We start from the raw sequence: 144,179 nt of genomic DNA, 5'->3' as shown, positions 1-144,179 counted from the left end.
ATTTATTAATTGATGTTTATTTTTTCTTTTGCTTTGCGTTTTCTAATGAAATGGTGAAGTCGTTAAAAGAATATTTTATTTGTGATAAAATTATTTTTTTTCACTGTCGCGTCTTATTCTGTTCGTATTTAGATCACGAGTGTTGTTTAAATAAACAAAGACGTCATGTTTGTTTATTTAAAGAACACCCGTTTGTTTACTCAAACCGAGCCGATCATAAAATATCTACCCATATGAAAGAAAAATATATTTTTGAGAACATTTGAGGCGAGCTCACGCTCTCAACCCCTTATTCCCACATTGTAACAACAACAAGATCCGAAACAAAAAGTTTAAACTTTTTCCTTAACATATTACACACAGTTGCCGTCAAAACCAGCTTAAATTTCATCAAGTGGGGGCGAAAAAATAATAATTCCTTGACCTTTTTTGGAGTAAATTCCTTTATTAGAGAGTATGCCGTGAGGGATGGCCGGTGGGGTAATAAATCAGAAGTTAGCACAAAAACTAACTAAAAGTTTTGCCACGCGAAAATGATGAAACGCTCCTGAGTTTTATTCAGTTAGAGCTCAAGATAACGAAGTAATTGGTTGCCACCGTTTCCTTGTGATTTAATTTTTTTATAGAATTTCTCGCCTTCATAAATTCCTTCGATTTCATTGTTCTGTTTGTTCTTTTGTATTCAAATAACTTTAGTACGATTTGTCGTAGTTAGTCCGCTATCTTGAATGACGAAACTTATTTACCTGTTGTATTTATGTAATACATAGATTTTAGTTAAAATGCTTTTAGCTAATGAGGCTTCATTTACACACCTGGTATACCGAAATTATTCTTTGTCTTTTTGTTGAGTTAAGAAACATTAACCAAAAATATTAGTAGCCTAATTTTTTTGTTTTCTGATTTTTGTAAAACAATTTTGTGATTAATACAATTTAAGATCCTTTTCAAAAAAGGGGTTTATAGCACTGTTACCTGTAGCTGCTGATATAGTAGACTGATATATAGATATTATGAACTCATATCAGGTACCGCCCGACCTTCGATCGCGATGGATGGTGATGACCCAACCTTACTTAAACATTCATGTTTCAGGTTCAATCTTAGTAATCGACGCAATCAATATACTTGAATCTCAACGTAACTGGATTATATTGGCGTCATCACTTTTAAGACTCACTGATTTAGTTCAAGGTTAAATACTACTCTATACCTATTCAAAAAAATAAACCTGAATAGATCGGTCGAATAGACGACGCGTATAAAAAGAAAAAAAAAGCATAAATAAATTAAAAAAGCATAAAAATGTTGATCGTTGTCAAAGAAAAAATCTTGGTAAACCGTTAATGTATTTTATGACTTCTTTTAAGGCAATTATTGTCTAAGAAAATGAAAGGCACTTTCAAGTTGTTGATTTATTCAAACAAATTTATTGTATTATGATAAATAATTTTTTGGAACATTCTTGAAGTACAACACTTAACTCGAACTCGGGTAATACGTTTCCGGTCAGCTTGCACGGGCAGCACCAGCCCCCAGGTTAAGTTAATACCGACGCCAACATTCCGTCTGCTAGACAGCTCCGGGTTTTATTTCACCCCCTCGCCTCTGAATATTTTACAAGGCTCTACGTGTTTCGTACCGCGTCTGGCGACTCGACACAATTTACAACCCACTGCCGAATAGAAATGGTTTTATGTGAATATCTGAATAAGGGCAGATGCTGTGAGCCTGGCTAAGTATTCCGTGTCTGTGTACTTCCGCGTGTGTTTTGGTTTGCAACTGTTTGACGCAGACGGGATTTGCGAATGTGAAGGGTGCGCGGGGTATACATTATACAGATATTACTGGCTAGAAGCACGTTAAGTTGTGGGTCGTAGCTGTAATTTACACATCTTTGAGGTGCCAGAATGATGGAAGCTAGGAAGCCTAATAACTTGACTTAATAGCCGGTAATTAGGAGTGAGGTGGTCAGATAAATAATCACTCCTTGTTAAAAGAGGAGTCCAACCTAACAAAATTAATAGACGTAAAAAAAAAATCTTATGTTTTTAAATGACACTCCATTTTTTTATCAAAATCAGTCTAGCCGATTCTACACGGTGATTTTTTAGTCGTCTTAGAAAAGGAGCCCAGTTCATGTATCCGACGTAAAATACCCCTAGACGCGATTATTATTTTTTTATCATCAACTAAGACAATAAGTACGAAGAAAAATTAAACAAGAGAAATCTGAAAATACTCTTAAAAATTATAAAAAGGCCGCCGCCCGCGCCCCTCACCATTGTTACAAGGCTCGGACCGCGCACGCAACAGAGCTGTTTTTCTGAAAAACTACGAATTGCATTATAATATAGAATAAAAATTGCATTTAAAATTTATTGAAATCTCATAAATACCTATTTGTTTATCATGAACGTGTTCTAGTCATTGGATACATGAACTGGGCTGCTTTTGTAAGACGACTAAAAAATCACGGTGTATAGTTGTAAATTGCCTTGTCATCGGGTTTGAAGCTACCCTGAAAATTTCAGCCAGCTAGCTTATCGGGGAGTGCATCAAGATTTAGTTACAAAAATCCAACCGGAACGACAAACAAACAAGAAAGTGAGTGTGTTACAAAAACGCAATTGTTTAAGACCGAAGATTATAAGAATCGACCATAAGAAGAGAAGCAGAATATGAAGACTTAGCACTTATTGTAGTATTTGTAACAAACCCACTCTGCTCTCAACACCAGCTTTCATGATGTTGTTTACGCCGCAGAACATACAAACAACTGGCGAGCATCATCCGTTCAGAAGTGAGGTCATGAGGTCAAGACCCTTCACAATGACTATTACAAAGCCGCAATGAGGAGAAAGAGTACCTAAGTCGACATCAAGAAGAATAATTTAAGGTCAAACAATATGTTTTTCACAAATATTCACAATCTAACAAGTACTAATTTGTTGGAGTATTTAATGCTTTACTTTGAAAATCAAACAAAATGTTTAGTGAAAACAAAATAATATGTAAATAGGTCAAATTTATTATGTTGTTGGCACCGTATTGGTAGTAATAACACTAATGTTCACATAAACTTTTATCATAACATTCACTGATTAGTTACTGCAATAATATACGCGGTACTTAAAATACAGAACAAAATGAAATAGATCATTATTCAGTTATGTTGATAGTAAACTATTCACGTGGGCTTTGGGCTGTTTTTGAAATGGCTGAAGTTTTTTTGGCTAAATGGCTGAATTATTATTGTTTATCATAGGATTACTTAAATTCAATCAGTTGCTCTTGTAGTGGTGCTATTTCAGATGATTGGTTTTTTTTAAAAAAAAGAGACTTATGTCGCTAATCCTTGAGTCACAAAGGGATCGAACCACTGATATTTCGGACACAGTGGGATTGGCATGATGACCTTATCATGACCTGACACATGCTTTTTTATTCATCTCAATATTTAACACTGCATAAAAGTCGATATGTATATTCAATTGCAAGCATGAGTCAATGATTTGTAATACTATAACAAGTATTGGGCGTCAAGCATTTCTGGCAGCAGTCAGAGTAACTGCGGGCGTGGGGAGACAGGGGCTAACTAGATTACATTGGGTTGACAATATTGCAATGCTTGTTAGGAATACCTGGATGAGGGAAATACTGGATAAAAAGCGGCAGGATAAAGAGCTTATCCCAAGCAATGTGTGATTCTTGGATGACAATATGATGATGATGATGACGATAAGACACTGTTATATTGTTACAGTGAAAGAATTTTAGAAAATTCAATTAAAACAGATGATTTTCGGACCAAACTGAACTGGTCCCTTATTTTATATAGAAGCCCTGTGAAATCCCACAACTGAGCAAATGCCTTCCCATTTTTCTTCCAAACCTCTAATTAACTCTTAATTTAACAACTAAGTGACAGTTAGTAAAGTTTAACGGTCACAAGATCATGTGTATGAATAATTTGAAACTTACTTAGACAAGATTAAGGCAGACAAACAAAGTTACCTGAAACATTTCCAGTTCCAGTAAATTAATAGTAAGGCAACAGACTAGAGGTAGCACGGTTACAAGCCGATATCATTATTTATAACCCAAATCCTATTTCCATGAGTAACTCAGGAAATTCGCAGGCCGTTTAGAGAAACGCTAAAGTTCGTAACCAACGCGTTACATCGAACTATAGGTATAAACAAGCAACTCGGGAACTAATTCAACAGGCCAGCTTACATAGCTGTGACTTCAAACTATTAAGGCTTTTCGCTTTATGACTTATCCAAACGAAATAAATCTGTGTATTTTACTTTTTTAAATCACCTGATAGTTGGTATAAGTTCAAAACTTTAAAACTGTTGAAACTTGTAACTTTCAAATTTAAAGACATAGATTTCGGCTCCCAATTGCAGAAAAAAATCTTCAGCGAAGGGAATACTTGGGTAGAAATTGATATAGGCAAGCTGTCATTATTCGAACACATCTATACTAATATATAAAGCTGAAGAGTTTGTTTGTTTGTTTGTTTGAACGCGCTAATATTCTTTTTGTGTTGAATAGACCATTCATCTAGGAACGTTTAAGGCTATATACCATCACGCTGCGGCTAATAGGAGCGAAGATACAATGGAAAATGTGGAAAAACAGGGAAAATTATTCATCTTCGAGGGCTTCCGTTCAAAAATACCTAACTTACATCTTCTTACCACGCAGACGAAGTCGCGGGCAACAGCTAGTGCTACGATAAAATTCATACAGTGTACACTGCACACGAAGTTTAGGCAACGAGCATTTGTTTTCAAAATTTTGTGATTACGCGATAAATAGCTTAGTATTGCGTAAACAAGTCCAATGATAACAAATCTAAGTCGACGTAAGTTTACACAAACTAATTTTATTTATATTATGTATTTATCCTTTATGCACATATCTATGACTTGTTAGTTCATACATTTTTTTTTCAACAAAACATTATCTGACCAGCACAAAACACTTTTTATCAGCAAATTACTTACTAATCAAAGTCAAGCCTGTTTTAGGGGCATAAAAATACCGACCGTATAAATGGAACCGGCTCCTTATTTAAGTAGATTAAAAATACATTTAAGACAAAGAAAAAACAGAAACATTTAGTCACCTTCTTATAAGGAACTGTACCATCGTTAACAAATCAGAGCACACCCCCATTCAAGTAACAAATACAGTAATATGATATCAACTTTTCTTAATCTCCGCGGATTAGAGTTCGTAGTTTGCACTAAGTTTTGATCAAAGGCAAGGTGTTTGAGTGAGCTTGTAAATATTGTATGTGCGGTCGTTCCCCGCGAGTTATGGCGGTACACTTGACCCGACTTAGTTATTGCCTGCCCCGCTTACTTGGGATTGTTGGGAATTAATCGCAGTTAGTGTTATGCTGCTACCGAGACACTTGACACTGTATAAAATTAATGTTGATTAATTAACATGGATTAGTAGATATACGCAATGAACATGAGGCCTTTGAAAATTTAGTCCGTGATAAGAGAAGTGTTCGCAAAATGTTCGAGCGGTGAATCTCCAACTAGGTATTTATAAAGACAAATTTTACATATTATGTATATCGACATGCAAAAGGACATAATGCTACTGATTAAAGATACCTGCTGAATGTTTTGACATTCTTTTACTAATGAGGGCCTACCACCACGTCATAAATGAATAGTATGATAATAATAGATAAACACACGGTGGAGCGCGGCAGCTGTCTTTCACACTAGCAGTAATATTACTATAGAACGTAGTGTTAGGCATCTTGAAAATTTATTTTTAGCGTCAATATAAAATATCATAAAAGGCAAGTAAAAAAAAACATCTTCTTCCAAAAGGTTAAGATTATTTTAATGACGATCTTTGAACGTTAACTTATTTTTGTATAAAAACGTTTTGATTGCCCATGGCTATGTTCCAAGTAAATCTCAGAAATGTAGGTGAATATTATGATTAACTTGGTATGCCCGCGGCCTCACCGACGTTCAACGTGTAAATTAATATTCCATTTAAGTGGCATAAGGTACAAAGTTAATATACTCTTTACTATCACTAAGGTTCATACGAGTACGTGGGTGTTCTGTAACAGAATAATGAAAAGAAAATTACTTCGTTGTTGTGAAATTGGATAAGCTACCGTTTTTTTTGTAATTTTTTTTAACCTATTTGTACTAAATCCAAGAACAATACAGAACGAGAGTCGCTATTCCAACGAACCGCACCTGACCGGTTTTTACACTGAACGAGGCTTTCATGGTCACCTTTCACGGTTTTCACGGCTTTAAATATGCAATTGAAAGTTGGACTTTTTATAGATTTGAGTCTGATTAGTCAGAACCACAGTCTAACTATAGCCATTTTTGTATAGGAAATCATCAAATGACTCCTCCCGCTATGGGTTGAGCGGAAGGGAGTGTCAGACTCGTACTGATTACAACCCACCCATGTTCCTTCCTTTGCCCTTCATGTACGGGAGCCACGGTAACCCTTTCGGACAATCCGGCAGCCTCGTCCCGCATCAGCCCTAACTGCCATCAGCCTGTATTCGAGGCTGGCATGGAACACAAACGCGCCGTCCGCCACGGGCTTGGTCCTGATCGGGTAATAGGTTTCTCTACATTAGGTAGCCAGGAGTCATCACGTAATGAATTCAGCCTAGCATTTATGAAGTAAATGATACCCCTGCCGATCTTATCAGCCTAGCATTTAGCCATTGCACTTTGTACTTTGCGGGTACGCGCTAAACGAATGTGAAAACTACTAACCAAAAGTATAAGCAAATAAATCAGGTTAATATAATTAGTGGAGTTCCATGAAACCAGTGCACCATCTCAAATTGTACTATTTGGGATTTTTCCAACAATTAGGCGCCAAGCGGATGCAGTTCGTCAGGTGTCGCTGTAATCAGCGACACGCCGTGACACTGGTACCTCAAACTAAGTCACAAAGTAGATGTGGTACTTTTGAGCACACCTAATTACATTCTGTAAAAAATACCACTATTATGATTAAATTAAATCACGTGTGTTAATAAAAAAAAGTTGATTTTATAACTCTCCGAAATAAAACAAACTTATGCAGAGGTTTAACAAAACTCTGATAAATCAATAAAATCGGTTCAAAAATAAAATTCTCGACCTCAGAATTTAATATACTATACGTATTTTTGTCAAAATTACCGCATCCATGTCTCCTAACAATTGTACCTTAGGCAGCCACTTCGTTACCGTGTTTACATAATCTGTTAACTGTGAGCGAGCTTTCGTTTCTTAATTTGTAACTGCCACTTAATTGAGCAAAATAAAGCGGCTAATTGCTCCACTGTTTGTTCCCTTTTATTACGGGGGTTTTATAATTTTTTCTTTCAGCTGATGAAGAAATTGTTTTTTGATCTTTTTGAAATCAGCTTTATAAAGATGACTTAAAATAATTGTTAACAAAAAACCAAGCTAGAATGTAACTAAGCAAGCTCTACCGATTGCATACATTGTAGTCGATAAGCAAGTATGTCTGCAATTACACATTGATGGTCAGATGACTGACGATACTGAAAAAATATGACCAAGAATGTTTAAGTAAAATATTTTGATACCACAATATATATTATTTGACTCAACCAGTAAAAAACAATATACGAAGAAATATTTCGTCAAGATTTGTTGTTAGATAACATGAACACTTTCGTTGGCGAAACGTTTATTAATAAATCCGTTTATAATAACCAAAAATATTGTAATAAAATGCCCCGCCTACACATAAAGTTTATTAAAAGGACGATATCTACACCACGCCCTCTCATATTATATAGTCGAGTTGAAATCAAATATCGCGGTGCCCGATCCACATTTTACGATCCGATCGTGATTCGAAAACTCATCGACTTTGCTACATTTTTAATAGACAGAATGGTGGATGGTTAGTTCTTCTCGAAAGATGGTCGGCGTTGGTATGTAATGTTTTTAAATATAATTCCTTAGCATAGTAAAAAAATGGTTGTAGACTATATTCTGCTGCTGCTGTTTTTTTTTTCTTATGGCTTTTTTGACCAAGAATATTTGTAGATCGAGCCTTTTTAAACAAAATTCAACTATCAATGGATTGATTAATTTTATGTGGCGATATTGATAGGAAATTCCAAATTGAAAGTCTTTTAAGAATGTCTTATTCAATACCTTTGAGGGCAAACGCCTTTTCTTAGAATTTGGAGCCTAAACAACAGCTCAGCTCCTACATTATGTGAGGCAGTACAAGCTAAATGTACAAAAAATCGAGTTTTGACTAGCGTCGGCGTGTATCGGGCCTATCGACAAAAAACACTAGTATTTTATATTTCTGATCACGACTTAATCGTAAATATGAAGGGTTCGAGAGCACCTTCTGGTAGCTATTGCAAAAAGAACGTTGCGCTCTCCATAAAATATATTGTGGGGGGAGCAAGTGGACGGGTATTGTAGCCGTTTGAAATTTTTCTACTCGATTTTAACACTCCGTCCTTTTCTGATCTCAAACAAGTGAAGGAGATAGAAGAGTACGTTATCGGGCTCTTGTTGCTGTACAGTATCAAGAAGGTGGGTGAAGCGTTATATATTTATATACATATATAGTAGCCAGTTGCTGGCATATGTTTCTGGGTGTTTTATTCGCGAGAATAAAGTGCGTCTCCTCCGAGAGGTTTGTTTCCTATTTTTTCTTTTTTTCGTGTTATTATTATCTGAAACATAATTCGGGCAAAACGTTCGTACGTGCAGGTATTTATGAGGTAAATAACGCGTTCTGTTCAACCGGTGCTAAGGAGACATGTTGTTTTATTTATTGAGCATAAAAAAGTATAACAATAGTCTACCTCTCAAATAACATTTCTTTTATTTTTTTATTTTTATGACGAACTCTGTAATAATAATGATTCGCGAGCCGGTTTTAAGCCCTCTTCGTATTTTTGAAGTGTTCGTATTTTAACTAGCATTGTTCATTTCGTAAGAACAATCTGACGAAAAGAACAGAAAGATCAGTGTCACGTCAGAAGACGTACTGCATGGTCGAAATGGAGAAAGTGATTTTACTGTTATTTTTGGGTTACCTACGACTTAGTAAAAAACCCAACAGGAAATCTGTCGACGATAGTAATATTTCCAAGAAATCCTTTGTTCAAAATCCAGAGAGGTTTTTCCTTGCAACATATAATAGGTAAACCAAGTTCCAAACGTCGAATAACCTTGAAGTGAGACCTAGAACAACAATATCTATTCTAATCGCTTTACAGAACCATCTATCGCATACTAGGAAGCTTGATATATTTCTGGAATATTCCAACAAATAGCAAATGCTCCAATTAACATTTGCCAGTTGTTGTCATAATCGTGGCGTCGTCATCGGATGGGGCGCGATAAATTCCGCGCCAGACACAATGCTCGCTCCCCTTAACTTTTCGCCCGCGAATAACGAGTTTTTAACTTTGTGGAAAAGCGAAAAATGTCTCTATCTCCTCTTTGCATTGGTTGAAGGGATAAGTGCTAGCGATGTTGTCGTAGGAAGTTAAATTAAACAATTTTTGACGTTGTGATGTGATTTCTTGACGTATGGCTAAATACATACATACATGCTTATAGGTTATTTTTATTAGAGTCTATTTTTTAGGAGAGTAGTTATAATATATGGATATTGATATTGTTATATTGAATTATATCTCTTTTAGGTTTTTGTATCCACAGTAATACTTGAAATAAAGTTAAGCAATTATTGTTACGATCAATAATTGATAGGTAACACATTTTGTTCGTAAAGTTGTTTTTGTTTCCGACCGGCACTGGTTTTTTATTTCATAGTTTCCCATATTTTTTTACATGTTTTATTTGCTATATAATATTTTATTTTTTAACAATTATTTTTACAACATACTTTTGGGCCGTGGGGGCCGATTGGCAAAGCGCTTTTTAAAGATTTAGCAAAACGTCTTATTGACACTTCTCGTGACCCAAAGGCTGGCTTTTACCTTGCTCAGAGGATTAGCATTGCCATTTCAACGTGGCAATGCTGCCAGCCTCTTGGGTACACTCCTAGCCAGCAGCGAAGCCGATGAAAATTTTAATGCTTTGTTTATGTTTTAGTCATAGCCATAAATAAAATTTTCAATTTGCTTCATTTAGATCACAGTTCCGAGACATAAATGCAATTCGACACAATAAATTAACATCCTTTATCGACAATATAAATAACAAACCTCCAAAAACTCCTTACTTGTACCTCAGAACAAGGGTATCCCGAGAAAATTACAGAAGGCAAACGGCCCTACTTTCAATAAAACTGTCGTCTTTATTTAACAGGGCAAAAGTTATCTTGGTGCCTGTCCGGGTCCGTCCCCGACACACGGTTTTTTAGATCGCTTTTAATGTTCACGGGCTGGTTTCAGCTTATATGGAACATCAAATATTTTTTACTCGTATTTGTTAAGGTCAATTTTCGTTGTGGCGGTAACGGGCAGACCTGTACCTACTTGAGTATTTTTTTTTCTATTTCAGACTTTTTTTCTCTCTTAAGTAGCTTTGGATCAGAGATTTTATATGGAATAAATGCTCACAACTCAAAAGATAGAACTATTACGTTCATTTGAACTATTTTTGTTTTTCAAAGACCTCATTGCTTTCATTAGCGTTCCTTTGACTATTTTTTTTGTTCTATTTTTATTTAAAAGTTTAACAACATACACACATAATTGGATAGCTTGTCTAACACAAACAATGAGTTTTTGATAGCAGTAAAACTGTGTACGTAAGCGATTGTGATTTCTCAAAGTTCTCTTCTTAATTAAAATTCCATCTTAACTATGAGTTTGTCTTAAAACTACTAATATAGAACATAAACACTCCAACAAAACTAAAATTCATCCTTTAATTGGGAGAACACGGCGCTCTTCAAATATTTAAGAGAATAATATCGCGAGGAGTGGCCCAAGTTGCCGGTGTAAAGGTGCCGTGGCTAAATTAAGGAGGTGAGAAGTCCAAAAGTTTTTATTGTTACGACCCTTGGAATTTATCCCGGGGCCATCGCAACGCAGATGGTTAAAATTTTACTTTTCATTACTCTGAAGCCCGTTTGGCTATGTTTTATTTTGTAAATTTTTGTTGTTGTTTAATGTTTAAATGAAACAGACATGTTTTTGTGCTTATAGACTTTATATTTGAATCGATGACTATTGGCCATTGGTGTAATGCTGACATGGAAAGCTAAATTAAAATGTGTTAAACAGTAAGTTACACCCATTTAAAGATAATATGAATCGCGCAACCTTACCGATGCAGTCATAATGAGCTGAAGCACAGCATTGTACGAAGAGCAAAAAATAAAATATTTCCAGCAAGCAAATACTTACACAAATAATTCTCAAAATAAAAGTAGCATAAATAAAAACTCTTGTATAAAACAAAATTAATCCACATACAATTGAATTACAAAAATAATTATGGCGGGAATATTTGAGCGACATGCATGCTAAGCGTTGCCGTGAAGCCGTCAAGCCGCGTCGAGCGCTCTTCAGCCCGGCTCGGGCGGAACGGGGTCACAGCGAGCGCAACCGAGCGAGCGAAGCGCTAGCGTCCCCTTTCAAAAAAATATATATCGTGTTCTTTTTTTTGAGTAATGAGTTAGTTTGTTAAGTGGCAATGGCGGCTTTAATTAGGACTTTTTTATGTTAATTTCATCTGTTTGAGGTAATGATGATATTTAACTTGCTGTAATTGTGGATTTGTTTTAATGTTTGTAACCTATATGTACTGATTTTGTCGCAAAATTATATAGTAAATGACGTATGTATTTTTTTTTAATCCCATTAAAGTTTTTGTGTTTTTTTTTTCATTAGAGTTTTGAGGGTTCCGTTCTGTAAAACAGTATCCTATTACTGACGATCCATTGTCCGTCCGAAGCTCTCTTTTTCTTCTTTACATATTATTCTCATAAAAATGGCGTAAAGTTGTTGGTATTCAACACAGTAGATACTTTATTACAGGTATGTATTTATTTTCTCTAAAAACATTATTTTTCTACGAAATTAGCAGTCAACTGTCATTAGCAGTCAAAATCTTAATTTAGACAAAAATGAAATGTAAATAAAGGCATTACGACGGCAACGATTTTAAAACCAGAAATTATTATTACATTAGATATATGTATTAAATTGAATCATATTTTACTGCTGTAGAATTTTTTTCACCCTTCAATATATAATTAGTGTCAAGAAGAGCACTACCGAGAGAAAAGACTTCACAACCCCTGAATGCAAACATCCGACATCCGACACACATTTCCTTCGCACAGAACCCCTAGGATATTTAAATAAATTAAGCGATGAAAATATAATTTTAATTTGTCCGAAACAGCCTCGTACAATGTCACGGAATTTCACCATCCCATACAGTTGATTAAAAAGGTCTACAGTACAAGTGGTATACACTTTACACTGTAAAATTGAATTTGGGGGCACGGTAGCATTTTAGCCAAGTGATAATGGTTTTGCTGTTTGGTTACCGCATAATGATAACAAAATATACATATGCAATAGAAAAATGGGCTGACTGTCAATTTATATGTAAATCAATAAAAATAAAAAAAAAGCTGAACACAATCCTTCGGCAAGCTTACAAGTAATCAAATCACATTCTTAGCTTAATAATCCTTAGGCATGTAGTAGTTGCTACTATTATACTACGACATAATTTGTATGTCTTAAATATGTATAACTAACGACTCGCCCCGGCTTTGAATGAGTGTTATACCTAATTATATACACAATAGAATTTGAAACACTTTATTTGATAAGGATTCATCCAATCGTAACAAAAACGACTTCGGAATAAGCAAGAAAAAAATATTATCGAATAAAAATGGTTATAGTGAGTTAAACATATTAAGTCGCACTTTTTTGTAGACTTTTTATGGGCAATATTGTAAAACATTATTTTGATCTTCTCGATACCTTTTCGATGCCTTATAGCTAAGGGTCGTGTCTGTTTGAGGTCGCGTTGTCCACCAGAGGTCTCTATGCAAAACGGTTTTCGGCCATTCGAAATGACATTTGAAAGTTCGTCCACAGACTTCCCACCTCGTTGGTCCACATCAGTCGAGTCGGTTGGTGTGCGGTCAGTTTTTCGTTCGGGCTTCGTTTCGTATCATGCACATGTTCGACAATCGTTGCTTGATGCTTAAATTAGAAACGTTTGTGCGGCGTGCTATCCAAGGTATACCAAGCATCTTACGCCAATACCGCATTTCGAACTAGTCGTTGTCGAAATTGATGAATTCGTGCCTTCATCGTCCAGGTTTCTGAGGCATATTGAAATATAGAAAAAAACAGGGTTTTATTTTTGTGTTCTTGACCCTATTCGCCTCTCCGTATTACCTCTTCCTCACGTTATATGTTAACTGAAACTGATCAACTGTCACGAGCACTAAAAAGGCTTTTCTTTTTTTATCCGTTACTAATAAAGAAACCACGTAGACTTGGCTGCCCACACAACGAATATTTCGACTCGATTATTTACTTTTAATTTAATGCTGTTTAACTTTGATTACAGCTTGTGGAATTCTGTTATTGTAATAAATATATTTTCACAATCATCTCTGCTGTAAAATATTGAGAATGACATTTCAATATCTTGATAATATATTACTTACATTAATTGCCTCACCTAGGTATGGAGGCAGTGCAGAAAACACTAGACATACATAAAAATATTTTTTAATGAGTCTTTAAGCATGTTTCCTCTAGCTTCTAGTTCGAACTTTGAAGATAGGGGGATAGATCACCAAAAATATCAACGTCGCACATTCAGATTTTTTAAATCCTTATTATGTTTCAATAAGCTTTGAAAATTGAAATGAAACTACTTTTACGGATTTTATCGCGGTTTAATTTTAGATTTTAGTTCCCGACGTTTCGAAACCTTTGCAGGTATCATGGTCACGGGCAGACTGAGATGGCGTTCGTCTTGACAGGAGATGTTGCTCGTTCTACCTTCATATTTTAATTAATTATTTGTGGTCCGACCTACGCAGTATGAGCTCACTGTGTCTTGATGTCTTGCAGCGCTGCTCTTGGGTTTGGCCTTGAGTTTATTTATTATTGGATCCCAAGTAGGTGATATCTTCCAGCCATCTTCTCTATTGAAATTAGGGTGTTTTTTAATCTCAATAGCCTCGCGAAACATCCTAGGTAGGAATTTGGATTCTTTAGCGAGGATCTGTGGTTGGTCAAATCTAATATAATGGCTGGAACCTTCAGCATGTTCGGCGACTGCAGACTTCGTTGAGCGGCGGTGTTTCACGTCAGCTATGTGTTGACGTGAAACACCGCCGCTACTTGGGATCCAATAATAAATAAACTCAAGGCCAAACCCAAGAGCAGCGCTGCAAGACATCAAGACACAGTGAGCTCATACTGCGTAGGTCGGACCACAAATAATTAATTAAAATATGAAGGTAGAACGAGCAACATCTCCTGTCAAGACGAACGCCATCTCAGTCTGCCCGTGACCATGATACCTGCAAAGGTTTCGAAACGTCGGGAACTAAAATCTAAAATTAAACCGCGATAAAATCCGTAAAAGTAGTTTCATTTCAATGTCTAATATTCGCGTAAACCTAAGAAACCACTAAGCTTTGAAAATATTACAAAGGTTTGTATTTTGAAACAAGTAATTAATGAATAAAATTCATTTTCTCGTCTGATATCAAACACTAAATATTATCTCAAACTATTACTATATCGATTCTGTAAAGTATGAACAAGACTTAAACTGTATCAAAACATAAAGTCACAAGTCCTCGAATATGGAGTCAGCCCACGTAAAAATAGTTAAAAACTATTCTGAAAGTTCGGTGAGTATCAGTTTCTGATGAATATTAAAATGGCGATGAATAGTTCCAAGTTGGTACAACAGCCTCGACTGTGGAAGTATCGACGATCGACTTTATGTGGTATTAGTTTGAAATTAAAAGATGTTCTGGTGCATTATGATGAAGTGGCATTAAAAATAAACTGATTGAAAATAAATGTTATTAATTTATATTGAGTCTAAGAATAAGAAAAAGGTAGATCTCGATGGCGTGCAATTGGGCGGCCTATGTCCAGCAGTGGACGAATATGGGCTGATGATGATGATGATAAGGATGATAATGAGTCGATATAAACCCTGTAATATAATCCTAAGTAGATATGACTTGACAATATCAAATTCAATAAGTCAGTGGGAGTAAATTAAAAAAAATACAAGTCACGGCTTAACGAAAAATAAAGTAACAAACATTAAAACCTGTAGAGATCTTGACAAAGACAATCCACACAGCTAAACACAATAAGTACGTATAAATGAAGTGGTTGCGCACATTTTTTTTCACAAATAACATGAAATTTACGACTATGTTTATGGCACTCTTCCTCGGAGATAAAGGACATTGAAATTCCGAATGAATACAGCCGTTGCTTCCGTTACGTCACTTTTTTGCTCACTGCGATACCTTCGCGGTATTCTGGAGACTTTGGGTGTCGATTCTGGTTTGGAAAGTGGAGTATCAAGCAATTTTTGAGCTTATCTTACGTTTGAGAAAATACTCATTAGAAATTTATTGAATGCCTTTGCTGGTTTTTAACTTAAACATGTATTCGTTTCCTATTTGTATGACTTAATTGTTTTTCTCATTATCAAATGTGCATCTATGCAGTGCGCAATGCGAAGCAATGCGCATCGGATTTTTAATACCGCAAAATATTTTTTAACGACATAAACATACCAAAAATCAGCAATACGGAACACGTGTTGATTTAGGTATCATGATAATATCGTTTTAGCCGCGACACATACGAAGGATTTTTTTACAATAAATTGGTCTAGATTTCAAATGCATGACACGTTGCTGTCTAATGCTGGAAGCACAAAGGCCTCTATCAAGGTTAGATTAAGATATCGTTTTAATAAATACACTTTTATACTATCTATCCTCGAATCAAGGTAAGTTCAACATAAGCAAGTCACGTGATATTAAAATTGACTCAGATTTCTCGAACCGGTGTTCAGAATCACGCCTCACGGCTTACTGTTCACAGAATACTGCTTCTGGCCGCTTGTCTCCCGAAGAGAACCAGAACTTTTATTACAAACCCATAAAAATCTAGTGCACGTTTATTACGGAGCGTTTATGTGCCCTAATAATATTCCATGTTTACTGATAGCGACTGTTATTTTATCTGTTTTTGAGTGCCCCCTTTTCCGGAAGCGGTTTTTTCCCTGAGCAACGCACGCGCGTTTGCTTGTGTTGAGTTTATGTTTTGTTTAAATAAAGTTGTTTTCGTAGAAGTTTATTATATGGGTTAAGGATTTATTATTTAGCTTAGTGTCGAACGAGATTTTTGGATAAATTTCGACGAATAGTTGAATGAAAGATTTAAAACGAATATAATAATAATATTGATTAGCACGGATAGCCGGTGGTATAGGTCATCACGTCAAACTCACTAGCGCGACGTGCCACAGGTTTGATCCCGCGTAGGACAAGTGTTTGTGTGATTCACGAATGTTTGATTTGGATATGGGTGAAATTGTGCATATGACTTCAATGTTTATCACATCCCTTGCGACAAAGGTGTTAAATTCCTTAGTTTATCAGACGGTGTATAACAAAAATAACTATTTTGAAAAGATTCTCCCCGATTTTCAGTTTCTCATACTGCTATGTATATAAACTTATTTCAGCTAAAGGTGGTATTTTTTTTTATATTTTTAATATAATATTCCACAACTTTAACACAACGCCATCTAGTCTCAAACTAAGCTAGGCTTGTATTTTGAGAACTAGATAACTGATAAACATACTTATATGCATTTCTAAATACACACATAATATTACACCCAGACAAAGAACAAAAATGATCGTGTTCATCACACTAACATATTTTGTTCTGGATGGGAATCGAACCCCCAACCACTGGACTAACAGGCCGAATATAATTTTCTTGAACTTCTAAGTAGAATGAATCTGTTAAAGGTCAATGGTTTGCTACTTACACCGTGGGTTTGGCCCTGTAACCTTTTCTACCCTATGGGAGCTAACAATAGGCAAGTAATCGATACTAAAACATAATATAATACCTCTTAGGGATCAGGAAATGTAACAAACCATACAATGTGTTCCAAATTGGCTCTGTTATAACCTTAGGACATACCGTTCCAAAATGAATTATCTTTATTGTGATAATAAACTATAATTATGCAAATATACTTGTTGAACAGAGCATGGTTTTCTACATATACCGTATTAATCTTTAGTTATTTTTTAATATGTAGAAATGGCTGCAAAGCGGATAATATTTGCAATTTACAAATTCGACAGATGTAGCAAGTTTGTGTACTGTCTTAGGATTGATTTTTTTTTGTATTTACCTAGTCCGTAGTTATAGAAAAGTTACGGCAACAAAACTTATATCAACAAAATCAATTCATTTTTACTAAAGTCCCATAATACCATCAATAGATAAGGCATTGGGAAAGACGACTGGGTCCGAAACATATTCGAAAAAACGAACCAACAATCTGGAACATACTCGAATTTCTTATTCTGAAAATATTAATGTAATCATGTTTCCAACATTCCAAAGACGTCCTAACACGTTTTAAGTAAACATCGACTCATGAAAAATAATTTACACGCACAAGTACAGTCGGCGTCGTGGTACTGGGTAAAAGTAAAACCTCTCCCGTAAACAGGTCACGCGTCCAATATTCCGATTGGCTTCGGATCGCTATCAATTTTTCTTGAAAACAGACCAGATTTAATTATTCAGCTCCTGTTGGCTTGATGGTGCAGACGTGCAGTACTTACAACTTAGACATCAATAGCTAAATGTGCGCGCTTCGGAAAATATATGTTGTCATAGTATTTACTATGCTGTTGATCTAGACTGAAAGTTTCCTATACGATCAAGTTGTTAATGCACTTCGCGTCTAGTAATAGGACTTTGAAAGCTAAACTTTGTGAGTCACCTTCGGTCCCACGGCCGAAGTTAGATACTAATTCGCTGTAGACGGATATATCATATTTAGTATATTAGCAATAACATCATACCTATATTAAATTTATTGGTGAATAATAGTGAATATATATATTCTAATTCATAAATTTAGTGAAATAAAAAAAGCTATATCGGTTGCAAGACGTTATGTGCTAGTTTAAACTTGAAATCTATTTAGATCTTATTTTAAAGAGATTGGCTTGAATGTGATAACAATCAGAGGTTACTTCGATCCCAGATAATCTTATCTTGAGCAAATATTTTTTATTTAGGTATTTTTGGCATGGTCTGGCTGTCAAAGCTGAGCTCAGACTTACTGCAGATCTCTTAAAAAAATCTAGATAAGTACGATAAATCATTACTCTGTCTAATGTCACTTGCCGCGTCGCACATAGCTCGTTACCTTTCTAAATAACATTCAAACACATAAAAAATAAAGACATTAACAAAATTTATCTTTCACATTTGACATTTACCTCTGTTGTTTATGCAAACGTACCTTGAAAGCGGCGTTCATAAATTTTAACTAAGCAGAGAAAGTGACCTAAGGAATTAAGATGTATATGTACGAGAGGTAGTCGTACTAGCAAGTGTCACGCGATCCGGACCGCGTCACGCACGCGTCCCGCTGTTCCTAGCGACGGCGACGTGAAAATTTAATTCGAACGCCCGCAAACACGCTGTCCCGTCGGCTCGCGAGACGTGATCCCGCCGTACGTGATTTGTTCGCCTGACTGTACCTTTATATAAATGTTAGAAATTATGACTTGTTTTGTTGATTTCTTACTTTTTGTGAAAATATTTTGATAGAAATACTACACAACAGCTTTTTAGACGGATGTAGATTCGTTTTATAAAGTCAGGATCTCTTGTTTAGTTGTAGGTTTTATTTCGCATCTACTTACCATGTAAAATATTATCAGCTTACCAAGTGGCGTACTTAAACGAAAGTGTTTGATTGATGATTCGCATGCATTGATTCAACAATACTACTTATCTAACTTATAGTGTAAAAATATTTTTTTTATATATTATTGAAATCTATACTAATATACACCGCGATTTTTTAGTCGTCTTACAAAAGCAGCCCAGTTCATATATCCAATGACTAGAACACGTTCATGATAAAAAAATAGGTATTTATGAGATTTAAATAAATTTAAAATGCAATTTTTATTCAATATTATGATGCAATTCGTAGTTTTTTAGAAACACAGTTCTGTTGTGAGCGCGGTCCGAGCCATGTAACAATGGTGAGGGGCGCGGGCGGCGGCGTTTTTATCATTTTTAAGAGTATTTGCATATGTATTTTCATTATTAAATGATGCAACGGTTAACTCGTGCGTATTTATCGGGATTGCCCGACTAGTTTCGGACCCAACCGGAGTCCTTAATCATGAGCCGACATGAGTGAACTGAGTAAACCGTTGCATCATTTAATGAATCATTCTCACGAGAGTCACTATCAGATAAAATATCGCAAGTTTGATTATATTTCTTAAAAGAAAATGCACTATTTTTAAATAATTCTCAAGTATAACATTTTATTGATCTTGATACTCTCTATCCACCCAAAATCCTTGTCTTAGTTTCTCAGAATTAACGTTAAGGTAACGTAACCGTGAGAACGTTGTGAGGCTTCTTTCTGATCCTACGTTATACAGTTTCAGCTTGATACGTTATCACTAAACATCGGATAACTTGTCCAAGTTTAACCCAGTTGTTAATACCTGGCAGTAAGTTATAATATTAAGTTTACAGCTTCGTTTACTTGGAAAGTCGAGTAATGCTTTAGACAAAGATCGTTTAACTTGATAGATTACTCGGTAGACTCGGTGAATTTGTAAATAAGATTTGCCAACCCATTGACAGTTGAAATCAAAATCGTTCTGAGATCACCTCTTCCTTTCCATTTATTTGAAAAATCTTAGTATCCATATTTCACAGTAACTCCTATACCAGAATCTCACGGATAGCGGGCTCGTTTACCAATAACTGAGTTCTTATATTAAACATTAATGAAACCGGTTGCGTGCGAGTCAGATTCGGGACCCAGAAGTTTTCACATTAATAGACTGGTGGACAGACGACAAACAACATGACCAATAAATTTATTGGTACCAAACCAAAATAATATTTGTCAAACACTTAAAAATATGGCCGTAACAACCGCTAAGCTCGATCTACATTTTTAGTTATAGTTATTTTTTTGTAATAGCGGCAACAGGAATTAAATAAATGTATACTCGATCATCAGCTGTGTAAATTTCACCTGCCTACCTATCCCAGACGGACAAAAGAGGATAGGATCCCGTTTTTTTGGAACGGAACCTCAAAAATATGACAACGTTTCAAAATTGTAGCCTTAATTTGAACCTGCAACATTCGAAATACCTTAATTATCCCATAAACCTTCACGAAATTTTCCTGATGGAAAATATTGTGTAGAGTAACTGATTTAGCAAACATAGCACTTCTATTCAAGAAAATCTTACAATGAAACAGGTGGCAATATCATCGAGATTATTAATTTGATAATACACTCATAAACTTTTATGTGCGATCATGAAATCTTATCACCAATTTCGTGAAACGTGTCTCCTAGCTCCATCTATGATTTGTGTTGTGAATCTGTAACGTTACCAGGAACAGAGGCATCTATCGTCAACCTTCGGAATTAAATAAGGTGTGAACATAGAAATCTTCTTAACCACCGCTTTCCTCCTATTGACGGCTTTGAGGAGTTAATTGAAGTGCAACTGTGAAAGTTAGCTAAAATTTTACTGTATTCACTCATAGATGTCGTTAGTCGTACTATAAAGAATCTTTTATTCGGATTTTGATTTATGAAAGCTGTTTCTGTGTAAAATATTGTTGTTTTCCTAAAATTGATAGTCAAAATAATCGTGACTTTATTGCAATTTTGATTTCAAAAGAAGCCACATTTATCTAAATTGCGGAGTTTGAGGACTAAGTTTTCTGTGTTTACCTTTTGGTTCAAAAAAATCATGATTAGATTTTTTTGCAGAAACAGTATGTAGGTCACCTCTACACTTAAAAAAACATCTACACTTTGTCCCCAGATTTATTACAACCAACGCCTTCACGAACCACAATACCTTAAAATATTCCAACTTTACTTGTTCTCTGAATGAGTTCACAAGAGCCAAAGCACAAGAGCAATACATATTATTATTAGTTGTAATTTCTCTTTATAAAACTATGGCATTGTTTTTTTTGTGTTATATTATGTTTACTTGTTATGTGTTTAACTAATTTTGTAGTATTAGGCTGGTGACCTGTAAAGATAAAATTAGCTGTGTTTGTAATAAATAAATTAACTCTACTGGTACAAAAATGTACCCAGTTTTATTGAAACATATCTACCTCAACAGTGAGCAGGTTCCACGAAAACTTTTTGTCTACACCTCCATAACAGGCTCATCGGACGCAAAGTGGTTGGAAGTATGACAGTAATGAGAAAAGCACTCAAGATTTGCGACAAGAGTTATTTGAGAAACCTTTACGAATACAATTATTTATGGAAACCACCCCTCTTGTGTTGAATGAACGATTTTCTTTTATTTTGGACAAAGAAAAAGGAACGTCGGGAACTAAAATCTAAAATTAAACCGCGAAAAAATCCGTAAAAGTAGTTTCATTTCAATGTCTAACATTCGCGTAAACCTAAGAAACCACTACGTTTGATAAAGTTCAAAATGTATATTCATTTTTTGAACTATTTAATGGATTTTTGACAATTTAGTAACTTCTAGAAAGGACAAAGTAATATTGTCGAGCCTATAATTTTGTCTATTACTAAAGTACATTTCAGCCTAAAAGACTCTCGTCTTTTGACAAATTGTATGTGTTTTGATGAAATTGTTGTAGTGACGTAGTCTACACGTATTATAATAACTTATGTATGTATAACTAATTCAAAATTTTATTTTGACGCATGTTTATTGTGATAGCCTAACTATGTAGGTTTAGACCCAACCGGAGTCCTTAACCATGATCTAACGTGGCGGCGGGGTCTCGGCTCGCACTCCCGCTAAGTAATTATAGACTAAGGGAATCATTTTTTTTTCTAAAATTCACTTCTATTTTTCTCTAAGTATGTCTGAAAATTATTATGAACTTTGTAGGCACTGTAACTTCATCAAAATCCTAATATGGTTTTTATTTGCTTCAAGAAACTTGTCCCATATACAAAGAATTCAATTCATTGTTGGAAAACAAAACTGTTATTTCTAAAGAAAAGTTCAAGAATAAATCGGAATTATCAGGTTTTCATGAACGGTTGAAAACCTCTTTATTTGTGCCTCTCATTTCTTTTACAAGTGTCTTTATAAAGGTCAGATGTCTGCTTGTGGCAGTAGAATTACTAAGGTATTTTAGGGTACCGTGATTCTACAGCAGAACCTTCTGATGTTATCAATACATTAAAGAAAACGAATAATAATTTGATGGTTTTTATTTCTCTTTAAAGTTTTTTGTCGAAAATAATTCTTGATCAAACTTATTTTCCAAGGTATCTTATCAAATAGTTTTCAAACTTTTTATTCCCTTCAACCTTGAAAAAAAATTTATGACTTTCGTTCTTATACGGAACCTCAAGTATATATCATTGCGTTCCATTGTAGCAGTGAATGGTTGGAGCAATTTGTAACGCCGTCTTTATCGCGTCCTGCGGGACTCAACTATCAGATAAGAGGGTGGGTCTTTAAGACTATTATTTTAAAGGGACCCACATTATTATGTCAACCTTTTAGGAAAATATTACTCCAAGCTCCCGGGTTGCTAGCTGGTCTAGTTGTTAGTAGCTGACTGCTTCACCAGAGGTCGCGGATTCGATTCTTACCCAGGACAAATGTTTGAGTGATGAGCAAGATTGTGTTCTGTCTCTGACTCATCAGAGTTTATTCATTGCTTTTCAAGGACGTTTTCACACTGCGACGATAACGACACCGACACGACACTGATATATCGTCGATTTTCGTTGCGTTGATGGCATTTTGAAAGGTTTGTTTCAAAATTCTATGACAAAAAAAAAACTTTATTTGTTGTCATAACTGGAGTATATTAGAAAGAAGCTCGTGGATAAGCTATAACGTTAAGCTTGACGCGGTTGTTCCGTAGATGGGTGACCGTCTTTGCCATAACGAGTTCCGCCGTGTTTCGGAAGGCACGTTATATTGTGGGTCCCGGCTGTTATTCATAAATCTTTCTTAATCATACAAGAAAGTCTGACAATCAGTCTAACTAAGGGGTATCGTTTTGCCCTGATGCTAGGTTGAGGAGGTCAGGTGGGCAGTCACTCCTTGTAAAACAATGGTACTTAGCTGAATCCGGTTAAAGTGGAAGCCGACCCTCGAAAAGGCTAGGATGATGATGGTGAACTAGAGTATATTACAAAAAAGGCCGCGATATAATTTTAGTAAATTATACTTCTGAAGGTACCTCAAATTTCTGCTCATAATTCTTGCTAACAAGAGTTTATCTTATTTCTAATGGGATCTTCATTTAGTTTAATTATTTATTGTAATAAAACAAGCTTCAGATATAATGTAAAAGGCGGTCCAGAATACGAACAGAACGCTCGTTATAAATTCCAAGTTGTAGGCGTAATACAATCTCGTCATACAAATTCAGATTGTTGCATAAATTAATGAATGAAGGTATAATTACTGTTAAGATATTTTATTATAACCGATTTTTTTTGAAATAATTAAGGTGGAGGGAAAAAATAATTTGTTCCGTTCATGATTGAAATACTGGTTTGACAAAGTCTCGTGGTTATTGTGAATTAGTGGTTTATAGTACCTAGGTAGTTGATAATATCGTATTGCTTTAAATCCAAAGTAGCATTCATTACAAACACACGTCATACGATCGTCAAAATAGGTTTGTCATACTGAATATTTTAAATATAGGAGCTCTGATAAAAAGGTAGATAGATATTTTTAAGAAGGAAGGTAGATATTTTTCTAGGTTTTTTTCCACCATTTTATCACTCGCTTTCTTGTTAGATGAGATAGATGAGAGTGTGAAATAAATAAATAAATAATATTGAATATTGTTTGTCATTCCATGCAAATTTTTTTTTGTAAAAGTGACGCCTGCTATTCCTAGGTAAGTAATTCCTTGAATAATCTTACGTACAGAATGTTGACAATATTAGAGTTTCAGTTTTATTATTTTGTGAGTTTGAAAAAAAATCGATTTGAAATTATTGAAACCTATCATGCCTCATACCATTATGTAATGGCTATTAACCCTAATTGTGTGTAAAATGATGTCGCTAATGTAGCGCCATTTGCGCTTTGTATAATATATGTATATTAAATAGTTCAAATAAGTAAACAGAATCAGTTCTATTTAAATCCATCCTTAATTCTCACTCACTCCTCAAAATATTCAGACAATTCGTTAAATTTCACTTGCAGACTATTTTGACGGTAGCATGGAACTGAAATAAATTTGCATATTATCTGGTTCAGGACGCCTTACCATCAACTTAAGCAGTAAAACTTTTCAGGTTGTGGAAGCAAGACACCGTTCTACTACATATAGGTAGTGCCTGTCTCGCTTTGACAACTGCGATAGTCTTAATTTAAGCAGTGGTGGACGGCCTCGCTGCTCATTAAGTGTAATCATTATTCGCTGAGTTCAAGGGATGCAAAGCATTTAACATGATAATGTACTAGCAACGAGTTAGCTTCCTCGAAGTTTCAAGGAAATTTGGCCTCTATTGCAAATACTGTTTTGTGAGTGAGTTTGCATCTGTTTGAAGATGTTTTATAATGATCCTAATTTGTTTGAATAATGATGACTGTTTTGCAGAAATTGACATCCCTTTGAGACTGTAAATTTATTACGCGACAAACATGTGACATTCGTATGAAGGTAGTTATCTACAGTAAATTTGATTTTTGATTACTATTCAGAAACGTTAGTTAGTGGTAGTGGAACGTGACATACGCAATCGGATATTCGGCAGAAAAAAAAATCTAGTTCATAGACAGATTTCATAAAATGGTGTGTAGTTTGAGTTTGGGAACTCAAACTAAAACAAAATGGAGGATGTTGAAAATAAACGAATAAACCGTCAAATCTTTATATTATATTTAAGAATGTTCAGTTTTAAGTTAAACAAGAAATTATTTCAAACGAACAACCTAAAATAATTTGTAATTCACGACACCTTAATCTTTCTGTTTACTTACTAAGAACCAATGCTAAGACAATGTAATTTAGTAGCAAAATTGTCCAGTGTTCATAAATAGGATAGTTACAAGATGAAATATCAATTGAACCGAGAGTTGTATAACTTCCTTGTAATTTTCCACAGATAAGTAATACATAATATATCTCTGGTCGTGTTGAGCGTAATATCGGGCCATGAGAGTAAGGGGAGAGCAGGTGTGTAGGCTCAGACACTTGTGCCCTATAGTAAGCCTTGCGCCGGTAAGCAGTACGCCGGTGTCTTGTGGTAAGCCTTTTCCCAAGTATGTTGTGGTCGGCTTCCAGTCTAACCAAATTCTGCTAAGTACCAATGATTTACAAGGAGCGACTGCCTCCCTGAGATCACTGAATTGCTCAACCCAGTTATATGGGCAACACGGTACCCCTTAGACTGGTTGACAGACTCTCTAGATTCAGACTACCCGTAACGACTGTCAAACGTCTATTAATAACAGGAGGGCTAACAATTTGAGGTGCTTTCCAAAACACTAAGTAACTCATTATGACAAAGATGGTCACCCATCTACGGACAGACCGTAATCAACTTGCAAAGTTATAGCTTAGCCATGAGCCACGTTACGTAAGTTATTAGAAATTTAGTATATTCTTTCCTATTTACAGCGCAGATGCGACATGATATACAGATTTGTAACTAGTCCTAAAATTAGGTTAGCAGCTAATTATCTACCATACAGCAATGTTATTCCACGGATAATTAGTTTACTGAGCAGACTAGAACGATAGACTATTCCATCAAGCCCGACAGAATGTGGTTGAGCATTATTTAGAATTAGCCGTTTTAGATTTTGATGCGCATCAGAATGGGGTTCGGCTAATTTTGAACCCTATTGTTGCGTATGAGTTACGCTCAAATATGCTATTAATATTGGTAAAGCTAGCTTATATTTAGGTTTTCGTACCCTATGTCTGTCCATCTGACTGCACCATCAGACATCTCATAAACTGTGAGCAGGTCAAATTTTCAGTGATGATTGTATTTCTGTTGCCATCACATAGTAAATTTAAAAAAAAATGATAGACATGGTTACGATCATATTATTGTTGGATGACTCAAATATATTTTTCCCAAAACCAGTTTTTGTCAGTAAAGTTACAATGTTAATGTGCAAATATTTTTATTTTTTCAGTATTATATGCGAAGCTGCTAGCTAGTAAAACTGTGACAATGCTATACAATTATTGCAGATTATTTAATTCTAATTTTCTTCCTTGGTCTATGAGACAGCAGACGTGAGTGACAGGGTGTTTTCAAGCCACTGGCTTTTATGAACTGACAAAGTGTATTAGACATTTCTTGTTCAATCGACTGCTGGGTTTCTTAATTATAGCCTTTATTTACACTATACAAATATCTATCTTTGTCTTTGTTTAAAATGTGAGGAGCTCGTGGCTAAACTATAACCGCATAAGTGAATCGATCATAAGTTAAGCTACGAGAATCATAAAATACATTCACGACTCTGGTTTTTCGGCTTAAAAAAAGAATTAAAATGCTAAGGCCATCATTAGTAATGAAACATATTGTATTAAAGAAGAAAACAATAACACGAATTTTCCTTAAACATACCTAGTTATATTTTTTTCTTCTGTATGACATTGTTTGGTATTTAATTTTAACCAATGCACTGATCCAAATCTCTAAAAGCTATTTCTAATATTAGTACTATCTGCAAAGAGATCGATACAATATGAGAGTGGATACAGACTAAGAGTCCGAGAGACCTACAAACTTTAAATAGTTCAGACAGTTTAAGCTGTCTTGTCTAGAAACTGCAGTGTTGACCGCATTCAAATGAACGGGACTGGTAAATATTTCCTTTCCAAATTCTATACAAACAAAACAAAAGAACAACACATTTGACGATACGGTCTAGTATAATTTATAAAGTAGCTAAAATATTTTTATACTTTTAACAGAAAAAATGTATCACATTGGCGGATTTAAATATATGAAGATAATTCGAGTAGCCAGCCATGGTTATGCAGAGGTTTTTTTAACCGGCATTCTGTTACTAAATGCTGAGTAGAATATACGTAACTTTATTCAAACCATCAGAGCACTACGCTGAAATCCGTACATTTTGAATTGCTATGCATTACCAAGCACAGACCAAATGCAGGAGATGTTCCACGGCAGATTAGTTTTAGTCAGTAAGTTTAGCACTACCCCCCATCCCCTCCCCGATGAGATGAGTGTCAATGAGCATTTTCCCGCCAAAATAATAAAAGGTAAACGCCTCTTTCTCCATCTTAACGCAGTAAGTACCAGATCAACACCTAACAAAACCACAATTTGTCACTCAGGACTTAATCCTAATATTCTTCCATCGAGCACTTTAGTTGGTACAAAACCGTTTTACTTGTAAATTGTTTCCGCGTCTTTGGCCATCCACCCTTCTCAAATTTGATCATAATTTTCTAGCGCAAAATATTTTGCTTCCATCTAACTTAACAAAAAAAGGGGTTATTTTTATCTCAGTGATATTCTTTGACACTAATTAAAGACATAAAGTACATCACAGACTGTAGACAAAAATGTATTTGCATTTTCCACCGATAAAGCAATTAGTAAGGGAGGGCTTTGTACGGTACAGTAATTTCATTATTTAGTGTAAAGTAAAAAGAATATTAATTACGCGTACAGACTTTTGATTCAATTATAATATTTTACCACGACTTTTCGACAAACTCAGTGGTCATAGACCGTAAATTGTCACCACAGCATCTATAAAAAAACAGTTTCGATTGTGCTCAAACATTTATTAAAAGATCAAAATATACGCCATTCCATTTTTATCGAGAATTCGTTACATAATAATAAATTTGCTTTAGAATTATATTTTTGGGTTGTAATGTTGGCATAAATAAACCAATATAACGTTTCTGACTAGTGCCATATATTCTTATTCCCACATTTTTATACTAGTACACTCAATTTTCGTGTTAGTTTGTTTGTGGTTCCGGTTGGATTTTTGCAACTCAATTTTGAGGCACTTCCCGATGAACTAGCAGGCTAAAATTTTCAGTATTACAATCCAATTCACAACTAGCTGGACTGATTTTAATGATATTTTAAAGCGTGGGTTTATAGACGCTTCTAATCTATATTTTAAAGAAAGTAAAATCGATAAAACAGAATTATATAATTTTAGTTCACGAACTTATATTTTGCATTGACCGGCAGATTCTTGGAAACCTTATTCTGGGAGATGACAAAGACCTTGTTGGGTTTCTCCTGTTTTGGGGTGATTGCGTTATTGCAGTAGGAGTTGAGTATTATAAAAAATAGTTCGAGGAGAAACCAAATGATTTCTATGATGCTGATGATGGAGCCGCCGAGACAGAGCCCGAAGATGCCACCGAGGTTAGCTGGAAAATAGAAGAAAAGACGTTTGAAAAACTAAAAGTTTATTTAATAAACCCTCAATAAAAAGTTATTGAAACTTAGATGGAGGACTGTTTTTTGTAAAAAAAAACATCGATTAAAAGGTTTTCCTCTTTTTTCAGGGGAAACCCTATCAACAAGTGTTACAGTGTGACAATAGAAAAGATAGAGATATATTTATACCAAAAACAACACAAAGAACTCATTAAAAAAACAATTACTATATCAAAACAGTACTTAAATAAAATAAAAAAATCTTTCTTTAAAAATATGTGGTCAATATGGTGGACTAAAGTAATTTTGACCATCACAAAACAACAACGGATATAGTAGTTCGTAAGAACCTCACAGGTTACTACGAGTAAGTACCATGACAGAATACAAATGTCCTACTCCTGAGCACAGGCCCCGTCCCATTGCATAGAAGGTTTAGATACGCGAAATATTAAAGCAAGGACTATTAATACATATTGATCTGTCCCAAGCATATGTTTTCAAATGAAAACATTGAGATAATGCACTCCCTTCATTTATTACAAACTTATGTATGAAGCACTTTAAAACAAGAAAACATATACAATCTAAAAACTTAAGATAAATAAAATTACTGAAATTACGTTGCTGAAATATTACATGTTTTGATAATCTCTCCGAAAACATAAGCACGTTACTTGAGAATATGAAGGCTTTTGTAAATGAAGTCTCAAAAATAAAATGGAGTTCTTTTAGGACACAAAGAACGGCTTACGTAGTCCGTTTGACACGAAATTTTGATGCGAAATTCAGAATTTGCGCCAGTAATCATGTCAAGTAGAACTCTGTGCCTTAAATGAGCCATGTCTCATCTCGCCTTGTAATTTTAATTCGGTGCGCATTTAGGCTGATGTTCTTTGCATAATTGTTCTTTTTGCCTGGTTTTTTTTTACAAAATTTGTGCTTTATAAGTAGGAATAACGTTCAGAACTGATGTGTTGCGTTGTTGCCACGGCAAGGTTGTACCTGTTTTTTAGATTTAGATCTAGGCTTTAATCAAATTTGTTCTAAACATTTAACTATTAACCCTATTTATATTTCATTGGCCAATGCCAATTATTTTAACAATCTACAGTCAATAACGATACGTTTAAACAAAGTCTTGTAATTTACTTACCCAACATTTGGTCCCACGTATACAAAACTTCTCGCCGATACTTCATACAAGTCGTTTGGCCGAAATGAACTAAGACTCTACTTCGGCTTTGGTTCAGCACTCTGAAAATAATTATCATCATATCAATCTATTGAAAATTGCACTTAAAATCAAGAAAACCTAGCCTAACCCCTTTCCCGACATTAAGATGATTAATATACTGAAGATAATTCTGTTATTTATTAAGAAATGTTATATATTAGCAATTGTATTAATTTGCACCAGTTGACTATTAATATCAACCACTTCTCCTACCGCGGGTTTACTGGTAGAGAATTCTTTAGAAATAAGCAGCACCCTTGTACATCAAATTTTTTAATGTTGTGTGTTTTTTACTATTTTATGTGTAGATAAATAATTAAATAAATAAAGAATTAGGAACTTCAGTAGTCACACAGTTTTAAGAAAATATCAAATGTTTTACGAAAGGAATTCTTAGTACCTATCATTGATTAAATTGAAAAACTAAATTCAAATAAAAATATTGTATACAAATACTACTTAAGTTTGAAGTAGATTTCCTCATACATACTTGTATAAGTAAAACTTAAAATGTCTGTTGAGTATTTTATTTCACCTTTCAAGTATTAACATTTCTTGTACTAAAAAGAGTATTTTAAAGATAAAGATAAAGATAAAGATAAATTTATTTGTTAGAAAACAGTGCATTAAGGTGTTACATATTATTATAACTAGTATCTTGTATTCTACCATTACTGGTGTACAAATCTTAAACTTATAAACTAAGAAAAAAAAAAAAAACAACAAATATAGGCCAAAATTATATAACGCGAAAGGATGTATAAATATTTTATAGATAAATTTCAGGAGAAAAATTATCATTACATTATACAATCATATTTTAACAAATATATTACATTGTATCACTTAAGTATTCATTTACAGTGTAGTAACACTTATCAATCAGCATGGCAAATAATTGTTTTTTAAATATGTTCAATGTTTCATTTTTATAGTTATTAGGTAATTTATTATAAATTCTAATAGCCATGCAATACGAGTTTTTACTGAACATTGCTGTGCGTTGTTTTGGTATATGAAGTTTGTATTTATTTCTACTATGTCTATTATTGATATTACAGGCATTTTCAAATAAGTATTGATTTTTATAAACAAACACACATATCTCATAAATATACAGGCATGGTAGAGGTAGAATATTATATTTTTTGAAAAGTGGTACACAACTGTCTAGATAATCAGCTCCACATACAGACCTGACACATTTTTTTTGGGCTCTGAAAGCTCTTATTTGTTCAACAGAGTTACCCCAAATTACTATTCCATAGCGTAAGATGGAAGAAACGTAACCATGATAGGCCCAAAGTGTCGCCTTGATTGTAGCTACCTGTCTAAGTCTGTTTAATACATATACATAGCTATCCAATTTCTTGCAAATTTTATCTATATGTTGTTTCCATGTACAATATTGATCAATATTTATACCTAAAAATGACGTTGACTCAACCATGTCTATAATTGTATTGTTTTGAGTAATATTTAATTTAGGTGGATAACTATTACGCGTTTTGAATTGAATAATTTTTGTTTTATTGATGTTAATATTCAAATTATTATCATCGAGCCATTTAATTATATTATTTAAACTCTCATTTATTTCATTATTATACGTATTTTTGTTTTCACAATTAATCAAGAGAGTGGTGTCATCTGCATATAGCACACATTTATATTTTGTGGAGTCCGGTAAATCATTTATATACAGTAGAAAAAGCAGAGGGCCCAGAACACTGCCTTGCGGTACACCACAGCTGTTCAGTTTAAAATCAGATTGTTGTGCGGTTTTTTGATTTTTTGAAGTATGCATTATTTCTACACATTGATATCTATTTGACAGGTAGCTCTCGATCCATTTTAGAGCATTACCTCGGATGCCGTATTTTTCGAGTTTTTGTAGCAAGATATTATGAGCAACGAAATCGAATGCTTTAGACATATCAAGAAATATAGATATGATAGGTATTTTTCTATCTAGAAACTCCGTTATACTTTTAACTAGACTAAAACAGGCTAAGGTTGTTGTGAAGTTTTTCCTGAAACCGAACTGTTCCGGCTTTAAAATTTTATATTTTATAAGAAAATTATACAAAGTATCATAAAAAGATTTTTCAAATATTTTGGACAATATTGGAATCAACGTTACCGGGCGATAGTTATTCATATCATTTTTTTCCCCCTTATTTTTATAGAGTGGTTTTACTACAGAATATTTTAGTCGAGTTGGGAACTTGCCTTCAAAAAATGATAAGTTAACAACATGGCAAATTGGACCTGACAGTTTTTTGGAACATTTCTTGAGCACTTTTGTGTTAATTCCGTCATATCCTGTCGAATTGGTATTATTAAGTGAATTGATAATTTTTTGAATTTCACTATCATCAATAGGGCTCAGAAATATAGTATTTGTATTCGTATTAAAATTATGTTGTGTGTTAAAGTTTTTTCTTTTATTATTCTGCGTTATATTTATAAAAAAGTCATTAAAAGTATTCGCTATATCTGCTGGATCGGTCAATTCTGTATTATCGTATTTAATTTTACTTATATCCTTTTGATTATTTTCTGGCCCACAATTAGTCTTAATAATTTGCCAAGAAGCTTTGCATGTATTTTTTGATTTCGTGATGAACTTAGTGTTCTGCATTTTCTGAGCCTGTAGTGTACATTTCTTTAATATTTTACTATATATATTATACTTTTTCAAATTATCCTTTTTATTTGTTGAAGATTTAAGGTAAACCTGATATAGCTTCCTTTTATTTATGCAAGCTTTTTTTAGGCCTCTCGTTATCCATTTATTTTTGATTGGCTTATTAATATTTTTTACTTTTATTATCGGAAAGCATAAGTTGTAAAAAAGTATCAGAGTGTCGTGAAAGATGTTGAAAGCTTCATCAACATTTTCTGTTTCATAAACATCATTAAATGAGAGTTCATTAATGCATTCTAAAAACTTGTTTATGTTTTCGGTGCTGTAGTCTCGTCTTTTTTCAAACCAGAATTGTTTGCTTTGCATTTCATTACCACAATAGGACTCAAACGATATGGTTTGACCCGTTTCATGATCTGATAGTGCTAGGAAGGGTGTGTTTGACTTTACTTCAGATAAATTACTGACTATGAGATCTAAGCAAGCATCCTTTCTAGTTGGTGTTATTATATGACATTTCAAATTGTAATTTTGCAGTAATGAATGAAGTTCTTTGGTGTTATTATTCTGTTTTGTCAAATCTATATTCCAATCGCCACACAATATAATCTTTTTATTCGGCTTCTTTGTTAGTTTATTTAGCAATTCATTAAGGCGTTTTAGAAATATTGTTGCATTTGCGTTTGGTATTCTGTAGATGCAAACAACATATATTTTCAAAGATACGATTTCAACACTACAGTATTCAAAGTGAAAAGGTATAGGTTCTCCAAGTTTGAGTATTTTGCAATCTAGACTTTTCCTAACAAGGACACATTCATGAAAATAAGTAAATGCTTCCGAGAATCACTTTGTGTTAATTTATCTTAGCCAATGCTGGATTTTGAGTGTTCTGCTAAGAAAATTATTCGCTTTATATTTCTTGATATAATTGAACACTTCAAATAGTTTAGAAATTTGGTATGGTTCGCTATATAGTTTACGAAATTGAACTAAACTTAACTGTAAAATGAGTTTAAAAACCTACTTGAATCAGAAAGTTAGTAATGTTTTATTTTTCTTCGTAGAGAAATGTCTTTACCCGAATTAACGATTACTGAACGAACACGAACGAACATTGGGTCAAAAGGCCTTTATTTGAGCCAACATTCGGTAACACTCGAATAATCCTGATTTTTACCTCAAATGTCGCTGGTTCTTAATAAACTCCACTTCAGTTTCATACTGTACGTAGTCGCACCGCTGATAACATTCGCTTTGAGATAAAATATCTTTTATGTCAACCTCAACTAGTTCTGCAAGAAACAAATTTTAATATACCACTTATTATTTAATAAAATATCATAAAAAATATACATTTATTATTTATTATTTGACCATCTATTTGCTTAAAAATAATCTCAGTAGAACAATTACAACTCAAAATCAAAAAGTTTAATCTCAAATAGGCCGTTTTCAAGGCAGTTTTATTACGTTGAAGTAATTAATAACTGCTTGGTTACAAAATGTCATTTCCATAGAAAATGTCCATGTTTGGTCGGGGTATTCACTAAAATTTTGGATGAAATCGAACAAAACCTTCGTATTTAGCTCTACACGTATAACTGCTCCATACTAATTTGAAACAAGAAATTAATTTGGCCAAAAACACCTTGCAAGATATTTTATTTGTCTGTATATCTCGAAAATATAGAATCCATCTTGTATCACAGCTTCGTCTACCTGACAAGCAGTCGCTGAACAAGACGGATCCAAATCCGCATCATTTTTCAAATATGACCGCCCAAAGAATGATGGATGCCTGTCCTAGCACAGTGCGTACATTCCGTCAGTATTTTAGCCAAACATCTGAGGTTTGTGGCAAAAAAGATGCAAAGTTACGCTATTCAAGGTCCTTATTATACTTTAAGTGGCGTTAAAGATGAGACTCGTTTTAATATCTATACTAATATATAAAGCTGAAGAGTTTATTTGTTTGTTTGAACGCGCTAATCTCAGGAACTACAGGTTCAAATTGAAAAAATCTTTTTGGGTTGAATAGAACATTGATTGAGGAAGGTTTTAGGCTATATACCATCACGCTGCAAATAATAGGAGCGAAGATACATTGGAAAATGTGGAAAAAACAGGGAAAATTATTCATCTTCGAAGGTTCATCTTATAACTTCCAACCACGCGGACGAAGTCGCGGGCAACAGCTAGTATTTCATAAAAATTATCTTAAGCTCTAGCGTTAAAAATAATGCTTTGCTTGATGAAAATAGTCCTTTTTCCGTTTCCTTTGATAAATTATAGTTTATAGGTAGGTAGTCATACTTGAAATAGTTAAGCATGGTCGGAGTTTTTCTTTATTAGTATTTGGTTTTACATACCGATTGTTTGATAAATACAAATAAGGCGCTCCCATGAACAGATTCCGTAGTCTTTCACACCCAATTCTTTGGCTGAAAAAGAAAAAATACTCTCAATAAAGAATCAGACGTCCGTTTTCACTTGATTTTGCCCCTATCTGATATAGGGGCAAAATCAAGTGATAACATATTTTAGTTTCTATGACACAAAGTATTGTAGTATTCGGACCAGAATAATCGAAAGGTAAGCATCGGCACTCGTTGACCACTCGCCTCAAAATAAGCCGCGTCATGCAGCCCTCATAGAAACCGGCTGCCTCGCCTTTATCCTTAAATAAAATACAGAAGAATTACTCAAACGTTGATGTTTTCTTAAACGTAGTGTAAACTGCTGATCGTAATCAAAATATGAACAGTTTTGAGACTGCTATAAAGCTCATTTTGTTCAAAATGGAGGAAGTTTTTAATTTAAAAATGATTCTTTTTAAAGTTCCACTGTTTGTTCATCTGCCACTAATCCGTGCTGAACCGTGCTACGTCAATAGTAAAAAAATCCCAGTTGATGTTTTTCTGCAGGTGTTTTATAAACAAATACTATGTGTATAAATGAAGTTTGAAAGTAAAGGATGTTTGTTACCGGGTGGGTACATGTACTAGTCACCCAACCAATTCACTTTCTTTATCTTAGGCCAATTTGTTCGGGCCCCTCAGCTTCTGGTTTTATTCGTTGTTTCATATACTATTCCGGACATTATTATTATTTTGCATCTCGATTTCTTAATATAATGATAAATTTGGGTTGAATAATACTCGTACAATTTTGTTACATTTCGCAAAAGAATTTATACTGAAACAACAAACTAATGTCCATTAAAAACTTTTTCGAGCCTCTCATGCATGTTGGTCGCATGCATATTACATGTTGGTGGAGTCTGAGTCAATATTGATTTACCCAATATACCGGGAACTTTAGCAACGAATATTGTGCAAATGATACCCATTTGTATTTTTAAAGCACTTCCGCAGTAATGAATTTAATACTTGTGTTGCGACTTGCGGTGGTTTTCAGAACCATTCAAGTCGCAAGTACAAAGACATCAGACTCAGGACAAGCATTCGAGAATCACACAAATGCTTGTCTGAGATGGAACCCGCGACACATTCGAGCAGTCGTTGCGTCACATAATACGAACCTGCTTCAGAAAAGTATCTTGTTTATAATAAAATTCTAGTTCAACAATCAATTATCATTAGTATTTAAGTTTACGTTAAATAATTAATACCAAATGCGAGGCACAATTGTTATAGTCTAGACTAAACTTTTTGAAATGTGCAGCATTGTTGAACATCACTCGTAATTATTTACCAGCCTTTGTTATCGGGCCATAATAAATGATTCTTCTGCTTACTTGATATCTCTAGCGTCAAAGATTAGTGTGAAGTGGGTGAGACAGCGACCCGCGACCCATCGTCTGGACACAGACAAACTGTTCCAGTAATTAATACCACGCTTCAAGTTCGTAATTAATGCAGGTCCAGTTTGTTTAGATTGCGAATGTTAACAAATATAAAGTTGAAAGTATCGGTGAATAAATTGATGTAAAATTGTATGACGGCAGGGTAATGGGTGATAGGTACTAGACGTATCTACAAATTCTAGTTTAAAATAATTTTCTGTTTCTTTAAGCGTTTTCCTTGGTATAATTTATTAAAAAATAAATGACACAAACCACTTTTTAAATAAAATATACTGTCGGATATTTAATTCATTCGTTGCTACTGCAAGAACAATGAAGAAACATTTGATTGATGCGTCTTTAGCCTCGTTTTTGGCCTCGCTGCGTCACAACACATAATAAACTGGACTAGAATTTTCGAAACATGAAATATATTGATAAAAGAAATGAATCTCATCATAAATCCAATGTATATTTCAAAAGATGCGGGTGCAACACGTCAGAATGGCAACGAAAAACAAAATATTCAACGAAACAGGAATGACAAAAAGCTTATTTGTCGCAGTAGCGAGGATCGGCCACACGATCTGACACAAATGTATACAGTGAACAAATAGTTAATCGGATTTTACCACTCGTGTACTACAAAATTTAGATTTATAACTTAATTTTGCTGTGTCAGATTATAAAACTTGTCTACACCTAATTTCAGTTCATCAGCAACATCAGTCTCTTCCTGGTTATATTAAATACAAAATTTTCTGTTCAAATCACAATTTAAATAGATTTTGTTTTACGACTTCTGGCTACACGAACTCTGATGCTCTTTGATTGTTTTGTAAGTATTAGCTAATATTTGTCTTTAATTAAATTTAAGCTTGGCATGCACTCATAAGCATAAGTAAATGCTTAGCTATATCATCAGAAATGTATATGTTCCTTATTTAAATTAAAATGACTATACGTGCTATGTTTAATTTTGTGGTTGACATGGGCAAAAACTATGTCAGTGCAGGTGTACGCAATTTTAAAAATAAAATACTATTTTCACAGGCTGCCTGTGAAAAAAGTTGTGAATTGTTAGTGTAAGTAACTGGAGCGGTCGCTTCAAATTTATTTAGTAAATTTTATTTGAAGCTAGAGTCGTTGACAAGGCTGTTTGTTTTATTTAAACGGATTTTTTTTAATTAATTTAAGCCGTTTAAAATGACAGTCTAACGAAGAACCGACCTTTTATATAAGGATATTATTGGAATAACCAAATGCAAAACAGTAAGGGTGGAAGTAGTGATGGCGACATGAGTGGGTACCAGAAGAGCAAGTAGTAGCAGTATATAGGGCATTCTGGGAAGAATGAACAGTCATGAGGATGTTACTTGCGGAGCAGGTAGCAGAAGTAAATGAGGGTGGTACTAGGAAAGCAGGTAGTTTGCACGAAGATGGTATCGGGATTTTGATCGGACGGAAAGACAGATATAAGTTCGTATTTTTTGTATTATTCTGCACCAAGTCAGGTAGTTCAAAGCTTAATAAATCGTTTATGCCCAAGGAACCAAATTCAAGGAACTTAAAACGCTTCGAGTCAAATTTTTTGGAGAAGTAAAACAATTAAGATAATTTCGAACTTAAATGTCTAGCGTAACAACCTTCAATCAAATTCTTGACTTCCAAAGAAAAAGTTAGCAACTCAAGCGTTAATAGCATTGTCATTGGCGACCTATTTTTCACCGACTAGCTCTACAGGATCGTTTTAACGTCAATCGAAGGATGACAAATGATTGACGATCTCTCTCAGATACATGCTATGGACATCCTCCATTGTTTCCTATTGCCCGACCGATTAATGTCATTTTTTTATCAATAAGGTTTAATATAACGCGTAGGTGTAGTGAAATGATTGTTTTACAAAAAATATTGTTCGCCGAAATACGTTTACCTAAGTAATAAGAAGCAAGATTCCAGAAATGGTTTTTGATGAAATAAATTAAAAAGCAATATCGTCTATTATGAAAAAAATTTGATTAATTTCTGCCACTAAGAGCCTAGATTTGTCAAGAAATAATATTATTCTTATATCGCCTACATTCGTCTCAAAAAGGACTAACATTGATCAAGGTACTTACGTGGGTAGTGGCAAACACCATTCAATCACTAGACAGGTCTTAGTTTTTTCAGGCTACTTTCTCTATTAATAATTCATTTGATTCCAAGATTAACTTGTGATAAGCATGTCATAAAAGGAAAACACAGGTACAAAGAGGGTACTGAGACGTTAGTTTCAAACCCAAAATGTTTTAGTAAACTACTCAAAAATCTTCATTTGGTGGAAATATAAATTATTCAACTTACGGTCTCCAAAATACATTTTCTACTGGAAAGGGATAGTGCCTTCACACTGGGCGAGGAATCAATCGCCCACACATAGATGTTCACGTCAAAGTACGACTCCGGTGTCAAGCTGATGAAGCTGTCTAAAAGCGTCACTTTGTCTTTCGGATCGTAGACGTACAACTGAAAGAAGGAAAAAATACTTTAAGCCAATTGGATAAGGTTTAGTATTAAATACAGAAGAAATCCAGTCATTAGACTTGCACAATTTTCAAAATTTTGAAGAGTCACTCTAAATCGCGTTAATAGCTGTTCGTTTTAAATATAAATTTGAATATGGTAATGTTTCGGATTACGGATTATGTCTCCTTACGTCTCGTCAGGCAAACATATTATAAGCCATGTTATACGAAATGAGATATCATGTATGTTCACTAAAGTATTTATTTTCTTCATGTTTTGTCTTCTCCAATTTAGATTATAACATGTTCAAGAAATTTTGTTGACGTGTAGTTGGCAGTATGTATTTCGTTTATTATTCGAATGCCTCAATGTTTTCGTATTACTCTTTCTGTCTGGACGGGTTCAGATGACAAATAATGTATTGTGCAAAATATTGATAGCTATGTTCACCTGATGCGTGAAGCAAACGACCTTTTATGAATATTTGTTATAAGAGTTCTGGAATGAGTGTTGTTGTCAATAGATACTCGAAATACTTCAGAATAACAACAATGAGGTCTGATTCACTTTGAAATTAAATTCTTATTTAAAATATATTTCAAAGTCTGACAAGAATACACATATTGAAGACATAAAATAATGATGATAAATTGTTTTGTTAATTTTCTTTAATTTAAATGAAATTGCTTTCTTATAAATGCATGATTTGAATGATTTATTTATTGTTATCCATTATATTTTTGTATTATTTAAATTCCCTAACTCTCTCTATTCTCTTACCATAGCGTATCCTTCAGAATCGTCTTCAATATTGTGTTGTCCGTAAACAATGATATCCAGTGCTTCAGTGGAATCGAGGCCTGAGATGAAGTTCGTTTGTGTGTCAGCGTGACGCCTGCAAACAAAAGATGATCGTCTCAATTCATCAACTTCAGAACTCGCTCCGACCTGATTATGTCACTAGCAGGCATTGTTGTTTTGGAAAAATAAAATCATATTCTAGCTTAAAAATTATTTCGTTTTAGTATTTTTGTAAGCCACATTTTTGCTTATTAAGACGTATGCCTCTCTATTATAATTATATAGAATATTCTTACTGTAAAATGTTAGGGTACTTCTTTATTAAAACATTTTATCCAACACTCAAACAGAATGTGCAGTAGCGAACATAAGGTTTTTTTATCAAATTACTTTTTTGCTTTGGAATATCCGAGAGAAAATAAGGTTTGGACGATATGAGCGAAGCAATTCGGTTCAAAACGATCCTTTTACGACTATTACTTTAAGGGAATACGTTCGTATGTATTCAATTTGCTCATATCTATTTACTTTATAGATTATTTTTCATTTAGTATTTACGTGATGGAACAAAAACAATTTAATCACATATTTTTAACGCTTAACACAAAAAATCTAAAGTACCTGTAGATCATACTCGTGTCACAAAAAGCGGTACTTGTTTTGTAAAAATATATTTGTTTGATCTGACCTTTGTCAAAGGAATTTGTTTTGCTGTACTTATGTTCTTAGTTGAAGTGCACACATGGGTATGTGAGAATAATGTCGAATGGATTTCGTAGATCAAAGGAAAGTTTCGTCCTTTGCATGACTGTTTGAAGACAAGGTGCCGTTTTTAGGGTTCCCGTACATAAAGGGAAAAACCTGTCTTTCTAACTGTCCCTCCCTCATCAGGCTTTATCTCATTAACCGGCTTAGCTAAATGATATAAATTGTCGCAGATGATTTATTTATTTATTCAATTACTATCTCTGAGAACAAATAATTACAGCAATTTAAATATTCAAGTTAAAATTATGAAATAAAATGTATACATTAGAATATCTTTGAAAATATACGTATAAAACATATAAAACATACCAGCAAAGCAGGTAGCAGTATTAAATAAGGGTGTAGTACAGTATAGCAGGTAGTAATAGTAAATGAGGTAATACCCTTTTAGGTGGTTTTTAACGTCGAGTCGGTGCAATTTGAGAGAAGTAATATCTAAAAGAGTGAAGAAATCCAAGAAAATTAACATCGCGCGAGAAACAGACAGCCAGATAATATATAAGAGTAACTGAAAATAAATATTGTACGTTCTTTAATTGTCTACCTACCTAAAATATGGGATATCGAACTGGCAGCAATGGCCATTGATCGTGAAAACTGGTCGAAACATGTCTGAACAGTTATGTAATCTGGATCGCCATGTGCACTCAGCTATCATTTCATCGCAAGGCCGCTTCAACTGGGAAAATATTATCTTAATTAACTGATAAGACCATCTCAGCGTATAGCAGCTGTCCATTGCTGGACATAGGCCTCTCCGTATGCTCTCCAGCGTGATCGGTTCATTGCCACCTGCATCAAGTCGTCGATCCATCTGTCAAATGCCTTTGACATAATTTTTCCTCCTAAACTTGTAATAATCTATTCTTATCCATTAAATACATTTTTTTTCAAAGCACCCAGAACATGTGTTCTGAGCACATTGATCAAATTATTCTTTTTGCATACATTAATTTGTATGTACGATCACACAATACAATCAATCAAATCTCGATTCAGAAAATAAGAGTTAGGTATTATTTTCCTTAAGCGATAATCAAAATCAGCTATCAATGGAGACGAAGCTGAGAATAAGGTATCAAAGGATATATTTGTAAGGCTCATTATTGTTGGAATTGAGTCGGCATCATTACCGTATCGAGCAACACTTTCAAAGGGTACCCGATGTCTTCGAGTAACGCGTGGATCTTCCTCACAGATGGTTCCGGCTTGTAGCCTTTACGTTGGATATCGGTGAAACTTTTGTAAAAGTCTTTAATCTCCGTCTTGTTGAATCCACGGAGAAGACTGAAAAAATATTAATATAAGAAAAACAAACAAGAGTTTTAGTAGCAGAAATTGTGAAAGGTTTATTGTGGTGAACCTTGAGTTTTTCTACTGAATTAACAGTACAAGTAGCTAACAGCGTTCCTATGAAATTATTGACCTTCGACAAAAAGTCAAAGGTTATCCATATTCACAGATCAAGCAGTAATTGTTAAGACGCGAATGAACAAAGAATGTTTACCAAGAACATACCATATTTGATTTGCGTTTATCAATTAGCTGACTAATATATTAATCTTTGTGCAGGATTGAACGAAATTTTCACGCTCAGCAATTGAGTGCAAATTGCTCTTAATTGATAAAAATAAATAATTTTGAACCTTTTTTAATTTCGATTGACAATAAAAGGTAGGATCTGTGCTACATTCACCACCACAATTTATGTATTATTTTTTTCACTAAGTAAATGGACTCCATCGCATTGAAAACAATTCCGTTGTTTAAAAATGACTTGATTGTATAGTCACTGAATCTTAGGATAAGTATGTGTAAAATAAACATAATAACATTTTACCAAACTTCAAAGGAAGTCCTGAAGAAGATTTTTTTTTTATAAAGTCTTTGTAAGTAGCATTTTGATTCATAGAAGTTATAACGTACCTCGAAAAACACATTAAGCCGTGAATCTTATCGTGAAAAAACAAACAGGCAGATAAGAAGGTTGTTTTAGAGAGCCTTATTTTTTGCTTTGATAGCTGGATTACAGGTAGCCCTGATTGTACTATGCGCTCTTCGAGAAATACTCCATTTGTCTCGCTCCCACATATAAAATTTTCGTTAACATGCATGCATGCATGCAAGGGGAGTTTACATTTTGTTCTCTTCCTGTGTGATCTTCATCTCTAACTAAAGTGGTTCAAGGGTGGGTTTAGCTTGGCTTACGGACTTTTTACAACACTGATAACATTTTGTAACAATCAAACGAAGAATAGAAGGAAAAGACTAATGCTTATCAATGTTTAACATCGCTTAGCGGTACTTACAGTAACTCTGTCATGTTTCCAGCTTTCGGCAAGTACACTCTCTCGGTGTCGCACACTGTGACTGCAGGGAAAGGTATTTTTACCATAGAATAGTGTGTAGTTTCCACCTGCAATTAATGTAACAAAGAAAGTCCTCAAATTAATATAAACCATTTACTAGCTTAATTTTAAGCGTAACGAACTGTAACACAAAAAGTTCTGTAGTAAGTTTAACGTCACTTACTCAAAGCACTAATATATTTTTAGTCTATTAGCTCTGAAAAACCTTTTTCTGTCTCAGCTAGGTGTACAAACGAATGGGAAGGTTTAAAGGCTTCATAAATACTAAACTTAATATAATATTTTCTAAATTTATTCAGAGTTACATATCATTTTTGTATGGATTCTGACCGCGCCTAAAGCCGAGTTGTATAGGTCACCCCTGATCAAACTGCGTTTATGAGATCATCATTCATCAAGCAATCATCATCTTGTGAATGTGATTCGAATGTTTGTGAAAGCCCCGAGATGCAAGGATCGTTTTTTTTGTATTAAAATTCATTGAAATCCTTTATTCTGTAAGTAGAATGTTTCATCACTTTTATGAGTCAGTTCTTGAGCTTGCTGAAGTGAATATTTACTTACCTTACCTTACTTTGTGTTTTAGAAAGTACATAACGTTTACCGTACTTACGTCTTAACCGATCAAAGAGTAATCCGACGCGGTTTAAAGAGATATGAGCTATGAGAAAGCTTCGTGTCAGAGTCCGGAGTACTTATAAGACGTTTTCCAAGTAAGTGTTATTTTTAGGATACTGTAACCAGAAGGTTAAAGCAATACCGTATTACTAAGGCTTCAATATAAGCCCCGCTGTTTATCCGTCCGTCATAAAACTGGATCAAATGAACAATGATAGCTACACAAGAATTCAAAAGATTCAGAGACGATGATGATGATAGTCTAAAGAAATAAATATTTGATCAATTAATCAACGATTAACACTCTTAATTTGCTTGTGACTTACGGCCTGACTTGACGTGGTAGCTCTTTCTAGTTTACAGTACACAGTTTGCAGATTTTCATTTAGTTTTTACATATATTCGCATTTAAACAACTGCAGAGATTATTACTTCATGTATCTCTTTTCTTTCTCGGGATAATTTTATGGGAAGAGACCGGGTCCTTTTTTTAAGGCTTACACGGGGACACTCTTCCAACGTGCAGAGGACTTGATGAGAACTTTAACCTAAAATGTGAAGGGGTATATACCTGGGCCTATCCACTTCTGTCCTAAAGAAGAGCAGATATAGACGGCCAAAGGTCACTGCAAAACTATCGTTATTTATGGCGATAAAGCTAATTTGGGCTATTGATGGATAATTTTATGTTAAATGTACGTTTCATTTTTTTAGCCAGCCAGTCAAGACAAGAAAGCTGGGTGTCCCCATAAAAACTGACCCCCTGGTGCGTTCAGGTTAGATAACGACTAGTCCCGAGGAGTTATTACTATTATTGTTAGAGGCAGCGACACCTGAATTTGTTTATAATTTTTTCTCTTAGGGTAGACGAACTGTCAACTCTAGCGTTCTTAAAAATAAAGTGATGAATACTTACAGAATAAACGATTATATTTCTTTCTACGCGAATGTTGACGAGTAAGTGCCACGTAGGTTGGCAGAAGCTTGTGATTTGAATAGTAGCATGTTTACGCACAAGATGTGCCTAATACAAAGATAACAAGTACTAATTACATTGCCACAAATTGGAGAGAGAAGCCCACATCTCACAAATAAAGAACATACGCCAAAGGCAAATTGAACTATTTTCTTATTATTTTGATAAAATTTAAATGGAGTGACATTTAAAAAGTAGGTTATTTTATTCTATTATTTTTGTAATAATTACAACATACATATATTTTGTAAAGCATATTGATAATGGTTTCAGAGCTGGTTTTACAGGCGTATTTGTGGACATCCTCCGACTTTTTTTAAATATAACATAAATTAAAAGGGATTGTGGTAGGTGACTATGATTGTTGACTTGAAAGAGAAACAGATATTTTTATCCATACTAACTATAAGAGTTAAATTAAAATCCAATTTTTCAATATCCGTTTCTACTTGAATTGGATATTGAAATTTAATTTTGCTCTTTATTTCAACGTAACCGTTCCAGAAATCCTATTTTAAGACGATTGACAGAATCTGTCAATTTTACTTTATCGATATTTACTATCGATTTGTTTTGCTTCAAATAATCAAACCTAAGGCGAAGCCTCATTTTTCGTCATTTTAATAATTAAAATTTCTTTTTTTTTTAATAGTTCAAGATCACAAGCAGATAATATGTATTATAATCTCTTCTGTCTGGAACAGTTTTAATAAGCAACATTCTTCCTGCATTATTTACTAGAGCGTAATAGGCTTAATATATAATATTCACTTACCACGGTTAAAGTAGGTACCACAACAAACTTTTCCCATATCATGTGACCCAGGAAACAACACAGCGCTACACTGGCCGCTATAATTGAAGCCCAAATTATATAAATGGCCCAACTCCTAGCCTTGTAGAAGTAATAAACTCCATGGAGGGTGCAATGCTTACAAAAAAACTTAAACTTAGAAAACATTTGCTTTTTTATATCATCAACTGGCATTTTGTAACGAACGAAATTTGAAGAATTCCTAAATGGAATATTGAAAATTTGTGGTTTCTTTAATTAAGATTGAGCGTGTTTTGTTTTCAAATACACATTTTAAACAAGCTAAAGAATGTGTTGACATTTAAGATAAATGTCACTTTAATTGTTTTGACGATCCAAATAATAACAGCCTCGTTTAATGACTGTAGTTTTATAAATAAGTAACTATATCCACTCTAATTAATTGTACTTCTAAAAGATTTTCAATTAATTCCAAATCAATGTCTCGGGGCATTAGAGAGTAAAAGAAAACAAACATAATTTATTGTTAAAAGTACATAGTATTCAAAATGAACTCAAGGAAGACTAGTATGGATTATTGACTTGGTACAGACATAAGACAGACCACTTTTAATATGTGATGTAATACAAAACATACAATCTAAAGTTAGCGAATGAATAATAAGTCTGTTAAACGATATTAATAAGTTTGTTTTATTTTATCTGTGGTTACTTTACATCAAGAAGTTTCTATTAAAATGTATCATTACTGAATTAATACTTAACTTCGATTCAATTACTACTACTAATAGAACAAACGAGTGTATTATCAGGTGTCTCTGAAGTAAGTAAAAATATATTTTGGCCTGTAAAATATTACCTTAAATTCGTGAAACGATATATTTTAATATCGAATCTAGTGAAAGTCGCATCAGTAAAAAGTCTATTGTATTTTCTTTTTCTGGCAATTTATTTTTCGAATCTATATTTTAATAGTTTCCTATAATACCTTTACCTGATCTGAGCACCTACTTCCACTTCGTAAATAAAAGAGATTTCTACGGCGTATATTAGGCTGTCGCGATTCCAGCTATAATGCTGCTGGGAAGTTTGTTGCGCCGTTTCTTCTCTCACAGCAAAAGCACTTAGGAAGCGGTGAAGGGTGGGCGAAACTGGGTGCTGTCCAATGTAAATGGTGCTGACCTTCAAAAAGTGCTACTTAATAGCCTAACTTGAATAAATGAATTTTGATTTGATTTTGATTTGATTACTTTAAACCATGGTGGTAAACTCCTAGAGGTCTTGCCATGGTCTCTTAGAAGGTAGGTACTGAATGTTCTTTTAAATAATTCCTAAACTAATTAATGTATTACTTTTACCGGGCTGTTTTTAAAACGTTTGAGTGAAATGCACAGAAATACCCAGACGTAGGCCGTCGAGGCCGCGCCGCCTTCAGTGGATTTAGCGACCTTTAGCTCTCGGTTATCAACTTGTCATCAGGTAGTCACGGATGCTTCGATATCACAAATACCAGAACATAACAGTCACGAGAAAATGAGATCGCAGTACACCATATTCAATTCATATAACATGATAATCTGGGCTCAATAGCAGGACTTTCAGCAACATTATGACGTCACTAGCAAAACTGTCAAATTCAAAATAAACCCTCATCTAATCATTAGGTCCTGATAAAGATCCGCTGGCAAAGTTTGCGAGAAACTGGTTTCTGAAGCGGTATGTTTCAGTCATGTTCGTAAATTGTTTAACATGTCTAACACTATTAGGATACACAGGTTATGTGTGATTTGATTACGTAAACTTCGGAACTCACAGCAAACAAAAACCTCTTTTTACACCGTACTTGCAGTAATATTTATCTTTAAGAAGTATTGGCATGGAAGCTTAATAAAGTGGTGCAAACAAAGTCAGTCTCGTAATGAAAGTATCGATTCAAGTTTCATACCAAACAATCATCTATTTTGTCCTCAGAATGGCAAAACAGAAAAACGACGATGAATTCCTATTATTTCTGGACCGAATCACAACACTGCACGGGACGAAAGAGTTCACCACAAAGAGCGGACGGCCCCGAACTCTGTGGACTGTTCTCGTGGTCGCCAACATTGTGATGACGATAGCTTTCATTTTGGTGATCAAGCAGAAGTTCAATGAGAACCAAGTGTATACCGCAGTAAGTAGAAACTGTAACGTATAAAAAGCTATGTATTGCTAGATGTCACTCACTGATGTACACATTATAAATGGATTTTTCCAAAATAAAATACCATAATATTAATTAAATAAATTAAAATGAACGTGAAGCACGTAGAAATTCTGCAAAAAATAAGAGAGATCAAAACAAATAGCTCGTTAATACAAAACAATTGAGTTATTGACTTCCTAAATCAATTTCACCTTGGACCGTTTCCGTAAACGGCCCGAAATATTAGTTTAGAACTATTTTCAACTGAATTACCCATGATGGGATTAACTAAACGGATTAAATATAACTCCGTAGAATATTCCCAAACTGCTTAATAACTTGATAAAATACCAAAAGATCTTCAAGGTACGATGGTGGAAAAGGCATTAGCAACAAATGTGAACCTTGAGGCATTGTAAGAGGGTTATATTAATGTTGACAACTTACCTTTAGTACCTTACATTTTTTTCCGACGTGTTGGTCGCCACACTAAGTAAATGAAAGGAATTATTATCGAATTTTGAAGACCTGGTTGTCACTAAAAGGTTGATTTGTTGAAACATTTTCCGTCTCACAGACTTCACAATATATATCGAATCATAGTGACCAGTCGTTTTATTTGGATGAAAATAAATGCTGAGAGGTTTTATATGTATCAAATGGATGTAGTTACCATAAAACCGTACTTTTGTGCATTATATTTATCAAAAAAGATGAGGATGTTTAATCCAAACAAATTAACTGATCATACATAACTTTAAAAGAATTTTAAAACTTATTCTTCCCGTTTCAGTGTACAGAAAATTGCGTTTTCTTAATTAAATAACTTTTTATTTTATTTATAAAGGTTGCATTATTGAAATAAAATAATAATATTTTTCGAATGAGATATCCTCAAGTGTCTTCTCCCGCTTTGGGTTGAGCGGAAGGGAGTTTCAGACCTATAAGTATTCCTTCTTTGGCACTTTATTACCTTGCGGCAACCTTTTTGGAAAATCCAAGACAAATGTTATCTTCAAATTAACCCTGGGAATTTGTTGGGACACAATAGTTTGCTTTTTTAAGTTAAAATTTTGCCTTTAATACTTACTTTGAACGTTTAAAATTTACTACTATACTACGTTCAACAGATAGACGCGAATTGCAAAGTGAACCAGGTGCCATTTCCGACGGTCAGCATTTGCAATTTTAATATGGTGTCGTTTAAAGAATCCCGGAATATTGCCCGAGTTCTGTGAGTATTCAACTTACTATGAATCTTTAAAATACTTCTTGCTTTCTGTCCACGCCGACTGCTTTATTGATTTAAGTATCCCTAATAGAATGTAAATTTATAGTTAGAAATAAATCACTGATTATATATCACTAACTGACTTCAAGTAGTAGGAGCTTCTCAACTCGGGCGGTACTTTTTATGTAAGTGTGTTTGACCTTTATATATTATATTTCACCTTTATGTACCTACTGATATTCTTGAAGTCGGTTTATTCTTTTGTTACAATAGTTTACTGTCAAACGAAATTGAAAATCATCTTGTTTCGCCCATTATTTGCCGCTTCCTCTTCTTCAGCTTCAACTCCCCAGCAACACGAAGATTTTCCGTTTACGGGAAAAAGCCCTTGACCTTTTCCTCATTTTATATCATTTTATACCTCGTCTTGCCAACAATTGTATACGCTGTATTATATAAGTTACATATTTAAAACACTACACTATTCATAAGTTAATTAACTATTTTACCATAAATAAATATTAAACATATCAAATTCCCACTCAGAAAGTACTACTCAATATGTGTATTTATAGCAGGACCTTCATCTAAATACTCCCTACAAGCCAAATTGAACTATATATTTTTCTATTGAGTATACAAAATTATGTCGTTCCGATACACAAACTGTCCTCTATTCATCTCAAACCCATTTCGTTAAGGCTTCGTCTGACTCATTCCAGAAGCTACTCTAATAATATTTTGAAGGTCGAAGTTTTTGTTACGAAATACTCGATTTCCGTCAGCCAAGTACCTGTATTTACGAAAACTATTCGAATAGAAATGTGGTAAAATCTTAGAGTAATTGTGAATTGTTGCTTAATTGAAAACCAATGTATTGAAATTGTATCCACTGATTAATGATCGATGTCCGTTTATTGACTAAAAATTGAAATTTTGATGAATCTGAAGGCGTTAAATTGGCTGCTGGTTAACTAATTGAGCTTCCTTTAAAGTAAAGAAGTAACTTGTTTATTTTATGATCAAATTAGTTCGTAGTTCTGAGAAATACGAGACGTGTAGTATTCGTATTCTCGGATTATAACTTAAATTGACATAGACACACGTTACCACGTGATAATTATAGCTGCAGCCCGCGGGCCCACTTGAACATGAAATCGGGATAAAATTTATGTCTTAATCCTGGCTATAAACTATTTCTCTACCATGTTTCGTCTAAATATTTCTCTCACTGGTTTTTGCGTGAAAGAGGCTCAAACTTCCATAAATCCTTCCAAACATCATCAATACATCATCATCATCATACATCCATCCATACATCCAAACTTTCGCGTTTGCAATAAAAGCAGGAAGTAGGATATATAAAATTCACATTGAACAGTACTGAAAATATTGCCATCTTAAATAACATAAAAAAGTAGTTGATGTAAACATTTCAGAAAGCATTACAATAAGACGGATGAAGAAATAGAAAACTTCTTCGCTGCGCTCCCGTTCCTTAAGAACTTCGAGAGGAGAAGCAAAGACGTGGGGAACTTTAGCGATATCATGGACATTATGAAACACCATTTCTTTACCATGGATACTATTATGGAAGAAGTAAGTAAACTTATATAATTATCTGAAGTTAACACTCTAACCACTTTTAATTAATTCGACATTTCTGTCTCTATGTCTCTTGAGTTTATGGCATATTTTAGATCCACCAGAAATGCGAGGACTTACTGGTTTTCTGTGCGTTTAATAGAAAGCCAAGGAACTGTGAAGGAATGTTCGTTCTTATCAAGACTTATGAGGGACACTGCTGTACTTTCAACTATGCTGCTTTAAACGACGCCAGTGAACTGTATGTAATGTTTACTTAACACCACACATTGAAACTTAATTTAACTTTAAGACGGTTTTTCCCTTTCATGAGGCATTGCTGATTGACCGACGGTTTGTGATCATACTGTATCTCATTAATAGCTAAAAAGTTGAATTGTTGAGATGTTTTGTTACCGTTGACGGTGTAACGAAAATTGATAAATTGAAATCTAGTTAAAGCGTCGACTGTTAAGGTTCAAGTCCGACCTGAGGTTAAATACTTTTTATAACCTCTCTGTAATTAACAACTTGAAGCTATTTTTAATCTCTATTCGACTTAAGTTTGAAGCAGCTTAGGTTTCAATATACGAATTAATATTTTATGGATTATAAAATATTAATCTATCAAATTAAATACATTTTCTAATGTTTTTCCTGACAATTATATCTCAGATTTTTTCATAACATTCGTTTTTCCACCTTTCAATTCACTTTCCTTGCAACCTTGGAGGAACAAACTACATTTTTCTAAACCTTACTTATAACTAAGTATGAACGGGAGCTAAGCACTCCTTGACCAAGTTAAAAACTTTTGTAATTAAGTATTATCTGAGCTAACCAGTGGATTAGGTTACAAAGGGCCCTACTCATATTCTCTGTAGTCTGAGGTAATTAACAAAGACAGGCTTAGTACCTGGTTCTGCTGGTGAAGACAATTGGATGAAAAGTAAAACAGTAGTATCATATGAATTCATTCCTTTGTTTCGCCTTTAACATTATCATAGCATCATGTACGCTAACTAAGGTCAAATAGGAATCGCGATGAGCATATACAATTATGAATGTTTTACTAAGGTAATTCATAATTTCGGAAGAATATACCGGTTTTGTTAAGTCCAGACTTAAAAGCATATTTGGACGTGACTGATGGATAATATTTCCTGTTTCATCGGCCTAGCCTTTTCCCAACTATGTTGGGGTCGGCTACCAGTCTAACCAGTTTCAGCTGAGTACCAGTGTTGTACAAGTAGCGACTGACCTCCTCAACCCAGTTACCTGGGCAACACGACACCCCTCGGTTAGACTGGCTGTCAGTCTTTTCAAGCTTCTGACTACCTGTAACGACTATCAAAGATGTAGAAATAACAGCCGGGACCCACAATTTAAGGTGCCTTCCGCAACAAGGAGGAACTCGCTATGACAAAGGTGGTCACCTATCTACGGACCAACCGCGTCAAGCATAGCTTAACCTGTGATCGAATCACTTATGCGGTTATAGCTTACACGAGCTCCTCGGATAATATTTTCTGTTTAACGGTGGATAATCCTCTGGTCACGACTATCGCTGGTAACATATTTTGCCAAATAGATTGCGGCGCGTTTATCCCGCTGGGATAATAACGAATCAATTTTACGAGCAATAACAACAATATTAGCAGGTATTATGTTCTATTTCCTTTTCATTAGGCCAAAGAAACGAGAATACTCGTATTAATGTATATTCACATACAAAAGTATATCTTTTCTTTACTATAATCCCTTATGTGGATTACGGAGTCCAATTTGCTATGTGTTCAGTTATGTTTTTCCGTATATACATTATTTATTTTATAATATTTTTTCTATAATGGCAGTACCACTTTCAAAAAATTATTATGCAATAGAAAGCCTGTAATCGGGCACTTAAGGTTATATAAAATGGGGTTTTTATCTACATATTTCATAAAAATAATATTCGTGCCCACACAAATTGTGGCGGGACGATCTTAACGCTTATCATTCTGGCTGGTTCCATGTTATTAGCCCAGGATATATGTATATAGAAGTTTTGAAAGGATTTCGGCAAAAAAACATTTTTTTTTTTTATAATAACTATCGTGAGACTGATTCATTATTAAATGATGTAACGGTTTACTCACGCGTATTTATCGGGGTAGCCCGACTAGTTTCGGACCCAACCGGAGTCCTTAATCATGAGCAGACGCGGCGGGATCGCGAGTCAAACTGACGTCTGCGGCCTGAGCTACATTGGGGAAACCGAGCGTAATGTAGCAACCAGACTTGGCGAACACATACGCAGCATGAAGAACATGGACACCGACAAGTCGGCAGTGGCGAACATGTGTGTAATCCGGGGACGGCACACTACATACGTTTCGACAGAGCCTCCGCACTAGCGAAGGAGAAATACTTCGTGCCGGGAAAAGTACGGGAGGCTATAGAAATCAGCCGTCACCCGAATTTCAATAGAGATCGTGGATGGACACTGCCACCAGCGTGGAAACCAGCACTGAATGCTGCGTTATGTCATACGAAGCCAAGCCTGGTGAGCGACGCGGTCAGCATAGTATGCACTGACTCAGCCAGTACGGGAGCACGGACGATGCCAATGACGACAGCAGACCCCCAGACACGACAGCAGACCACCCAGACGTGCCACCGGCGTCGCCGGCCCCACCGCCGCTCACGGCGCGATCGCGGCGCTACGCAGCGAGATGCGCGGCCGCTGACGTCCGCGTCTGCTCATGATTGAGGACTCCGGCTGGGTCTAAAACTAGTCGGGCTACCCCGATAAATAAGCGTGAGTAAACCGTTACATCATTTAATAAAAAAACAATTTGATATCCAAATCAAATACCTACGGGTAGTACGGGTACACATTATGTTAGCCACTGTACCATATTTCTTTGAATCCATTACAATTATTGCCATCATCAATAAACTCGTTAAGTTAATCATAATCAAATTAGTAACAGGAAGAAATTACGTAATCGACAAATCTATCTGACCTTGCTTCTGATTACAAGGTTATATTGTTTTGTAAATAGACCAGGATTCGTAAAAACTGGAGCATAGAGGTCTAATCTGATTTGTATGATCCACGAACGCCAGTCCCGAATCTAGGTGTGATTTGAATGTTTTTGAAATCCCCGCGATACAAGAATTAAACTCCTTAGTGCGGGAGTAAAAAAAAACATCTATAAGACCACTGTCCGGAAATAGGACTAATTTTATAAAACCTATTGCGGATGTTTGACAAAATATCCGCCTTATACTGAATAGATACAAAGAATACCTATTATTTATCACACATTACATGTGCTAGACACAAAGGCAAATAGTTAAATATAATGCACAGTAATTTAGTCTATCAATACTGAATCCGACCAAAAAATAGCCAAACTCCCGGTCCCCCTTCCCAAACATAAGATCAACCCTTTCCAATATATATGCTACTTAATATACCTTGAAGTCGTTTTAGTCTAATGTACAAATGCCCTCGTATCTGAAGCGGCAAAAGGTTTTTCCGAACCCCTGTAACTAAAAGCTTTCTTTCTTGATTTAATCTTTGAGGCCGCTGTTGCCACCCGATGAGGATTTCGAGTACTACGACGATCACAGCGACGACGGAACTGAGGCGATTCGATATCCTAACAGTATCACCACTTCGGAGTCCGGCAGGTACCTAATTTATTTAAAAGAGTTTCAAATGACATGTTTTTCGGTATAGACGGTCTCCGATTTAGTTCTTGACTTTACCTAAAAATAGATATCAAAGGGCCGGGATGGGTATCCGTTCCCGTTTCATAAGGACAGTATTTCTCTATCACATTTTAACACGTTGCTAAACTTAATGAAATTTGACGATTTTAAAAACTCATTTTAATAGACGTAAATTCTTTCTGATATTTTTTTTTTATCCTACCGTGTGACTTGGCACTGTATCTGTGCAGAAATAGTTCCATCTTGTTTTTATGGAAAGAAAAATCTTGCTTTATAAATAGGCATTGCATTGTTAGACTTTCCTCACCTTAGAAAACCCTGTGTTTTTCTTAAGCCTATTTGTGCGAAACCCTTATTTGATAGGTGCTTATTTTCAGACGATCAGGTCTCAGCGTTGTTTTGAACGTGGAGCCCGAAGACTACCCGAACTGGTCAACTATACCTTATTATGGCGTCAAGGTAAATAAACTTCAAAAAGAGAAAACAAAAGTTTCACCAGATCCTATTAAAACGGTTTTCTTTAAACATGTTTCATGTTTGTCAAAATAAATACAATTTATATTTTGTATTTGAATTACTAGCTGTCTCCCGCTCCCAATTCAGCAATATCGAGATTAACACTATATTATGAACTACCTGTGAACCCAGTTTCATCTAAACCCGTTCAGTAGTATTTGCGTGAAAGAGGGACAAACTTTCGCGTCTACAGTATTAGTAGGATATTAAAATTTATTAAAAGTCACACGTTAACTTTCGCTGATTATACGACAAATAAAGGTCATTGTAATAGAAATTTAGTAAAATTTAAACACTGATGATACATAATATGTAATTGTTTGAAACATTTCATTAAATATTTTCCGTCCGATCAGTTAACAAGTCTTTGTTGCCAGCCTAAACCCCTATCTCGGAACCTAATTAAGGTTTAATCGTGTAAAGTAATTTAATTAAATCGGATCTGGAAAAGGCTTTATTGCTATAAACAGTATCAAAGGAGGCGTGATACCATTTGAATACTTTGATTAAAAGGTAAAAAATTACAGGGTACACTAGTGAATTAATTAACTATTTTTTATTAATTACCTTTAATAGAAAATTCAGATTACATAATTTGAGGAGCTTTTTATTTTTAAATGTAAAACTCATTTTAATATCATATCAAGATAAGCATGTTCATAAGCTCTTTTCATTGTCAAATTGTACATGAATCTTGAAATTGTAGGTAATACTGAGCGACCCAAATGACTACCCAGAAACAACAGTTCTGTACCGGTACATAACCTTGGGTGAGTCAGTGGATATCAAGGTGGAGCCTCTGGTCTTCCAGAGTGACTCCAGCATCAGGGCCGTGGACCCTGAGAAGCGGGAGTGCAGGTTCCACGACGAGGCGTCGCTAGCTCACACGGACCGATACAGCTACGAAACATGCCGCACCGAGTGCAAGATGAAGAATTACTTGGAAAAGTGCAGTTGTGTCCCCTATAAGTATCCGAGAGGTTCGTGCACATTGATTTTCCTACGATATTATACACTCACTTTCTTGTTTGTGTGTTTGATTGTTTTTCGTTTTGGTTTGATTTTTGTAATTCAATTTTAGCTAACCCAGTGACAATGTAATTTACAACTACAAAAACTGACAAAAGTTAGTATTTTTTTACATTTAAAAACGAATAATTAAAATCGTATAAGTAATTTAAATAATAGATTTAAAATAAATCTTAATGTGAGTAGGTATTTAGATTTATTACAGGATGAAGATCGGACAAATCGGTTAATTACAAAGATTTGTAGTCTATCTTCCTTTATCGGATGTATTCAAACAAAAATATTAAAAATTAAAACTATAAATATAGTCAATGTATTTCTCCAAATAAATTAATGCACAAATTTTGATTACTTGTTGTTCGAATAGACTGTAGTCTAATTTTCAACCTAAAGTTTACTTCAATGGTTGTCCTAGAAATAAGGTCAAAAATGCACGTTAAACAGTTTTGCTGTAAATATTTATTTAGTTGATTATAAACAAATACCAATTTGGTGACCAATTAATTAATTATCGGTTGCGTATTAAACAGTATTGTTATTACATTCGCCGTTTGATTTACATTGCTTTAAAGTTTAAAACAACAATATTACAAGCATTTCAAAATAATTGGCAACTCGATACTTTTAACGCCGATAATATCCAAACAAATTGAACGATATTTGAATATTTTGTTTCAGAGAAAACGACGCGCATCTGTGAATTACAAGATTTAAATTGTTTGAATAACGTCACAGGTAAGCAAATAAAATATGCATCTTATACTAACATTAACTATCTAGGCAATTTTCATTTACCACATTATTATTCATAATTATTATAAAATCTTATTAGGTATAGTTCGTAGAAGGTCCTCTATAGAATTATTAAGATTCCTCCTAATGATAACACGGCATGTCTATTTTGGTACAAATTCGGGAAAGGCCTATGTCCACCAGTTAACCGCGACATGCCGAGTTGATTGATGGTTGAAATCTATTCTGAAATGTAACAAAGAGAGTTATATTGAAGCCTAAAATTGTTGACCAAAATCTATTCATACTTCGTATGGCATTATGTTTTGCATGCCCTTCTCTTGTTTTCTTTATTATGTCGGTTATAAGTGCAAAAAGTACGAATATCCAGGGTTTCATCTATTTCCTTGTTAAGTTTAATAAAAAAATTCGATATCGGTTTCAAAATCAAATAAGAAAAAAATATTGCTTTTCCAAATTTTGCAACTTTTGGACAACAATAATTTGCGACCCCGTCGTGTCAACTTATGGTAATCCCGATAAATACTCGTGAATCATTTAATAATAATTTGATAGTCAAAAGAGATGGCAATCTCCTAAACTATACAGCTTTTAACGGTTCAGTTTCTCACAGGAACTATTAAAACTTATTAATAGTTTGTTTGTAGCCTTCGACGTGCATCTACAGGAAATTAGTTTATAGCTTAGAATATTGCTATCTTCCCGAGTGAAACAGGTTTAGTATACTCATTCATATTACATTTTATCAATTAGTTGTACAGTTTGCTAAGTTTATTGGTTGAAAATACACGTAGACGAAACAGTAAATCACAAAACTTTTTGAAATAATTAATTTTAATTGAAGTTATTTTGATGCGCTTGAAATTGAATAAACGCAGATCTTTTGTAAAACCCTCAGTGATAGATTGGCATTTAAATTAGTTTCGAACTAAATTAACCAAAATTTTCTTCAGGTAGTTTTAATTAGTTAAAGAAATTTATTGTAGACGCCTTTGATACTTAAGATATTTAATATAAAAAGGGCTTAGAAATCTCAAGAGTATTTTTCAAAATAATAGGCAATTACTGTTATGTATTGTCTCTTACAAAATAAGGCAACTCACACACCAGGAAAATATACAATGAGGGTAGCAATTTGATTATGGTATGCGTAGTTTCGTCGTAAATTCTTCAAAGTGGCATATGTTTTCACTAAATATTGTACAGCAGCGGCGTTATAGATCCCTTATTATTTGCTCCATTCGGTATGTACGCGCATTGCTTTGCTGGTAATGATTCTTGTTGACGTAACGCAGCAAATCACGTCAAGAACCTCATTGTTCTTGCAAAATCTAGGATCTAGAATTTAAGATTAGTGTAAGAACGCTTAGATTCCTGCCTAAAAAAACTATTATTAGGTATTCTGTAAAATTTTGGAAAAACAGTCGGTGGTTTGGTTTGCGACGTGCCTTAGCAGAGTTGAAAAACAAACTTACTTTTTGCGTTGAAGGGTTCTATAAATGAGTAGTATACATACATAGTCGGGTGCTTTATTCGTTGTTCTTGTTCCATGAATCGAAGACAGAAGTACCTTGAAAGTTTCCAGTCGTACACTTTTCTCAGTTGATAGTAAACCAGGTATTTTTTTACTGGACCAATAAATTATCCAAGTTTTAAGTAACAAAAAAAAATTCGTTGCCGTTATTAAAAATAAAATTACCAAACATTAAAACATACTGGATATAATAATGTAGAATTAAATCTCTCTCTTCCCACAGCCTCTTTCGAAATTTTATTCCGTGGAGCTTCAATAGGATGATGATGACATTTTTTTTTCCAGTGTATTTTTTTGTATAATAATGAATACGTATTTTTTAATTTGTCCCGCAAACATAAATTGACCAAATTACAGTGAATGAAACTTACGCGTGACGTCAAGATTGAGTGTAAATTTACCCCATCCTAAGCTCCTAAACTTTAAAGCAGTTAATCTTTGTCAATTCTAGTTTTTCTGAAAAAGGAAAAAATACGTGTCTCATACTTTTCGATTATCTAACTGAGGGACTAATGAGATTTTTTCTTTTTATACCCAGTCGACATCCCTGTTGTCTCATACTCAGAAATCCAATTAGTTCCAGTGACAATGTTAAATTATTCCATAAATGGAAACGATGTCAACGGCTTCGTTTGTTTACCGATGACATAAGTTAGGCCCGAATATTGGCCTTGAATATTAATTTAACCGGATCGGTTGTTTTGATAAAAATACCGTTCGAAATCTAACTTGATTATCCTTTTATTTAGACTCCAATTTCCAATTAATGCTTGATTTTATTTGCGTTAACGTAACATTCTTCTGATCGAATTCGAACAAATTGAACTCTCAATTTGTTACGTAAAAAAAACAATAAGTTTTTTATTTGGCTTCTCTGATTTAATTATTTTATTTGATTATTGCAGTTCACCAGTCAAACGACAAGATGAAATGCGACCCAGTCTGTTTCATGGAGTGCTGGGATAAGAAATATAGCGTCACCAGCGATTTGACTCCTTTTCTACCAATAAACTACCCAGAGGAAGTTACGTAAGTCATATAACTATGTAATACCATATACGAAAGTCGTAGTAGCCTGCGATTTTATGTAGAAATCCTGCTTCAAGAATTTTTCAAAGCTTTATGTACCGTCTAAATAATTCTAAGACACACATACTTGAGAAAACTTAGATTTCAAATATTGGAATTTGATATCGCCGACCCACAGCGAGCTAACATAGTGATCGATGTTCGAACCCTCACTATACAGTGAGAGGCCTATGTCTAGAAGATTGCCTGGGATGGTATGTATGTGGTATGGTATATGGTATTATTATGTAAAACCATTACCTTTTTTTTACTTTACCTTTTGGATTTTTTTTCATAAAAAAAAAACGAAAACGTCTTTTATCAATGAGTATAAACGCTCTAACACCTTAAGCTATTTCTTTCAAACACAGTTTAAAAATAAATAAAAATGGACGTTAAAATACAAATTGCTACATTGTATTTGCTACGACGCCGCGTAGCGCTACGGTTACGTAGCTAATTACATGACAGTTGTGAAGGGACGAGTCTGTGATATACTGGGATGCGTAGTCTTTTTTTCTTCTCTCTAAAATTCCGATTTATTATTGAGCGTTTGCAACAAAAATCGTGTTTACGAAGTCTATCATATTTGTTTAGTTTACTAGAACTTTACTCGTATTTATTTTTAATTTTTATTCGTATTTATAATAAGTTTATTAAACAATACAATACAACAACTGTTATTTAAAATAAATAAATATAACAACAAAAACATACAACCGACTTTATATATAAAGCTACTGAGCTAAGCTTGATAAAAATTATGAAGATGATATTTTATTGGGCCAAATGACAGCTATTTTACGTTCAATGCAAAAAATAAATCGGTTAATTCATATGGAAGTCTTGACAAAACAAAAAATATAGGCGAATTAAAAACCAGCTTCCCATCCACTTTTTCTAAATTCAGTTGAAAATAGCTCTACATTGCCTCTCACAAACCTATAAATTGACAAACCGTACATGAAAGGTAACACACACCGACACCGCTTTGTAGTTTCAAATTGAATCTGTCATAACAACCGCATTATTACGATGAACAATTAGTTATTAAATGATTTCCATCAATAAAATTATGGCAGAACTGATGCGTTCTCTTTTGCCTGTCGTTTATCGCTGTAACATGTAATATGCTGATATTTGCTTATTTTTTGTCCCAGCAAAAAAAGCTAACGAATTTAAAAAAAAAACTGAACCAGTTTGACTGAGTTGAAATTGGTTTCGTTTGAAGAAATGATTTCCGGAGTGTTCTTATAATATCTTATCATTGAACACAAGGCTTTCAATACAGAGTTTTAGATACAGCGCTGTTACGTCCAAAAATCAATGAATATTTTCTCAATAAAATAGTTTAAATTACTTTCTTACTTTATTACAAATAAAAAAGAGGCCTAGTGTTACATCAAGTCAATAAAAATCAGCTGCCTCTTGCTTCGAAAAAAAATCTTTTCACTCGTAGTTACGTATTAAGCTTCAGGCATTTTACAAATTACGATTACATTGGAAAAACTAAATGGCAAAGGCCAATAGAAGCTAATAACGACGTGGTTTTACCGAGAATCGTGCCACTGGACGAGTTATTTATACTAGCTCTTGTATTTTCATTATAATGATGTGATGAGGTTTGTGTTTCACAGTAAATGAATAAATTATTGAATTGTAATTGAATATTTAGTTCAATTCAATTACAGTTTGTAATTGTCTATCGAATAATTTGAGTTAAGTGAGTGTCTTTTGCGTAGAAAATGTTTAATAGTAATAAAACATTACAATGGTGGTGGGAGGCCTAGGAAGCGGTGGCGAGACGATCTTAACGCTTACCGCGCGGGCTGGTTCCATGACGGTCAGAATAGAGAATCGTCCAAGGTTTTGGAGGAGACTTTTGGCCAGAAGTGGGACACAGTGGGCTAAATAAAAAAATGGATACGTTGTATAAGTCTTGTAAGTTTTATTCATTTCATTTAGACAAACTTAAAGGGCTTCGCTCTACTTTTTCGTTAAATACTTGCAACATTTACTCAAATCATAATAAAACGTAATTTCCCAATTTTAAGCTACTTACCACTTCAATATTCTTTCGCATTAATACATTTCATTTCGTCGGCAACACTTTGTTCACCAACAAACTCTCTAATCCGCACTTCGAGAATTATACTTCCGACATCTGATTACAAGGAGAATCCGAAATGTAAATTGATCCCAAAAACATTGAACTTTGTTCCTTTTAATATCACTTTCAGTCCTATCTCGAACAAATAACGTTGTATGCTTAATAACAGACAATGTTTCATCTGAATTTAATCATGTTTTTGTTGAATCGTTTTAATTAAGTCTGCGTGTGAACGAAGTATGGTTTGCATCTTAAAATGGCTGTTAACATTTGTTTATTAATATTCCGAGCATATTTTATGGAATTATTTTAACTCAATGTTGCTTTAATAATGTTCATCTAATACAATTATACTCAAACTGCGGCCGGTTTGTTATTCGGACGCTTGAAGATCTACTATTTACAACGAATATAATCATATAATATATTTCGAATTTCACGAGGATTGTTTTTCAATTTACACACCTAAATAATTTTACGCTGTTCGACACCATCAAAGTCGAGAAGTGTTAGTGGCCTCAATAAGAAAAATATTACTTTTATGACTACTAACTGATCTAATGGAACGGGATTACGTTATAAATGTCAATGTCCAATGTCCTTAGTTGTTCCTATAGAGTGAGTACAGTTCCCACTTTGATAAGCGAGTCACTATGACAGGAGGACACTTAATGGGACTTGATTGCAAGCTCCTGGCAAATTCTCTTCGATTGCACGTATGATACCGTCGTTAAGTATTCTCCATACTATACGTTCTCGAACGGCTCTATTTTAAAATAATATCATACTTAGACAGTTTGAGTACTCAGATAATAGTAATTATATTTTTTTATAAAATTTTAATCATTTCCTTAATTTAATTCCCGACCGCGCTAGACTCAAGAACGATTTAAAAATAAATCATCTTTAAAGAAGCATACATATTAAGACGTTATAATGAATAAGAACAGAGCAGTAATGAAATATATAACAAAGCGACTGATGAAACTACGATTTTAATGCCTTAGCACAGTTTAACACCTAGTTACAGACATAAGGTCTTCATCACACACTGAAACGTATTTTTAATTGTATGATGCATAAAAACTGTTATCAGAATCATTCATCATTGGCCTAGCTTTTTCCCAACTATGTTGGAGTCGGCTACCAGTCCAACCGGTTTCAGCTAAGTACCAGTGTTTTACAAGGAGCGACAGCCAATCTGACCTCCTTAACCCTGTTAGGTGGGCAACACGATACCCCTTGGTTAGACTTGCTGTAAGACTTTTTCAAGATTCTGACTACCTGTAACGACTGTCAAAGATGTAGGAATAACAGCCGGGACTCACAATTTAACGTGCCTTCCGCAACACGGAGGAACTTGTTATGACAAAGATGGTCACCCATCTACAGACCAACCGCGTCAAGCATAGCTTAACCTGTGATCGTATCACTTATGCGGTTATAGCTTAGCCACGAGCTCCTCTGTTGTCAGAATGTCACGTTATATCTCACAGGCGTTACTAACTGGTTTTTCAGAAATAATACAAATATCAGACGCACCTTTCTAGTTTCAGTAGTACTTACGACGAGGAATAGAGTGATTAATGGCAATTGGGGCTCGAATGTTGAAGTTAATTGTAGTAAACATTGTGAATTACGAGAGGTGAATAATCGTCAAGTTGGTAACTGCTATATTCTGCGGAATAAAACTATAATGGCTAGTATACGCAGATACAGATTCAATGGAATTAGGGAAATTAAATATTGAACTTTTAAAAATTTATAGTTCTAAACCCATCAGACAAAAACTAAGTAGGTTAAATGGACATTGAGATATCACGTCGATTAGGTGGACTTTGTAGTGCGGTTTTTTTGTATATACTTAGAAAACAAAAAATAGAAAGCGAAGATTTTGTACAACACGCCAGTACTGTGAAGATATTATTGCCTTGAATGGTAAATCTTATTTGCCATCACTCAAGGAAGAAGACTACAAAAAGGTTTACCTCGGTTAATACATTTTTCCAAGTAAGCAGACAAAAACAGATTTCTATCTGATTTCTTTTACTGAAGTGAATTCTCTTTAGCCACATTTTAAGGGTTAGCAAAGTCATACACACAAATACACAAATTAATTGTAATAATAATATATGTACAAATAGCAACAACAAAATTATGATGTTCTGCGATGAAATTGGACAAAACATGTCGCATAAGCTGTATGAACATGTAGGTGCTCAGGTGATCAATTGTTGCATGCCTGCAGCAGACTATAAACAAATAATGAATAAAATATTAACGGGCAACTATAGTCCATCAACTACTATAATTGTACTAATTGGGAGAAGAGGTAACACTAGTGTAAATATGTTAATGAAATATTTTGATAATTTAATAAAGTTAAATGTTAAAAAAATTGTTTTATATGCTTTTCCATATGGTCAGGGATTGTCACAGACTGAGAAAAATATTAGGAACAAATGCAATATGAAGTTGCATACACTATCTTTATATAATAAACAATTTGAATTTATTGACACTAATGTAATCATTAGTAATAATTATTTTAGGACTAAAGATAATTATTATCTTTGTAATTATTATAAGGGACAGATAGCAAATTCGCTATCTTATTGTATTTTGAATAAAGCCAATTGCTTGGCTAAACACACTGCTCCTATTGAGCATATAGATTGTAGCTTAGTGGATACAACCTTGGAATTTGTTCCAAGTAATTTAAATTAGATATTAAGACAATAGAGTCAACCTCTTGCAATGATAGCCGAATTTCTATCTGTGATCTGTCAAGCTCGTTAAATGTTAGTAGTAAAATCAATAAGCGTATGTTAAGTATTGTTCATCAGAATATTCAGGGCTTGACGGGTAAGGAATTGGAGTTGGAGTTGTTCATGAACTGTAATGAGATTGATATTATATGTATCACAGAGCATTGGTTAAGAGACTATCAGTTCATGTTCAGCTTTAATAACCATCAAGTGGCCAGCTCGTTCAGCAGAAATAATTTGATACATGGTGGCTCATTAATTATTGTTCGGAACAATCTTAAATTTAAAGAACGCAGTGATATTGTGAGTCTGTCTGTTGAGCGAGTTGCTGAGATAGCATGTATTGAGCTTGAGCGGTTTGTTGTATTGAGTGTTTACAGGCCCCCATGTGCATCATATGATATATTTGAGAAAATACTGGAAGATGTATTATTTAAAATTTCTAACACTAACAAGACGATTGCTGTCTGTGGAGACTTTAATATAAACTTATTAGAAAAGGCTCATGTTGTAAATAGATTCATAACATTATTTAAGTCATATAATTTGTACAACACATTTCTTGAGCCAACTCGAATAACTGCCACTAGTGCCACTTGTATAGATAATATTTTTACTAACATTAAGCCGTTTTCTTATTCAGTTATTAATGTACTAGACTCTGATCACTGTGGCCAGCTAGTCACGTTGCCTAAAGAGAGTGTTAAAAGTCAAAGGAAAACTGTAAATTTTGTTCCTGTTAATAAATATCGATTAGAAGTTTTTAATAATAACTTAGACCAAAAATTGTCTGGTTTGTCCTATCACAGTGACCCAGATCAAGCTTACACTTTATTATTTAATCTTATTAACTCAGAGTTTAAGAAGGTTTTTACTTCTAAATCAGCTTCTGTAAGTGATCGTTTAGTGTTTAGTGATTGGGCAACACCGGGTATTTTCAAGAGTAGACTAAAATTGTTTGAACTATATAATGAAAAGAAAATTAATCACAGCGATTATTTTAAAGAATATGTAAAGCATTACTCAAAGCTGTTCAAGAGAGTCTGTGCCTCAGCAAAATCATTACACATTAGAAATAAGATAAAAACATCTGGAAACAAAATTAAAACTACGTGGAATATAATTAATGCGGAAATAGGAAAAAGTACAGTTAAGAATACAGATTTCCACTTAAAAATTAATGATGTAGATGTAAGAGCGGATATGGAGGTAGCAACGGAGTTTGAAAAGTTTTTCACAAATATCCCCATCTTAACAACTAGAACTCTGTTGTCGTCTTCCAGCTCCGCATACTCGATACTCCAAGACTGTGTACAGGAGTGCGGCATAGATTTTGAATTCACGTTTGTTAGCGCCAAAGAAATATTAGAATCATTCAAGGATATTGAAGTTAAGAAAACTGCTGACCTGTGGGGACTCTCTGTATATATTATATCCTCAATAATTAAATCGATTGCCCCATTCCTAGCAATAGTGTTCAATTCTTGTGTCGCCTCCGGTGTGTTTCCAGATCTAATGAAGTTAAGTAAAGTGATTCCATTATTCAAATCAGGAAGTACCACCGATCCAACTAATTTTAGACCAATCTCAATTTTGCCCACTTTGAGCAAAATTTTTGAGAAACTAATTTTGAACCAAATGTTAAGACATTTCAATAGACACAATCTTTTTCATTCCAAACAATTTGGATTTACCAAGGGTCGGTCTACTACTGATGCGGGTGTGGAGTTACTCAAAAGTGTGTATGAGGCTTGGGAGAATTCACAGGATGCGTTAGGTATATTCTGTGACTTGTCCAAAGCCTTTGATTGTGTTTGTCACGATACATTAATCAGAAAACTGCATCACTATGGCATTAGAAATAAGTCTCTTAGCCTACTAAGCTCTTATTTAGAAAATCGAGTTCAAAGAGTGGATGTAAATGGCAAAAAATCTGAAGGAGCTCTTGTAACTATGGGCGTTCCGCAGGGTTCAATACTAGGCCCTTTTCTTTTTCTAATCTATATTAACGATTTACCCTATCATGTAAGGGATAATCACAAGATTTTATTATTTGCTGACGACACATCTCTTGTTTTCAAAATTAAGCGTCAGCTTCAAAACTTTCAGGAAATTAATGTTGCCCTTGCAAAGGTTGTCCATTGGTTCAATATAAATAATCTTCTTTTAAATCCCAGTAAGACTAAATTAATTAAATTTTCAATGCCGAATGTAAGGCAATTAAGAACCAACGTACAACTGAATGGGCTAGAGTTGGACCCTGTCGAGTCCACTGTCTTTCTTGGCATAACTGTTGATGCCAAACTACAGTGGGGCCCTCACATAAACAAGTTATCCGGCAGGCTCAGTTCAGCCGCCTATGCTGTAAAAAAAATTAGACTGATAACTGATGTAGATACAGCCAGAATAGTTTATTTCAGTTATTTTCATAGCCTTATGTCGTACGGGATTCTCCTCTGGGGAGGCTGTGCAGATATTCATTCCATCTTTGTGCTTCAGAAAAGGGCCGTCCGCGCTATTTATAATTTGGGCCCAAGAGTTTCTCTCCGAGAGAAATTCAAAGAGATAAACATTCTGACTGTAACTTCACAGTACATATTTGAGAATTTAATGTTTGTTCATAAAAACGAATCAAACTTTGTAAAATTGTCCGATGTCCACTCAATGAATACAAGGAACAAACATAATTTAGCCGTACATGCTACTCGTCTCCATAGAGTAAGCAACTCGTTCATGGGTCAATGTATACGTTTCTACAACAAGCTTCCCATTCATGTTCGTAAGCTACCGTCTAAGAAATTTAAAACTTTTATTAAATTAAAACTATCCGGAAAAGGATATTACAAAATATCAGATTATTTAAATGATAAAAATGCTTGGGATTGAACTGCTCGCTTATACAGCTATCATTATTTGTGTACATAATTATTGACATGTTTTGTGCTTTTGCATATAATCTTATACATATATTATGTGACATTTTTTGTGCTTTTGCATGAATTTATTTTTGTTAATATTAATTATTATTTGATTTAATAACATGCAACTCATTTGCGTTTTTATTTTTTAAATCTTTTTATAATTTTTTTTTTTTTGTAAGTATAAACCTTATGCAGGTATATTATCAATTTATTGAAATACTCTGCATTAGTTTATACACTCGAATTTGAAAATTGTCTGGACTTTAAAAGAGACTGCGACCCCTGAGTTTGTTTCGACATTTCTTCTTAGGGTAGTCAGCTAGGAAATGTCGGCTCCATCGTTCTCAAAAAAGACATGTAAAAGTGATAAAAAATATCCTATTTGCAGAATAAATAATTTCATTTCATTTCATACTTGATTTATTTTTATTTTCTCAGAAGATCTACTTACGACCGCTTTCCAGTACGATACTTGTTAAATAATATTCTGTTATGTCAATATTTTTGTCTCCAATTTCCGTTTGTTGGTAACAATGGACAGAGGGATCACTGCCGAGTGGTTGTGGTCACCAAAGGGCAAAGGTTGATTCCCGATTCGAACAAGTGTTTGTGTGATCCACGAATGCTTGTCCTGAGTTGGGGTGTGTTTGTGCATGCGACTTGAATGCGAATGAAACCCCCTCAACACATGGAGGAAATTACTGTTTTTAGTCTCTGTTCAAGCTGTATAACTCTTAATCGCTACTTTATGATCATTCTTCTGTGTGACGTTAAGACTACTTACTGAACATTGTTATATATTAAATTGGTTTTATTCTAGTGCTGGTAAGAACGTGTCGGACCTGGCGGCGCTGCAGGTGTACTTCGGGAAGTCAACCTGTAATTGTTACAAGTTGACTTTAGTCATCGACTTCAATTATTTTATTGGTACGTATGACTACATTTGACTGGCCTGTTGGTTTCAGTGGTTTGTGACTGCTATCACGGAGTTGGCATTCGATTTCCACCCAGGACAAGTGGGTCTGGGTGTAACTTATCTATAATATTCATGTATTTAGCAATTTATAAGTATGTTTATCAGCTTTCCGGTATTCATGATACAAGCTTTGTTTAGTTTGAGACGAGATTGCGTGTGTAGATTGTAAAATTATTATTGTATACAAAAAATATTAAAAATAACAAATAAATCACTATAGAAATTACTTGTAAATTTACAGAGCCTGCAGACAAGTAACTGTCTTTAAAACAACGCTTCTAAATCTGTTAAATGTTGTCGATAAGAAATGTCATTTTCGTACTTCAAGTTTCTGTTCGTTAACTATCGTAAAGCAATATAAGTTTTTCTGGGCCCTCTTATTAACAATCAGTTCATTATGGATAAGGGTATTTAAAATGTTAGTAATTGCTAGAATACAATCATGTAAGACATGCCTAATTGTGAAAAGGCTAAATGTTAAGCTATTAAAAATTATACTTTTGCTTCATCAAATATTCAAACCAGCCACTCAACGTAATACATGAGTTTGAATGAATAGAAAAAGTCATTGTTTCTGAATAACACATTAAATTTTTCGTGTTTTAACATTTTTTATTCCCTTTAGTGAAACCTTATTTGTGATTTTTACCTAACAGGAGATTGCAAAGTAAGGTAAAAATCACAAGGGTAAATTAAAAAAAGGATTTAAACATGGTTTCAGTGGTTAAAAAATATTCTATTGTTATCGTAATTTTCCAGAATACAAAATTCGTTATTGAAAGCCATTTTAACAAAAGGGTTTTGGAACCTTACGTATTACTGAATGTGTGTTATTGTCTTAATTTAATTAGTTCAACATGTTGAACTAAATTAATTTTGTGATGATAAATTTCAAATCGGAGTACAACAGTATTTTTGTTAATATGATAGTTCGCTTATCATAGAATGAAAAATAATATATAGAATAAAATACCTATGTATTATTTTTCTATATAGATATAAATATCTATATAGATTTTATTCTAATAGAATAAAATTCTACGAAAAATAATCCAGACCATTTATAAATGATATGTGTTACCTTAGTAATGAATTTATCTTCCCTTCCCTCTTCTACTTATTCCGTGGCCTTTGAGTTACCCAGTTGTCAGAAATGTTAAATTTAAATCAATTATTGATTGTGGAGGAGTAGGTATAGTATACACAGTAGTACACTAATATAATACAAGTGACAGATTTGTCTGATTGAACGACCGATATCGCAGTACAAAGTATAAAGTCAACAAGAGTTTGGCCTTTTTTAAATAAACATGTAACTCATTAAGCAGAAAATGGTGGATTCAATAAGTTTAGTTTATTTTCGAATCAAACTTTGAGACGAAATCGAATAATTCTCGTTCTTAAAATCAATTTAGTTAGAACAAATTTTTGACTATTATTAGAACAAAACATTATCCAAATCCGGATCGCTTCTTCTAAAACAAAACTTTACCATCCTAATCTTTGACGAGCGGTTTACGTTTCTATAACCTTTTAGAAGGATCCCTAATGGCTTTATTTTGATGTACTCCAAGAAACTTAGGAGAAAATAATGGACAGTAACAGCCAACGATACCTTTTACATAATAAATTATTTCGTAATCTTCCGTGTGGGTAAGTATTTGGTACTACGAGTAATACTTTACTATTTTCGTCTTATTGTCTTCCCTTTGTGGGTGATCTTAAAATATATATTATTCACACTCCTTGCTACTTTCACTACACGTCTTTGTATACCTATTAAACAAATAAATTTGAATTCTTAGATGTGGAATAATAATACACGTTTATATACACACGTTTCTAAGAAACCGTTAGGTATCTAATCATTCTTGCTATTTTGACTATTTTGATAGTGAGTGTTTTTAAAATACTAAGTACATACAGGATAAATAAAGAAATCTAAAAGTTTCAAATAAATTTGTCATGTAAAGCTAGACAAATATTACTCGACTATACACTCGCTAAAGACTCGACAAATCCTTTTGCCTTAAAATGTTTTTTTACTAAGCAGAGGCAGATTTTAATTAAAGTAATATTCTGCTTACAGATTCATAATTCAAGTTCAATGCTGTTACAATAAATATTGATCGATAGTGTGAGTCACGTAATAACTACCGGCCACAGACACCCCCTGGGGCTAGTGACGTCACAGTTTTGAGCCACTGATATAATCTGACCTGATTTCACACCTACTAATTGGCCATCGGAAGATATAGGAACAAAGCTATTTTAGAGAAAAAAGATGATCGATGCGACGCTAATAATAGGCCTCGCTGTGGAGGCAACTTTGTTGGATGCTCTGTTTTTTTTTACCAGTCTGGTCATTTAAAATTCACAACCGACCGACCAAGGCTAACTGTAGAATTTGTTATTATTTTTGGAATTAGCTTTTTAGCAATTTTAATGGAATAAAAAATTGGATAATATAGCAAAAAACATAATTTGAGACATTTACGTTATATTTTTATTTTGTTCGTTGAATATATTTTTTAATTAATGGAATTTTTGATAACTGACCAGGAATCATACTCTATCTTTGATAGAGTTACATAAAATTATCTTAAACCTCTTTAGAACTTGGCACGTGTAACGAAAGTTTTCACATTGTATTAAATACTTGCGATTGTAAATTGTTCTCACTACGAACAATATTTTCACATAAAGAACATTTCGTTATTTAACGAAAATAAAAGTTATACCTATCTCGAAAGTAATCTCGACGGTCCATTGTAATGAAATTATTAACGGTATCATTTTTAAAGATATTTAATTCAATGATATTAGGTAAGTTCTTGTTTTGATTAAAAATTCCGACGTTTATTACGAGTATTTTATTACGATTGAAAATAAATAACAACCTTCTTAGCTTTGACAAAAATAATATGTAAATGTTGGATATATATAGAAATGGCGGCTAGTAAAATACGGTGTTTAGATAGATTTAGTATGTCTGGAAGTCGGTAACATAGCTTGAGAATAGACTAGATCAAAGTAGGTGTAGTATTTTAAAATAAGAAGAAACTAGCGACGCTAAAACCTTTTAACTATTTTTAAGGTTATTGATTATCTATCATGCCTAAGAACACACAATTCCCCTTTAATACAAAACAAAATAAATTGATATCGCTTAATCCACTTGTGAGCTATGACGCGACAGACAAACAGACACGCCAAACTTATAACACTCTTATTTTTACAAGTTAAATAATAATAAGTAAAGATAATAATTATCATCCAAATTACTCTTTAAGATAATTTGAGTGACGAATAATTAAATTGTAATCCAATTGAATTTGAATAAGAAATTCACAGCTGTGCCATTATGCGTAACTTCGTCAAACACAAAATCACTTGAAACTCATTAATTGTGAGCGGAACTGTCTTACTTATAACGAGGTTATATTGGTTACGGTAACAATGTGGAAACTCAAACGAAGGTCGAAACGAACCTGTTTGTTTGATGAAACATACAGGAGGATGACACTTGAAGAATTTCAGTCAATACAATGAATAAACACGATTTCTGGTATTTAATTTATTTCATATAAATTAAATACCAGAAATCGTGTTTATAATTTATTTCATATAAATTAAATACCAGAAATCGTGTTTATTCATTGTATTGACTGAAATTCTTCAAGTGTGCTTTTGAGTATTACCGGGAATTACCGTAAAAATCATTTTTACACAAAACCAAATTTGAATAAAGGTAAAACAAAGCAATGGGTGTGTCTGTATAAAAATGAATGTTTTATATTGAAAAGAAATGTTAAAGTCTTTTTTCGGTAAAAAAATGTTTAAGTCTCGAAGTTACAATTTTATTCCAACATTATTTTACCTTTCTTGGAATACTATAAACGTGATCGAGAAAATTGATTTTATCAGTTAATAGGAAATTTGATTTTAAAAACTTCAGATAGAGTCTACAAATATTGACAGACCCTCGATTGAGAAAATTCCTAAAGTACTTTATCAATTATAGGATATTAATTATTTTTTAATGAATTTATCAAGTCCGGAAACATCTCTGATAAAATATTAAATTTTTCTTCGAAAATATTAAATTTGAATATAAACTTTATTGACATAAAGTCCATAGAGTGAAAAAAATAACATATTCAAGCGGAAATCAAAATAAAATTCCCTACACGATATTACAAGCTGTCTGCTAGACTGTGCTTTGTAAATAAGTATTATTTAGTTTTACTGGGATGCATTTAGCGATTTTGGCGTTATAAAAATAAAAGGTTGGGCGCTACTCTAAAGCACTTCAGCACCTCTTTACCCTGAAAAAAGTAATTTTCAAGCATACCGTCACCAAACTTCAATGGATGCAGGCCGGTCCTATTGACATATCAGAATCTATAGTAAAAACCTAGAAAAGTCAGGTCCTCTCCTGCCTTTTAACTTTCATGAAATGAATTCGGTTGTCAAAATTATCTACAAACACTAACGCTACATTTGACATGTTCATCTTTCGTTCAACTGAATTTTATTGATGATATGAAACGGTTCAGTGATTTATAGGTAACGATTAACACATGCAAGTATTTCGGGAGTCAGGCGTTTCCTAGAAATACGCCCAAGAATAACGTGACGGATAAGTTAAGTTAAGCGTAATATAATGTATCAGCGTCATGAAGATCTATTGATAAAATTTGTACACTCCATTATAGGATTCCAAAGCGGGGGGGGGGGGTGGAATGACTTCATTCATGAGATGAAATAAACTTGTCAATTGACTCGCGACACTGAGGTTATAAACATGCTAAAAAATATTGGTCATTCAACAGATTATATTTTCATCTCGTTAATAGCTGCTAGCAACCACAGAATAAAATATAGCCAGATGAGCACTGTCATACATATATTATGTATCTGAGTGTAATTAATTTATAAAATGTATGTATTAAGAAATGTATAAGTACATTCATCAGTTGTCTAGTAGTCATAATACAAGATTTCATGAGTTTGAAACTAGATGAAAGATCCTACTATCTATATTGGAATGTGCAGCAGACTTATTACCTGATCTTCCTTGAAATGTCGCATTTAATAATCTTTGTCCTGATCCGTCCAAAGCAAAGTCATAATCGTTTTGTTAAAGTTGTAATATGCCATCGTTTCATATTTTCTGAAGATGCATAGTTTGAATAATTTTAATTTTCAAATGACATACTTTTTACGACTTACTTTTTAATATAAATTTCAGGGAAAACACGTTTGTTGCTATTTTACATTTGAACGAGATACATTAAGCTGATATTAATAAATTGTATTTATCACACTCCTTGGCATGAGGAAAGGAAGCTTTTCTTACAAGTAAAGAAGGTTTGCCAACTTTTTACACTTAGGTACGAATTTTATTATTGCCTTTACTGAACTTGAAATTCAGGTAATGAACCGATGGTGACATGGAAAGTGATTGCTCGGGGCTTGTAAATTAACACATATATTTGCGTAAACTGTTAGCAGACAAATTCAAAACTGAACGGTACCCTGACTGACTTCACTACCTAATATTTCAATCTTTAAAAAAGTTTTAAAATGTTAGACAAGAACTTTATCATGAAGACAACTTTACATCTAAGATGAGCTAAATAACTTTGACCTTTCAACAGCTCTCGTGATGTTTCTAGACAAACGCCACGTCTTGAATGCTAAGCATCCTGAGTAGCTATTGCTGGCTTAAGTGTAAGTTCTTATACTCACTTAAGTTCAGTTTGAATGTTTCAATAGAATCTTAAAGGTTTAAGTATCAGATTTGTATTAATTTGTGCGATTATTAGGCTAAATTGATGTAGATATTGTAATACTTATAATGGTCAAAATAGCTTTGTGTCATCTGAGGGTTGTATGAGTGAAATAAGTGTGTAGCCTGAAACATTATTTTGTTCCCAATTTTAATATCTAAAGAAACGTAGCGTGCTGTAGATCTTCAGAATAAACGTTTGTACAAAATAAAAGGGAGTATTTTCATTCTGTTTAATATTGAAATTAATAGTCTCTGTAGATGGACTGTGTGCAAGATGAAATTATATCAACAAAAGGAGAATGTAGAATCGAGGAGTACTTGAAATGAATTAATAAGAAACACACTGCACTGTATGTTATAGCTAAGAATAGAAAAATAAGCAGACAGCTACAGAACGTAGAGGCGTTTATGTTTCTCTCCTCTTAGAGTGGTAAGAGTCTTACTTTATAGATCATTTCTTCACAAACAATTGAAAAGTTAGATTGAGTGTACGAGCTTTTTGGAAAGCTGCAGATAAAAGTACCCTCTCCCTTGCGTGGAAATGTAGCGATGACCTCTTCCTTTCACTTATTCAACCATATATTTACAGAAACAAATAGACCAAAATTTGATTCGATTTTTTTCATTAGTAAATCTCCCTCAGCAGATCTTCTTCGCGCCGGGATCCAAAACAAACCACTTTGCTGTTTTGCCAAAGCTCTGTCGCTAGTTCAACGAACTATCGAATCATAACGACTTGGATATATCATGAAAATTAGCATAGTTCATGAACGATGTGGGCGCTTGTAATTGGAAAAGGACAGTTGTATTGTTCCGTCTGTGTTAACTTGCATGTACGAGTATGTTCTTGTGTAGCCTCAGGTAGCGATCAAATAAAAAATTAAAAAGTAAGGTAACGCAGAGTTTCTTGGACATTATTTATTAAAAAAAAACTTCAACTGAAAGTGACAAGTACAAGACACCCAGACTCAAGACATGCATTCGAGGATCACACAAATTCTTGTCCTACGCGGGAATCGTACCACGACACGTCGAGCTCACTGGTTTTGACGAGGCGCCCCCTATCACTATGCTCAAGAGTTAATAGTTTAGTAAATCTATACTCACATTTATTTTGTTACAGCAACTTACGGCGGTGTATTCTCCCTCAGTTTTGGCGGCTCCATCATCACTCTAGTGGAAATTACATATTTACTTCTATCTCTTATCATTACGGGCCTATTCAGAGCTTTTATGAGCATGATTTCTAAAAATAAATCCGCGTAATATTTGATATTGGTTTCATTTTGGGCACAATAATGTGTGCTCACAAAGATAGGTGTAAAGTAAGCGTATGTAATAAGTTTTTTGCTGTGATAGATAATTCAGAATGCGCAATTATGTATACTTGCGTTTGAATTTACTCAATACTTATATAAATATATTTTTTAAATATTGATATAGGTGCGATTATCAGAAATTAATAATAAATCGATCGTTTTCGTTATGGTGTGCCATGATTTGCATTTATTGTAAAAATAAAACGATTTTTCAATTATTTATATTTATTCTAAATCTTTATTAAAGATCAGAATCACATTTACGATAAAAAATCTAACAATGAGTACGCCTAAGTGCTTAAACTAATAATAAAACATTAAGATATTATAAGTATTTACATCATATATTTACATTTGGTCCGAAAAAACCGCCAAACTACGAAAAATAACTAAATAACTTAATCATTGTTGACTTATAAAGTTATTAATACATGCTCCTATTACAGACAATTTCTATGACGATTCCAAAAATATGGACAAAAAGGAAAAAAACATATTTGTACAAAGGTACGAGTTTGGAAAAAAAAATACAAATTGAAACTTTCAACCAACGAAAATTAAAAATATAGGCAAAGTTTCTGTTGCTTTCAGCTGGTACAAAACTTTTATAGATATCTAGCTATGGCTGTTTTCTGAGCCGAATTTATTTACTTAGGTATTAAAAGTTTCAACGTGCCTCAAATTATAAGAATGCGCAACGCAACTAAGAAATTACGAAACAAAAAACAAAAAAATACAACAATGCGGTTTCAAAATTAATATTGCGATAATATTTTTAATTAACAACAGCTATTAATGAATCCTGGGCGCATTGTTGGAAGCATTTAATTAGCACGATAAAAACTTAAAACATCGTTGGTATTATCCAGTATTCTAAGAATATTATGTGAAACATTTTGTTGTTTTTTCCCTTGTTTTTAAGGGCACATCAAAACACCGTTATAGTAATTAATTTATATTTACTACTAAATCGTATACGTAAGAACTTTAGCTACGACTCTTCAGACCTATTACCCTGACTCACTCACTTCGAAATACAATAGCATCATATTAAAGATTACATTCCTTATATATCATCTAATAAAAGTGATAAGATTGTCAGCAAAATAACGATTACCAGACATTCGCTTAGAAATGAGAACAGGTTTGATCAAAGATATTCTGACTATAATTATGCTTTGCCCGTAAACTCCTAGAATACAATTTAAACAGTGAACAAATTTAACTTTTTATAACACAGCATACAGCTTGCACAGTAAAATCTTAAAACTAAAAGAATTTTACAGTGTAGTCAGAAACTGACTATATTTTAGGACCCTATAGTTAAGTCAAGTAATATGATTGAAAATTATACAGAGGAAGAAAAGAGTTGAGAAAGAGAGAAGCCGCTCTACACTGTGTATAGTAGGTGCTGTCACTTCCACAAACATAATAATTATTGAAGACCTAGTGGTAGACAATCAGGTATTAACAATTCCACACAACATATTTACACTTAATAAAAAAAATACAACAAGTGATACATCCAAAGTATCATGACTAGACAGATAAAAAAATAACTAAAAATCTTGTTAAAAAATGCAATACTGAGTTGCTTTTAGACTAAATCTTATAATTCATGAAATATCCATACTGTACACCTATATTACTTCTATAAATGATGTTTTTTCAAGTATTTAAATAAATAGATACGTTTTTGAATATTAATTTTTATACAATACCTTTATACATTTACATATAAATAATATACTCAACTTTTGTTTCAACGTTTGAAGTCGATCAGTCCGTGCCGTTGTAACATTTCTACGGACAATGCGTGCGCGGGTGCAGTTCGGCGAGAAGACCGTGTCACGTGACTGAGTTGCGTCGTCTGCGCCCGAGTCTCGATGCCCCTAGGAATGTTCGTGTTATGCGCGTGGCCATTGTAGCGTAGGTTGTTCATCTGTAGCAGAATCAAGTTAGATTTTGTCTTAGTAAAGCCTGACTCGTCAAGTGTTTACATCCCGTTTGCTTGTTATGTATGTAACCAATAATATACCCTTGGAGGACACCTTCGAAAATTTATTGAATTTGTAATACCGACTGCTTTTTTTTTGTTTTTTTTTTTCGAATTGTATGTTAAACATCAGTATTTCTTTAAATAATGACTTTTTATACTTGAAACAGCTGCATTTTAAAAACTATGTCTGGAATAAAAGTATCAAAAGGCTCAAGTGATTCTATTAAATAAAGCAGATGTAAGCAGTTTTCAAAAAATAAATGTCGACGGTAATAAACATATAATTTTAAATAAAAAGGCCCGAATGAAACATTATAAAAACGTCAAGAACAAAAAGCCACAAGTTGTGCCAAAAGCTTTAAGGAAAATAGAGACATTAAAAGTAATTGAGAAAGCTTTACCTTAAGTGTAGATATATTACTGTAACATTTTCTTTTACTTTAACTCATTTATCTCACTTACGTATTCAAAATAAAAAACCAACCGACAGACTAAAGACCACTCTAAAGCTAAATGCCTAAAGTTTAATTTTGTAAGCACGGTCACCTAGAAGGGTAGAATTCTTCTCCTAACATTTTTAAGAAGGTTGCGAAGTATTTTCGTAATTGTATACTTGTGAGATGTAGGTACCTTGAGAACCTTTATTATGAAAACCATAGATAACTTTGGAAGCATCGAGTGAAATATAAAATGTTTGCATTTAGTTCCTTCAGCGATTAGACTATTCATGTCTTTGTTATTCCAAAAACGTAATACGAGTGCATACTAATTACATTAAAATTATATACAATAGTCAAATTTAATCAATTAAATCACGAAACTCTTCATTTTTCTAAAATAATATTGATAAATTAATATTGCAATTTAAATTCATACTCTTTGGTGTCTTATTAATTATTATTCCTAAATAGGATTGATCTGTATTCAATATTCAATTCCATCCAAATAACACTGTAAAAGCTACTTTATTCACTAAATTCGAATAACTCTTAATCAGAATCTATTTCATGAAACACACTGTCTCTTATTTCCCTCGTGTATCTTTGAATTGTTGTCAGTCCACAAACCCTAGACGTTTCCTTGGAGAATGATATAATCCCTAATTCAGTTGAAATACAGAATTCTCGGAAAGCGCTTTCACTCCATGGATTAGTTCGGTTACCTACATCAAGGATGTTATAATTTCTGCTGTAAGTCTTTTTAGTGGCTATTAATAAATAAAGTTGTCTTTAATGCATATGGAAATGTTTTTTTTCTCGTCATCATGATGCTTCCCCACTGGGGTAATGAAACTGGAAAAAATCTGTTGAGACTGCTTGTGCCCTATCCTTGTTTATGTATATTTCTGTTGCGTAAGCATGCAACGCGATATTTCTAAAGTAAGTGTTGCCCCAAGGGTATATTTTAGGTCTTAAGTAAAACTAGCTCGACTCAAGTTTAAAACTAAACAATTACCTGTAAATAACACCTCTTATGCGGTTCGTGGTACAATTCGTAGTCACTCGATGAACCCTCAGGCTTTTGGGCACAGCGCCACTGCGGACAAAAAAAGGAACTAAAATTTGAGTTTGCTAGTAGTTAAAGCAAAACTTTTCTGGTTGTCTTGGAAACTTTTATGAGGGCGTTAAAACATTTTTAGTATTACTTGCCTATTTTATATGTGCAAAAGTCAATTTAGGTAAAAAAAAATACCATCGGGTGCTTCTAAATAAGGAATTGATACTCAGTTGATATCAAAATAAATTGACATATTCATTGTAACAACAACATCAGTTAAAATAATAAATCTTTTTGTAACCTGCTGGAATATTTTACTTTGTTTTCTTGATCTTGTTTCTATTTACACTATTTAGCGGTAGAAAGTGTGACAAGGTTTGTTCCGCACGACTAGAGCATGCAGGAAGCGGAGAGGGGCAAGCAAATGAAGGTCTGTCAGGTTGTCGACCATCCCGGATTTGAATAGGGAAATTGTAATTGTGATTGTGTTTACTTTACTTGTTAGTTCAGATGATTAAAGGTAAGCAGGGACCAGATTCGAACGAATGGCAGTAAAATTAAATTTGAAAATATTCCTATTTTCTTAAACATTTTGCCTACACAATGATTGGAAATTAATTGTATTAACCATGAGTGTTTCTCCAATTACTGAACTTAAAACTATTGTAGGTAAATACTTAGAATAATACAAATAGTGTCAATTCAATCAAATATTCATTCACCCATCGGCCATAGTAAATAGCAGAATTGGGGCCTAGTTAGCTTGTTTTAGATTAGTTTCAGTATTTTATACGTGTGCTAACTTCAATTGGCAAAGTAATAAAATAATGCTCTGCTTTCAAATAGTTTACTAACGTCATTATGCCCCAAACTGCTAGAATACAAACAATATCTTATTAGAATAATAATACTATTATAGGCGACCTAATTGTGGTCCTTTTGTTTTAGGATAATCCATTTCATATTCAGATATAATCTGTTTTTCCGCAGTAGTAACCGCTAATCGGATAATTTTATGCAAACACTACCCAACTTGAATTAATATTAATAATTAATAATGTACTTTCAGCGCAACACAAAGTGTATATATTGTAGTAATCCCTCTATTTAGTATTCTTCTGTGGCACATTAATTCCTGTAGCGCCGGCTTGTTTATTAAACCTTTGTCAAGTACGTCAGCTGGGAGAACCCAAAGTTTTTTATTAGGGACGTGGGGAAACAATTGGTAGCAATTTACTGCAGCTAAGGGAAATATGTTCATTTGGAAACCTTTGTGGGAATTACGTTGTGGTTTATGAGAGTAACAGGAAAATATTATTAGAATGTGGTGATAGCGCAATTAACACGACTTGTGTCACAACGATAGTTTTTGATTGTAGTATTTCGTTTTTTAGTAATATTGCTTTTTAAAGATTCCCGTAAATAAGACATTTAGATGCTTTCATTTAATGTTTCTTTAACAGACATGTTTTTGTACTTGAGCCAACATTACATTTATTCGATTTACAACTACCAGAAATCCAGCAAATTAAACAAACTTCTCGACGTTACCTTAATCTGATCGTAAATAAATAATGTATAGCCGTTGCTTCGGCTTTGCCTTTCAACATAAATATATTGTCAATGTTGACGTACGTTTCAATATCATGATGAGATCTTTTATTATCACATCTACTTCAAATTCGAATTAGTCGGTACGTGATAGTTTAGTATTGGATTTAAACAGTCAATCAATTTATTTTAGGTAGAACTCCTGTCCTTGATCCATCCTATTCCAGTTCAGATAAATGTTTTTAATTTATAAAAATTAAATAATGCGCACAAATTAGTTGTTAAATATTGACATAGCATTTGGCCCTTGGGTCCAGTTACATGGAGAAATTTAATTCAAACTTTTCCGCTTTCCATCTTTAAGGGACATTGTCAAACAAGAATAATAAGAATGCCGCACCGCTATTGCTATTAAATTTGATCTGACGTGATTTGTGCCTGAAGTTTTAATCGACGATTACGATACTAGTGCACTTATGCCCATAGAATATTAAAATAGAGTCATTCTAGTCGAGTTGAAAAGAAAATGCGAGGTCGCTTTATTTCTAGACAATGGTAATTGCTTCAGGCTGTTGCTATGCTAATACAATATTTGATAACTGTAATCCCGTATGCCTTGTTCAAATTCTCAACCGTTTTTGTTCGGGATACGGGAGCATTGAATAAACAAAATTTGAAAGCGTCATTGAACTCATTAATCATAATTAACACAGACCAATTTGGGTCAAGCCTTGGTCGTCCCTGTTTGCTTTCTAGTATTTACCAGGATGTCTGGACAAGTGGACAAATGTATGGTGTAGGCGTGGTAGTCGTGCCAGCCTTGATTTGTGACTAATGTTGGCCGTGACCTCGGCATATCATGGTAGATACTATTATATTCTGCATCTACGTCATCAAAAAGGTATGTTTTTTATGAGGTAGGAGGCAAACGAGCAGGCGGGTCGCCTGGTGTCAAGCAACAGCTTCATAAGTGCAGTGCAAAGGTTTTTTTTTATTGGGATAAAAGCCTGGTAGACGCAACTGTGTTATGCTGACGTTTAACTGTCTACTTTCGAAAATAATTGCATTACTAAAAATTGCTTATCAGATGATACAAATATACAGAAGATATAATAAAATTGATATAAAAAAGTTTCTGAAAGGAAACACCTTAAAAAGCCAATAATTTTATACATAGTTACCGTAAAATTAGTTTGTTGACACACGCCGCGCCCGCAGAGCAGTTTCCTGGCCGACCGCTGGAAGTTCCTCGTCATCAGGCAGTACACAATGGGGTTGATTGCCGAGTTCGCGTGACCTGCTCACAACACACAATATTACATATAGTAACTACCTATGTACGTCATACGAGGCCTTAATGTTGGATTTCGCGGCCATTTTGAATCTAGTACTAATGGCGCGTTTTGTCTGAATAAACATAAATTTAAAGGCATTTGGACATCATGATGGTATGGTGTTTTGCTGAGGCTTGTGAGCTGTATCCTAAATGCCAATTATTATTTTACTTCACTATACGGTATTTTCATGTTTCGTGTGGCTCTTATCAAATGAAAAGCGATCTTTTGGTCAGATAAGCGATCGAGATACGCAAGTAATAATAAATAGGTTACATCAACCCAAAATCACTGCACATTTTCAGTAACTATTATCAGTCATGCACGGTTATTTTTTATGTACCATCGGATATAAGGCAAGGATATAATAGAGATATCGAACGAAAACACTGGATTTAAAAGTAAACATATTTTCATTTCAATAAATGCACAATCATGGCTCGTCCGCCGATTTCATACGAAATGCGTAGAGCGCTCGTGACACGAATAGTAATTACCAAACTGAACTGCGGTATTACATATCTCCTGAAAACAGAGTAACAACAATTGAGAGAAAAAAAAATATTTATTTTATATTTCCACATTAATCTCTAATCAATACAGATTTTGTTTTTTTTCTGCCAAATACAACGTAACCGTCTGAGATTTGCTGCTGCATTGCTTTTGCTAGGATCTTAATACCACTACTTGGCCAGATTATGAATTCTCAGAATTTTGTGAAAAAGAATGAAATACATTGAAAATGATTTTTTGTTCAATGGCTTGGTTCCCGAGATTTTGGAATCACATCAAATATGTTTGTCTTTAGAATAAAAATGTTTTCTCTTTCCTTTATGACTGCATAATCGTAATCCTTCTAACGTCAAAAGCGCGAAAGTTTGTATGTATGAATATTTGTTCCTCTTTCACGCAAAAACCACTGACCGGATTTAGACGAGAATTAGTACGCAGATAGTTTACAACCGGGATTAACACATAGTTTTATACATTAATTACATAAGATCATATTACTCAGTGCCGAAGCATACTCAATCACACGAATAGCTGAGCATAGACCACATGTCAATGACCACTATAAGTAACGTACGGTAAATAGGAAATATTAAAACATAATTTCAAATCCACGAAACTGCTTTATATGTATATTTTGACATCTGTGTTCCTATACCTTTAAGGCCTATTTTAGGCCTCTAAGATCCTTTGTAAGCTGTAAACAAAACTCCATTGTCATCAAAAGTGTTAACTCATTGTTTTGACCGGTGCCATAGAAAACTTTATATATAACAAAGGTACAGTGTACCTTCCTCATTTCCGTAAAAGCACAGAGATTTTACATTAGCAGTGACCGAAAATCCCTCTTTGGGGATATTTTTTTCATGAGATCATGCTTGGAGTCAAATTTTTAAAATTGAATGCCACATTTTTTTTTGCTATGCAAAGTTGTAATTATTGAAATATACATGTTTTTATCAAAAAATAATTAAAAATTATTAAATAAATATTTTTCTTCAAATTTATTCAGTCTAATTCATATTTCAATTAAATTCTATATTCTCTGGTCGAAAAGTTGTATTCAAGATAATCCAATTAAAATCTATTTATACATATTCGGAGAAACAGACAATTTTTACAGGAAAAATGTATTGTCTTATCAAAAGTGAGTAAGTAGGTCTAAAAAATAATGTGACGAGTCAAAGGAAAATATGCCGAAACAAATATAAATACTTTAAGGAAATATTACTTTCATTAAGTGTACTTAGCATTGGGAGGACTTATTAAAATATTTCTTCTTTATATATTTTCTCATCATTTACATATCATATTTGCTTGACTCATGACCTTGAAAATTAGAAGCCTACTTTTTTGGTTGCTTATATTTATTTGAAAATAAAATATTCAGTGTACTCATACTAGTCAAGGACAATTTTAACATAATAATGTTAAATTAATGACATTCAATCGTGAACCACCTTCCTAACCGTCACAGTCACGATCAAATTTTTCTTTGTTTGAAAGTGCGAGCTGCCCTGAGAACGCTCAAAAGCCTAAGGGTCAGAAAATTTAGAATAATGCTGAAACTTTGCTATGTTGACAAGGCTTGCATAGTACACTTATAAGCGTTCTAAAGAAAACTAAAGATCACAGAAGTAAATTTCATTTCATATAAAGTAGCAATAATGACATATCAATTTTTATTACAAAAAAAATTTACAAAGAAAAAAAAATGTGTTAAAAATCATGTCAAAGATCCAAAAAGTCATCTTGAAATAAATCAAATATTAATAATATAATTTTAATTTGGTATTTGTAAAGGTAGACACTGCGACAAATAAAAATCTAATTCTTATGTCGAACAACTTTGTCGAATATAATGACAATGTATTTTTACGAGAATGTCAACCTGATTGCATTTTAAATGTCTATAAGAAATAATATTATGGTGGGAATGATTCGCTATTGTCAATACTTCAAAACGTACTACGTCATAGATACAGTTTTACATTTCCCCAATGTACGTCACTGATGTAAATCTTATGACAGCATTTATTATTGTTTGCGAAACAAGACTACGTCCTAAAGACAGCCAGGTTTAGTCTAGACTGGAAATTGACGGATTTCACACGAAACTTGGAAATAAATATGTTAGATATTCATATTTTCATAAATTTATGAGACATTCGTACAAGGCTAAGATATTTTTCTGTTATTTGATATAAAGAAGCTAAAATTTAATGAGTACCTTTGAGTGATCATGGAGTTTCTTGCCGGTGTTTTTCTATAGTAATAATATTTTGAATAGAATAGAATAGAATTTATTTCAACATAAGTGTTACAATGTATACCGTAACTAAAAGCTAAGTATTCCTAAATAGACCGACACAGATTACATACAGTATAAATACAAGGATCGTCAATAGCCGCTTTTTTTATTGATTTCTAGACAATCTAGGCACTTGAAAAACCGATGTTCGAACTACATTTATAATGATTAAAAATTATGGCCAAGTAAATAACATAACAAATGGCGTACAATAATAAATTGGCGGTATACAGATAAAAATTATTTACCTTCCGCGCTAGTCAAAGACTGTGTTACGGCAAGGTAAGATTCTCGTCTCCTCAGAAATACCAACTATAAACTTATTGCCATTAGGTCAATTTTTCATTGTCGAATGTTTTTTAAAGAAGTGGACAATAGGTGCGATAAGCTAATGAGTTTGGCTAAACAAGTAGTAAAAGCAAAACTTTCAGACAACACATTTTTTTTATTTTTTTTTGTTATTTTTTGTCATTTTTTTTTTCTTCTTTTTTTTTTTTTTGACCCCTTGCAACTATAGTTATTACTGTAACTACAATAGAGTCTAAAAAACCGTTTACTTTAAAATTGAGCCTTTTTGATTATGATTACAGGTAAATAATTTTGAAACGAATTGTTAAACGGCGCGGCGCCCCTAAATTTCACTGTTTTGGATTTTTCCAAATCTATACTAATATATAAAGCTGAAAAGTTTGTTTGTTTGTTTGTTTGAACGCGCTAATCTCAGGAACTACTGGTCCAAATCGAAAAATTATTTTTGTGTTGAATAGACCATTCATCGAGGAAGGCTTTAGGCTGTAAACCATCTCGCTGCGACTAATAGGAGCGAAGATACAATGGAAAATGAGAAAAAACAAGGCAGGTATAAATCATAACTTATATCGAAGTCGCGGGCAACAGCTAGTCATGAATAATTATGATGTTAAATAGGACATTTTTTTTTATATAACAATGCCATTGTTTTGGACTTGATACGTTACACTAGATTGCTTATGTTTTTTGTTAATAAAAACAATAACGTTTTGAAGTAAAGACTCAATGTCTGTTTTTCACTCTTTGTTGAAGTAACAAAAATTTTCCAAAGAGTTCCATTTGAGAATTCTGTGCAAAAAATATCGTTTGATATATTCGTAACGCAATTTGTACAACAACTTTATTTTAATGTATATAATATCACATCTGCTGTAATAACTTGGGCGTAAATATGTAATCATAAATAGCTTTATACGCAATTCTTTGACTTGAATTTTTGTATTTAATTTGTGAACTAGGCAACAAATAGAACTGAAATTTATTTGAAGTGACTTGTTATTTATTCATAATATTTAAATCATACTACAGCTACTGTATAGTTTACGAATTATTAACTAAGACTTAGGCATTGACGGACTCTGGCAAAAGCTGCAGTCGGCCTGTTTCCGTTTACACACAATATAGAGATGGAACCCTTCCTTTATAGGATTGAAAATGCCGAATAAATACTTGTATGTACTTATATCATAAACATTTGTGTTAAGTTTGTTCTACCCGAGACTTATTATGAATGTGAGAAACCTATTAACTACCTACCTACCTACCTACTACTTGTTTCTCTACAACACCTCTTGGTTGACTGGTAGACATTGTTTACGGCACTAAGTTTGCCTTTGCACTTATTTTTGTAAGAAAAATTAATATGTTTATTATAAAGTGGGTGTTGCTCACGTGTAACAATGGATTTTGGTTTGATTTGAGCTGTCGATTGATGAAAAATGGAATAAAGCCATATTAGAAAAAACCATAGCTCACCGATAAACAAGGCATACGGCAGAATCATGCTGAGATCCTTGGCATCGACGAGGTTGACGTCGAGCAACAGTTGCATGATGTTGTAGGGCATCCAGCAGACCGCGAACAGGACAGCCAGCAGGAGCAGGATCCACGCCACTCGCTTCCGCTCCTTCATCAACCTTAGACCCTGAAACGACTGACCTTTAACCTTTTTGGAGAAGTATCTAGGTCTTCTTTGAATAGATTGCGGAGACATACGATTACGAATTTTTTTAAGTCATTCATTAAAGAATAGCCACTGATGGATTCAGAGCGTTCGATTAGGGTAGTCGCTCCTTTAAACGTAAAATATAAATACTCCAAACTCCATGATGTTTAAGTGCTGTAGTACTTTCGCTAAGTTTTACAAGGTTTTTTGTTTTACCTTTCCGGTTGTTTATGTTTGTCGGTCTGTTATCATATCTTGCAAATTAAATTTAAAAAAAAACGCGGTTTCCGATTGAGCTTAAATTGACAGCATAATAATATGTTACGTGATTACAATATTATGACGTCTTTATGAGCTTTATTATAAGTTGGAAGATAGCGTTTGTCCTTGTTATGAAGACAGAATGAGACTTAACAGTGACAAAAGGAATTGCACTCTATTATTAGTACCACAGGGTAATGTTTTCCTTATGATAAATATAGCGACATTCAACAGAATTTTCCATTATTATATTGGTAAAAAATGTTCAGTACAAAAATAAATTGTTGTAAAAGTATTTAGCATGTGTAATTATCTTCACAGCACACGTGTTTATTTATGTTCCAGCGAGAGTTCGTACGCTGGTATTTAAAAATTGTTTGAAGTTTTACCGTTTGTGAACGTGTAAATATTTGCTTAAATTCGTTAACATTTCTCATCTAAAACAATATTGTTATAAATAATTGTTTTAGAGCATCATCATTTTAGATATTATATGTTACGAAAACATTTAAATATATATGGAGAGCTTTCAGTAAAAAGTAATAAACAGACACAAATTTTAAAACCTTGGCTCCCGAGTTATAATTTAACTATTTTTTTACCCAAGTGGTTTGAAAAGTTTATCAAAACGTACTTTAAACTACCGTCAGGATTAAGACAAACATTCTTAAATGTTTCGTCTAGCCAGCGCTATATTGAAAAGTCTTACCTTGGACTTTTATAAGACAAGTAATTAAATGTCTTCTATTTTACACTAAGCAATTGATTTAATCAAATCTGTATTCTCCGAAATAACTCAATCAGGTCAGTACCTGAGACCGAAGTATTGTTCAAAGACATAAACATTTCCTCGAGTATTGGGTTCTCACAAAGGGTTATATAAAGCCTAAAGTTACTCCTAATACGAATAATTTAAGAAAGTATGGAGTATAAAGTGGAATGAGAATTGTTAGCGACGGAGTTAAAAATGTTTTTGTGTTTGCGATTGGCTGTCAATAATTATGTTTTCGTTCTAGCCCAAAAGAACTATTTTTATACTCGCATAACTGTAAACAATGGGTAAATCAATAATCAAAGTTTACCCATTACTATTTTTAATGTAGTTATACACTTTCTGGCAGTATTCGGTTTAAATAATGCTGCGTAATGTGAATTTTTTCTCATGATTGGTCTTTGTGAAGAAGATGAATGGTTTTGTTGGTAAGGAAAAATGGATAACAATGAGTAAAAGACTTTTTTCAACGTTTACATAACATTACAATATTATGACGTAATACATGTGTTTGGAAAGAGCCCTAACATCTCTCTCTCACTGTCTCGCACGCCACGCTTGTGTACTGGCTTCTCGCTCTAAATTTCATTTGTTTCTATTTGTACATATCAAGTATTGCAGTGTACTAACCTGTTGCATGCTGACGTTTCCCTCGTCGATGTCGAAGGGTGGTCGCACAGAGCAGAGCGTGCGACCCATGCATGCGTACGACATTATTGTTATTGAGCCTGAGGACAAAAGTAGAGTTTAGTTTAAATGAAGACTAAAGTTACAAAAAAGAAAAGTTCCGACAGTACATAAGAATGGAGTTAAATCCTTTAAAATAATGAAATAGTTTAAAAGTCCACATCATCATTCAAACATTGCTTTAACGAAAGAAATAATTTAAAAAACGCACGGATTATAACAAAGTCAGAGTCTTTATTCCACAATCAAATTAACCTTTACCTAATTTACACGTCCTCAAAATGACATTTTGATAGGTGTTCAGATTTCAACATCGATCAATCCGACTCAGTCAAGGTCATATAGATAGTACTTGAAGATGTCTGAACATTTCTGAAATGCCTTATCTCTTGTCTAACAACCTCCCTTCTCCGGTTACTGCTATAATTAAATTATTGCGCCCCTATATGGTACATGTCTACATATATCTAAGTGAATAGTTATTATAATATCTGTCTAATCAACTAGTATTGGGTGGTATTGGATTTCGACAATTTCGACTTAATGATTTAGGGTGTCAAATTTCAAATGAGATAAGGAAACAAAACGTTTGTTTGCTTTCTTTATGTAACATTAGTTTTTACGGTACTTTAAAGAACAATTGGAAGCCTTGCCAATTACGCTGAAATGAAACTCTCAGTCACTTACAGAACACCAGAAGTCTTAACTCAAGTTTTGCTAACTTGCTACGAAGGGAAGCATATTATGTTTTTACTAACCGACCGATTTAGAAACACCACAATGCGCTTCTTAACGCGAGTAACAGATATTAGAGATTAAAAAAACGAACAAACGCCGGAGGAAGAACATCGTTGCTGAAAGTGCGGGGCGCAAGTGGCCAAAAAATCGTCAAAGAGAGAAAGGTCTGGAAGAAAAAAAGAGGAGACCTTTGCCTAAAAGTGATATTTCATACAGGCTATTAAAAAATAAATGTCACAGTTACAGTGAGATAGTGTTGCCCAAACGAAAAAAACTTGTAATGTAAAATCAGTCGCTCAACGCTTTTTGAATGACGGTTAATTTAATCTAATAACGCTGAGTATAGATCCCATTATTGCGAAAATTGTAGGCAGGTAATCGAAGACTTTCTGGGAATGTCACCGTTTAATAAAACAAATAGTATGAAACTTGGGACATCACCTATAAAGGTTTATTAGATTTTCCATTTCAGATTCAGTATTCCAAGGACTCGATTTCTTTGTGAAAATTACAGTAGCTTCCTAGAACGCCCTCCATATTTTTCTAGGAATTACAATAATCCAGGCGTTCAGTATAAGTACCTACGTCTGAATAAGGTCGACTTTGTTTGTTCTCCTACTGGTCAAGCATAATAATTTCCCAAATTTTTCATATAACTTTCAATGTGGAAACAATGATTACAAACCCTGAACAAAGTTTTCCCTTGGAAAATATTCTACGATTACAAGTCAAACTTTATGGGACTGGGTAAACAGACATTTGGAAAACCAATAAGGAAACCGGAGTACAGAAACATTCTTGTTAGAATTCTGTTTTACTTCGTTCTTCGGTGTTGGATAACTTCTGTTGAATTAACAAAAAGTGGAAAGTATATAGAAAAAATAAGACATTGATCTTTGTAGCTCAGAACTTTTTTTAAAATTCCTACCGAAAACAATTTTACCTCGTTACTATTTTTTACCAATTACCTATATACTAAGGCCATAATAAAAAATATTGTTGTCTAAAACATAGCAACACGTATCCTTGTTACAAAAGGTTGTAAATCTTTAAACCTATGTAGACGTAAGTCCACAAGTCGAATCAAGTTAGCTGTTACATTCGTATCGGTAAGTCTTTTCACTACTGCCCGGCTTCCCTATTTCTTCATTGATTTTATTGCGGAGAGAAATCCTAGATGATGTCTTTTTTTAAAAAACTCCAGTTACATTATAGATGGAAACGTCAAAGGTTTAATCCAACTCCTGCAACAGCAAGTGTACCAGACTCCAATATCTAGCAGCTTGTATATTTTTTTCTCTAAGTTGTGTTGCATTTGGCTTCCTGTTTCACCTGGAAATCGTACTGTATCACTTTTACATGGACTGATTGTTTGAACGTCAAACTGTGTCGAGTTATTGCTTACACGTCTTTCTTAAACTGTTTCATTTTTCATCGAGCTTATTAACATCAAGATCGGTCAGAATTGTAATATTATAAAGCAAACATTAAACTATCTTACTCCAGATAGATGGAATATTAATCACTCCGCTTCTTGGCGGCGGTTTCGCAATTTCAAATTATGAAAACAAGGTTTCATCTACAAACTACCTTCATAGTTAGTTTACCGTCTTTTAAGCTAAATGGTAAATAAGATAAGACTGATTAATACAAAGTACTAATCTTCGTTATACGATATTAATCATTTCTCAAAAGCTGTTAATTGCCTAAAGTAAAACGATTTTTGACTTTTATTTTTGTAACCACCAGTTTTAGCACATTCGAGTAAAAAATTTTAGCATTTCCTTCAAAGAAAACAGTTGTATTCGGTATAATTGATGACACTCTTTAGAGCTTATGAGGCAAAATCATTCCGTACCAACGAGAGCATAGACTCTTCCCTTGGGAACCCACAATTGGGAAAAAAAGAGAAATAATGATCCTTAAACACTAAAACATTACCTTCTTATGTAACGTTCGAAGAATCATAATCAGTGAGCAAGTAACATTTCGTAGTACTTGTTATTTTTGTTGAAATATCGGGATTACGGATCCCAAAGCGCACCCTCGTGTTAAAGCTAACAGAATCCTTGATTCGTGAAAGGATGATTCACTGGAGCATTTCACGTGTCACATCACCCTCGCAGGCGATCTACACGTGCCATTGTCTTCTGAATTCTATTTGAAGGTCGAATATTATAGAGTAAGAGCCCGTGGACCCCAGACCTACGTTATTTTATAAAAGCTGAAACTTTGTCAGCGAATTATCCTGATAATGGCGCTTTATAATTTGAAGTAGTTAGATCGATACTTGTGGCACCTTTAGTATATCTGCCAAAGCCACCATGACCCAAACTCCATAATCGACCAGTCATTACCTATGTTGGGAGCATCTGCTGACAAAGTTTCAGCTCTTATAAAATAACGCAGGTCTGGCGTCCACGGGCTCTTAGACCATTATTTAAATGATTAAGTGACGTCACTGACCTGGTATGGCGTATACCAGAGTGAAGCTCAGCATGCCGAACTGTTTCTTCCTGTCGGGTCCGGGCCACTCCTCAGTGCAGAAGTGGACGTCTCTCGTTTCTATCTAGAATCAATGGTATGGTTTTAGTTCATTACAAAATAAATAGGTCAAAGCCGATAGTTTGCTAAGTTTGGTTTTTGTTTTCAAAAATAGCTTTAGCAGTATATCCGTATTTGAATACAAAAAGCTATTATTGTTGGTCGTTTTACTGAAACTTCGATTTTGTTACAAATTCAAAGATTAAATATCCGTATTTTTTCAATACTTAGTAGTTCCAACAATACACAACCAAATCATTTTTTACTACATTTCAGAATCAAACGCTTTTGTATAATATTTATATAAAGTGGGAACTTGTTCAAACGGACCTTTCCTTATCAACTTTTGGACAGGTCAATATTGAAAACCTCTAAATAAACTTTGTGATATTTCTCCTTCTCTTGCCCCGGGGGACTACTGCGGTGTGGGGTGACTACTTACATCATGTGATGTGAACATAAACATTTCGGAATTTATCTAAACATGTAATATGGAAGCGGTTCGAGGACACTCCGTAAATAACATTGTATTTGACCGAAAAAATATGAATATTGATGATATTATTTTGGGGATCCGTACCCAAAGAATAAGGAAGGACTAAGACATCGTAAACTGTTCGTCTGGCCGTCTGTCTACCAATCCGTCTTTTTGTGATAACGGTATCAGAAGTGATATAAATTAAAAATAAATCTTATATGTTAAAAATGTTTTATGGATAATTTTATCGCTTGACCGTTTTTACTTAATGTTCAGTTAGAGATGTAATTTTGTTTCCCTTTTAATGAAAATTAATTATCCATCATTGCCGCAGGCTAAATGAGATGGGATGGACGAGTTTGAATTTTCCAATAAAGATTAACAAAGACAAGACAACAACTGCCCTGGGGGTCTATTATCACGTCTAGTATTTAGACTGCTGTTGTACTGTGATGATAAATCTTTCCACAAATGAAAATCAAGACAAAAGTTAATAAAAACTCCTTTCAACAAATCTTGCTTTTTGTTTGGTGACAGACCCAAACTGACTGTCCAAAAAAAAACAAGCTGCCTTCACTAAATTCTTAAAGTAACTGCAATTCAGAAAAGAAAAAGTAATGATATCCGCAATTTATTTTTTATATTTTCTTTCCCCAAGATTGCAGTTAAAGCCCCTACTTCCACATATGAAAAGTGAACAACAAAATATTGTAAGTATGTAAATACGAATTTGAACTCTCTGAAACTGAAGTTATATTTCACTTAGTAAAAAACCCATCAATTTATTATCATGAGAAAGTTTTGCACTCAAGACCCTGTGTTATGCCAGCCATTGTTTAAGAACATCATAAATCACTTGTTGAGTGTCGGTTAAAAAGGTTGCTGAGTTTAATATATTTCACAGATAATTTATTCGTAAGTAGGTAAAAGAAGTTTAAACAACCTTATTTGTTTTTCTTGTGCATTAGCCCTATTTTTGGTGACATGATTTATTTAACGGATACAGTATTAGGACACGAATAAGTTTTGAAGAAAATAATTAGACGTATGCTTTGCTTAGTTTTGTACTTTAATAAAGGAATTTTCCAAGGGACAAATGGAAGCTATCAGTCCGTCTTTCCGTCCGTCCATCTGTCACCAGGCTGTATCAAATGAACAGTAAAAGCTAGAAAAGCTAGATAGTTAAAATTAACACTAATTATGCTTCTTCTTGCCGCTCGAAAAAACAGAAAATCGAGACTGTGCAACGCATTATCCGGTCATAAATTTGATAGGTTTTTTTTGCAAATGCGTTCACTTTTTACCCAATTTGTACGATATTTTCTACTCTTACATAATCTACTCATGAATTTAACCTATATAAGTGTAACACTTAGAAGGTATAATATTACAGCGTTAAACTCTAAACTACCTGAAACAATACACAAAGGAATTTGTTGGAAAGCACTTTACCCGATTATTATCCACAACTATTCATAAATGTGTGCTTAAACGGTTCGGACGCTCATAACTTATGGATACTCCCACCGTTAAAACCCGGATTTCTGGGCACGGTGACTAATGGACCTATATTCAATACCATAATACGAATACTGGCACATTATTGGTACTATTGGCACTAATAAACTAAGCTTTAATACTGAATGTAGCTGAAGAGAATCACACCTAAAGCCTATATAAAACTATTTGGTTTTGTAAGGTACCAACGAAGTACCTACACAATATTCAGCCGAAATATTTAAAGTGAATTTTATTTTTGGCAAAGATATGTACTTTCACACTTTATAACCTACAGCTCATAACTTAATTTTCAATGTCGGGTACGTTAAAATGGAACCAGTAGGCAGTATCCGTTTTTTTACAAACGATGTATTTCAATTTTTTTTTTATGGGTATCACAAAGCCAACCAACCGATTTGTTTTTTTTTATGTATTGCCGGGGGAACTTGACCGGTTTTTATGCATATAAAACTAGAAAGAATTTATATACGTTACTCAGTCAAAAATTTGACTTATGAGTCACGATATCCACGTATACCACTGTAAAATAAACTGGAATATTGAAATATAAGTACATTAAGAAATCACGAAGTAAAGAGTAGTTTGTGAATAGGTATATTATTTCAGTCAGCTATCGGTGAAATCACAAGCAAAACATTTCAAAGAACACCAACACATTGAAATAAACAAAATGTTTCATAACAATCCTTGAAATAAAAATTCCAACAAAAGGTTTAATAGAAACCGTTGGTAATTAAATCTTAACTTCAGTTTACGCCGAATACAATTATCAAATCGAAACAAATAACATTCAATACAATTTCAATCCCCATTGTATAGTCGATACAAATTAATCGGCGCAGTTCCACTCACACATTCACGTCATAAACGAATTTGACTTAATTAAAGAACTTCGACAATTTACTGTGTAATTATGTTACTCAGATCTTTCATGATGGAACTTGTAATTAATAGTTCATAGAATTTGAGTAAATTACGTCTCAAGTAAGTTTAATGTTGTCTTGGTTGGGAGGTAAATGTTATTAAATTGATTATTATGAAGTTGACAGACTCTGGCAGCGATAACAGGTCTAGTTGCTCTTGTGGAGGCGAGACGAAGTTATATGATGCGTAGCTTTGTCTTGCTTTAACCGTAATGTTTGTGGTTACTTGATAACATACTCCTGGAGGAACGCGAGTTAGAGATTTTTTTTTTTTTGTATTTTATAAAATATGTAGAAATAAGTTAAAAACGAAAAAGTAATTGATAACTAAAGCAAAATAAATGAATAAAAAATTGTATTAACATAATATTTATATGGATCTAAATTTTCCCTACTTCAAAAAACTTCTTAACAAAGAGATAAAAAGTTTCTTAATATTTAATTTATGAGAAAGATATTATTGCTTTTAAATTTCATAGACATAAAATATATAATAAAAAAAGACTTGCATATTATTCGACTGGTACAAATTATTCAGATTAAAAATCATAAATTTTTAGGACTAGCTAATAAAAGGAATCGTATATTGAAACCTCATTCCAGAGAAATTGAATAACACGCTACCATATAATTTTATTGGCAAAGAGAAAATTACTTTATATTCCGTTTGTCTGCAAAATGCTGCAATGGAAATTTCACGTCTAATAACTTATATAATACAGTTTATTATATTCAAACAGTGCCGTCGTAAGGGCCACTGACACCCCGGGCGAAAATATTGTGGCGCCCACTTAAGGGAAGCAATATCAAGTGTTAGTTTTTTGCTTATCCCAAGTAAAATTATATTAAGAATTTCATCTTTCCTTTAGCGTTACGTTTGGCGGTGGAAGTATTCCACCTCTAGCGTAGAGCACAGTTTTGAGGGTTTGCGCCAGGAGAGGCAAGAGTCTCCAACTTCAGACCTTGGCGCCCCCCAGAATTTGTCGCCCTGGGCCGTCGCCCCATCACGCCCCCCCCCCCCCTTACGAGGGCACTGTATTCAAATATACAGCGTGGCTATTCAGCGGTGACATTAATTTTAAACACATAACACATGGATCAATAAGTCCCGAGACTAACAATGAAAACAATTTTTTTTTGCAAAATGTTTTTTATTCATCAACGTAATCACCTTTTAAGGTGATGCAATCATTCCAACGCTTTTCCAATTTTTCAATACCATGTTTATAAAAAAAAATATCTTTCGCTTCAAAATAACCTTCAGTTTCTGCGATGACCTCCTCATTTGAGCCAAATCTTTTTCTCTGGAGCATTTTTTTAAGATCAGCAAAGAGCCAGTAGTCACTGGGGGCTAAATCTGGCGAGTATGGGGGGTGGGGAAGCAGATCAAATCCCATTTCGTTCAATTTTGCCATTGTTTTCATCGACTTGTGGCAGGGTGCATTGTCTTGGTGAAAAAGGATTTTTTTTCTCTGCATGTGCGGTCGTTTTTCTGCGATTTCCTCTTTCAAACGTACTAGCAAGTCAATATAATAATCAATTAATCACTGTTGATCGATTTACCTTTTTCGAGGTAGTCAATGAAAATCACGCCATGAGTATCCCAAAAAACTGACGCCATGACTTTGCCAGCTGACTGCTGCGTTTTCAGACGTTTCGGACGGCTTTCGCCAACTGTGCGCCACTTAGATGACTGCCGCTTCGACTCTGGAGTGTAGTGATGTATCCATATTTCGTCCATGGTCACCTAACGACGCAAGAAATCTTTTTTGTTACGAGTAAATAGCGATAAACAGCTTTCTGAATCATCAACTCTTTGCTGTTTTTGTTCCATCGAAAGCAATCGCGGCACCCACTTGGAAAGAACCTTTTTCATGCTCAATTTTTCATGAAGGATAGTAAATATACTTCCATATGATATCTGTGTCATCTCAGCAATCTCACGGAGCCTCACTTTACGATCTTTCATTATAAATTTTGTCACTTTGCTCACATTTTCCGATGTAACGGCTTCCACAGGTCTACCCGCGCGTTTCGCGTCATTTGTGTCGGTACGACCACGTTTAAACTCGGCAAACCACCGGCAAATCGTTGCTTTTGATGGACAAGAGTCCGGGTAACATTTTTCAATCCATTGTTTTGCTTGCACGGTGTTTTTACCCATCAAAAAACAATGTTTTATCAGAACACGAAACTCGGTTTTTTCCATTTTTAAAACAAACTACAAAACGACTTTACTCTAACCTCGATAACTCAGCTGTTTCTGGTCCGATCGACTTATTTTTTTTAAATGTTTCAAGCAAAGGTTAGTACTTTAGAAAGACGTGGTTACTGGTTTACTACGAGCGCCATCTCTGGGTTAGTCTCGGGACTTATTGATCCATGTGATATACAGCTCCATATTAACATTCAATAAATTAAAATAAAATTTAATAAGTGTTAATATTACGGAATTATTTTAATCCCGTAATATTAACAATTATTATTTTGAGGAGCTCGTGGCTAAGCTATAACCGCATAAGTGATTCGATCACAGGTTAAGCTATGCTTGACGCGGTTGGTCCGTAGATGGGTGACCATCTTTGTCATAACGAGTTCCTCCGTGTTTCGGAAGGCACATTAAATTGTGGGTCCCGGCTGTTATTCCTACATCTTTGACAGTCGTTACAGGTAGTCAGAAGCTTGAAAAAGTCTGACAGCCAGTCTAACCAAGGGGTATCGTGTTGCCCAGGTAACTGGGTTAAGGAGGTCAGATAGGCAGTCGCTCCTTGTAAAACACTGATACTTAGCTGAAACCAGTTGGACTGGTAGCCGACCCCAACATATTTGGGAAAAGGCTAGGCCAATGATTACGGGATTATTTTAAATCTTAAAAAAATGCATCTTTGAACAACCTGTATGTACGACTTGTATTTGTGGTATTATTATGCCACCAAAAGACCGGACTTGAGACATGAGTACCTACAAGGCACTTTACCTACTTTCCAGAGCTGGAAGCAACGTGATGCCGCGAGTAAACGTAGTGCCTACTATTCATAGGTAAGTAATTCCATGAATTAACTTTAGAACAGAGTGTTGACAATTTAATTATTTAGTTTCTTGGAAAAAATAATCTTCAAATTTGCAAAATATTTTAACTTATTATGATTAATGGCTACTAACCCAGACTGTGTGTCAAATTAATGTGGTAAATGTAGTAATGTTGTACTTCTGATCTCTAAGTATGATCCCTTTTTTGGTTTCGCCCTGAAATGTAATGCCGAAAGCGATCGGCTACTTGGATTATATTGGAATCGTATCGATTAAAACAACCTTTTTCCGAGCCACTAGGTTGCTTGCAAATGTTCTTGCTATACCTACTGCCTTTCGTGGTTTCTGACAGTTGTTGTAAATTTAGTTTTTAAAACTGACCTGAGGTAATTTTTTAAAACACCTCCAGACTTCAACTTTTATGTTTTCGGAGGCACATTAAAAAGTCAGCTTCTAACACATGTTTACAAACGTAGCCGTAAACAGACTCATAATTAATTTGATGTAATAAAATAACGATATTATATTTTATGAAAAAACCGCTGATAAATTAAGCGCTGAAGGAGTTGATGAAATGTAACAAAAATTAATTAACTATACATACCGATATATTCTTCAGTGCTTTTGATATGATGGGGACAGGTTCCCTTCTGACAGTTGCGACCATGAGGAGCGGTATGAATATAAGCAGCGCAGCGCACCACAGCAGGAGCAGCAGGAGTAACGCCTGCTTGCGCCCCGGCGGCCGGAGCCGCGGCTCTGGTGAGATGGATAGCCATCTGTCTACTGACATCGCTGTTAAAGTGAACACGCTTGCAGCTACAGCCACTCCTGGAACAATTACAAAAATATGGTTCAATTACTTTAAGATTTTAGGAAATGTTTGAAGTATTCCCCAGAGTCTTATTTGCTTAATAGTATCTTCTTTGTCTTATGCTATCAGCTTGGGTACGTACTACTTACGTCTATTTATTTGAATACCTATAGTGGTATAAGGTAGAGAAAATATTTTCCTGTCGATGTCGAATCAAGAAACCGAATTTCCAATTTAACAGCTGAACTTATTTAGAGAAAAAGGCAATACAAAAATGAAGCCCATACAAACAGGAACCTTGAACTTTTAGTACAGTAAAGCCAAAGTAAGAGATCCTTTTCAAGGTTTTCACGTAAAGTCATAGACCAAACTCGAACGACTCATAAAACCCAACTGACGTCAAACGAAACCTTCAAGCTCCATGACAAGACAAGTGACGTTTAATTACCATCGTTAAACTAGAACAAGTAACGTTCTAGAATGTGCGTACACATGAACTTTATCCATTTGTTGTCAATCACGCGAATACACTGGTACTAATTTCATAATAATATCATTACCTTGGTATTGAGTTATTTGATAAAAAAAATATTGCTTTCGCTATTCAAGTTCATAATCACAAGCCCTTGTCCTAAACTTTAAATCAATTTAGCTTCGAAATTTTTCGTTGTTACGATAAAGGTAAACATGTTTTATATTTTTAATTAAATAACCACGACTAACCAGGGACTAAATAGATTTTTACTTTAACACTCACTCATTTTTCCCATTATTATTATAACACCGTCCGTCCACAGCCTAGTCTGAATGTGGCGCAATTACTCGTATATGATATATTATCTAATTTTATAGTCTGTCTGACATACTAAATATTACGCATGGATACAGCAAACCATCTGTGTGACCGCACAGCAACAAGTATAGTTTAATTGCCGCAGATAAACGTGAAAGCCATTAGATCAGCACTCCTTATAGCCCATCGTAAACTATTGAGTACCAACATACGTTTCATGGAGCCCTTCAATGGTCGCTGTAATTTGATCTGTTTGTTTATGAGAAATCTTATGGAACGGATATGAAAGTGAAGAAGTGAAATGAAGCATTACAATCCAAGGAACGCTATCTCGCTTCTTATCCGTCGAAAGAAGCTGACTTAACAAGGACCTTAAAATTTTATTTTATTGAAATAGGCTACCATCAAGACACATTAAGAAATATATTTTTCGTGGAACGATATCGAGAGAGGTCGGACAATTCCACCAATAAGCTTCAATATAAAAAGTTGAAGCGTTCCATTGGAAGAAAAATACTTTCTTTTCTTCTCATCATCAGACTAGCCTTTGTCCATCCATGTCAGGTTCGGCCGCCAGTACCTGTGTTTTAAAAGAAGCGACTACTTATCTGACCTTCTCAACCCAATTACTTTTGCATCGTATTGTACCAGTAATCGTCACCACTCCTCCGTGTATCTCTTAGAAAGACTGTTTGCCAGACTTTCTAGCTTCAAGCTACTCTTAAAAACTGTCAAAGATATATAAATAACAGCCGTAACCCACAATATTAACCTAAGCATGCCTTTCAAAATTCTCCATGCCTTTCGGAACTCATTACGATCTTAAAGATCGACCGTATCACGCCTGGCTTAATCTGTGATCGATCACTTTGTGTAGTAGTTTGACCACGAGCTTTTCGAGATTAAATAATGTAATATTCCACAATTTTCACGCAACGCCAGCTAGTCTCAAACTTGGCAAAGCAACAAGTAATCGTAAGTAGTTGAGTTGAGAATCGAACAAACGGTACAGCAGTCAGGGTCACTAACCATTAGACTAACAGGCCATTCAAATTACATTCTATTTTCATTTTATTCTACTGGAAAGTTAACAAGATGTTTTTTTTTAATTTAGTTATTATATCAATAAAAAGCAATAGTATTCATTAAAGAGCTAATAAAAATCGTCTACCTTAAAATAAAAATCAATACAAGTTCCTACAAAGACAAGCACTGCTAACTAATAGCTAAATATTTGGAAAAATTCAATTAGATTAAGGTTGATCTTATAAAACAGTCTCCAGAAAAACCGAAAAGCCCTCAGGAAATGTCTAAATAAAAGATTTGGTCTAGACTGCTTTGAAACACTGCTTATCGAATCAAGTAAACGTGAACCCAGATCAAAAACTAATTATAAATATTTCATTTACGATGAAAAGAGATTTTTTGACTATATAACTTCTTAGATTCCGTTACATAAGTATAAAAATATATTTGTTAGAGTTCCGTAGCTTAAGGGTAAAATAAACATTTTGATCCTTTCCGCTATATGTTTGTCAGTCTCTCACCAAGCTGTATCCCTTGATCCGATATAGCTAGATAGATGTCATATTCACATAGTATGTTATATTTTTTTCCGCTCCCACTCCAACCAGGAATAATTAAAAAATTGCAAGAACTGCTAAAAGACTGCACGAATAGCCGAGTGGTTGAGATCGCCAAGCCAAATCCACAGTGCGCGACGTGTCGCGGGTTCGATCCACGAATGTTTGTTTTGAGTTTGGGTGTCATTGTGCATGTGATTTCTATGATTGTAAAATCCTCACACAAGGATTAAATTCCTTGCTGTGGGAGGCGATTTTTTTTTTAATACCTTTGTCACAAATCTGGCTCGCACTTTACTGATTTTGTTTCAGCCGGAAACAGTTCAGAGAATTGATTTTCTTCAAGGAACTAGTAATTAATAAGAAAAAAAATTGTTTGTTCCTTACATAAGGTCCTAATTATTTTCGAAGTTTGTATATAAAAAAAGTTATAGGATCCTTTCATTAGAGTTTCGCGTTGTGTAACATTATTGTTTTAATTGATTTAATTCTGACTTGAAGTTATTTTCTACTGGACCTCAATAATCTTTTTGTATCTCCAGCAACTGTAAATTGGACGTAGAATCCTCATTTGGCCTTTCCGGTATCTCCCGCCATTTCATTGACAGATACTATTAAACCTCCATGGTGCTTCGGCTGAAATCCTGTTATATGTCGTGTTTTCATTGTTAAGTTGATTTATTCCTATCTGCCGAAAAAAGTTAAAGTAAGCCTTGTTAAAGTTTTCTTTCGGTAAAAGGAAACAATGGTCTTTATTATAATAACTCCTGCCTCCTATAAGGCAGATTTATATTTTTTAAGAATCTTTTATTCAAGTTTATTTTTATTAACTGGTTGAGTTTGAAACAAAATATATTCGGTGAATATTACCCTCCAAATATAAACTACATCATTTCAATCCTTTCCTTACTAATATTATAAATGAAAAAGAAAGTAACTCTGTCTGTCTGTTACGCTTTCACGTTTAAACACCTGAACTGATTTTATTGAAATTTGGTACAGAGATAGAGTTGACCTTGAGAAAGAAAGTAGGATTTTATCCCGGACTTTTGAAGAGTTCTCTTAGAAACGCGATATAACCGACCTCGACGCGTGCGAAGCCGACCTTTGTTGAAGTGAGAAGGCAACACACACAATGAACATGTTTCTTTTACAACCAAACACTGTCAAAAAGTGAAAACAATGACCAAAGACTCTACCACCATACAAAGTAATAATGCTACGGTTCTAGAAGCAATAATACTTTAAGACGTGGCAGTAGGCTCCCGTTTTCAGAACTAATAATACAAGGAACATTTAACCCTAGATTATAGGATTAAGGTGCATTACCACTTACGAATGATAGCTCAAGGTCGGATCAACCGTCGTTTAGTTTTAGAGGGTACGACTGCTACTTAACTCGGTCAAATGGGTTAAATGATATACCTTATTTAATAATCCCACTACAGTTGCGACGATTACCTAATATTATGTATAAAGACTTATGTGTTTGTTGGTTTGGCATGTATAGGTGGTTTCCCAGAAGGAACGGGCGTTCGGAGTTTTGCACCCACGTCATATCCTTTGCTTTCGGTTTTAGGTAAAACTCGTACCTAATAGAGTGATGATGTAATTCTATTTTGTTTGTATAAACAAACTAGGCCTGGTACTAAGAAACTTAATTAGAACTAATTAAATATTGTAAACCAGGCATATTGTAAATTTTATTTAGTGTTAAATAAAAACAAAGCGCTATTGAAGGCTATGTTTTTGTTTCTCTGAAAATGAATACCTAACGTTAATATTTTATCTACAGATTTTCGATGTTTGCTACCCATTTTGTCCAAGTAAAAAATAACTTTACTGATAATTAAATGCTTTGTTATCCACTACCTCATAAATATCTAATATAAACGTCACATATTTATCACGTTTTCGTGTTTTTTACATAAAAATAGTGTGTGTATATTTCAATCAAAGTTCAATATAATTTCGGTAACATCATTGTATGTCTGGTGTGGTGTTTCTGACCAATCAATGGGATATCAAGAAAAATGTTTTGTGAGATAGAATGTCGTCCTATATATGTACATACTGAATTTGGACTCGATACCAACCACAACATACAGTGGTAAAATAATAGGCATTTACATACAGATATACCAACAACTGTTTATCAGAATATGGTGACCTGACTTCACTAAGCACACTGTTTGCCCTTACTTATTGTTTTACTTGATTAGTTCTAGTTTCCGACGTTACTAAGCGGCTTTTCTGGTTGAATGTCATTAACTTGACGCCCACGCATTTCAAATATTTGCTACAACTAGATTTAATACGACATTTTGAGAAACTTACACAGTTCCGAGAAGATTGCTTGCGTCGAATAACCTCCTTTTGCAAACTATTTACCGATAAAATAGTTCTAGCTTAGCGGGTTACGTGTGGATTATATTTGTTCTATAGTTATGTTAAAATATCTACTAAAGGTTTTGGGCTATACATTTCATCAATGTTGGAACTGATATCTTTGACATTATTAGCGAATATTCGGAAAATCAGAATATAGCAACGTAGCCCACGCGGCCATCCAATTTGTTTTTCATTTTCATACCTGCTCGTCCCGAAGGACGAAACTTTAACACGTTATAAAAGTGAATATAGTCATGAAGCAAATTCCATTATATAAGTACCTACGAAGCAGTGACGTAAAGTTCTGCTGTATCATGAAGCCAACTTTGCTGTTACAGATATTGTAGAATCGCTATGGATCGACATACGTTACTTCCATGTGAAAGTTTGTTCATATTCTCGATAGCATTCGTAATGCTACTGTGAATTGGTGTTATTATTAACCTACATTTTAATGTGTAAATTACAAATTGAAAACTGAAGTACCAGCTTTTGCAAACGTAGCCCAAAAAGCTTGCCGCGAGCTCTTGATCGAAGACCCAGAAGAAAGCAATGCTTAGATTTCTAACATTCATATAAGTTAACCATCAAATACTTAAATAATATACACGTATATCACCTTGAATATAGTTAACAATCTTGCAAACAGTCTCCCCGTAGAACCAGACCAGGGTGATGGCTTTGCTGAGCTGGATGGGCATGCAGACGCCCGTCACCAGCAGGTCAGCCGCCGAGAGGTTCACGAGAAAGATGTTCGTAACACTGGAACAAAGATAAGGTACATCAATATGGTGAATTTGATGAAATTGTGGTTGGTGATTATTGGCCCTGACTGCTGTATTGGAGGTTGTGGGCTCAAGTCCCACCCAGGAGAAACGTTTGTGGGATGAGTACGGTAATTTCTTCTGTGTTTTTTGTGTATTTTTTCTATATCAAGTAGACATTTAGAAATATATAAGTATGTTTATGTTGTCTAGTACTCATGATACACGCTTTGCTTAGTATGAGACTAGATGGCGTTGTGTGAAAGTTGTGGAATATTTTATTATTTATGAAAAGTTCTAGCTCAAATAGCTTTGTTGTTGTTCGTAGCAAGAAAAATACCGGTTTGTTTTTGTGAATTGATTAGTTTTTCGTCTGTAAAAAGTTCACATATACCGAGCCAGTGCAAAGTATTTGTAAGATGTAACTCAAACTATCAATAGATTAGGAAAATACGAGTGGTTTTTTTTTATTTGAATTGAATTTGAATTTGGGATGAGGGGACAATTAGGCTTCCGGCACTCTCACCTATAGTGCAAAAACTAGACTAATGCACTTTACTTTGCCTTTACGAGAGCATAGTACATCCCCGGTGGAGCTGGCCTATCCACGCTCAAAAGCAGCATGATTCTACTTTCCCTTACTCATTTTCTTGTTTGACTTTTCAAATTAGCGATTACTCTTACCGTGTAACAAAATAAGTATCCGGAATCAAGAGAAAAAGAGGCAAAAACGAAAAATGTTTAGTCATTTAAGAAAGTTCTCATAATTTATTATTTAACTGAGTAATTAGGCCAAGACAAAATAACATTGCGATTGTATTTCTATGTATTGAAGGGGCTAAAAGACAGTGAGTGATCAGTTAATGGGTTGCCGAGGTCAGAACCAAATTAGACTCGCTCTATTTGACGCCGAAAGCTGACTCCAAAGTAGTAGAAAACAAATCACTTGCAAAGAACTTGTACTTGTTGTTATTTAAATTTCCTGTCATAAATACAAGTAATAAAGATCCTAGTTAACTAAATACTGATGTCTAATGTGTAGTTAAAGAATATGGGATTTTCTAACTAAGTGGTATTTAGGTGCAGGTCTAAGTTTAAAGTTAGGTATGGTACATTTATTTATATACAAACACACTAAATTGAAAAAATATTGTTTTTATTTATAAGTTATCTATAATAATATGTATTACGGATGTTTATCAGTTCTCTAGAAAACTCATAATACAAACTTTGCTTAGTTTGAGACTAGCTGGCGTTGGGTGAAACTTGTGGAATATTATTATTGTTTCGTACAGGTAAAAAGGGAACCCGATAACTCGGACTGATATTTTTTCTTCTGACAGTTACTCAGTTACCGTTATAGCCAGACAGCTGAAATTTTCACAGATGGTGTATTATTGAAGCAGTTTTAACAATAATGTAAGTTAAGTTACGGTGTTCGTTCATTTATAAATAATGATTTTCTTAAGCTTATTTATACAGAACTATCTTATCGGTTTCTCAGTTCACCAGATTTTTCTTATCTCAGGATCCTTGAGTGAAGCTTGTCTAATTCTGGCGAAATAAGACAACATCTTACAAACTTGCTGATTTGTTCACAATATCATTCGCCATTTTATTACGATTAAGCCTATCGTTCAGAAATGTTATAAAAGAACCAATTTAATACTTCTATCGTCCACGCTCGCGAACACAAAGGAATTCGGAATTCCCATAACACAGGGATTTCAATATCCTGACAATAAATCGAATAGACGCAAAAGCAATTGCGCATTTAATTTGAAAAACACCCAAAATAACACAAAAGAATATTTTGTATTTTAAGTGAAGTGAAAAAGAATGATATTCAAATGGCAATAAAGAACTTCATTCACACGCAAATTGATTTTAAATGTTCGGTGCTGACTTACATGAATCATAAAGTCTTGGAACATATTTTGGTACTGATAGATTTACATTTAGTTTTCGGTGAATTTCCATAATTTTATATTTTTTTGTAAGTGTAATGTTGAAAGATGGAACATAGATTTGTGTATTCATTATTAAGATAAAATATGTACTATCCCCGCAAATTGCTAATGCGCCTGGCCGCCATTTTAGTGGCGTTTATTGACAATTTAATTCTATCGCACGCTCTTTTAAATACTGCTTTTTTACGTCACTATGACGTCATTTGCCCTTTAATGTGACAAGGCTCCTGCGCTTTAGCAATTTGCGAGGGTTATACAAAAAAGTTTAAAGTATAGCACAAAATGGCAGACATACGCAAGAAAGTGAATATTGATTTATGCAAGGAGTTTTTAGTTAATTTTAAATTACTGTAAAAATAAATACTCTAGAATCAAACAATGATCCTATATAGTGCGTCATCTACTTGATCTACTTGCCTGAGGTGTTAAGTCCGTAATTAAACATTTAACATAATTGTATCAAAAAAGTATTAATGAAACGTAATTTCCTTGACTCAGACGATTTCTATTGACGCTAATTAAATAACACTAATCAACGAGGAAAGGTCACGTCTTGACTGAAATAGCTCCGAAATACAACCAAATCTCGAATTACCGTTTTCATTACAGGCAGGCTTCTGTGTTACATACCTAATCTAATAAAGTATAACAAGCGTAATCTTGGCTCACGGTTTCTTATCAACATCCCTAATGACGCACCCTTCGATGCCTTGAATTAAAGATTACGTCACTAGCTCATTTCAGAGGAAACATTATAAAAAAATTGCTTGTCTTAGGCAAAGGAAGGTGTTAAGAATATCCATTAGCGTGTGTAAGTGTTCTTGAAGTGTTATGTAAGGCTACTGTCATGTTTTAAAAGTTGGGGACAGGAGGTGATGCTCACGTTTTTTATTAAACCGTCTCGCTTTGACAACCATATTAATACAATTTAAATCTATTACTATATTGAGTGTATTACAAAGGCACAGACCAAAAGAAGGATAGTCGCAAGGAAAATTACAGTTTACTCTGCCCTGAGAAGGTCAGGCTATCAGGGTAAACAATCAAAAATTCCATTGATAGGAGAATTTTTGCGATGTGACCTTTATCGCAAAAATGAAACTGATTTTAATAAGATCGTCGTATTTACCGTGTTATTAATAGACTTTTACTTTATAAAAACTTAGTGTTTTAACGACCAGATATTAAACCACATATTCACATTGCGCACTTTAGTTATACGTATTATTTGTAACACTATCAAGTTTGAATTACACACTGCGACAGTTTGCTCGTGCGTCTATATATGTCGCACGACTAGTTTCAGTTCCAACCGTAGTCCTTAGTCTCGATGCCATTTTGGGTCTTAAAGTATTCCGATTAGTGCTCGTGACCAAATCTCTGTGTCATTTTAGTATGAATCGTCTTTACAAGAGATAACCAAATAAATAAAAACAAAAGAATCACGTTTAAATCACCAAGCCAATTCCAGAAATATTGTCATTACATATTAGTGACGGACCTAGGATAGCATATGCTGACGAAATAAAGGTAGAGGGATTTTTTTTTTCCTGGTATTCGCAAAGTTTCGGGGACTAAGCGAGTCGAACTGCGGAGCACCGATAGTTAAGATAAAGCAATCTGAAGCTATTGTGATACAAACTCAATTGAAAACGAATATCATTACAACTTCAAAAACATATTTCTTGACTTTTGACATCTTTAGTATCTGTTCCAAGGCTATATTGAATTTATTATTGTGACAGAATGATGAAAATATTTATTTCATAACTGTGTCACTTGAGACGTTTTATATTTAATCAATACAGAACAAGTACTCTCTCGTATATTGTCTTAGTAAGATGTAAGATTTATTACTTTTGAAGATATCAAATAACACGTCTTTGTATGCGAACTATTTTTATTTTTGGGTTTCTTACTCGAAGTGTAAAACGGAACATCGTCACTGTCCTTTTTTTCTGGCGTCGGTCAGAATGACATCTGATTTTTTACAACTAGTTTATTTCTGTTATAGCTAAAAAAATAAAGGTTAAGCAAGCTTTAGAACTGTTGTGAATTTAATGGGTGACCATTGTATTTCGCACAGTTGTTTTTCAAGAATATTGATCGGGATCCTCAGGGTAGAGTCCAACTCGCGGTTGACCGTTTTTTTATTATTATTTAATTTAGACAACCGGAAAGACTAGTGTGCTGTGTTAAAATTTTACCAATATTAAATGTACTCAATAAATATTGACTCTTCCTACAATGTATAAAACCGTCGGATGCTTCATTGTGATTTATTGGAATCGGACGCATTAATTTTAAAGTCCATATTATCAATATTTATTTCTATGAAACGACCATGTAATCTCTTTCGACTTCTAAAAGCGAACCGCAAATGTTTACGAAAACTGTTAGAAAATTAAAATTAATCTATCCCGTTTACTGTGGAAATAAATATTTGCCGGATTCTTTGATTTTGTTCCTTTGCTATTTCTGGGTTATAATTATTCTGAAAGCAAAATTAACAAGGAATGTTTCAAAATTGAATTTTTACAGGAAAATTCAGATGCTATTTTTGTTCTATGAAAAAGAATTCATGGGACAAAAATAGAACCAGTCAATCAATTTAAGTTTATCAGTAAAGGCTTTGAGTTTTTTTTGTAAGTAAATCATATTTAGCACTTTTACTTAGCATTATTTCATCAGGATGCGATAGATATATGTCATTAAATGTAATTTCAAAATCAAAATCAAAATCAAAATTCATTTATTCAAATTAGGCTACTAAGTAGCACTTTTTGAAGGTCATTTACATTGGACAGCACCCAGTTTCGCCCACCCTTCACCGCTTCCTAAGTGCTTTTGCTGTGAGAGAAGAAACGGCGCAACAAACTCCCCAGCAGCACGCTGTCATTCCGTTTACAAAAAATATTATAATTGTACAGAACAATAACAAAAATAAGTGTGCAGGTGCCATGCCAAACAAACAAAAGTTTGAGGTCGCTGTATATAAACCTATACGAAATTAAACTTTAAGTACTAAGGCCAAGGTCAGCAGACCGACCAGCCACCGCAAGCAGCACCCGTTCACGAGTATGACGCAAGGGTCAGCCATCACCTCCCTCGCCATATTAGAGGGAAGGAGGTGACCCGACCCAAGACGCCACCGCAGGCAGTGACGACTTAGGGAGCATGACGTATCTGCTGCCGGCTAATAAAATAAAATAAGACTGAAAGAAATACCCCAAACGTTGATTTACCTGGCATAGCCCTAAACACGGAGGCGGCATAAATTGCTACGTCATTCAATTTTATAATTAATAAATTATACATGTCAAAATTTATAATAAATAATATATACGTGCATGCGTATAATTATACTAAAAATAAAACAAAATAGGTAACACAATGTTACACACATAGAGTATGTCTATCAAATTACACAAATACACGTCAAACATTAATCCACACTAAACCGTCCTGTGCAAATCACGGCGACCAACTATTTTTATCATTTAAATAATCATTGATTGTATAGTAAGCCTTCTTGCACAGTTTATCTTTAACCGTTGTTTTAAATGAGTTAAAAGGCAATTCCAATAAAGTGAGAGGCAGTTTATTGTAGAGGCGAACACCAAGTCCCACAAATGAATTGTGTACCCTGTGTAACCGGTGCGATGTACCAATTAACTTATGTTTATTTCGTGTATTTATACTATGAATATCACTATTTTTGGAGTATAAGTGAAGGTTTTTTCGTATCAGTAGTATATTATCTAAAATAAATTGGGATGCTACCGTTAAAATGCCTATCTCTTTAAACCGCTCCCTAAGAGAAACTCTAGAGCCTAGTTGGTAAATGGATCTGACAGCTCGCTTTTGTAAGACGAATATCGATTCGATATCTGCTGCCCTACCCCACAAAAGTATGCCATAGGACATAACGCTGTGGAAATAGCTAAAATAAACAAGACGAGCTGTGTCCACGTCAGTAATCTGCCTAACTTTTCTAACCGCATAAGCCGCAGAGCTGAGTTTATTTGCTAGGTATGCAATATGCGCCGTCCATTTTAATTTTGCATCAACTGTAACGCCGAGAAAAACCGTTGACTCTACAGTCTCTAGTACTTCATTATTTATAACAATATTTGGCCCAAGATTCTTAACATTAGGCATCGCAAATTTAATACATTTGGTTTTTTTGGCATTCAAAACTAAATTATTAACTGAAAACCAATGTGTGACCCGAGTAAGTGCACTATTTACTTCGTTAAAGTCATTTCTGTTTCTGTTAACTTTAAATATTAAGGAAGTATCGTCTGCAAAGAGCACAACGTCACATATGCCTTTTAAAAAGAATGGTAAGTCATTAATATATACTAAAAATAAAAATGGGCCGAGTATGGAACCCTGGGGTACCCCTAGTTTCACAGGTAGTCCGGTGGACTTACTACCATTTACATCTACACATTGGACCCTATCACTCAAATAGGAATTAATTAAATCCAGTGACCTATTTTTGATACCGTAATATCCGAGTTTGCATAATAATGTGTCATGCCGGACGCAATCAAATGCCTTTGAAAGGTCACAGAAAACGCCAATGGCGTTCTGAGAGTTCTCCCAAGCATCGTAGATGTGTTTCAGTAAAGCTACACCCGCGTCGGTAGTTGAACGTCCCTTTGTAAAACCGTATTGCTCGCTATGCAAGAGGGTCTTGTGATTAAAATAATGTAGTAGTTGTTTTAATATCAATTTTTCAAAAATCTTACTGAATGCAGGTAAAATTGAAATCGGTCTAAAATTACCAACGTCACATTTACTGCCTGCCTTAAATAACGGTATGACTTTACTGTGTTTCATCAAGTCCGGGAAGACACCTACGTCTACGCATTTATTAAAGATAACAGCTAATGAGGGTGCTACAATGTTTATTATATTACCTAGGAGTTTTACAGAAAAACCCCAAAGATCTTCGGTTTTCTTTTGACTGAGTGATTTAAAACATTGGTTATATCTAATGGAGTCACATATTCGAAACTAAAAGTAGAATCACAACTGGGCACGCAATTACGTAATAGTTTTTCCGCGTCAAGTGATGATGATTTTAAAGATCTCGTTGTTGTTAATGGTATATCTGCGAAAAAGTTATTGAATATAGAGGCGATTTCTTTAGCTTCAGTAACTAGTTCATTATTGGATAAAATCTCGAAGTTATTATCGCGTTTCGTAGCCTTACCAGTTTCTTGATTGATAATATTCCACGTGGCTTTTACTTTATTTACAGAGTTTTTAATTTTTTCGCTGATATAGTTAGATTTAGCAGAGTTACAAACCTTTTTAAAAATTTTAGAATAATTTCTAACATAATTTACAAAATCTGCGTCAAATTTATATTTTTTCATGCCATATAACTCATACAACCTACTTCGACTTTTGTATATACCAGTAGTGGCCCATTGATTAAACGAGGCAGCAGAACTGCACTTGACTTGCCTAGTTTTACACTTAAAAATTGTTTCAAACTCGCTTTTAACTACATTAAAAACTGATTCATAAGCCTCATTTGGGTTAATCGAGTCCAAAAGTGATGGCCGTAATTTTGACTTGATGTTGTTTTTGAAGCGCGAACAACGATGCGCTGTGTAAGGCCTACTGACCACCTTAACAGTTTTATTATGAAGTAACTGGGAAAAACTAGCAAGTTGGCCGCAATGGTCAGAAGTAATATCAGTTAATAGTAATGTTTTATTTGCTTTACAACTACTAAATATATTATCTATGCAAGTTGCGGAAGAGGCCGTAAACCTGGTTGGTTCGCAAAAAAGGTTATCTAAATTAAACGACTTGAACAAATTCAGAAGTCGGATAGTAATTGGAGCTAATTCTAAAATATTAACATTGAAATCCCCACAAACTATAACTTGTTTATTATTACATTTAACTTTCGATAGTGAATCTTCCATAACAGATTCAAATAAATTAAAATCACTTGAAGGGGGTCTGTACACACAAATAATAATGTATTGCTCTAGTTCTACACAGGACAGTTCAATAGAGCGTTCGACAGAAAGGTTGACAATGTCAGGACGTTCTTTACATTTAATTTCGTTTGAAACAATAATCAGTGACCCTCCGCGAATAGCACTCTTTCTTACAAACGCACTCTGTATGGAATAATGGACGCTATTAAATACCGCCACCTGAAAGTCTCTTAACCAGTGTTCAGTTAAACATAACACCTGAACATCGTGATTTTCAATAAATAAACTTAATTCTAATTCTTTGCCGGAGAGGCCTTGCATGTTTTGATGAATAACATTCAATCCATGCAGCCTCTCCGTTGTCCCGCCTTGCTGTTTAAACAGCTAGATGTATATAAATTGTTAGTACTATTACTAACATTATCAAAAACCTTCGGTACATAAGTACCTGAATCTGGTATATTATATGCTAATAATTTAGCAATTCGTCGCTTACATGTACTTGACAAATACATACTGTACTGGGTCATTTTAAATGACCTACAAAATTTATTCATATCAAAGTACATAATTGAATTTTGGTTATAACAAGTAATATTATAGATTAATAAATTTAAATTGTATATATGCATATTCTGCTCATAAGTTAATGAATTAGAGTAGGGCAGAGCACAGAAAATAAATTTACATTTATTCTTTTCACAAATTTGTAACATTGAATCAATACAATCAATAATATTTGCTCTACTGACAGCCAGGCCATCCCCAAATAATAAAATACCAGTGGAACCTGCATTAAACTTAGACAAAGCAATTTGTCTTGAAATTTTGCTAAAACTGGCACCGGGTAAACAGGTATTCAGTACACTCTGCTGGGAACAGGAACAAATGATACTACCTAATCCTTGACCTAATTTATCTGAAAAGATATGTGTCCTTATAATTTTATCTTTTTTTATTTTTTGCAAGCTAACCTTTTTTAAAGCTGGTTTAGTGAGCACCGGTACAGGTTCTGCACTCTGAGGTTTGACAGAGGCCGTGGGGGGTGAGCAGGAGCAAGCACAACACAGATTGTTGGTCAGGGACTCATATCTTTCCGCATTGTACCTGACCAAGTCAAGCAACTCACCGGCCTCCACCATGCGTTCACTCAGTTCTTTTTGTGACGCTTCATATTTATGGAATATATCTTGCAGAGTGCATTCCCTAGACTCAAGCTGTTCCTGGAGGATAGCTGTCTCTTGATCATACATAATCCTACTTTGATCTAGTTGCCTATTTAAGGCCTGTATCTGTGAATTTAAAATTACATGCTTTTTCCTAAGATTAATATTATTGTTTTTACTAATACTTAAATGATGCAGTGATTTCCTGTGTTTCTTTATAATTTTATTTAGTTTGATATACTTTTTAATCTTATTATGGCTCTTAAATGTAGTATATTCAGTTAAGGACACATCTCCTGTCAAGTCAATAGTTACAGTGTTTACAGGGTTCTCATTACAAATAAGCGTGGAGCCACTATCAACTAACTCATCAAAAAGACTACAGGTGGTAGTGGACTGTTCCTGAAACTTGGCCAGCTCCATTGAGGCGAGGGACTTATGGGCCACACTCAACTCAAGTTCTAGTTCGGCAATACGTTTCAAGGCTTGCTCGTGTGTGTCCATACACCGCTGAAACTCTGCAACCAATTGACGCAGGTTCTGATGTTCTTCAAGGACTTCAGAATGGGATATGTGCAGATCTGATAATTCGTTTTTTAGACTAGTGTTTTTATCTATAATTTTCTTCACTTCTACTTCACTGTCGTCCCGTTCCCTCAGCAGTTCGCTGCATAGGTTTTTGGCTGACTCTAGCTCTTTCAATGTAACCCTCAATTTCTCCTCCATGGATGCAGCTCTGCGGGTCTGCATGTTTATACGCTGGCCTCAAAAATCCCTGAAAGGTGTTTAAAAGGAGTTAAGTGTATTGAAGTAACTAGATTTAACGGTGGGTGACACTTAAGGAAGTAATAGGACAGTTAGAAGTATTACTGAGATGAAAAAGTTAGTTAGAACCGAAAATTAACTAAAGAGTAACAGTAATTATGATAGTGGTAGTAAAAACAATGCGATTACACTTAACAATATTATTTAGTTGCAAGTGGGTAGATATTTTGCAAACAATTTATAAAATATATTGGAGTTTCTCTCTAGACGTTAAAGGAGTATTTATATAAGACTAACGTAAAGTTTAATAATAAAGCGAGGAATATGAATGGATAATTAGTATATCTAAGTGATTTAAGAATAAATTATTTTCTTCTTGTAATTTTAAAGTTTTGTACTTTGACCTTTTGATCTGTCAAGTGGTATGAAAATTAATAAATAATAATTATTAACGAGTCGTACATGAAATGTTATATCATTAATGTAGTTAAAGCAGCTTAGTTATTTAATTAAATCAGTATACTCATCTGGTATAAACGATGAATTCAAATCCGATCCGTTGCGATGACAGCCGGTATACTTTCGTCAATTTTGGCAGTGATTTGTTTACAAATCATTCACTGATACAATCACACATAAGATGGATACACAACACATTAATTTAAATGTTATTTACTCAAGATAAACATTAATTATTAATTTAAATTCACAAAAAGTACGAGCCACGGTTTTTGACACAACCGGTCGTCAGTGTTGCACGACCAAAAAAAGCCTTTCAGATTGAATGAAAAATTGATTTCAGTTTATAAATTCCAATACATAATTATCTGTAGCACTGACTAATTACTATTAAACAATTCTGCAATGAGCTTTAACGGTGATTTTAGCACGTAATTAATTTATTCACAACAAATTGAACAAAATCACACGTTATTCAATGCGCTATAATGAACCTTCAAATGACCTTTCGAGTATTATATAATCATTAATATTAATTAATTCACAAAGGAACATACATATTACGTATTTAAATTATTGCTGCTCCATCAATGGTCTTAAACTATAAAATATTCCATCATTTTCAATTGGAAAGGGGACTTTACCAGTAGAACATTGACTTAATTATTTGATTATCATTTATTTACGGTTTTCTCATGAGTGACTAGGTTCTGACCCAAACAAGAACCTAGATCATGAGCTAACACTGCGGCGGGGTCGCGAATTAGACCAGTATAGTTAGGCTATTACAAATAAGCCTGAGTTAATTTACGCATCATGAAAGTAATTATTATTTTCCTAATAAATTTTGAACAAAAACAACGAAGGAAGAGGAAATACAAGAAAAAGGACGGATAGAAATAAAACACCATACTCTAAACCAAAAGTGTCGTTCAGAAATGTTGTGTAACAATTTTTTGAAATATTTCATTGAAAGAATTACTACACTTAAGGATAAAAGCAGAAATAATTTGATGCTTACCAAATTTTTCTATAATCAGTAATTCTTTCCTTAGTATAAGTCCTTATCAAGTAATGGTAATCTTCAGACAACTTCCCTGATGAGACAGGCCGGTCATTAAGGCTCCTGATTACAATCCCAAACTTGTTAACATCAAACAACTCACCAATCACCTTTTATAACTTAATAATGTTCTTTTGAGCTTTTTCTGTAATTTGAGAGGATTATAAGAATTAAATAAATTTTGCGAGTTCTATCGGTTTTTACCTTACATAATCTTTTAAAATAATTGTGGCCATATGGCGTAGAGATCTCTTTTCCATTACTGTAATAAAACTTGGAAGGGATGGTCAGCTGTCGAAATTGTTTGAAGCTTAAAGTCACGTCCGAACCTATTTATAAACGTCACACTAATTACATATTTTCGGGTCGAAGTATACTGTAACTATACCACGCGCTAACGAGGGTGGCGCAGGAAATTAAATTGTGACATAGTCACACGGCTGATCAAAACGGACGTTCAGCTGAGTATGTACACATTAATCTTTGTGATCAAAAGAGTGTTTTTGGAATTACCTGGCAGTACTCCACTAGTACAACAGCCTTATTTATAAAAAAGGAAAAAGAACTACTTTATTTTTCTAATTTTGTATTTTAAGAGATGACAATTTTTCGGAACGAACGTAGTTGTGTTCTTATTTTTGTGAAAGAAACCCGTGTGACCGTCTGTCACAAGGTTAAACAAATTAGTCTCACGAACCGTTATGGCAAGATGGGTGACGAATTCTCTATTGTGAATATTTGTTGCCGCTACAACAACATTATAGACAAAATTGGAGTAATAATAAAAGTAAAGTATTATCATAGTTGCGAAAGCGTGACAGCAATACACAGCGTAGAGTCGCATCTCTAATATTACTTTAAGACTCGGTGATAGGACCCCTGTAATACTCACTATTTTTATACATAGATAGGATCCTGCCATTGGTTTCATCCATACTTTCAGTCACTATTGACATCGCGATCCCAGATAAGTTTGCCGAGGAAATTGATAAAGTAATGGTAGAGACATCTTTGTATAAAGGACCCAATGATATTATTATAAAGAATGAACTCGAAAAACATCGGAAAGGCTTTTTATCTATTTGTTACCTGTTTAGTTCTGTGACATTCTTACGATCGACAGTAAATAACGCTAAAAATGCGAGCCTAAAAAAGCTTCATAGCATACGAAACGCAAAAATATAGGAACTTGGTTTGAAAATGAAATCATTGTATGGAAGTTTACGACACAATGCTTGATCAACTTACCCAAACCACTTTTTATCTCTATAATGCGTCAGAGGAAAAAATCCCATTACGAAGTTTAACTTCCTGGGTGAAAATCAAACCCACGACCTCTGGTTTAGCAGCCAGGGCCATCAGATCAACAGGCCAGTCAAATTGGGTTAAACAAAGTTCGGTTTTGAGGTTAACGAGTTGCCCTTTGTTCAATCGATCTTACTACTCGATTAGAGTAAATCTCGAAAGCTTACACAATCAAACAAATTTGTAATTTATTGAAGGCGAATTTGCTGACCAAGACATTGAAGAAGTTGGTCTAATTGTGTGGCTTGTGATAAAGCAATTTATGTTACCCTGTAGCCCTACATTACTTCGATAAAGGTAAGATTATTCGATATTTCGAGAGGGCTTTCACTAAGAAATTTACATCCAGACTCACGCCAAGCATTCGTGGAACACAAAAATTGCGGGGTTTAAGTCCGTGATACGTCGCACACATTGGGTTTCCATGTAGTTGTCTTAGAATTTGTTGAAGCCTTGTTTGATAGTAGAATATCGGATTAATATTCGGTCCTCTTGATATTGTAATCAATAATTATCTTCCCCTATAGCTATCTACTTAGTATACGCAGCGCAGGTATTTCCAATAGTTTTGTTAGTTTTAGTAAGTAATAATTAAGCAGTTAACAAGTTCCTCCGATTTAATAGTTCTGAGAGAAAACAAGACTTCGTCGTCGGCAACAATCAAACTGGAATTTCAATTATTGATTTGAAAACAACAATGAAACAACTTGTGAATAAATTCTCCCTCCTACCAAGGAACAGTTTCAACAAATTTTAAGTTTATATAACTTGGTACAAGGACTAGTTTGGGAACCTTCGGGAATTACATCTTGAAGTGTTTTTGTTCACGTAATGATATTTGACAAGTCTAATAGTTAGTGTGAAAGTTGTTATGTCAAATGTTTGTTTGGTACCTCTGAATATTCATCGTTCAGTCGTAGTAACAGATCAAAGTAAGGTTTAATTTGATAGAAGCATACATTTGCATAGCAGATGATACAACATATAATACATGTACAAATATCATAAAAATTCGAGTCAAAAACATAGTAACACATTTTTTAAAATCCCTTTGGAAAAGTTTGCTCTTACACTTTTATGTCTGAGCTCTAGAATAACAAGTGTCACATTGAATTTGATTAAAACACGTCACTCGGGCCTGAAAACATGTTTTCAGTTTTTTTCACTTTGTACTGGAATAATAAACACGTTTGAGTATAGACTTTTCAAAACACTATGAAGAACTATTAAATTAGGACAAAAACTATAAAGAAAATTGATTTTAAAATGCTGTTAATTGAATACAAACTCCTTGCTTAGTTCTGTTTTTTTCATTCGATTTTTGTTCAGTAACGATTGAGTAGATGTTCAATTTAATCAGCTTCGTTAGCTCAATACTCAATACGTTTATTTGCATTCCACAATGCTAACTTAGGTGGTAGGTACATAAGCATATACATTAGTTTTGGAGCATTGTGGGCCCTGCTGGGCACAACAGAATTAAGTATTTGGAGGAGAGCTGTCTGATGAACGTAGATTCAATTCTTTCCAGTGAACAAATGGGTGCTATTTTCAGTTTCCAGATATCTATCCGTGTTTAAATTCAAATGAAACAGCAGTTGATCCATACCTCCAAAAAAACAAAAGACTATTTGAATCCCAAAATAGATCCGATACACATTATCATCTGATGATTATAAATCAAATAAAAATCCATTTATTCAAAGTAAGCTACAAAGCTGCAAAGTAAAACTTATTTAACGTCAAAGTTACACATATAGCTTCCCGTATCGCCCACTCTTCTTATAATTCCGCATAGCAACACAAACCTTAAAAATATTTTTTGTAATAAAAATAATATTAGGCATAATTTAAACTATGATCAAACAGTTTTATCAAAAGTCAGCTAAATAAAAGCTCTCATTGTGAAAGCCCAACAAGTGTTTAATATCGCAGTCACCATTATACAACAAAATAAGCAATTACCATCATTGGCCGACATTGTCCGACGAGACACGAATTAACACGAACAGTAATGGCTTGGCATTAACAATATCTATTGTTATATTAGCGGAGCTCAGGGAAGATGCTTTCACTGTGGTATTACTGATATATTGTCTTCTTCATTGTCATTTGTTTTCCAAATTAATTGTCTTTCGTATCGTATCTATAGTCCTAACTTGGAGGAACTAAGGAAAAATCCCACACTATCCAGTTCTCTATTCCTAATGACCTTATAATCCCCTGACGCCTATTACAGACAAATGAAAACAGGGGAACCACTAATTTATCGTCATTGTATATAAGTACTTATTAGTTGTTAGGGTCCAATGTCCGTATAAAAGCGCAGTATTACAGGTGTGCTCCTTAGATTAACTTACCTAAAATTATTTTATTAAGAATAATAGTATGAAATCGACATGATGCGCGCGGGCCCACTTGCTGCAAATAAAAATTATCTCACGGCAACATTAAACCGGAATGAAAACCATCCTATGTTTTACCACCCCATCCTGGTTATAAACAATTTTTGTACAAGGTTTCGTTTAAATCCGTTGAGCGTTGAGTGTTTTTTTGCGTGAAAGAGGAACAAACATCCAGACATACAAACTTTCGCGTAGGATTAACATCAAATCCATTTCTATACTAAAATTAATTACGCTCATCATTTTATGGAATAAATTTCAATTGAATTCAACTCGCAAAGCGAGGATGTCAGCTTATTTTCATATTAATTGAGTTGTACGGATTCGCTTCGACAATACAGGTATATGAAGATATGGCGAACTAATTATTCCGACTAAGCTGTGTAAGTCAGGGATGCCTCTCATACATAATAATGAAATTATATTATTCGTTTTCATTCTTACTTATGTTGTTGAAATGTACTTTGTCTGTATGTAAATTTTTGAACAATTAGTCAATGTCATTATTTATCAGAAAAGAAGCCTTTGCAGAGCGGTGTGATCGCCAAATTCTACGCAAGCAAAACCGCGGGTTAGGGCTAGTGAAATTAATGGATGAAATGAATACTTACTTATATGCTTAATCTCCCATTTATGGCAAAAGAAATAAAATCTTTTGATTTGTTTCCCTACCCAGCTATAGCTTTCAATTATATTTTCTTAAGGAAAAGTTCCCAAAATCGTTGTTGTCAGTCTTTTTGGATCGGTCAGAAAAAAAATATTTTTGTTTTAAATTTCGAGTATTTCGCTAAATAAGAACTAGTTAACCAATATACATTAAACTTTAATGAATAACAGCAGACATTTTGAGATATCTAAAGTCGCCAGCCCCTAACAAAACAGCCCTTAATCTGTTGCTGGCTTATTTCACAAATATCTACATTTACGAAAATCACAACAGAAGCATTTGGTTTTGATTATAAATTGCCGTGAAATCATTTAATTACCTCTTTCTTTATCATATTTCGAAAGCGACTGGTGATCATTAATCATCATTTTGTATCCCAAATCAACAAATTAATCCGAATTCTGTTTAAGACCCGAAGGGATTAATCAAAGTCATCGTGGGAATGTTTGCGTGTTCGTGTGTTTGTGTATCGGTACAACGTGTTGTGATTGAATTTTTGAATATTCTTAAATGTGAACTTAAAACAAATGAAAGTGTCAATAGTGTGTGACAAGTACATAAACATTATTTTTTTATTTTTAGATCTTGATCACTGAGCGACTATGCCTGACTTTAAATTTCACGAACCAAAAGTAAGCTAACCTACCACTTAATTATGCAGCAGATATTTTTTACGGCGACCAAAGCAGTAGACAATACTTATAGATTAATATTTAATTTTAAAATCAAATAAAACAAAACAGTATCTTAGAACAAGAATTTTCTTTTGTTCTAACAAAATAAATACTGGTACTTAAACATTAATTTGATGTATCAAAGCACAATACTTTAATATAATACAGTTATAGAAGATTAGATGAAAGACAAAGCATATTAAAACTTAAACTTAATCGTACTTACCTAAGAAAATGCTATGAGACCTACTGCAATTTATTTTGTTTAACAATATAAAGAAAAGTGTATGGCCTTTATAAAAAAATGTTATTAAATTTCAGAAAAAAAAACAACATTATGTTAATATCCCACAATTCTTAAAATACATCTTTTCATGTAAAGAAAAATGATTCATAATTTTCTGTATGCTCAAAACATCGTCTCGATCCTAAAATAAAATGTTAAGAAGTAATCACAGGCAATAGACAAAACATATGGGCTGTGTAAACTGCATAAACAAAAATCAAAAGACAACGAAATCACAAAGCGTTGACTGATCAAACAGTGAACGATCACTCAGTCAAGATCTGTACCTATATCATGAGAACTAAACGATAGACGATGAGGAAGTGAGATAGAGCAATACACTATATATAGCTCTATCTTGCTTCCACGCCGGCAAAGTGCACTTGTAATCGTTTCGATGCTTCATCGCAAACGTATGAATCAAACGCGTCATGAAAACTATAATAAAAATTGTAAACTGTAAACTTAATGCAAAACACCTGTCTATCTTTACGACGTTGTAAATATAATGGATATCTATCGTTGCCAAACTGATTGAAAGCATGCCAGCGAATTTATTATGAGTGGTAACAATGCTATTGCGTGAAAGAGACAACGATATGCGCGTGTATAATGTTGTCTCGCTTTGACGGCTGTTAGTGCGGGACGTTGCCTATCGCCGAGTCACAAAACCATTGACTTGAATAAATTATTTTGATTTTATTTTTTCAGTAAATGTTGACGACTTGATTGGGACAGCAATGTTTGTTTATTTTGCTTTGAGTTACGTTTTTTCTACGCTGTCTGATTTAGTGATCAAGTGTGTTATTTTAACGTTATCCTTCATTTTGTACTGATATGTTTTCGAATGTATCGAAAAAAAATATTTTCATGGTTTGAAATAAATCATTCGGCTTCCACAGAATGTAAACAAACACAACTCAAACATGTGTACAGAACACATATAAACGCACACACTCGCTCACATCCGCGGACCGCTTCACAAAATGTACTGCACTATAAAATTGAGAAACTGAACCATATCTTACTGTAAAACTGTGATATTGTTCTGTAGACGATATTGTAGATAAACTATCTGGAGATCTACAATACTTTAACAACATGTTTTCAACATTTGCTATCGTATACACTTACAGTATTTTTGTTGGTTTGTTTGTTGTTAAGGTCTTGTTTTTTTATAATAACTATCGTGAGACTGATTCATTATTAAATGATGTAACGGTTTACGCACGCGTATTTATCAACCGCGGCGGGATCGCGAGTCGAACAGTTCGACGGTCCGAAACTAGTCGGGCACCCCCGATAGCTACGCGTAAGTAAACCGTTACATCATTTAATAAGGTCTTGTTTGTCAATTATATGGAATAATTGTCTAAATAAAATTTTAATAGATAAATTGTTCCTCATTGTTTTCAAATGTAGTCGGTCGCAAGATTATATATTTAAAAGTAGTGTAATGCAATATATACAACAATTTGTTTATATTCACGGCTTTCTACCGGTGTTTTCCTTTACTGATTTTCAGTGGTGTGAAAATTTAACATTGGTAGTTATGTGCGTTGGGATTCCTTTAATTAATCACTCAAATATATAAAATACACTCAAAAAACTGGGAGCCTTACAAAAACATCCTAAAACTAAGCAAAAGAAATCTCTGAACAACTTCTTTTTCGTAACCGCAATAAATCGTCACCCACGCAGTAATAAAAGATACGTCCTTAATAAGTTGCACGTAACTGTTAATAATATGCTGAGTGCAATAAACATTTACGTACTTCACCCACACAGGCTCAGTAAATCCCAGCGTAACTGTGTTATCGGTTTAATTAACTGGGCGGTCGGTGATGGCCTAACACGGCTATTTGGGTCGTTCTGGATCAAGCTAGAAGTATATTTATAGTATGCCAGTGTTATTCTAATACGTCGTTTTAGAGGACTTCGAAAGCAAGAGGTATTTTTAAATAAGCAATTTTTGCCATCTCTGTGGTACGGGATCTTTATGATTCTATGATAGCAAGGCAGTTGAAATTTTCAAGAATGTATTTGTATGAATTGAATTTGTAGTCAAAGTGATGTACATATACTAGCTAAATAGACATACGTTATCCTTCTTGTGAATCTAAACCATGCAGGGCGCTAACCAAGCGCAAAAAAAACATCTAAATCGGTGCAGCCGTTTAGGAGTTCAGCGATATTCACAAGTGTGTATAATGACGGGTGTAGTCAATGGTTAGCTAGCAAGTTATCACGAGCATCAGGACTTATCAAAACTAATTGTTTCAAACGTCTACCAGGTATGTGTAAAAAGTAACAATTTGGCGAAGTAAAAAACTACTTATAGCACCAATAACATGGCCCAGTCTTGCTAATGTCTTATACTTTTACGCGGCGTATAAACATATTGGCACCGGTACTGTGAGATTTATTTGAGTAATAATAATGACGGGTGATATATGAATGGCCATGAGCCGCAGGGAAGGCACGTTTTTTATCTTGGTTATGTTTTTCTCACACGTCTTAAATTAATTGTGGTCCCAGCTGTTATTTACACACAGTTATTGGATGTCAGAAGCTTGAAAAGCAGATAACCAATCTAACTGAGGAGTATCGTGTTGCCCAGGTAAGTGGGGTGAGGAGGTCAGATAGGCTGTCGCTTCTTGCAAAACAATGGTACAAAGCTGCAACTGATCAAACTGCAAGCAGACCAAAATATAGTTGTCAAAACGCTTCTTAGAAAAACATTAGAACCTTACTAGACTTTTCCATGAGTTGTTATAAGCAAACAGATTATTTTCTTTGATCTTAACCCTTAACTTTTACTTATCAGTTCGGGGAATTGTTTTATTGTATTGGTAAATTATATTTTTTCAAAACAACATTTTCGAGCTATAAACCCTAAAAAAAGTAGACAGTATTAATATACCGTCTACTGTGATTGAGGTAAGCTCATTAACGTGAAACCTATACATATAAATTTTGTCAAAGCAAAGCTCGTTAGAATTCTCATTTGCACTCCTTGATAGCAACGTGCAATATAAATGCTAAATCAGGTCAAACGTATTAAATAAGGTATTTAGGTAAGTGTTCTCTCCTAGGCAACAGTCTAAGAAATCTAGGAGACAAGGAGGTTTTAATGGTTTTGGTTTTATTTGGTTACTAAACAATAATATTTTTACTTTGACAGTTAATTCGTTTAAAAACAGTTCTTTAATCATTTAAAGGAATAAAGCATAATGCCATGCCATGCCGTATTCCTAGCGATTGAATGGCGTGCGAATGTCTTTCAAACCCATAGAATAGACGACAAAAATTAATATCCAAAGTTACAAAACTCTCGAACATTAACAATGTTTCTTGGTTTTGCTCGGATACTTGGTCGTTGGAGTGTCATAGTTGATAGCTGTTCAATGCCGTTTATACGAAATATTTAAAGCCCTAAAATCACCCCATTCCCAATTTTCCCTATTATATTGAGGTCGACAAACCGGATGCAACTAAGTACCGGTGTTTTAAATGGAAGGTCCACCTAAATATAATAATTAATAATTCCCTCTTGCTTTTGCTAATGGCTTTTGTTTGCCAAAATTCTGAGAATTATAATTAAAATATTTTAATTTTCGGAAATAAGGGAACTAATGAGGGCCAAATTATTTCTATAAACGAGTTTTAATGAACAAGTTTATTTACAAAACGTTGATCCTTATTATTATCACTTCTTTCAAATAAGGTTCATGAAAAATAATTATTTTTTTACTGAATAACTGAAAATTATATTTCAATTATACGTCGTTCAAGAATTTTAAATTACTTTTAATCGAAAGATAATACTGTTGAAAAGAATAATTGTTTTGGCCGTCCAATACAATTATTGATTTTTTGGAAGTCCTTATACAGGGGTAAGAACGAAACTCTATTACTGAGATATTGCTGTCTTTCCTTCTGTCCATCTATCCATATTACAGCTAGATAGTTGACATTTCTACTTATGTTGTATTTGAAATAAAGCATGTTAAGGCAATATATTTGTTGAGTGACAAAGTGGTTCAAATTTATTTGTCTTTAAAATTGTTTTTTTTTTTTCATAAATCGAACAGTTCTTTCTTTAAATATTTAACTTCAAGGGCTACTTCAGACCAAACGCTAATACACAAACAGCCCCATATAAAAGTCCCCTTGGACAAGCCCTCAAAACCAAGGAAATTGGATGTTTCTGATAAGTCACGTGACACATGTGACATACATAAGCGATTCCATCTTCCTTGTCCCTTGTGATTTGAGGGATAATGGCACTAAAAGAAGAACTTTATAAGAAGAATTTAGTTTTTTTTTTATATTTTATTCTTCAGAAAACGCTATTCCAAAAAAATATTATTTCTTTGTATGTCTTTGGTAATGGCACTAAAACACAGTCAATTTTAATAAATTCGTTAAGTATTTTGCTTACCATCGTTGAAGGTTATAGGCTATCTTATAGCACGCTACGACCCTTAAGAACGAAGTAATTATCATAAGAAATGTAGGTCAGAAAGTAGGCTAAGTGAGAGTGTTTAATAGGGCAAGAGAGTCACGACATGGAGACACGGATTTCTGAAGAACTACCCATATGTTGACTTATAATATTTTTCCCCACGTTTTTGTACTCACTCTTCTTGTTTGTCGTTCCGGTTAGATTTTTGCAACTCAATTTTGAGACACTTCCCGATATGCTACCAGGTTGATATTTTCAAGGTAAGTTCAAACCCGATTATTATGCAAATACGAAACAAGAACAGCTGGGCCGATTTTGATAAACATTGAACGGAGTCACATTTAATTGTGTTATATCATTTATCACATAGTTAACATCCTTGTTGTATCGATTACAAACGATAATATGTTAGAGGAATTAATGCTTTTACTATGTGAACAAAAGTGTACAAAATTATTTCATGCTATATATGGTGATATTAATGCTGGATATTTTTTGAATATTGTCTCATGAAACTGAAAAAGAGGAATTTGATTGCATGGATGGTGAAATGGAATGTCTCTTTTAATTCCCGCGTTATGTGATCCACGAATACTTGTTCTGAGTCACTCAGTCTTTGTGCATGTGACTTAAAAGCTTTTGAAATCCCTCGCGACACTTGGATTAATTCCCTTAGTGTAAGAGAAGTTTTATAAAAAAAACATTCGTGGCAAACTTATAAAATAAGGTAAGTTATACCGTGCTTCTATGACGCATATTCTATGATCGTGATTTTTAAAGCAAATGTTGTATATTTATTACCTCTACACACTAAAACCGTAGAAAAAAGTAAAATTAAAGCTGCAGCTGATATCCTGGATTAACACATAGTCTTTAGCTGAACTATGATGTAGACTGCAGCCGGAGCTAAAAGCGAAGTCCACGGTGGCAAAGCCGCGGCAAAAAGCTAGTAAATCTTAAATATAAGTTTACAGCTTAGCGTAGCTTTAGGCTTTAGTTTCCCAGTTGTCTGTGTCAGACAGGTTTTGAATTTCTAGACAAAAGTCTAGGTAGTCAATTGTCTCATAGTCTTTTGTCAAGGTTCTCATTAATTCAGTTGTATTCCTTAATCCTTTTGTTTGTTGAAAAATTATCTATACCACGAAAAGTATATTGAAGAAAAGTAAAAATGCAGTAATTATACTGAAACTTGGTATAAGCTCTTTTCCTGCAAGTAAGTGTCCTAAGTTATGATTCACTTTCAGTACCTAGAAGTTATTACAGAAAAACCTCATGCTAGAGTTAAATATACCCTAGACGACTCTAAAGACGGAACCCTACTACTGACGCTCTACTGCCGTAGATCGTATCTCATGAACTGTGAAAGTGAGACAGTTAAAACGTTCACAGATTATGTATTTCTTCTGCGGCAATAACAAAAAGTCTTAAAATAATGAGAGAGGATAAGCAATGGTTGTAATAGTCATGACGGTCATTTGTTGGTGGTTGATAAATAAATGTGATGTGGTAAAGGGTGGGTCCCCTCAAATTAATTTTATCACAAAACGTTTCGTTGGAATGTTTGTGACCCTGAGTGTCATGATTCCGACTCGCACTTTACCGGTTTTCGGATAACCGTTCGACCATTTTGTACTTTCCAAATAGTTGAACGATTCAATGAATAATTCATCTTGTTTGTACCTAAATTGTCTTGCTTAGCAACAAAATCTAACATTAGAACATTAGAAGTTAAAATCTTTATCACTCCGAAAAGAATATTTAAGAGCGTCGAATGAGACACAAATTAATTTTGTATTCCAATTGCAGAGTATTTATAACCTCTAGTATTTATAATCTCAAGATAAATTTGATTAGGGAATTACATCAAAAGACTTAGGTTTAATGTTTGTCATTTGTGTACACATGATGGAATCTTAAAGTAATAATTAAGAGTAACCTTAATTAAGAGTAAGCTTTTACCGTAGATTCCATCATGCCATCATGGGAAAAGCGGTATCCCTGTATCAGACGTTCGAGGAAAATACACAAGTTTTCCCTCAAATGTGTTCCCTACGGAATTATTGCTGCTATGTACTGTTTTCATTTAAAATATCTTTACATTGTGGGGTTTTCGAAATGTCCATTCAAATGTTTGGCTAACTTCATGTAATTTCTTTGAAAAAGAATAACTTCAACTGTCGAAAACAAAACAAAAACTTTAGATTAAAAGAAAACTGAAAAAAGTTTTAAGTTTCTCAAGTTCTGAAAAAATATTTGAAAGAAGGTTACTCTTAATTATTACTTTAAGATTCCCAAAAGTTTTGTATAGATCGGAAGACTTGAACCTAAATATTATGTGATGAAATTTGAATCCTTAGTTTGTTAGTAATAGTTTTCTAACGTAATTTGGTATAAATACTAATTTTCATAAAATCCTGGCATGTGAATGGCCCACGGTTTAATAAAAAAATCCTGACCTATGTCCCACGGCTGGTCAAAAGCATTTTTTTCTCATTCGAGAGCATCGATCATCACGCGTAATAATACTCTGTATTATCAATTAACTAACTGTGTACACTTGGCTTCACTCGCCGGGTGTCGGCTATTGCTGCTTTAACTGAGTCGCATAAAGGTAATCTATGTGTTAATCCAAGGTGTCAGCTACCTCCATACTAAATTTTAACGAAAGCGATTCATTCGTTTGGGCATGAAAGGTAGCAAACATACACACACACACACACACGCATACACACACAAACACACTCAAATACTTTCGCGTCTACAGTAGTAGTGTGATTTAAATACTTTTCCATTTTCAAATCAAGCCTTACTCATGCATGAACGCTTGAATTTCTGTAATTGGATTGTTAACAAGTCAACAAAATTCTCATTAGTGTCTTCAGCAAATACTGGGGGCTTTGTCCAAAATGCACTTACTTTATAACAATGGACATCAAAGATTTCTTCCGCCAGAGCGATTGAGTTCTATTGGAATTTAATTTGTCATTTCGTCTCGCTTTTGTGTTTTCGCAAGACTTTATTGATGCTTCGTTCAAATAGGATTGAAACGGGAAAACATTTTTGCTCTCTTTAAGTCAGTTCTAGATACTTGCAGAGAAATATGTTTGTATTTTTTCAAAATAATGTTTTTGTTACTATGCTAAAATGATTTTAATCATTTGAAGTATAAGCAGCCTTAAAGACTTTTCCCATAGAAAGTGTTTTTTCTTTGAAGCAACATTTAAATGTGTAAAATGGTCTTTGAGTCCTTTTACTTTCTTTGATTTTTTATTCAATAGATAAAAATATTATCAGATTTGTATAATCTTTGAAATACGCCTACGAATTCTCACTGAAATTTAAAGCTTATCTGATAACAATAAGGTATACATTTCAATGTAAAAGGAAATCTTACGCCTCAGTATGCACAGGCCATAATGCTGTAGTTTGTTTCATTTAAGTTGAATTCCTTTGAGAAAAGTTGTCGTCTTATGTGCGGCAATGTTGCAAGTCTAATTGAAAAACTAGCTCAGTTTGATGTTTTACTCTATTTTTGTCTGTCTGTAGCTAAACAAGGTCTTGGATCATGAAAAAATTTAAACTGTCATATATTACAGTCTATAATATATCTTGTAGCAGGGAAGAAAACAAGTGGTAAGGGGCAAATATAATACACGGTGATTTTTAGTCGTCTTAAAAAACCAGCCCAGTTCATGTTTCCGACCTGAAATACCCCTAGGCGCGATTATTATTTTTTTATGATCAACTAAGATACGTACTTATTGTACGAAGAAAATTAAACAAGAGAAATCTGAAACATACTCTTAAAAATGATAAACTTGCCGCCGCCCGCGCCCTCACCATTGTTACAAGGCTCGGACCATTGTTTCAAAAAAGCTACGAATTGCATCATAATATTGAATAAAAATTGCATTTTTTTTTCAAATCTCATAAATACCTATTTTTTTTATCATGAACGTGTTCTAGTCATTGGATACATGAACTGGGCTGCTTTTGTAAGACGACTAAAAATCACGGTATATATATGATACATGTATATGTATGTACCTATATGATAATACCGGTCACAAGATTGTAAATTCATGATCAGAAATACATGACTTAATGATGCTGATGATTAATAATAATAATAATAATAAATCTTTATTTAAAGTAACAAGACTCAATGGGTTAGTAACAATATTAACTTAATTAGATCACTGATTTAGATCAAATCGAAAATGATTTTTCATCCACTTGTGCGAAAATGAGGAAGGGTCAAAATTCATCTCAGAATTTCCGTTCTTTGAACACGGCACTTTTTATCCACAATATTTTTTTTTCAATAATTCCAGTCCTAGGATGCCATGAATCCAAGTGCATGATCCAAATGGATCAAAACGTACTAATTCAACTAAGTTTTTGCTCGTTATATCCTCACGGGTCAACAATCAAACTATTCATTATATTATACAGCATTTTCTGTGATATCCTTTTCCTCCATCGACAATTTCCATTTCAGTACACATCACACAACCTTTTTCAGGAGTTCGCGAACTGCATCAAATTATTCAAACAAATTTAAAACCAATTTAACTTTATCTCTTTTAACTGGTTTGAAATCGAATCGACAATCACTGAACAGTTTAGCAATTGAAATTGTGATTTTGCATTTGTAAAATCGAAAGCTTTTTTTCTTGATCGGTCCCTTTTCTCGTCACTTATAAAACAATACAGTAATGCCCTTGACGGGAACTTCACTGCATCGGGTGTGGTCCATCAAGACAGATAGGCAGACGCTCTTCACACGTCACGTCTTCAAAATAAAATGCGAAAGGAAGTCGTTCCCCCCCTCCCTATCGGCTAAGGGTGAATCGCTACTAAGAGTCTGGCAATACCCACTATATCCCCAAGGAGGTCCACGAGTTGCCCGGCCCCAAAGAAAAGGAGATGCATGCTAAAAAGGAATATCTATGGAAGAAAACCGACAAAAATAAAATTACCTACTGTATAGTTTATCTAATTCATATTTATACATGCAAGGACAGCTCGTTCATGCAACCCGTCTAAAAACTACTAGATAAATCATATCTGAGGATATTTATTTATGCAGCTACAATAAATTAACTTTGAGGCGTTTTTCTTTCACTCAAAGATACGATACAGTAAAGAGATACATAGACACAAAATAACCAGCGTGATTATCCGAGATGCTTAGAGGGACGACAGAAAAAGATCGGATTAAACAAATATTTGTTTGGGGATCCAATTATTTCCCCAAACAAGGCTAGGATCGATGCTATAACTTTGTACAATATTTTTTCTTATGGATATATTAGACCTCAACGAGATGAATAAGATTTAATAAAAACGGGTTGAGTGAAGGTCGGATTCGTTTCCGTAAAAATGGGCTAATGGGGAATAAATTAGCATCTTAATCGGTGAACCATCAAATTGATGACTGTTATAGACTTTTTAGTTATTTCAGCAATATAAATACATCATCTGTTAAAACATAACTGTGGAATAAAGAAAATTAACAGATGAATTTTTTGATGCCTCGTTTTAAATATATGTAGTAATACTGTAGTAAATAAATATTTAACACTGTAGTTTTGATAAAAATAACTTGTATAATATGAGATTACCTAACCTTAATTAACAAATCAAAAAATACTAAAATCTACATTTTATATGTTTTATAGTTCAAATTCTATCAAAATTGATCTTCGATATTTTTATAGTTGTAAATTGCACTGTCTTTGGGTTTGCAGCTACCCTGAAAATTTCAGCCAACCCGGATCGACAAACAAACAATAAAGAAAAGTGATTGTATAAAAAACTGGGAAAATAGAATTCAATTTAGCTCTTAGAGTGCGGAACCCTCAAAAGCATATATTTAACTTGTACCATGTTTCCAAGTTTGTTGATCTTTATAGTACCTTCGAAGACAAACGTCGCAAGCGTAAACACCATGTCACTGAGTACTTTTATTAAACGAATGCAATCGAAATTCGACCTTCGAGACATTTCCAACTAATAGCACTGACGTTGCGGCTTAAAATAGTGACGAAAAAGTCTATAATTACTTTTCACAAGAGAAAATTACTACCGAACTTTTCAAAACCAATGACAGTATATGATTCCGTGGCCTCTGGTACAAATAGTGACACAGGGATTTGTAGTTTGACACTTGTGCGACTTTGACAGGTCTAATTCCCGGCCGCAGCGTGTGATCAATAACCTTTATGTGTAGACTTTGTCACTAACAAAATTGTACGTATGGAAGATTTGATAAATTAGAGATAACACAAACATTGGCAGCCTTTATTACAAAGTGATAAGAATATTTTTTGTTGTGAATATTGTAGAGACGAGTCGTACGGATAAAAATGTTACGTTAAACATTCTGGAGAGTTTGATTTCAATCGCGTTGGGAATGTAAGGGATTTCGCATCTCCCCAAACTTTAGAAATACGAACCAAGATCCTCGGTGAATTATTTATCTGAGATACGGTCTACGTACGAGTATTGCCGATTTGCCGCATTTTGTCGCTTTACGTAACACGTGTTTAGTCTGCGAACGTTTTATGTAACATTCGGAAAAAATGCGATACGTTCAGCTACTATTGAATGGAAGTTGGGCGTTTGGGCTATTTTTATCTAGGTACAAGGTAAGGACTAAAAACACCGGAACTACACCAAGGAATAAAATATTTTTGGTTTTCGGTTATAAAATATCAACTAACATAATATCAACTGTTGAGGAGAAAGAATGAGAACCAACAAAAAAGTTTTATTAACATCAAAAAAAAGTCAATGTACGAAAATCATGAACAAAATTAAAGCCATTAACAACATACTGTTATATAAACCGCCATGACTTAAATATCGCTCCTGAATGAAATCAAGACATGAATTAAAACAGCTGCAAACCCACTCATATTTGGTCGGACAGTCAAGTCCCATCTGTAAGACAAGCACTTACTCTCCAGCAGACGTAACAAAACGCGAGCCGGAACGAAATCGTGACGTCACAAATAAACGCCTTCTACAATTCCCAAGTTTTGTCCGATCTAATACACTAGCAATAAATTTAAACCCGCAGTCGTTCTCAAACTATATAAATGGAATAATAAATCTTTGTGAAGATTAACTAGGTGTTTTCAAGTAACGATTCCATCGGATAAATATATATTCAGATGCGTTTTTGTTTTTCTGGAACCGAGGTCGGAGTGCTGGCGTTTGAAATGTTTTTTAATCAATTAAAGAGTTTAATAAAGTGAGCTCAATACGTATTTCCTCAGTTTTGTAATGGGGAATGGCAAGTTGGAGCATTTGTTCCTGTTGCCCAAATTACAACAATGATGTAAAGTAATTGTAAAGTGTTCATGTAAAAAGATAATTTTTGTTTAGCCAATTCGTAGCGACCTCTCAATATTGCAAATTTATTTTTCCTTGTGTCAAAATATTATCTCTAGTAGCCCAATACCGCATCAATAGAGCATATCCTACTAATATTACAAATGTGAATGTAAGTTTTTTACGCTATCACACGAAAAATACTTAACCGATGAACACGTACACCATGTTGTTGAAATGATTAGAAACAACATACGGTTCGCTTTACGCGATATAAATATAACAGTTTCATGTTTTCGACCGGTTCTATTCGACTGCACTGGAAATATCTTTCTACTCCCCTTGCAATTCCTGAAACGGTTTAAACACTTGTTGTATTTCCTCTCCTTTTGAGGATTACAATCTAGTTCGATTTGGAAGGCAAATACTCTGAACACCACTTAAATACTTAGATAACGTTATAACAATTCATAGAACCCTTGTATCTTACGGCTGATATCTCTTCTCGATTCGATTTAACAAGCCATCGAGCTTTGAAATTGGGGATATAAATATATATAGTATGTATTTACATTATACAATAGTTAAGATATCCAGACTGTACGGTCAGAAGCAGAAAACGACATGTAGAACAACACAATTAAAAAAAAAAGAAGTTGGAAGAAATTATCGAGTGTACACTATAAAAATGAAAAGCTATAGGAAAGAAGACAATATAGTGTTGACATATAAGTATAGTTTCATCGACACTAATTCCTACATGTCATTTTAAAATACTGGTACTTTGTAAATTGCTGTTGCTGGCTGTATTCTGCTGGTAAAGTGGGTTGCTCTCGGTCAGACTCAGTGGCCATGATATTGGTTTAGTTCAACGATGTGTATCATATTTACAGCTTAATGTAAATCTATGAATAGATAGTTCCTTTTAAAAAATATCCGTACCTATACCGTTCTATCCATTTGGCCATTTATCCTCAGGATAGTAGATTTTCAAGCGATTTCAAAAAGAAGAAGTTTCTCAATCGTTTTTATTATTTTTGTTTGTAAGAGGACTTCGGACTGGATGACACGATTTTGTTGATTTTTTTTTAGATTATTTAACGTGAAATAGCTGCTAAAAAATATTAAAGTTTGTCTCAGTAGTTTTTTATTTGATGTTGGTTGTATGTTTTCAATCACAAAGATTGATGACTTATTGATAACTCATTTAGCAATTATTTTTGAACTCTTTGTCATGCCATTTTGAAAGTTCAGTATAAGCTTGGTACGTAGAAATAAATTAATAAAGCTTTTTAATGAATTTTGCCTTTAACCTTTATAATGAAACCATACTTTTGATCAAAACCAATATGAAAAGAAAAAAAATGTTAAATTAAGGGTCGTGTCAGAATACATTGGATATTGTTAATTTTAGGCCTGAATAATTTTATTGGAAGGTTTTCATTAGGCGAACGACTGGACAGAGCGTTTTGTTTTAATCTAAATTTATATTACTTTTTTTATTTAAAACAAGGTTCAAAATAGACCTTATGAGAGAAAATAATATCTTCTTAATATCCTGAAAGATCTGAGCATGCTTCGTCCGAGACTATTTCTATAACCAAACTGACACTTTTGTGTCAATAAAGTGAACAGTTACTTCCTCGACTTTATTTTTGTTTCAACGCTTTCGACTTTTAACCTTTATGGTATAAACGTGGTCACAAGAGGAAGCCGCTGCCTTTAAGTTATTTAGGATTTTAAGGGCACTTTTAGACAAGTGACACTTGCTGCTCGAAATGTTAAGTTACATAAAGTTAATAAACCTATTATTGTCAGTCCTTTACAACCCACTTCTGGTATTAGGCCGCGCCAAAGAAAAAGAACTGCTGATTAGAGTATCCACTCATAGCTAAATATATATTTGTGTATTCTCCATTTTAAAATAAAAAAATATTCCATCAATTCCATATTATCTTCACAAGTATACAATACATTTTTATTATAATTGAAAATCAATATCTCTTCTAACATCTCTTGTTCATCACTTAACTCCATACCGGTTCGCTTCCCATATAAATTCGATCTCCCACAATATCATCCGTCAGTGTAACTCATCAAGAAACATCATACCCAAAGTAATCAAATCTTATGGCACTAATATGAGCGAGAACAAATACATTTCCCATACAACCTTGTTGGTACAAAACTCATTTACTTGATTCATACGGCTATTGTCAATATACCAGACCTTAACATAGCGACCTATCATGTACATATCTCACAATGCAAAGCGACAACAATAGAGTATCTATTTGACTAATTAAACTGTGAAGAAGGTTTCCAAAAAATACTATAAAAGTATTTTTTCTCTTACAGTGCAAAAAAAAAAGAATTCAAAATGGCACAGATGTTTAGTGTGACGTCACTTACAAGTAAACTTTTGACATGTAAGTGACATTTCCAGCATATACGATCTTTGATGATTTTGTTGTGATTTGATCATGAAAAAATTTAATATGGGTCCATTACTTTTTTGGGAAAGAATAATTTGGTTTTCTAGTCAAATACACAATTTATAGTGAACTGTCAAGCTGCCATGTATTTGTACTAGCTGTTGCTCATGACTTCGTCCGTGTAATTATAAAGATAAGGCAGTAATTTTTCAGGTTGGATTCTGTGATATCTGCTAATATTATATTCACTGAAATTAATTGACGTTATGTAATTGGCCTTACCAGTCGGCTTTTTATTAGCAAGTGATGTTACTATCCCACATTTTATCATCATTATTAGATGAAGTCAAATACTCTATTCTGCATCGCAATAACGTACGCACTATCCGACTTGGCACGGCTGCTAAAAGCTGAATATTTTTATTTATTCCGCGGTTTCTGGTTTTGACGTATTGATTAGCTTGTCTATTGTATTCTGAGAGGATTAAGAGACCAGAGGGACCGGCTGGGTTTATTCCCACCAGTGCGTTTTAGTTTTGTTTCCTCCTTATATCCGATACGGAAACATTTATACAGAATCGTTTGAGTGTCTTATGCGTTGTCGAAACATTTTTCAGATAGTCAGCAGTTAGTGTGATTAGTAAAAATGAAAACACATTTTGACGTTTATATTTATATAGGTTCTAAAAACGATCCGTATGTCAATCTGTTATCAAGCTGTACCTCATGAACCGTGATTGCTAGTCTAGTTGATTTCTTTACAGATGATGTATTTTTACTGCCGCTGAAACACAAAAAATATGGATGAAGGTTAAGCGGTTAAACGTTTTCTTACTTGCACAAATTTGACACTCAACCGATTTGTTCATTAAGCTTATTTGTACGGAACCGTCTAGGAGTCTGTGTCACAAGTCCGACTCGTACTTGATCGAGTTTTTACCATACATTTTTAATGCTGAAATTTAAATTAACGATTATGTTTGCTGTGAATATAAACCACCAAAAAATGTGAATGTTTTGTCGTTATTACGTCATTACAAAAAAGTAAAACTATAAATAGTGGAAACAGCACCCACGGGAATGAATGTACTATTTTCGTTTGGAGCGAAGTAAAATAATTTACGACAAATAAATGTTTTATTTTTACGCTAATCATCCATCTTATTTGTTCTGTTGGCATTCGCAGTTTTCCGTGTAAAAATACGTGGTATTAAAGTAGAATACATTAGGTACAAAAATAAATAAATGAATAATAAATTAAATTTAAAATGCTTTCTTTATTGTTTGTCTTGGCTGTCAGTTATTTTTGATTTTTTTTTCATGCCTGTTATAACGTGTGGGTGCTAATCCTTGTTTTTGTTTAATTATTATATTGCCAGTATATTTTTAACCTAGACGACCCACAAGTGTCAAGTAGATACATTTTATTTTTGAGAGGACAGTCCAAGGATGATTTATGTTAATTGCTATTATGAAAACCGCTTTATCTAATACTACTAGCGACCCGCCCCGGCTTCGCACGGGTGCGATACTAATGTACACTACAGAATTTCTTCAACGTTCTTTATTTTGATAAGAATTCATACCTTCGCTGCATCGTCACAAAAACGACTTTGATATAGCTAAGCGTTGTTGAGGAAAAAATGCTATAAAAAAAGTTTCATTGAGTCAACATTAAAAGATAGACAACATGCTGCGCCAGACTCTTTTGTAGATCTTTTTATGGTGTACAATATTGTAGAACATTATTCTGATATTCTTACAGTTAACTGAATCCAAAAAAAACATCGAAAAACTGGCTAAAAACCAACATTATAAAATGATCCCCTATAATTATGACTGTAATATAAACCACATCCTTTGTGCAATAATATCTTTATCGTTGAGATCATATTTTCTACAAGAGAGGCTAATAAAATCACTTGCTGGTAGAAAGCATACTAGTAAGTGACGTCACACGACATTTTTATTTCACTGTATCTCCTTCAATTTTTTTGTTTACAAGACAAAATAAGTATCCAATATTTTTTTGAAATCTGTCTGACGGCCTCTAAACAGCTTCTTTTTGTCAAATACCCTTTTGACTACTATCAATTTTGTTAAATCCCTAAGTGAAAAGGGTTGTTCACCCTAGCATTGTTCTTTGTAATGAATTGAATGAAATGGGATTTGAAATTAGCTGAAAATAATTCAAAGGGAAAAACGAAAAAGTTTGTTATATCCATGGATGTTTGTAACTCTTTCACACAAAAACCACTGAACTCATTTAAACGGAATTTGGTACACAGATTTTAACTCAATTTTATGTTTCCTAAAGATCATTTTCGATTCGAGGACTCATGGACAATAACTATTATCTTCCTATATAAAATTAAACGCTTTACTAATCCAAAACATTGGAACATATAAAACTAGACATAGTGCTTGTTGTTAAGCCTTTGTTGTATATTACCACACAAGCTTTAATAAATTGAGTAGAATAATCCTAAATTTAAAGTTAACCCTTATCTGACATCTGTAACGAATGTTGTCTACAACCTTCTAAAGTAATATTGCAGTAAGTGTGTGAGAGAGACAGCGCTCTACACCGCGCTGTATGCTAACCCGCTTTCACAACGGTCTTAGTTTAACGCTAAAGGGTGGTAGAACTCCTGTTACAATGTTTGACTTAACGAAAAACAGCTTAATTTAATTAGTCAGGATTAATTAGTTGTTTTAAAATTCCTTTTGGGGCTTATTTTCAGAGATATTAAATGAGAGTTCGAGTGGTTGGTGATATTTTTGTACGAATCCTTTGTATTACAGTATTTGTCGACCTCCGTGGTCGAGTGGCGTACGCACCGGTTTCAAGGTGTCGCTAGCTCTGAGGTCCCGGGTTCGATCCCCGGTCGGGTCAATGTAAAAATTTACATTTGTACATTGTCTCGGGTCTGGGTGTTTGTGGTACCTTCGTTGTATCTGAATTCCATAACACAAGTGCTTTAGCAACTTACTTTGGGTTCAGAACAATGTATGTGATGTTGTCCGCATTTATTTGTTAAGTCGTAGCTGAATCGTACTTTTTTTATTTATTTATGTATATTTCACACAGATAAGTATGTTATAAGTTTAGCCCCACAAAACCGTTGCAATGGTTTGACTGTGGGGTTTCAGAGAGTCTCTAAAAAATCTCCAAAAGTTAAGTTAAAAGTTTTCTACTTATATTATAAACGTGACAGTTTGTATAGATGGATGATGAGCTTATAATCAAGATTAACATATAGAATAGTTTTTACCCCAATTATATGTTCCTGTGGTCTATTTTGATTTATAGCGGGCCGTGCCGCAGGCAACAGTTAATAGCAATTTCAGTTCTGCTACTAATATGTAATATGTAAAAAGTGAAGGAGTTCTAGCTTTTGAGAATTGTTTGAAACGTCAGAAATGATTTTGTTCAAACGTTTGATCTTCTTCAGGATGCCAGCAGGTCATTTCGTTCATCCCCCTTTTTTCCAGTTGAAGACACCAGAACTATTTCTAAAAATTATCAGGAACTATAGAACTCACCTTCATGCGAAAAAACTCAAATTTAATATTGATCTGCTGGAAAATGATCTGTTAGGGTTAACAGACATCAAGATAAGCTAGAGACGTACTAGTCCTGGTGTTTTCCTCAATAGCGATGTAACAGAGCGGTTAGATTGTTGCGGTCAAGTTTTAGAACTATTTTTTTAGGGTTTCGGGCCCAAGGGCGATCTGTTACCAAACCAACTTGTTTTTCTTAAGGCTATTTGTACGTACCCCTCAGTGTTACGAAACGGCTTTCTTGACCGGTTATTTCGGAATTACCTAAACGTACAAACCAGACAAAAATAGATCTCGATGTCTTGCAATTGGGGAGGCCTATGTCCAGCAGTGGACGTATATGGGCTGATGATACCTTATAATGAGTCAGTTATTTGTATCCTTTGTTGTGATAAGAGCCTTGTAATGTGAAAGTTAAAAATGTAATGAAAGATATAGGCCAAATAATTTAATAAAATGAGAACAAAATAAGCCTTTAAATTACTCCATATTTCTTATAAACTAGAACTTAATGTCTAGTGGTTTTAACAATTTATGTTCTAAGATAAGTTTAAAAATGCAAATCTGTATGAATGAAGCAAATCAAATATCAAGTCACGATCCTGATCTTCAGCATTTTACCTCTAGAGACTCGCTGTATAGCACTTCATATTTTTACTTTTTGCCAGCTTGCAGTTATGAAGATTTTACCCTCTTAATATGCGGGGCACAGTCTCACCGTCTATTCCTTTTCAACCTCTTAGGGTTAGATAATACAGATTTAGGGTTTTGTACACGAGGTAAATTAAGGTTATACAGATTATTACGTTAATATTAGACTATTACGATTTATTTTGGATAACATGGCTTAACATGCTTCAGCTGTTGACCGCGGATCCGCTCGCCACAATTCGAAAATGATCCCACGGGAACATAAAATCGGTGCTATTTGTTAATCCTGGTTATAAAATATCCGAAACCAAGTTTCGTCTAAATCCGCTCAGTAGTTTTTGCTTGAAAGAGGAACAAACATACATACATACATGCAAACTTTCTAGTTTATAATATTAGTAGGATGTTAATGTGGAATAGAAACAAAAGTTGCTTCCTATGAAGACAGCTTTAAAATCGAAGACGAGTCAAGAAGAGATACTACAACTATAGCTTTGTAAAATATATTATAATCTTGAAGTCGATCAAATACCTCCTCAAATAAAAGAGAAAAACCTGTTGCTTAGCCTCGATCTGTATTTTAAGTATCTTTCATCAGACGTGCTGTCATATGGCTAGCTATTACGATTCATGAGATACACCCTGTTGACGGAAGGATAGACAGATGGATGGTCGGATAGCGGAGCCTCTGTCATCGAGTTCCGCTTTTACCCCTTGGGTGCTGAACCCTGACAAAACTATTGATCATTTCGAATACTTTTGTCCCAAGCCGATACTACTAAATAAAACCTAAATATTGTAGTTGTCCATCTTTATACACGTGTACTCAATAAACTTAATACTAATATCCACGTTCTGTTTACTTCCGTTTTCAGGAAAATTCGTTTGTGTTACATACTCGTACCCCCAAGAAAGGAATGACCTAAATTAGGAAAGAGCGACAGCCAAATTGATTTAGTTGTTCCGAGAAACTATATTGGAAGAGACACTATGTTGTGGTATATTTATCGTACCTTACTTTTCTATGATGTTAATGATTTTGTACTAACACCTTTTCCTAATCTCCACTTTGAAAAAAAAGGATTACCGCAATAAGAAAATCCTTGAGTCGCGAAAGGTTTAAATACATTCAAGTCACTTGCACAAAGACACCCAGACTCAGGACAAGCATTCGTGTATGTTCGTTACTACTACTCTAGTCCATAAACTTCATTTTATAGAACACTAGCGGTAGCCTGCAACTTCGTCCGCGTGGTTAGAAGATATAAGTTAGGAATTTTTGAACGGAAGCCTTCGAAGATGACTAATTTTCCCTGGTTTTTCCACATTTTCCATGGTATCTACGCTCCTATTAGTCGCAGCGTGGTAGTATACAGCCTATAACCTTCCTCGATGGACAGTCTTTTCAACACAAAAAGATTTATTAAATGATGTAACGGTTTACTCACGCGAATTCATTATTTAAATACGCTTAAGTATTTTAATAATGAATCAGTCTCACGATAGTTATTATAAAAAAAAAAAAAAGATTTTTTCTATTTGAACCAGTAGTTCCCCATCAAACAAACAAATTCTCTAGCTTTATATGTTAGTATAGATATAGATGATATTTAATTTAAAGGAGGTTACATACCAAGTAATAAAATTCCGAATAATCATGGCATGTATGTACTTAACTAATTGAAATAATTTGAGAAGAGATTTGAATGTCGTAAAATATGGGCGAGTCTTTCGTGCAAACACAACAAAGGTTTACACGCGAAACAAAACACGGAAAAGAGAATTTGAAAAAGGAGAGCATTTATTTACCCGAATCATGCTCTAGTCACTCTACTCAACAACACGGCGAGAGATAGATGAAAAAATATCTATCACTTACGCCACGATTGGTAGACATCAATGTAGTAAATAAGACAAATGAAATAGAATATTGTAATAAAGAAAAAGGGCCGAAAATAAACAACGTGATATCATAATGGAATAAAAAATAAATAGAATGAAAGTATGAATGACGTATACGGAAAAGTAGGATCGCAAACTTGCATTAATCTTTAATTGCATTGCACAGTTTTGTGGCACATTGAAAATGGACGTATTTGATTTTATCAGATAATCATACACATCCTTAGGTTTAATAGTTAAAATGCCATTTCTTTTTGAAATGTGACTTAATTTGGTCTTGTTAATTTAAGTACATTTGCCAGATTTGTCAGAGTTCACTCGGAAAAAAATTGTAAACGAAAGACACTGGTTCTATTGTTCTATTATCAAACCTTTGTATTGTGTTTGCTTCCAGGAAATTTTTGAACAATTAAATGTTTTTTTTTACTTTAAAGAATTTATCGCAAGGTAATATTAATCATACAAAATGGCAGGAGTTTTTGAACGGACTCCCTTTGTTTTGTCTAATAGTGAAAGAATTACAATAAAGGCCTCCTATTTTTTCTCCATTAAATCCATACGCAATAAACCAGGTCAATTAGGCGCCACTTTTATGCATGGTAACAAATAACTTTCTTTAAGAAAACAGTAGTCTATTCCCAAAATAAATTTTCTCCGCCCACACAAAAGAGTCATCAGTTATGACAATAAATAAATATTAAGTTTTAACATAAACCCGTTTGCGAGTCGATAAGTTGACCTTAGGTTGAGCAAAACTATAGTAGTACTTAAAGTTGAAAACACTTAAGAAAATATATCAATATAGAGTGATTGCTGTAATATCTTTGAGGCAGTCTTCAAATACATCTAGCTTTGTACGACAGTGAAATGTACAAGCCTCTGGCGCGGCGCCAGTTTCCAGGCACTGATGTACGTACATCAAACGGACAGTTGGAAGGGCTTACGACTAGTATGTGTTTTGAAGAACAAGATATTGCTCTTGACATTGAAGAAGTAATCTATTTTGCAATAACGTTGCACGTTCCTCTTCGTAGAACAATTCTGCTAAGAGGAACGAGCATAAGTTGCGAAGTAACTCGTAATGTAATTTGAGTTGTGAGTATCGTAAAAAAAATGCAAGACTGTATTACATAAGGATTCAGGATACATAAAAGAGTAGCATGGAGGTGTTATTGAGCCTGTTAAAATCATAAAATATATTTTTTAAATTTACAAAGCAGGTGAATATCCAATCCAGCTCAATATATGTAAAGTGATGAATACTTTACACTAGAGTATATTTTTCTGCAGTTCAATTTTTTACTTACTTTCATTAACAACCTTAAAAATCTTCTTTCAGTCAACATGAAATCAGTGAATGAAAAGAAAACCGCAATGTTAATAATCTAGATAATCTATAAAAGTATGTTTATTTATCTCAATAGGACTTACTTTTTCGTATAATTACACTTCACAGCGACCACTATCAGCAGAATATTAGCCACCATCGACAGCAAGATGATGGGGACATACAACGTGATGAGAACATTCTCTGGCTGAAAGAATATATCCAACTCGGAGCCAAACTGGAAACTATCGTTCAATCCAGAACTTATATTCAACCCGTGCAGAGCCGAAAAGTCGTTTAAAGTCAAATTCGAAAACATTTTGAAACTATCACCAGTTTAGACACACTCCACAATTATTCACACTATCACAAAACATTTTACACAAAATAAAAAAAAAACAACGAGATATGTATTCAGAATTCGAAATGATTTCTCTTGAAAGTAAACGTACTCGTAAGTTCAACGTATCGCGAAAATGGCGGGAGAGCAGCATACGCGTGTGATGTGCTGAAAGCTCCAAAGCTTACTGAATGACGGACAGCGCGGGGATGAAAGAGCGCGCCAAATGTTGCCGACTCATTGATAGATATGAAAACTTTTTGGATAGCATAAAACTAATAGAAGAATTTTCAGTTAATTTTTAGAACTTATTTTATCTGTTGCACTTCTATTGAGGGGAAGTTTAAAAGTTTTCAAGTCTTTTTTAAAGATGCTATGGCAGTTTGGGGAGGATGTTTCAGCAGTAGACCATGATGACCTGAGCTGATTGATTGAATCAATCATTATGTTTGTCACTATCGATACTGAAAAAACAGTTTATCTTTAAATACAATATTATACTGTAAAAAAATTCAAACTCTTTCTTCTTATCTCTTTAGCTTGGCTTGTAAAGTGACTGGTGCGTTTAGAAAGCGGTCGCACACTTGAGCCCAGATTGTGTACTATGAAATGTGGTACAACCCTAAAAGCAAAAACTAGACGGATTTTTTTTTCTTTTTGTATTAACGGTACCGTGAATTTTATTTATAGACTTCAGTGAATTATCATTTTCAATAGCAATTGTTGCTTCCTCATCAAAACACCAAAGTTACTGAAACAACATGAATAATTATTGTGAAATCATACAATTTGTATGAGCGCCCACGCTAATAAAACGAAGTTAAAAAATATACTAAGAATTTCCAACTAAGGTATTTCTTAAACTGACTTTCGTTGCGCGTTGAAAATTTTCTTGAAACATTTTTTTCTTTTGTTCTAATCACATGTAAATCCCAAAACAGAAGCGGTCAAGCCAACCCTAGTATATCTGTCTAGATCGTTTCTAAATATATCTCGTTTACTTGTCTCATTTTGGGACATAATAATAGGGTCTTAGGCTAAGGCCCTTTTGAGGTTGAGCTACAAAACTATCAAAGATAGTTAAAAGAAAAAACATCCAAAGGGTCAAAACGGAATCCTATTACTAGGGTACCTCTGTGTGTCCTTCTATTAATGTTTGTTATCATGCTGTATCTTAAGACCGGGATAGCTATACATGGTTGAAATAAATCCAAAATAATATGTATTTCTGTTGCTGCTATAAGAACAAATACTGTTACTACTAAAGAAAAATTACTATAGTCATAAATATACATACTTTTTTCTTTGGTAAGGCGTGGAAATCCTCTTGGACACCCACTCCCTCAGGGGAGGATATGAGCAGTGTCAGATCCTTACTGACTAAACCTGAACCGCCGTCCTAAGTCATCCGCGCTTTTGTCAATCCTTCATACCATGTGGGTACATCTACATAATAAATTATGTACATCCTACGTACATACGTACATCCTACCATTTTTTTTTTTTGCCGACCTCTTTGTTCTTTAGTCTATTCTTACGGAACCATCATTGTCAAGTTTCTGACTCGCACTTGACCGCTTATCAATTCAGTTTTGTTCAGTTCACGCTAAGAATTCCAAGTCTTGTTTCTTTTATAAGTACAGAAACCGAACGCATTTGAAATTGTATTCCATTTATCATTCTTATACAACCCAACCAGTTATATCGAATGTATCGACTTATGGCGCGTTTTCACTATGTGACGATATTTGATTATCGTGCCATTTAAAACGACATGATTTATGTTAACCTACATAACCTAAATATAGTCTAATTCACACTTATACTATTTTTTTCATTTCATTGCTTAATTAAACAATTGGCAGTGGTCACGGATTATAAGTAAATAGTCCAAGTAATAGTAACAGCTACAAACGTCATCAGAAAACGATAATTTGTTCGGCATATGTAGCAAGTGGAAACGCACAGATACATATTGAAAAGATTTGAATTTACAAATGTATTGCCTGCATTAAGTGGGAGTGGGTACTTTTTTTATTCTGTGCAATTTTGAATAAGGAATCCATTTGGAATTCGATCGTATCAATGCGCTAGGCCTGCTTGGGTTAAGAGCTTTTGAGAGAACGATTTTTCTCTAAATGGGTATTCTGTATTAGTAGGCAAATATATGAATTAAAATACATAAG

The 144,179-nt window shown here is 34.0% G+C and overlaps 3 protein-coding genes across 3 annotated transcripts; 1 reads left to right on the top strand and 2 right to left on the bottom strand.

Moving 5' to 3' along the window:
* Positions 1-28,461: 28,461 nt before the first annotated feature.
* On the bottom strand, positions 28,462-42,900 carry LOC113502702 (sodium channel protein Nach-like). Its single transcript, XM_026884354.1, has 10 exons — positions 42,815-42,900; positions 41,639-41,792; positions 41,054-41,184; positions 39,717-39,831; positions 38,775-38,936; positions 35,198-35,318; positions 34,990-35,061; positions 33,798-33,912; positions 29,887-29,987; positions 28,462-28,720 (listed from the first exon to the last, which is right to left on the bottom strand). Exons 1-10 carry the CDS (start codon positions 42,898-42,900, stop codon positions 28,500-28,502), a joined length of 1,278 nt encoding a protein of 425 aa, XP_026740155.1. The 3' UTR covers positions 28,462-28,499.
* Positions 42,901-49,439: 6,539 nt separating this feature from the next.
* Positions 49,440-58,843, top strand: LOC113502701 (sodium channel protein Nach-like). Its single transcript, XM_026884353.1, has 7 exons — positions 49,440-50,258; positions 50,360-50,505; positions 53,820-53,970; positions 54,333-54,428; positions 55,192-55,465; positions 56,193-56,249; positions 58,707-58,843. Exons 1-7 carry the CDS (start codon positions 50,208-50,210, stop codon positions 58,832-58,834), a joined length of 903 nt encoding a protein of 300 aa, XP_026740154.1. The 5' UTR covers positions 49,440-50,207; the 3' UTR covers positions 58,835-58,843.
* A 17,249-nt stretch (positions 58,844-76,092) lies between these two features.
* On the bottom strand, positions 76,093-142,588 carry LOC113502421 (neuropeptide FF receptor 2-like). Its single transcript, XM_026883985.1, has 9 exons — positions 141,758-142,588; positions 103,092-103,234; positions 97,496-97,722; positions 90,862-90,964; positions 87,601-87,698; positions 85,748-85,916; positions 80,989-81,104; positions 78,215-78,295; positions 76,093-76,702 (listed from the first exon to the last, which is right to left on the bottom strand). The coding sequence occupies exons 1-9, from the start codon at positions 141,970-141,972 to the stop codon at positions 76,523-76,525; spliced, it is 1,332 nt and encodes a 443-aa protein (XP_026739786.1). The 5' UTR covers positions 141,973-142,588; the 3' UTR covers positions 76,093-76,522.
* Positions 142,589-144,179: the final 1,591 nt, after the last annotated feature.

The sequence above is a fragment of the Trichoplusia ni genome, chromosome 17 (genome assembly GCF_003590095.1).
Source record: "Trichoplusia ni isolate ovarian cell line Hi5 chromosome 17, tn1, whole genome shotgun sequence".
In the NCBI taxonomy this organism is placed as follows: Eukaryota; Metazoa; Arthropoda; class Insecta; order Lepidoptera; family Noctuidae; genus Trichoplusia; species Trichoplusia ni.
This window is presented reverse-complemented; position numbering and strand designations above follow the sequence as displayed.

Bases quoted from the DNA above. Each gene is read 5' to 3' on its own strand.
- LOC113502702 (XM_026884354.1), bottom strand. From the start codon at position 42,900: ATGGTAAAAATACCTTTCCCTGCAGTCACAGTGTGCGACACCGAGAGA. The intron at 39,832-41,053 runs GTAGGTAGACAA...TTTTGTTTGCAG, and splicing joins TTCGATATCCCATATTTTAG to GCGTCACGCTGACACACAAA. The intron at 35,319-38,774 runs GTAAGTTGAATA...ACGTTTGAGTAA, and splicing joins GAAAATGTATTTTGGAGACC to TTCTTCTGTATTTTATTTAA.
- LOC113502701 (XM_026884353.1), top strand. From the start codon at position 50,208: ATGGACATTATGAAACACCATTTCTTTACCATGGATACTATTATGGAA. The intron at 54,429-55,191 runs GTAAATAAACTT...TTGAAATTGTAG, and splicing joins TACCTTATTATGGCGTCAAG to GTAATACTGAGCGACCCAAA. The intron at 55,466-56,192 runs GTTCGTGCACAT...ATTTTGTTTCAG, and splicing joins CCCCTATAAGTATCCGAGAG to AGAAAACGACGCGCATCTGT.
- LOC113502421 (XM_026883985.1), bottom strand. From the start codon at position 141,972: ATGTTTTCGAATTTGACTTTAAACGACTTTTCGGCTCTGCACGGGTTG. The intron at 97,723-103,091 runs GTGATATACGTG...TAATTGTTCCAG, and splicing joins GATTGTTAACTATATTCAAG to GAGTGGCTGTAGCTGCAAGC. The intron at 78,296-80,988 runs GTAACTATGTAT...TTTTGTCCGCAG, and splicing joins GTCAACAAACTAATTTTACG to TGGCGCTGTGCCCAAAAGCC.